General features: G+C 37.6%; 11 protein-coding genes and 6 pseudogenes across 12 annotated transcripts in view; 11 read left to right on the forward strand and 6 right to left on the reverse strand.

Annotated features, from left to right (window-relative positions):
- The first annotated feature begins 8,614 nt into the window (after window positions 1-8,614).
- Window positions 8,615-10,787, forward strand: LOC141830362 (UPF0481 protein At3g47200-like). Its single transcript, XM_074717801.1, has 2 exons — window positions 8,615-8,721; window positions 9,110-10,787. Exon 2 carries the CDS (start codon window positions 9,173-9,175, stop codon window positions 10,694-10,696), a length of 1,524 nt encoding a protein of 507 aa, XP_074573902.1. The 5' UTR covers window positions 8,615-8,721; window positions 9,110-9,172; the 3' UTR covers window positions 10,697-10,787.
- Window positions 10,788-13,430: 2,643 nt separating this feature from the next.
- LOC141831073 (disease resistance protein UNI-like) lies at window positions 13,431-16,967 on the forward strand (annotated as a pseudogene).
- Window positions 16,968-20,252: 3,285 nt separating this feature from the next.
- On the forward strand, window positions 20,253-23,278 carry LOC141831110 (putative disease resistance protein At1g61300). Its single transcript, XM_074718539.1, has 2 exons — window positions 20,253-20,596; window positions 20,763-23,278. Exons 1-2 carry the CDS (start codon window positions 20,323-20,325, stop codon window positions 23,276-23,278), a joined length of 2,790 nt encoding a protein of 929 aa, XP_074574640.1. The 5' UTR covers window positions 20,253-20,322.
- Window positions 23,279-23,735: 457 nt separating this feature from the next.
- LOC141830669 (L-type lectin-domain containing receptor kinase SIT2-like) lies at window positions 23,736-26,057 on the forward strand. The gene has a single exon (XM_074718086.1). It carries the CDS (start codon window positions 23,953-23,955, stop codon window positions 25,966-25,968), a length of 2,016 nt encoding a protein of 671 aa, XP_074574187.1. The 5' UTR covers window positions 23,736-23,952; the 3' UTR covers window positions 25,969-26,057.
- Window positions 26,058-26,154: 97 nt separating this feature from the next.
- On the reverse strand, window positions 26,155-30,225 carry LOC141830670 (ribosome biogenesis regulatory protein homolog). The gene is made up of 9 exons (XM_074718087.1): window positions 30,082-30,225; window positions 29,910-30,006; window positions 29,551-29,701; window positions 28,706-28,757; window positions 28,445-28,573; window positions 27,333-27,450; window positions 26,727-26,913; window positions 26,510-26,623; window positions 26,155-26,430 (listed from the first exon to the last, which is right to left on the reverse strand). Exons 2-9 carry the CDS (start codon window positions 29,993-29,995, stop codon window positions 26,302-26,304), a joined length of 966 nt encoding a protein of 321 aa, XP_074574188.1. The 5' UTR covers window positions 29,996-30,006; window positions 30,082-30,225; the 3' UTR covers window positions 26,155-26,301.
- A 1,340-nt stretch (window positions 30,226-31,565) lies between these two features.
- Window positions 31,566-34,867, reverse strand: LOC141830315 (receptor protein-tyrosine kinase CEPR1). Its single transcript, XM_074717764.1, is given in 3 exon segments — window positions 31,566-32,184; window positions 32,263-34,709; window positions 34,711-34,867. Coding segments are annotated over 3 exon segments (2,889 nt in total). The 5' UTR covers window positions 34,797-34,867; the 3' UTR covers window positions 31,566-31,828.
- A 3,570-nt stretch (window positions 34,868-38,437) lies between these two features.
- Window positions 38,438-40,997, reverse strand: LOC141830951 (uncharacterized). The gene is made up of 5 exons (XM_074718403.1): window positions 40,738-40,997; window positions 40,456-40,657; window positions 39,801-39,869; window positions 39,458-39,590; window positions 38,438-39,376 (listed from the first exon to the last, which is right to left on the reverse strand). The coding sequence occupies exons 1-5, from the start codon at window positions 40,958-40,960 to the stop codon at window positions 38,720-38,722; spliced, it is 1,284 nt and encodes a 427-aa protein (XP_074574504.1). The 5' UTR covers window positions 40,961-40,997; the 3' UTR covers window positions 38,438-38,719.
- A 657-nt stretch (window positions 40,998-41,654) lies between these two features.
- On the forward strand, window positions 41,655-42,943 carry LOC141831199 (uncharacterized; annotated as a pseudogene).
- Window positions 42,944-63,007: 20,064 nt separating this feature from the next.
- Window positions 63,008-64,507, forward strand: LOC141831111 (uncharacterized). The gene is made up of 2 exons (XM_074718540.1): window positions 63,008-63,302; window positions 64,341-64,507. Exons 1-2 carry the CDS (start codon window positions 63,008-63,010, stop codon window positions 64,505-64,507), a joined length of 462 nt encoding a protein of 153 aa, XP_074574641.1.
- Window positions 64,508-66,422: 1,915 nt separating this feature from the next.
- LOC141831125 (putative disease resistance protein At1g61300) lies at window positions 66,423-69,112 on the forward strand (annotated as a pseudogene).
- Window positions 69,113-77,877: 8,765 nt separating this feature from the next.
- On the reverse strand, window positions 77,878-82,116 carry LOC141830858 (uncharacterized; annotated as a pseudogene).
- Window positions 82,117-105,864: 23,748 nt separating this feature from the next.
- LOC141831024 (E3 ubiquitin-protein ligase WAV3) lies at window positions 105,865-108,712 on the forward strand. The gene is made up of 2 exons (XM_074718477.1): window positions 105,865-106,414; window positions 106,571-108,712. Exons 1-2 carry the CDS (start codon window positions 106,082-106,084, stop codon window positions 108,593-108,595), a joined length of 2,358 nt encoding a protein of 785 aa, XP_074574578.1. The 5' UTR covers window positions 105,865-106,081; the 3' UTR covers window positions 108,596-108,712.
- A 1,051-nt stretch (window positions 108,713-109,763) lies between these two features.
- On the forward strand, window positions 109,764-112,603 carry LOC141830772 (phosphoenolpyruvate carboxykinase (ATP) 2-like). Its single transcript, XM_074718200.1, has 10 exons — window positions 109,764-110,023; window positions 110,116-110,288; window positions 110,369-110,522; window positions 110,609-110,693; window positions 110,761-110,861; window positions 110,948-111,246; window positions 111,327-111,500; window positions 111,588-112,002; window positions 112,085-112,253; window positions 112,372-112,603. Exons 1-10 carry the CDS (start codon window positions 109,764-109,766, stop codon window positions 112,513-112,515), a joined length of 1,974 nt encoding a protein of 657 aa, XP_074574301.1. The 3' UTR covers window positions 112,516-112,603.
- Window positions 112,604-113,663: 1,060 nt separating this feature from the next.
- Window positions 113,664-114,856, forward strand: LOC141831113 (phosphoenolpyruvate carboxykinase (ATP) 1-like; annotated as a pseudogene).
- A 1,324-nt stretch (window positions 114,857-116,180) lies between these two features.
- Window positions 116,181-119,061, forward strand: LOC141830761 (phosphoenolpyruvate carboxykinase (ATP) 2-like). The gene is made up of 10 exons (XM_074718184.1): window positions 116,181-116,443; window positions 116,540-116,712; window positions 116,800-116,953; window positions 117,031-117,115; window positions 117,181-117,281; window positions 117,359-117,657; window positions 117,739-117,912; window positions 118,000-118,414; window positions 118,497-118,665; window positions 118,782-119,061. Exons 1-10 carry the CDS (start codon window positions 116,181-116,183, stop codon window positions 118,923-118,925), a joined length of 1,977 nt encoding a protein of 658 aa, XP_074574285.1. The 3' UTR covers window positions 118,926-119,061.
- A 3,376-nt stretch (window positions 119,062-122,437) lies between these two features.
- LOC141830807 (large ribosomal subunit protein uL23) overlaps window positions 122,438-137,606 on the reverse strand; it is a 43,621-nt gene continuing 28,452 nt past the window's right edge. The window contains exons 1-4 of one of the 2 annotated variants that reach the window (XM_074718233.1): window positions 124,809-124,835; window positions 124,295-124,342; window positions 122,781-123,141; window positions 122,438-122,707 (exon numbers count right to left, since the gene is read on the reverse strand). In XM_074718233.1, coding sequence (XP_074574334.1) covers window positions 122,623-122,707; window positions 122,781-123,141; window positions 124,295-124,307 — 459 coding nt within the window. In that variant the 5' untranslated portion in view covers window positions 124,308-124,342; window positions 124,809-124,835 and the 3' untranslated portion in view covers window positions 122,438-122,622. Of the gene's footprint in view, window positions 122,708-122,780; window positions 123,142-124,294; window positions 124,344-124,808; window positions 124,836-137,606 lie in introns of those variants that run through there. The other variant, XM_074718234.1, reaches the window with a different exon arrangement.
- On the reverse strand, window positions 126,259-128,909 carry LOC141831114 (uncharacterized; annotated as a pseudogene).

Genomic DNA, 137,606 nt, shown 5'->3' on the forward strand with positions numbered 1-137,606 from the left:
AAAATTTGCCTAGTAATTTTAGCTTATCGACAATATATTTCATCCGATCAAAAGAAACAACACCGCCATAGTTTCAAATTGATTTAGACCTTTCAATTGCAATTTACTACAAAAATTAAGTAAAATTCATGTCCAATTTCTAAAATATTGATCTGTACGTTGGAACAACAATCACTATTGAGTTTATAAGAAAAGAGGTGAAATATAATTAAGCCTCTTTAATTACCTCAATGTTTCTTCATTTCCTTTGAATTCAAGCCATTAAAATGAGCTAGGTTAATTAAGGGCCCTGGAATGTCTTTAGGTGTAGAGTTCCAAAAACAAGCATCCATTAGTGGATCATGCAAAAAACCACAGAAAATTTCTGAAGCTGCACCAATAAATATTGATGATGATCAAATTTCAAAGTGTTCCATGCTTACACAATGGCAAAAAGGATACTGAAATTAAACATGTTAAATTACAGGTAATTAAAGAGTTAGTGGCAATAATCTGTATGTGCACAGCATAATCTTCCTTGAGCTCAATCATTAGCATTGAGCTAAGCCTCACTTTCTTTAGTTAGCAATGTCACACAGAGTAAGCTAGCTTCATCCTCATCATATGAACAGAGGGACCAAAAAATTGTGGGCAAAGGGTGAAGAATCAGGCAAACAAGTGCCTTTCTTTTGTTCCAAAAGTGTTCAAACTGATTTCTGAAGTGGAGGCCATGAGACAGATAGAACAAGAGAGAAGAGCTGCAAAGCAAACTGATTGCTGTGAATTCCTTGGTTAAGCTCCAAGACCATGTTCTTATATATGATCGGTTGTGTTCTTCTCGGAGGCATTAGTTCTTAGAACATGTCTGATGCACAATACTGAACCATCATCATTTGAATTTGTTGCTTCCACTGAAGTCATCTCTTCCAATCGAATCTGAAAAGACATGATCTTTTCGGTGGTATTTCTCTTCAGGCACCAAACAATTTTGAAACTAACTAGTTTACTGAAGAGTTTTTTAGTGTCTAAATCCTTCCTAATCACAGAAAAATCATTTTTTTTCTTCTGACAAAGCCTGTCTTTGTTGGTGCAAATCCATTGATTCTTGAGAATTGCTCTTTGATCCTTGATTGAACTATCAACAAAAGTGTCAAAACAAATAACAGAATTATAAACAGTAAGTTAATAGGAAACTAAATTACCCTTACAAACTAAAAACTCAACCAATCTAAGTCAAAATTTTTAGGCTAAAATTTTTTTTAAATAAATTTTCTTGAAGATTTTTATCTATCAAAATGAAATAAAATCAAATACATTCAACCAACGTCCACCTTTACTATTATATATATAGTTAATGAACACGATGTTGAATCTCGTGGGATATTTTTGAAATACAATAAGTTTCAAGAGCATCTTTTTATTCTTTATATGGATGTGGAATATGAATAATTTTATTATTTTTTAAATAATTATTTTATATTATCCCTTAGCCTCAATTATTGGAGGGATGGGAAGAATCAAATTAAACTTTTTTATTATTGTGCTTTTGATCATGTCTCATTGAGTGCGTAGTTCATCAACTTTTATAATTACTTAACCGATTAATTAATAAAATTAGGTCAGAAGTGGTTGTCATATATAAAACAATTAAGAATACAAAGCAAAGGTAATTGCCAATCAAAAGTGTTGATCTATTAGCCACTTGAGAATATTGCTTCTAAATTTAATCATAAAAATTAATTAAACTAATGATCTCCTTTTTTTTCTTGTTGATGATAATGACATGCACTATTAATTCTCATATATTGACCCATATGTTGATCCTGAACGCCTCACATGAATATTAATATTGTTTATAAACTTTGTTATATGGTTTGAATAAGTTTTTTCTTTTCCCTAACTTATTGTCTATATATGTTTTCAAAAATTTGCTTAGTAAATTTGAGCCGATCAACAAGTTCATCCAATCAACAGTTACAATTTACTCAAATAAATTAATTAAAATTTATATCCAATTTTAAAAAATATTAATTTGAAGTTTGGAACAACAAGTACTAAAAAGTTCTAGAAAAGACGTGAAAAGTCTCATCCTTCAATGGTGTTGTTATGAATAAGTCTGATCACATCGATTTCTAACGGGTGTGGAATGCCGCCTTTCCTCTGAAAGTGCTATTATTACTGGACGAACGAGTTGTTTGGAAGAGGCGGTAAGGTGAAACCTTTTGCCACGGATAAGAAAATATGTGAAATATAAGCCGCTTTGACTCGGAACGTTTCATATCCTTTGAAATCAAGCCATTAAGGTAGAAACATAATGGTGTAAAACACTATCAAATGCAGTTGTGTCTTCTCCTAAAGCCTCATCCCTATATTAGAGATAACAAGATCTAACAATCAAGAAAATAATGACATTGAATCTATGGAGCACAAAATAAACCATGAGGACCGGAAGGAGATAGATTTAGTAGATCTAGAATGTGTCGTCTTCCTACATAGAATCTTCCTTGACATTTTGTGAAACTTTGATTAATTGCTTAATTACAAGGATGAGATATCTGGAGGAGCAACTTGAGATTTAAATATTTTGTAGCGTGTTGTCTTTTTCACCAGTAAACATGTACATATCATTTTGACACAGGCACTCAATTAAATTAAATATCTACTTAACCTTCATAATCCAACTTAACCATGACTTGATAGATTAATATCATGGATAATCTTATTGGAATACAAGTAGCATATATAACAACTTGCTTTGCCTTGATAGATCCAAGTACTACTAGACAAGCTATATAAGTAGGAGCCAAGTAAGTTGATTGATGACTGAGAGTGATTCATCATCATCTTCTTCTTCTTCTTCTTCTGTCATAGTCCAAGAGCCCCCCACTTTACGCAGATGAGACTACTTTTCTTTGTGGAAATCTAGAACATTTCTATCAATCAATGTTCCTCTCTGAAACTAAATACACCCTTTGACAAATTATCACAATTTTATTACTTTCTCACTTATCTTTTAGGTGGATGACAATGCAATTATTTCTTTCCTTCCAATGCAATTGCTCAAACTAGATTTTGGTTGACTCGATCAAACAATATTAACCTCTTGATAGCAATAATTTATTTCTTTCCAATGCAATTGCTCAAATTATATTTTGGTTGACTTGGTCAACATTATTAAAGTCTAGACAACTTCTCATAACAATGATTTATTTCCTTTATTGCTCAAAGTAGCTAGATTTTGGTTGACTCAGCAAGTCAAGATTCCAAATTCTTATCATTCTAATGTTTAATTTTTTTTGTTTGATTTTTGTATTTCTTAATCTAATAATACTCTTGCATATCTGAAATTCTTTTGGTTGTAGATTCTTAATCTTTGGCACGTTACCTTTAGTTTGAAGTAGTTTTATTTCATTTAATGTCACAGTTGTAATTTTGTTTGATATCACCATTGGATTATATATAGCATGATGCATGATGGCACCTAATTAGTGACATGGTTTAGACAAATTTAATTGGATCTTCTTTTTGTTAACTTATTATCTATGTTTCAAACAATTTGCCTACTAATTTGAGCCAATCAACAAATTCATCCAATAAAAAAAACACTGCAATAGTTTGAAATTAATCTGGCTTTCCCGTTCCAATTTAATTAAAAAAATTAATTACTTAAAATTTTTATCCAATTTTTAAAATAGGGATTTGAGCCGTAGAACAACACCACCTATTGATTTTTTTTCTTGTTGTTGATAATGACATCCAATATTATCAAGTAACACAACTCTAAAAAAATTAATTATATTGGTTGTGCTTGATACATTTGTGGAATCTGCTATCCCAGCGGTTCTATACAGTCAGTCCCACGACCATATATAATGAGGTAAATTGAGAAACTGCAATTGGCCACGACGGAGGAGAGCATTATCTCAGCTTCGTCGAAATTCGAACCCTTATCTACTTCTGCAACTCTGCTCTATCGTAACCAATTGGTCACGACGGAGGAGGACATTGTTTCAGGAAATTCGAATTCTTATCTACTTCTGTAATTGTATTTTGTCATAATCAATTCAGCTATGCTCTGAAGCAGATTGTGCTTGATACATGTTCCAAGGAGAGATTGCATTACCTAGAAGAATCTATTAGAGATAAGATCTTAGAATCAAGAAAGCGACATTGACAGTGAGGACCGGAAAGAGATAGATTCGCTAGATTTATAGTCTTCTTCCTCAACAAAATATCTCTTAGCATTTTGTGCAACTCGAGGAGATTGTGGGCTCATAAATTAATTATTTAATTATAAAGATGAGCAAGCTGAGATTTAATTAAATAATTTTGTAGCGTCATTTTTTTCATCAGTAATCATTATTTCTACACAGGCAGTCAAATTAAATATCTGTTTACCTCTGTAGATCAAACTTGACTTTATGCATGAATCATTTTCGCAACGTAACAACTTGTCTTGCCTTGATAGATCCGGCTAGACCCGTAGGAGCTAGGTAAATTGATTGTACTTCAAGAATTATCAAGATTAGTGATAAAAATTTTCATCGTTAATCGATCGCTAAAATCATTTAGCAACGAAAATTAAAATTTTTTATCAAAAATGAATTTAGTATATCTTTGTCATTAATTAGTAATATAAATCATATTCCCGTTGTTAATTCACTAAAAAAATAATCAGCATTAATGATGAAATTTCATTAATATGTCACTAACAACATTTAGCCATCGATTTTTCTCATCTTTAAAATTTAATCGCTAACATCATTTAATAATAAAATTTGAATTCCGTCGTTAATTAGCGACAGAATATATAATATCTGTCGTTAATTTTATAGATGAAAATTTAACGCCGTAAATAATATTAGAGACGGATTTAAATTTCTATTACTAAAATTAGCGACGGACATTATATATTCCGTCACTAATTAACCACGTAATTAAAATTTCATTGTAAGACCATAAACGGAATGCACTGTTTGATACATGAGCATCCAACAACATAATTAGTTTATGTCTTCTGATACAACTATATTTTTCGAGTTGTGACGAGAATAACTCGAGATTACTAACCTCCCTTTTAGGTCTTGAAGAAAAACGATTGAGATTACCGACAAGGAAGATGATCAACCCGTGGTCTCCTGATGTAGGATGATCTGAAGATTTTTATTATTAATTTTGTTAATATTTATTTTTAGTTTTTTTAGAGTTTTTAGTATTTAGAGAAGTTTTTAAAAATTCTATTTTTTTTATATTCTAGGATTTTAAATCCGTTTAATATTTTTAAAATTTTGAGTCTATTAAGAATTTTTTTAGGAATTTATATTTGAAATCTATTCAGGATTTTTAGAATTTTGAGTCTGTTAAAAGTTTTTTCTTCGAATTTTATATTTGAAATCCGTTTATAATTTTTAGGAATTTGAGTCTATTAAAATTTTTCTTTTTATTAGGAATTTTTCTTAGGATTCGAGTCTATATAAACATCTTATGAGTTGATGTTTAGGAAGAAGAAGTTTTGGTTGATTAAATATTTTTTTTTGGTAAAAATCCTAGAAGCAACGTCGTTGTGACTTTCTACTCGTTTTTTCAAATTTCTCAACTCTCCCTAATTCTCCTCTAATCTTTTGCCTCCAGAATAATCATTATTCTGTCCAACATCACTATTCCGCCTCTGATCTAGCTAGTGATGGATGTTTAATTCCATCGTTAAATTTAGCGACAACGATGGATTTAAATATCCGTCGTTAATTAGTTACGAAAATTTAAAATTTTTATCACTAATAGCTAATAATTTTTTACAATTTCTTATAGTTATCGTAGTTGTTTGTTTATATTTTCATAAATAACCATAAACCATCATAGGCAATGGTTTTGACAATACATACAATTCAACAACTTCAATAAACAACTTTACAATCACAAACCAATCCAACAACTTAACAAATTCAATATCTTTAACAATCCAATAACGATACAAGTTAAATCAATACAACGACTTAACAAATTCAATATCTTAAATCAATCCGATCACAACATATCAAATATAACTAATAAATATATTCAATATATCAAATATCTCAAATTAAACTAATTAAATCACAATACAAACACAAATATCAAATATTTGAATATAATGATAATATATTAAATGTCTCAATATAATCACAACCTATAAAATATCTAAAATATCTAACTAGCAGTATCAAATCACGTAAAAAATATAATAAAATAGATTAATAATAAAACAAGGATATATATGTATTATAAAAATTAATAAATTTAATTTACATATACACCAGTGATAATTTATCATTAGGGATGTTATAGCATTGACAGAATGATCTTGAAAGTGAGATTTGCGGTTAGTATGGATTCCTTGATTTTTATCAAATGTTTGTCCGACCCATAGTCAACAATTCAATCCACTTGTTGATATTCACCATTACCTTTGATACAAAAGAATCACTATTAAAAGAATCCAATTTAGATGATACAGTAGGTTCTACATAGACCAGAGAGGTTGGTTTATTGAGAAATTGATTGTTCACAGCCTTACTAACTCTTTCATTTGAACTAGTCGATTGCATATCCTGTTTTTTTTTTTTTTTTTTTTTGCATTGAACAAAACCCAAGGATGAAAGTTCTTCCTTTTCAACTTTTCCACCAATGGCGCCTTTGTCGGGGAAATTATCGGTGCATGAAACTTGCAACACGTCATCATCAATTTCATCGACAACTTCATGCATCTAATCATCATCATAAATTGGATTATCAATTGCCACAATCTTGCTTTCCATGTCTTCCTCATATTGTTGTTGTCTTGTGAGGACGGTTGGATAGAATACGAATCTTGAGGATGAGCTAACCAACAGTTTTAATCGCTCCTAATCATTAGTTTTCGATTTTGTGATTTTTTACCAACTAGGGCACATTGAAAACTTGCACTCTGCCTCAAAGTATGAAGTAGTTGAAATAAAGATCGAGTGTATCCAAAGGGAAAAAGTGACTTTCCATCTTCTTTTTCATCTTCTCCCAATGATGATCTTGACTTCGCTTTATTTGTCTCGTAAGCATCGCAATTACTCCCACTAGACCAATGCTCACCCTTTAAGTTTGATCACAACCAGTTTGACTTTCATACGACCAAGTACTTCCTCGTAATAAATTTTTTTCCCACTTTGTTAAGTCAATCAACAAATCCTTTAACTCGAAATGTACTAGAACACTCAGGAAGATTAATTGGAACCCTAATATCTCCATGTCATTCCTCTTGACCATGATTTCTACGGTTGTTATAGGGGTTTTGCAAAATGGAATCCGAATTAGGATAAGGGAATTTAGACCTTTAAGAGACGTTGAGTTAATTTTATGACTTTTGATTAAAAATCTAGTCTTGGGTGCTAAGATCATGATGTAAGGTTTTTTTCAAGTGGAATCTGTCTGTCACGATCACGATCACGATCACAATGATCATCCATCGGATCTAATAAACTCTGATACAAATTTACATCGAATTGGATAGCGATTATCCTACGAACTATATTGATTTCGTTAGTTCGACTACAAATTCTGAAATCAATCTTTTAAAATATATTGATTTAGAAAAATTTTAAAAATAAAAAAATAAATAACATAGTTAAAAATATTATTAAATTAAATGTTTATCTTAAATATCAATTAAATAATTATTTAAGTAAATTTAAAATTAAAACATAATAAATTTTTTTAACAGAAATATTAAAATATAAAAAATAAAAATTATTAAAAAAACTCTAAATCTTCGGATCCTCATGTAACATCCACGCTGAGGTCATCAGGAAATCCAAACCTATCTTCATGTGGGAGGGTATGGCCCCACATGATTTCATTGGGATTCCATCCTTAATTATTATGATAATTCTATTATTATATGAGGACATTTAATTTTTGTCCACTAATTAAAGTGGCAGTAATGGTGCTGTCCTTTCGTTAGCTAGCTATCAATCAGATGGCATAGTGGCACGACTGTCGATGTAATAGACAGATATTTATTTGTTGGCTTGATGTTAAGAAAATCAAATTAAAATAATTTTAATTTAAGTTAATTTTACCTGTCTGATTTTTTTTTTCATTTCTTGTCGGTATAACGAACTAATCTCTTGAGTTTCTTCATCTTTGTTTTTGCTTCCCTTCTTCCCTTGCCTTACTAGCTCTCTGCAAAGGAAACAAATCTCTAGTTACTATAAAATTTATCAAACTTGAGAATTTATCAAATTTCTAAACAACTATAAAAGTTAAAAAATAATCCAATCCAATTTAAAATTTTTAAACTCCTTATAGGTTTAATAAATTCTCTAAAAATAGGGCAAATTCAAGTAAATTCATGCCCATCCCTTTCACAAAATGCAACGAAGGTTATTTTAATATTTCGAGGGTAATTTTGGAAATATGTGATTTTATTTGTTTTTAATTAATTAATTAAATCGATTGTCCTTTCAAATCACATAGCCTAGTAGTACGGTTTATTTGTCGTTTCCTTTAGCTTAGCTGTAAAGCTGTGTAAACACGTGGCTTGATAGTACAAGCCTGAATATAATAGACGGACTTTTTAAACCGTACGGTTCCATTAATTTGAGTGGCTTGACAGTGTTATATTGTCAAGCAACGTGATTTACCAGACCTGGACCTGTAAGAGCACCGCCACTTTCCCAAGTCTGAGAGCCTATCCTCCTCCGAGCAGCGAGGCAGGTTGCCGAAGCGATCTAGGTTAGAGCTGCCCTACTGGTGATTTATTGCCTGCCTTTAGTTCTTCTTAATCGTCTCTTTGCTTTTCTACGTTTTGTTAGGTTTTGCGTATTCATATTTACGAGCAATATATTTAAGTTTGCTTAAGTTCTTGGAATCCAGAGCTACAAGTCTGCAATCAACTTTAGATATCCTTCAAAGGTTTTTTTTTTTTTTTACTATAAGAGATGGAATTGGAGGTTGCCGAAGCGATCTAGGTTAGAGCTGCCTACTGGTTATTTAATCATCCTTGTTTGCCTGCCTTTAGTTCTTCTTAATCGTCTCTTTTCTTTTCTACATTTTGTTAGGTTTTGCGTATTTCATATTTACGAGCAATATATTCAAGTTTGCTTCATTTCTTGGAATCCAGAGCTACAAGTCTGCAATCAACTTTAGATCCTTCAAAGGTTTTTTTTTTTTTAAACTATAACCGATGGAATCGGAGGTTGCCCAAGCGACGGAATCTGTGCCTACGGCATCCGTCAATCTTGATATCGATGGCTTGTCGAGGAGTTTCATGGAGACACTGAGCTCGGCCTCAGGCAAACCGAAGAAAGACATCCAGGCGACGATCTTTCGAGTTCCTGAAAACATCCGCAGAGCCAATATCGATTCTTTTGAACCAAAGATGGTCTCCCTCGGCCCCTACCACCGTGAAAACCAACGCTTCCTAGCCACCGATGAAAGGATCAAATTGCCTTGTGCTAACAACTTTTTCAGGCGCCAACCCGGCCTGGTCATGAATTTTATCAGGAAAATCAAGGACAAGGAGTCGGATTTACGTTGTGCCTACTCGGAGAATATCAAGATGAACAGCGATGACTTCGTGAAGATGATGATGCTCGACTTCGCTTTCATGTTCGAGTTTCTATGGGAGCAAGCGGGGGGGCATAGAACACAGATGGAAGAGTACTACTCGTGCAAGTGGGCAGCTCCATCGATTATCAACGATATGTTGGTTGTCGAAAACCAGTTCCCTTTTCCTACCCTTCTTTTTCTTCTCTATGCGTACACGGCTGAATTGTATCGCCATGATACTTCCTTAACGAAATTGGCGGAATTCCTCTGTTATGATCTCATGAACAAAATTCACCAAAACCTCTCTCCGACCTCGACCTCGAGCTTGAGCTTGACCTTGAACAAAATTCACCAATACCTCTCTCCGACCTCGACCTTGATCTTGAACAATATTCTCCAAAATCACTCTCCGACCTCGAGCTTGACCTTGGACTTGACCTTGAACTTGAGCACTAGAAGCTTTGAAAAAAGTGGCCATTTGCTCCATCTTTTCCATTCAAGTCTTGTTAGCGTGCTGTGGGCAAAGGAAATTAGCGAGCCGGTGGAAAAGAAAATTATCGACCTTAAAGACGTCGACTTATCTTCCTTCCCCAGTGCAGAGAGGCTCCGAGCAATGAGAATGCGATTTGTAAATAAAACCAATGGCAGTAGCTTCTTGGACATCACTTTCGACAAAGGCAAGAGATCCATGGAGATTCCTCAACTGGTCATCAACGATGACAACATCGCCCTCATCCGAAACCTCATCGCTTTCGAGCAGCAATGCCATGGGATCTACAACTGCGTCTCCACTTACATTTGGTTCATGGACTGCTTGATAAACACTGGCAAGGACGTGGCCGTGCTCCGGCAACAGAAGATCATTGTCAGCCGCTTGAACAGTGACGAAGAAGTGGCTCACATATTCAACGAGCTCCGAAGGACGAATGCCCTTGTCGCCGAATTCAACCATTTATATCTTGCAAAGGTAATGAAAGATGTGCAGAGCTACCGCAGAAACAAGTGTAACAGACTTTGTGCACTGTGGAATCTCTCATGGTTGAGGCAAAACTATTTCAAGAATCGGTGGGTGACTATCGGTGTCACTGCAGCTATTTTCTTCATCCTTCTCACATTGGTGCAAACTGCATTTGCTATTCTCAGTTACCTCAAGCAGTGAAATTAAATATATTGTAAAGTTGTGCGGAGCAGAACGAGTGTCGGTGGTCCTTTCCTTTCGCTTAGCTGTAAAGTTGTGTGTAGCAGAACAAGTTGTGTGGTCCTTTCCTTTCGCTTAGCTGTAAAGTAGTCTGTAGCAGAACGAGTGTCGGTGCTCCTTTCATTTCGCTTAGCTGTAAAGTTGTGCTAGAAGGAAATAATATATTATTTGGCCGCAACTTAATATCTAGTTGGGAAAAAATATTTCATTAATTTTTTTCTTATTCATCCAATTATTCCACCAACTTATACCAGTTAGAATTTTATATTTCGTCCTTGGAACAATGATGCAACGGTAGGATATTCGAATTATAACTTAGAGATTCATGATTTGATCCCCAGGGTCATCCTCCTCTTCGTCATCATCATTATAAATTGGATCATCAAATATTTTGATTTTGTCGTTGTCTCCATTGCCTCTTGTGATGAACAATCAGAAAAGTAAGACTGATAGTACTCGATATTGTCAAAGTTCATATCCTCATAATTGTCTCCACCGTTGCAGGAGGAAAGGGGGCATTGCAAATATCATTGCAATATTGTATTTCAAAGATCAACATTACTGTGATGTTGATTTTAAAAAATCAACATTTTATACAACACCGAAGTGATATTTATTTTTTAAATATAGTATTATGATATTAATCTTTGAAAAATCTATTTGATGTCGGCTACTGTATAGTCCCTCTACGAGAACTCTTCCTCAAAATATTCTAGTCCGATAGGGAAATCTTAATTCAATAGGCCTTTCAATATAAACAATCAAATAGATTAGTCCAAGGATGTCATATCTTAGAAGACTAAATTATGTGATCGAATAAATCCTCTATTTGTTATGGGTCGATGTCTATCTTTGATAATCCCAGTAGCCACATCTCTGGAGGTGGTCGGTCCGGTTCCACGGAAGTTTTCCACCGACCACCAGAGTAAATCGGGAAGCGTATACGGCGGCTAATTCAGATGCTCAGGATCCTTTGATTGCGTTCCCCATTTGGAGGAAAATTTCTACAAATACGCTGTAACTGGGGATCAAACCGCGGGTCCCTAGATTACAACCCAAATATCCTACCGTTACACTATTATCCCGGAGATCGATGTCTTTCTTTAAATTTGGCTAGGGGGGAATTGCTTCTAGCGGTTGGTTATAAACTGACCATCTTTTGAAAAATCTAAAAATTATGTCTTTTAAAAATTTAGTAATTTTAAATGTACCCCCCCCCCCTCCCAATTTTCACTCTCATAGTTTTCATATTTTTTAATTAATTATTTAATTAATTTATTAATTAAATTAGGCGGCGTGATGGAGTTGCTGCCCCGTGATGGAACTGGTGGGCGTGTAAAAATCGAAGGCAATATAATTGCTCTTTCATTTTGCTATTGAGGGTCCTCGGGACGTGGTGCCGCCGTTGAACATTCAGATTGTCAATTAGATATTTACCGTTCGATCCTTAACTACGGCGTTTGAATTAGTCACTGCATATATTTTTCGATTTACTCTAATGATCAATAGAAAACCTCCATAAAATTTAATCAATAAATTAAAATTTATCATATATATATATTTTTAGAGTGGTGCCATCACGTCGTTGAAAGCCATCACCGTTCATCATTGACCAACAAGATAATTTCTAAATTCTCTAAATTCGTAGTGACTTCATATTTAACTTAATGCCGAGAAAATCAAATTAAAATGACTATATTAAATTAATACTTCTGATTTTTATATTTACCTTTAGATGCGCGCTAACAAGGCGGCGAGGCAATGAGAGTTTAAAAACATTAAAAAGTATTTAATCTTTTTTTAAAAAATCTAAAAGATATATATAAAACTTGAGGGCAAAATAAGAATTTCTCTGAGTTCCAAAAATTTCTTATCCAACTCAAAATTTTCAAGATTAATATTTTTTTAATAAATTCTCTCAAAAATTTTTACGTATGGCACGGCATGACGATGAAATTGAATTGGATAAATTCAAGTAAATTCATGTCCACCCCATTATAAAAAATAATAAATTTCAGTCAATTTCATGGACTCAATTCCGGAAAAAATGATAAATCTCAGTCAGTCTCGTGGACTAAATCCCTGGGGATGGTCGATCCGGTCCCACGAAAATTTTCCACCGACTACCAGGGTAAATCAGGAAGCGCATACGATGGTCAATCCAGATGCCCAGTATCCTTTGATTGCGTTTCCCATTTGGAAGAAAATTCTTATAAATACATCGTAAATGGGGATCGAATCGCGAGTCTCTGGGTCACAACTCAGATGTTCCACCATTGTACCGTTGCCTCGGGACTCCACCTCTATCATAAAATATAATGAAGGTGATTTTGATATTTCGGGGGGTATTTTTGGAATACGTACTTTTATTTGCTTTTAATTAATTAATTATTCTTTCCTGTTTATTTATACGTTATAATTGTCATGACATAATGACAGGAACGTGGATGAATAGACAGACATCTTTGACAAAATTATTGTTTTTAAATTCATATTGGCTTTTATTAATTCGATAATTCTGATTGTTGAGTCAACGAATGTTTAAAAAGTTTTAATCAGTAGTATTTTTTGTTGTTTTTGGTAAACGAATCAATCTCTTAGACTAGTTTCTTCATCTGTGTTTGGCTTCCCTTCCCTTATTTGCTCTGCAAAAGAAGCAAATAATCTCTTGTTGCAAGTTAACTTCTCTTCGTCCATGGCGTGCATCAAACTAAATCTCAACGTAGACGTCAACAGTTGCCTGAGCGGGCTGTGGGCATCGCTGCGATTGGGCAGGCCAAAATCTGGCATCCAGAAGTTGGAAAAGGAAATGGAAAGATTGAGAGGCAAAAGGGACGACATCAAGAACCAGATTGACGAGGCGGAGCGCGAGGGGAAATTTCCGACCAATGAAGTGAACCAGTGGTTACAGAAGGTGGAGGAATTGGAAGGCCAAGTTGCTGATATCAACCAGGATTTCCAAACCATGAGTGAGTATTCTCCAATTCAATTGCAAATCTTTTTGTGTGTTTTGATCCATACAAGCTACTACTGTTTTTATTGAGAGAGAGAGATAGAGAGTTGTTGTTTCTGTCTACAGCTTAATTTGTTTCATTAGGTTGCTTCAGTTGCAATTGCTTCAATCAAATTGGCGGCACGTCGAGCCAAACACAGCAAGTAGAAGATCAAGTCCCTGCCAGAGAGTCATCAAATTGTTGCTCCATCATTCGAAGAGTGGCAAAGAAGCTTGGCGAGGCTAATGAATTGATGAGCCAAGCTGGTGCGCTGGATCCAATTGCCGCAGTTGGACCTCCGGAACTCACCGTGATGCTTCCCATCGCAAACCGACCGCCTGTTGGGATCGAGTTGTATGTGAAGAAAATTGTGGGCTATATCGATGGTGGAGAAGGCAACATCATAGGCATCTACGGAATGAGTGGTATCGGTAAGATCACCGTGTTGAATAGAATCCAGCAACATTATCTTCTTGAGCATATAATATTTGATCGTGTCATTTCGGTTGTGGCTTCCAAAGACTGCCAATTGAAAAAGCTCCAGATGGATATTGCTAAGAATCTAGGACTACAAACACTGAGAGAGAATGACGATGAACAAACTTGTGGTAATAAACTGTTTAGCTACTTGCAAAACAGGAACTGTTTGCTGCTTCTCGATGACATTTGGGAACATGTGGATCTTCAACTGTTCGGGATAGCACACTCGGCTACTGAACAACACCAGCAACAACAACAGTCGACTATTGAGCAAGGCCAGCAGCAACAACGCAAAGTGGTGGTGTTCACAACCCGTAGAAAGAGAGTGTGTGCACAAATGGAAGCACAAAAGAAAATTAAAATCAAATGCCTGGATCCAAATCAAGCATGGAAACTCTTTAAGGAGAATAACGACACGAATGTTCTCAGCTCAGATGCAGGAATCCAGTTCGTTGCAAAAGAACTAGTTAAAGAATGTGCAGGTCTTCCGCTTGCTCTTATCACCGTCGCCCGAGCCATGTTAGGGCAAGATTCTCAGGATGTTTGGAATTATGCTCTCCATCAAATAAAGGAAGAACATGAGTGGACAACCATTGATCCGTTAGAAGATTCAACTATAATGTGTAGGGTCTCCAAGGATGTCTGTATCTCCACAATGGCATGATATTGTCCACTTTGGGCCTAAGCCCTCATGGTTTTGCTCTTGGGCTCTCCTCAAAAGGCCTCATTTCAATGGAGATACTTTTTCATCCTTTTAAACCCATGATCTTTCCCATGTGTTTTAGATGTGGGACTATGTTTGCTCCCTTGCAACCCAACAATCCCCCCCTCAAACAAAGGACCACTGGAAGCTTCCCTACCATTTCTCATGGTCCGGCTGCCATGTCCCTCATGGTCCGAGCCTCCCTACTTCCTTTGTTTTTCCCGAGGGTCCCCACATGGTTAGATCTGGATCATGGCTCATCCGGCAATTAGTCCGGTGAAGAGCGGTCTCGCTCTGATACCAATTGTTGGGTCCAAAAGGATGTTCGTATCTCCACAATGGCATGATATTGTCCACTTTGGACCTAAGCCCTCATGACTTTGTTTTTGGGCTCTCCCCAAAAGGCCTCATTCCAATGGAGATATTTTTTCATCCTTTTAAACCCATGATCTTTCCCATGTGTTTTAGATGTGGGACTATGTTTGCACTCTTGCAACCCAACATAATGTATAATGCCTTCAAGGTAAGCTACGACAGTTTAAGAAATGACTCGTTAAGAGAGTGTCTTTTGTGTTGCGCTTTGTGGCCTGAAGATCATGACATCCACATATTTGAGGAGTTGATACCATGTTGGATAGGTTGTGGCATAATCCATAAATTTTATATAATCAATGAAGCTTTCAACGAAGGATGCTCTCATTTGCAAGCTCTCATGGATGCATCCTTATTAGAGTACTCCTCTAAACCGCAGAATTACTACGAGGCGCAACATATAAAGATGCATGATGTCATCCAAGACATGACACTATTGATGTTGAAAAAGAATGGAAGGAAATGGATTGTCAAAGCTGGAATTGGGTTGAGCCATTTGCCTAGACAAGAGGAATGACAGGAGGCAGAGCGAGCATCATTCATGGACAATGAGATTATATCTTTGCATGACCATGGAGCTTCTACTTTTCCCAAACTTTCTATGTTGAATCTCCATAGTAACCATCTGTCAGAGATTCCTCCAACTTTGTTCACAAACATGCCTCTTTTAACATACTTGAATCTCTCTCTAAATTTAGGTATTAAAGAGCTTCCAAAGGAGATTAGTAGCTTAACTGAGCTTCAATATTTAAACTTGTCCGAAACTAGTATTACAAGACTGCCGATCGAGTTTGGTTGCCTTGGCAAATTAGAGTATTTGCTTCTGAGGGATACTAAGCTTGAGATGGTACCCAATGGGACAATATCTAATTTATCAGTACTTAAATGGCTGGATATAAGAGAAATTTATCCTGAAAGTGAGTGGTGGTGGGATGAGTTAGAACATTTCAAAGGATGCCACTATTTAAGTCTGGGAATTACTATTAATCCAGCTAACTTGGAAAGACTGAAAATGTTCTCATATAATATCAAAGTATGGAATCTCACTGTGAGAGGATTGGATAGTTCCAAATTTCCAGAGTACAATCTGAGTACTTTACGATGGAAATATGAAATAAGTAACTACCTCGAGGGTCTAGAAATTTCAGATGTCCCAGGAGACAAATTAATGATGCTTGCAGATTTGAATTGGACATCAGATTTCAATAAATTGAAGACTCTCAGTCTTAGAACACTAGAACAATTGGAAAAAATTTGGTTTACTCAAGGTGGGTTGGAGTTTGAGTTCGAGTTTGGATTCCACAACCTTCGCGACATATACATTTGTGGTTGCAACAAGTTGAAGGATGTTTCTTGGGTTCTCCAGCTGCCACACCTCAGTCTTTTAGATATAAAGAACTGTGACGAAATAGAGGAACTAATAAGTAATGTTGGGAATTCCGGTTCTATATCTAACATCAAGATGTTGAGTTTGAATGGAATGAGAAATCTGCATAGCATTTCACATCAACCACTCTGTTTTCCCTACTTGCAATACATACGTGTGCTCTATTGCCGAAGGCTCAAAAAATTACCATTTGAAACTGATATGTTGAAAGAGATTGAAGGTGAAAAAGAATGGTGGAACACTTTGGATTGGGATGACAAGAGGCACAAGGATTCACTCACACCTTATTTTAGGTAATACTCATTTCTGATATATATTTTCATACCAAATCATTTATTATCTACTCTGTTTATGTGAAAGAAATGAGCATTTGAAACTGATTTAGTATTTTATAAAGTAAGCAAAATTGTATAATCTTTCCATTTGTCTCTTTCACAGGGAGGTGTTTTACTAGTTGTGACGCAGTTGAGCGTCACGTGAGAAGAGGCACGGCGGAATAGTGGAAATCACGGGTAAGTGGCGAAATCGTGATTTTAATTATTTTGAGGAGTAATAGTAACTTGAACCGGGATTACGATTTGGGCTAACTAGTTTGAAACCTAGGATTTTCTGTAGCCATTGAATCGGGTACTGTAGCGAACCAGGTTTAATCTTAGTTTGCTTGATTTACTAACCAAACCACTTCCAATTTAATCCAAATAAATTTTATTCAATTCGTCTTTACAAGATGAATCTTCTTGTCCCTTTTATTTTGTCAAAACCTCTTCCATCGCGAACCAAACCAAGTTGGTTCAATTTAGTTTAAAACTGTGTCATTTGGTTCACTAACCAAACTACCTCTAATTTAATTTGGTCTAAATCAGTTTTGTTGATTTCGTCTTTGCAAGACAAGTCCCATTCTCCCTTACTAGCATAATTTCTCGTATCTTACATTTAATAATCTACTATGTTTCAGCTTTAATGATTTATATGTTTAACCTAATTATAGATCCGACCCATTAACCTAAATGGGCTTGACTAATTGGGACTTCAACTCATTTAATTTGGCTCAATTAAAATTCAATCTTTATCGACTCTTGTTGCGAGATTTGCTTAGATCCTGTTTCGATATCTGTAAATGATTGCAAGCCACAATTTTATCTTGGAAACCTAAAATGTATGACCTTTAAGAGTTTTGCAGCTGAAGAACACTAAATATAGCATTTTTGCTATAGTATTATCTGATCTGATATGTTGATCGAAAGCACAGAAAATGCTAGGGGTCTGGATGAGGCGCGACTCGGTCCGGCATGAACTCAGACCGGATTCGATCTCTATAAGACCTAGCCCAAAGAATAACCGTCTACGATAAAATTGGGGAAGAAAAAAAAGCGATCAAATTAGCAAAGGATGAGGTTTGGTTTGATTCAATAATGAAAGTCATTTGTTTCATTGAACAATTTTGTTTTTGCCTTTATAATTAACCCCTTTGTGAAAATGTTATTTTATTTTTGTACACGGCAACATTGAGTAATTTTAGGGCATTAAAGGGGCCAAGAGCAAATATCAATTCGGTAATTCGATGAGAAAAACTTGTATTTCCCCTAGGATTAGTTAGAATGCCTATGAAATTTTGTATATTCTTTTCATTTCACTTAAACATTATTATTTTATTTGATGAAACAAAATAATATAACTGTGATATATAATATTCATCATTATTCTTCAGATGCATCAAGAGGGAAGCAATGAGAGTTTAAAAGTATTTATTTTAAAAAAAATCTAAAGGATATTTTTAAAAAATAATACAAAATTTGAGAGCAAAATTAGATTTATTTAATTAAAAAAAATATTTCAAAAATTTTTTTATGGCTATACATTTCAATAAAATATATAAGGAGGTAAATCGAAAAGCTGCAATTGACTATTGCAGGAAGGACATTATCTTGATTTCGTCAAGATTCGACTTTTGACCACTTTAATAAATTTATCCAATATTAATCAACTCAGTTATGTCCCAAGGACTTCCTATGACTATACATACAATAACAAAAAATTATTTTAATAAGTTTGGAAATAAATAGATTAAAATTTAAATTTCAATATGGATGAATATTTTAGAAGTCAACCTCTCAATATATATAAGTTGTATTTTAATTTATTCTATAAGCGAAAAAATTATTTGCCTCTAAAATTAGACCGACAAAACGCCCAGAGTCTTAATTGGATTATAAAAAGTAAAATCAAACTCCTAAACAGTCCTTGCTATTAAAAACTCATCCAATCCAATTCAAAATTTTTAATAAATTCTCTCAAAGATTTTTTGCATGACGATGGAATTGAATCGGATAAATTAGATCAAATTCATGTCCACCTCTATCATAAAATATAACGAACATGATTCTGCTATTTCAATGGACATTTTTTGAATACAGCAAATACTTTTAATTAATTAATTAAATTAGGTGACGGATAGAAGTTGTTATCATATTTAAAGCGAGTAGGCAATGGTGTAAGGACATTCGGGTTGTAACTCAGAGACTCGTGGTTCGATCCCCAGCTACGACGTATTTGCAAGAATTTTTCTCCAAATGGAGAACGCAATCAAAGGATGCTGGGCATCTGGATTGGCCGCCATATGCGTTTCCCAATTTATCTTGGTGGTCGATGGGAAACTTTCGTGGGACCGAATCGACCACCCCAGAGATGTGGCTACTGGGATTATCATTTTTTTTATCATATTTAAAGCGAGTATGCAATAATTGCCCTATCCTTTTGCTAGCTGGCAATGAGTGTAATGTAATAGACCGACATCATTGACAAGTCAAAGAATATTGTTTCTAAATTCGTATTGACTTAATGTTCAGAAAATCAAATTAAAATGACTTTATATTAATTCAATAATTTTGATTTTTGAGTTAAATTGATCTATCTGTGTTCAAAAATTTTGATTTTTTCCCTTCTAATAGAAATAATGATTATGGAGATTCTAATTAAGGGGAAGATAAATAAACAATTAAATCGGCAAAGGATAAGGTTTTTTTTGTTTCAGTAATGAAAACTATTTGTTCCATTGAACAATTTTGTTTTTTGTTTTTTTTTTGCCTTTATAATCAACCCCTGTGCGAAAATGTTATTATATTTTTGCACTTGGTAACCTGGAGTGGTTTTAGGGTATTGAAAGGCTTAGAGGAAAATATAATGATTTTAGATTTATTTAAATCATTATTTAGGGAAATTATGAATTAATAATATTTTTCGATAGCAATATTTATTTTTTAATATTCTTTCGAATTAATAAATTTTATTAATTTATATAATATAATATAATTAATTAATTAATTAATTAATTAAATTAGGTGAGAAGTCGTTGTCATATTTAAGCCAATAGGCAATAATTGTTCTGTTCTTTTAAGATAAAATATGCCGACATCTTTAATAAATTAAAGAATATTATTTTTAAATTCGTATTGGTCAAATGTTCAGAAAATCAGGTTAAAAATAACTTTATATTAATTCAATAATTTTGATTATTTTTTCTGATCCATAAGAATCAATCTCTTGATTAGTTTCTTCGTCTGTCTTTTGCTTCCCTTCCCTTCCCTTATTTGCTCTGCAAAAGAAGCAAATAATCTCTGGTTGCTAGCTGTTGCAAGTTAACTTCTCCTCGTCCATGGCGTGCATCAAACTCAATCTCAACGTAGACGTCAACAGTTGCCTGAGCGGGCTATGGGCGTCGCTGCGATTGGGCAGACCAAAATCTGGCATCCAGAAGCTGGAAAAGAAAATGGAAAGATTGAGAGGCAAAAGGGACGACATCAAGAACCAGATTGATGAGGCGGAGCGCGAGGGGAAATTTCCGACCAACGAAGTGAACCAGTGGTTACAGAAGGTGGAGGAATTGGAAGGCAAAGTTGCTGATATTAACCAGGATTTCCAATCCATGAGTGAGTATTCTCCTGCACGTATTTACCTTTTTTACTTTTTGCCTTTTCACGACAATTCAATTGCCAGTCTTTCTTTGTGTTTTGATCCATACAAGCTACCACTGTTGTTATCTATAAAGAACGAGAAAAAATGTTGTTGTTTTCGTCTACTGTTTTGTTTCGTTAGGTTGCTTCAATTGCAATTGCTTCAATCAAACTGGTGGCACGAGGAGTCAAACACAGGAAGCAAGAGATCAGGTCCCCATCGGAGAGTCATCAAACTGCTGGTCCATCGTCCGAAGAGTGGCGAAGAAGATCATCGAGGCTAATGAATTGATGAGCCGAGCTGATGCACTGGATCCAATTGCCACAAATGGGATTCCAAAACCCATCGTGTCGCTTCCCATCTTATACCGATCACCTGTTGGGATTGGGTCGTATGTGAAGGACATTGTGGACTACATAGATGGTGGGAAAGGCAATATCATAGGCATCTACGGAATGGGTGGTGTCGGTAAGACCACTATATTGAAGAGCATCCAGCATCACTATCTTCTTAAGCATGTCATATTTGATCGTGTTATTTGTGTTGTGGCATCCAAAGACGGCCAATTGAAAAAGCTCCATATGGATATTGCTAAGAATCTAGGACTACAAACACTACAGGAGAATGACAATGAACAAACTTGTGGTGATAAGCTCTTTAGCTACTTGAAGAACAAGAAATGCTTGTTGTTTCTTGATGACATTTGGGAACATGTGGATCTTCAACTGTTGGGGATGGCACACTCAGCTACTGAGCAAGGCCAACAACAGCAGCATCAACAACAACAACAATGCAAAGTGGTGGTGTTCACAACCCGCAGTCAGACAGTGTGTGCACAAATGGAAGCACAAAAGAAAATCAAAGTCAAATGCCTTGATAAAAAACAAGCATGGAAACTCTTTGAGGAGAATAGCGAGAGGAATGTTCTCAGCTCAAATGCAGGAATCAAGTTCGTTGCTCAGGAACTTGCTAAAGAATGTGCAGGTCTTCCGCTTGCTCTTATCACGGTTGCCCGAGCCATGTTAGGGAAAAAGTCTCAAAATGTTTGGAACCATGCTCTCTATCAAATAAGGGATAAACATGAGTGGGCAACCATCAGTCCATTAGAAGATTCAGTTGTAATGTATAATGCCTTCAAGCTAAGCTATGACAGTTTAAATGACTCGTTAAGAGAGTGTCTTTTATGTTGCGCTTTGTGGCCTGAAGATCATGACATCCACATATTTGAGGAGTTGATACCGTGTTGGATAGGTTGTGACATAATCCATAAATCTTATATAATCAATGAAGCTTTCAACGAAGGATGCTCCTATTTGGAAGCTCTCATGGATGCATCCTTACTAGAGTACTCCTCTAGACCGCAAGATTATTACGAAGCTCAACATGTAAAGATGCATGATGTCATCCGAGACATGTCACTAGTGATGTTGAAGAAGAATGCAAGGAAATGGATTGTCAAAGTTGGAATTGGGTTGAGCCATTTGCCTAGACAAGAGGAATGGCAGGAGACAGAGCGAGCATCATTCATGGACAATGAGATTACATCTTTGCATGACCATGGAGCTTCTACTTTTTCCAAACTTTCTATGTTGAATCTCCATTGTAACCATCTGTCAGAGATTCCTCCAACTTTTTTCACAAACATGCCTCTTTTAACATACTTGAATCTCTCTCTAAATTTAGGTATTAAAGAGCTTCCAAAGGAGATTAGTAGCTTAACTGAGCTTCAATATTTAAACTTGTCCGAAACTAGTATTACAAGACTGCCGATCGAGTTTGGTTGTCTTAGCAAATTAGAGTATTTGCTTCTGAGGGATACTAAGCTTGAGATGGTACCCAATGGGGCAATATCTAATTTATCAATGCTTAAATGGCTGGATATAAGAGAAATTTATCCTGAAAGTGAGTGGTGGTGGGATGAGTTGGTACATTTCAAAGGATGCCACTATTTAAGTCTGGGAATTACCATTAAACCATCTGACTTGGAAAGATTGAAAATGTTCCCATATAATATCAAAGTATGGAACCTCACTGTGAGAGGATTGGGTAGTTCTAAATTTCCAGAGTACAATCTGAGTACTTTACGATGGAAATATGAAATAAGTAACTACCTCGAGGGTCTAGAAATTTCAGATGTCCCAGGAGATAAATTAATGATGCTTGCAGATTTGAATTGGACATCAGATTTCAATCAATTGAAGACTCTCAGTTTTAGAACACTAGAACAATTGGAAAAAATTTGGTTTACTCAAGGTGGGTTTGAGTTTGGATTCCACAACCTTCGCGACATATACATTTGTGGTTGCAACAAGTTGAAGGATGTTTCTTGGGTTCTCCAGCTGCCACACCTTAGTCTTTTAGATATAAAAAACTGTGACGAAATAGAGGAACTAATAAGTAATGTTGGGAACTCCGGTTCTACATCTAGCATCAAGATGTTGAGTTTGAATGGAATGAGAAATCTGCATAGCATTTCACATCAACCACTCTGTTTTCCCTGCTTGCAATACATACGTGTGCTCTATTGCCGAAGGCTCAAAAAATTACCATTTGAGATTAATATGTTGAAAGAGATTGAAGGTGAAAAAGAATGGTGGAACAACTTGGATTGGGATGACAAAAGGCACAAGGATTCACTCATCCCTTATTTTAGGTAATACTCATTTCTGCTACTCTGTTTATGTGAAAGAAATGAGCATTTGAAAATGATTTAGTATTTTAAAAAGTAAGTAAAATTGTATAATCTTTCCATTTGTCTCTTTCACAGGGAGGTGTTTTACTAGTTTTGATAGATTTATGACCAATTTCAAGAAGAAGTTTGGGCCTTTGGGGGCAAGAAGGTGTTTGCTATTTTGTCTTCTTTAATTTAGTTTGTGATGAGATTGATCTATTTAGTTTTCAAGAAACAATCATGTTATTTTGCATTTTGCTTTCATAATATTTTTGTTTTCACATTCTTACTTTTGTATGAACAAATCTACTTTTGTGACACCAAATTAGTTGCTCTCATAAAGAATTTTCTATCAATTATCCATGAAAGGTTCTCTTGCAGCATTCGAACAGAGGAGGAGAAATGCTGACTTAGTTCTTCCTTCTCCATGCTCTCGCATGAAGTCTGAACGCCCGACTGAAAATTACAGAGGGTATTTGGTTGGTACAGTTTCTTGTCCCCTCCCGATCGCAAGTAGTAGATTAATAAATTATAATTCAGTCAAAAATCTAATCGACCTACCTCATTGATGTTGATGTTCTCCAATCCTTTCTTTCCTTCCACGAAAGGCAACGTGGAGTTACATTTGTCAAGATTGCTCCACAGATTGAAACTCGCACCATGTGTCACAGCACTTTCCTCAGCCGCCTCCTCCTCCTCCTCCTCCTGTTGCTTCACAGCGCCGCCGGCGACGGAGATGACTTCACCTTCAACGGATTCCGGGGAGCGAACCTCACGCTCGACGGCACCGCCACGATCACCCCCGGCGGCCTCTTGAAGCTCACCAACAACACGAGGCAGATGAGAGGCCACGCCTTCTACCCGTCGCCGATTCAATTCCGGGCTCCCCTTAACGGCTCCGTCGTCTCCTTCTCCGCCACTTTCGCCTTCGCCACCATCCTCAAAGACCGGTACATCGGCGGCAACGGGCTCGCCCTCGTGATCTCCCGCTCCGACAACTTCTCCGGCGCCTTGGGGAGTCAGTACTTGGGCCTCTTCAATCCCAACAACGACGGCAACTCCACCAACCACGTCTTCGCCGTCGAGCTCGACACCATCTACAATCCTGATGTCCAGGATATCGACGACAACCACGTCGGGATCGACATCAACAGCGTGGCGTCCAACGTTTCCGTCTCCGCCGGCTATTTCTCCGACGATACTGGTGTTTTCCAGAACTTGAGCCTCGTCGGCGAGCAAGTCATGCAAGCGTGGGTGGACTATGACGCAGAGAGCTTGCAGCTTAATGTGACCTTGGCTCGGGTTCCAATGGCGAAGCCGAGAAGGCCGCTGCTATCGACGACGATCGATCTTTCGCCGGTGTTCTTGGATTCCATGTTCGTCGGGTTCTCTGCTTCCTCTGGTTCGTATCAAACGGCTCATTATGTCCTCGGCTGGAGCTTCAAGATCAACGGCACGGCGATAGCTCTCGACTACTCGTTGCTCCCGTCGCTCCCTCGGACCAAATCCAATCACAGATCCAGGCTTCTGGCGATCGGAATTCCGCTGGCTTCCGCCGGAATTGTTTTGGCGATCGCCGGCGTCGCGGCGTTGGTGGTGAAACGAAGGATCAAGTACGCGGAGCTTCTGGAGGACTGGGAAAGTGAGTACGGCCCTCATCGATTCTCATACAAGGACCTGTTCGACGCCACCGGCGGCTTCGCGGAGGAGAATTCCCTCGGCTCCGGCGGATTCGGCAGGGTTTACCGGGGAATTTTGCCGAGGGCCAAAGTGGAAGTGGCAGTGAAGAAGGTATCACACGAGTCAAGGCAGGGGATGAAGGAGTTCATCGCGGAGATCGTCAGCCTCGGCCGCCTCCGGCACCGGAATCTTGTACGGCTGCTGGGCTACTGCCGGCGAAAGGGGGAGCTCCTCTTGGTCTACGACTACATGCCCAACGGCAGCCTCGACAAGTTACTGTACGATCGGTGCCGGCCATGTCTCGATTGGCCGACGAGGTTTAAGATCATCAAAGGAGTAGCTTCGGGCCTGCTCTATCTCCATGAGGACTGGGAGCAGATGGTGATCCACAGGGACGTCAAGGCCAGCAATGTTATGCTCGACGGCGAGATGAAGGGAAGATTAGGCGACTTTGGGTTGGCGAGGCTTTACGACCATGGCTCCGATCCGCAAACCACCCACATTGTCGGAACCATGGGCTACCTCGCGCCGGAGATGATGCGGACAGGGCGGGCCTCACCTGCGACCGACGTGTTCGCCTTCGGGAGCTTCCTTTTGGAGGTCGCGTGCGGGCGGAGACCGGTGGATTGGGTCGCCGACGTCGACCAGCTCGTGCTGTTGGAATGGGTGCTGGAGAATTGGCGGAAGGGGTCGATACTTCAGACAAGGGATGCCAAGTTGGGGGAGGAGTTTGTGGCGGAGGAGGTGGAGCTGGTGTTGAAGCTTGGGCTGCTCTGCTCGCATCCGCTGCCGGTGGCGAGGCCAACCATGCGCCAGGTGGTGGAGTATTTGGAGGGGAGCTCGCCGCTGCCGGAGCTGACAGCAACTTACTTGAGCTTCAAAAAGATAGCACTGCTGCACAATAAGAGTTTTAAGGATTATATGTCGCAGCATCCATCGTCGTCTTCGGTGGCTTCTGCACCTCCGATCGCCGGAGTTCGACAGCACAATACATGACCTGGAAAAGAAAAATATAATCAAATTATGTTTAGTATTTTTTTTGTTGGTGTTAACAATGATACGATTGGATGAATTGTTAGCATAAGAATGGATGAATTGTTAGAAACCCCATTCTTGTTCTAAAGGTACACTCACAAATGCTCAAGCAAACTAGAACACTAAACTATAGTTCACCAGTTCTTCAGTTTCTTAAGAAAACTTGACTAGATAATGGAACAAGGTTTTGACAAACTCGATAAACAAAATTCGAGGATATATCAAGGCGCAAAGCCCACAAAAGTAGATTAATTTTCGATAACAAGAAGTTGGATAAACTTATGCTGTTGCGATTTAGTGTTTCTTTGATGATTTCTTGAGAGATTGCTTTTTGGGCTTAAGCTTGCTGGCTGTAGAAGATCTCTCTCTCTCCTTTTCCATCTTTCGTTTCTTCTCCTTCTTCACGTTGAAGATCGTAACAGCCTGTTCCATGATGAACATAATGAGGTGGTACAAACTGCAGCTGAATATAAACGCAAACTACAAACTAATTGTATCTTGCCTTTTTGACGTCGAGTATGTCGTTAGAGCTTCTGGACATCAGCTGCTCAAGAATTTTGGCTGTTTGCTCTTGCTCTTTGGAACTCATCCCCTTGCCTTCGACGACAGGGAGAAACTATATGCGCAAAAGAAAGCAATTATTATGGCATCAGTTTGCAAGATGAAATGGATAAGCTCCAGAATAAGAAACAGGAAGGTACTCTTAGAGTACCACCCACCTTTCGATGCTTCCCGGCATGCTTGAGAGGTTTCTCTCCTGGAAGCTTTCTGTCAAACTTCCCACCACTTGCAGTTGCCGTTGCTGCCATCCCAGCTACATTCTCTAGTTCTTCTTTGCTTGATTTTCGTGGCACATCTGTACGAGTTCCTGTGATGGGCAATGCTGTTGCAGCCAGTTGTATGTGGCTGCACCGCAAATTGTGTTACCAGAAGATTAGAAGGTAATTTAAGTCAGACAACATTAGTAGTTCTTCATACATGGGGGAAAGCAAACAAACATAAGTTGCCTAGGATTTATGGTACGTGTTTGATACTAGTCAATAGTACTGCAAAACAACTTTTGAATACCCCAATGCTAGCAATCCGTGACCACTAAAATAACAGGATAGCCCGAACTATAGAAGCTTGCAGGCCTGAATAATCCATCTCAACTATTTAGTGTTGGCTACGTAGAGTTTTTCCAGCTATTGAAAGGATTTGTAAGACAGTATTAGTAGCATAACCAAAACAAAAAATATGGATGGCGATTGTCACTAAGAAAAGTAGTTATTTCCTTGTGTACTCTTAGCACCAGAGTTAAAAGGTAGAACAAGAACAAAGATAACCTTGGAAGGGCACCAGCTTTTGCAGCTTGCTTAAGGTTTCCCAACCGATTCTTCTCTTGCTTTTCAACTCGTTTCTTCTTTTCAGCCTTTCTTTTGTTAAACGGGTCTTCTCCTGGCTCTGCAAAAAATAGCAATAGATAAATCAAATGAAGGAAAAAAGAATAACCATACTTGAATTCCATTCAAACAATATCCGACATGAAACACTCATAGCTGTCTGTTAAACAAGACACATAAACAGTTGAAATGTCTATCACTCATAACACATACCACCACTGTAGGACACTGGAGGCAAAGTGATAAACAAATATAGAGAAAACAACCTGGTGCACGAAGCTCCGGCTAATGTGGAAACTTGAGGAAGAGTCTATAGTAAGCGATCTTATTTTGCATTGCAAGAGGTTGTTTCCATAATTCAAACCCGTTACCACCCAGATCATACGACAGTAACTTTACCATTGCACCAAAGCTCCCATTCAAAGTGGTAAACAAATATAGTTGTATGGAAATTAGGATTGAATTTTTTTTTTTCAAAAGTCGGGTGACAAGTTGGAGCTGGGATATTGGATTTTGAGTCTCATTATATGGCTTTGTCTGTTCAATCTTGAGACTGCTTTCAGTGTTCATAACCAAAAGAACAAATGATTTGGTCATTCCAATTCTGATCCTGAGTTAAACCAAAGAGGTATGCGCGCACACACACATATGTAAGATATTTTCATTTCAGTTCCAGTGAACTTCACTTTGGACTCATTTTGGGTTCCAAAGGCCAAGCTAGATGCTTCTTTTATATTATAAATAACAATATATGGAAAAACACATCTATATATTTCCATTTCAATTAAATGGCAATGTTGATCTACACATGAACTAATATGTACTTTGGTACCTTGACTACAACCATAAGACTCATTTAGGCATTGGTTATTTTCCAGAGTTCTTAATAGGGAAAAACATATCTTTTCTCCTTTTACTATTATATTATGAAATACAATTAATCTCAAAAATAAATTTCCCCAAGATTGAAAATCAATTAGCACATTAGAGATAATAAAAGGTAAAAAACAAAATGATGCCAACTTTAAATCAAATACAATCAAATGAACCATTACCATCTGTCAATTTGGCCTCGATAATTGGTATATCTTTATCGTCATTTACCCGATCATAACCATGAAGCCTTTTCCAAGCACCAGTTTGTTCATCAAAAGCACGCTTCCCTTTCTTCCGCGGCTTTATACCTGCAAAACGAAAGATGGTGATATTCAATTGTGTCACTCTAGATGTAGTAGCTTGTAATCAAGAAAAAAATACAGAAATATTTAAAACTGAATCAGATTACTTTAGGACATCAAGGGTCTAGTACGACTAACCTTTCATTTTAGCAAACAATTCCCACTTTGTAGGAGGCTTAGGTTTCGGGAACTGAAAAGAAATAGAAACTCAGTCAGTGCTATCAAGAATATATAAAACAAAAAGAATAAAAGTTGTCAAAGAATGATATAGGAAACTGCTGGAAGAAAATGCAAGGATAATAGAACAGTGCCTATTTGCGATGAAGTGACAATTGAGTATCATAAATCATTTGAATGAAGCTCTTTGCAAATGAATTTACAGTATCAGTTATTTTAATTCCTTGCTCAAGAAAATTGAAAGCAACAAAGAAACTTAAAACTGTGTAATTTCCATATGAACTGGTGCTTCACTTAGGTCAATGCAACATATCCTGAGCTGGCATGAACAAAAAAAATGAAATAATATTCACAAACTGATAAGAAACTAAGGCTAGTTACTCCCATAGATATGTTACAATTAAAAAAAGTATGAACAGTAACCAAATGGTTACAAAATCAAAGCAGAACAGACTGCAAATCAACACTCCATGCAACCAAACACCAAAAATTGGAGAGAAAAAAAGTTGTCAAACTAAAAAAGTCAAGCAATTTTTGTGCCTGCCAATTGTAGTTGCATGCACCTATACACTTGATCACTTAAGATTTATTAGTTCCCAGGTCTGGGAACTTGAATTACTAGCCATTTTCATGGCTAAAAGATATATTTTACTTTTCTATTTATAAAAAAGGGCATCGCACATTACCAGAAGTAAGAAACAAATGCTGTTACATATTCTTCTAATCACAACAAAATACAATAAATTTGACAATAACTCATGAGTGGCCAAATATCAGGATTGATGAACACAGAAGAAAAAATATACATGTTTTTCTCTGGGAAGCTTGGCAGTAGGCGGTGGCAATCGAACGATGGGGCCATCACGATCCTCAGTTGATGGAAGGGCGAAAAGAACATTGGCTATGGCTTGGACTAGCTCCGTGCCTTTCTCCAGGCACGCCTTGGTTAGCTCCTCCCTAATCATCACAGCGAAGGCAAATACAGAAGCTCACATAAACCAATAATCTCAGTTATAGTCCAACACCACTCAATCTCTAAAAATCCCAAGATTTTAGTACAGCTAAACTTCCAAATTGAAAATACAAATACAGATTGCACCAAGTAAGAAAAAAAACTAATTCACGTTTGGAAGTAAAAAAAAAGAAAAAAAAAAGTGTTACGAACCGAGAAGAGGGGATGGAGTCGAAATGGTGAGTGGGATCACATGCCATGAGGTTTCCCAAGTCGACCTGGTACTTCTCCGACTCCATGAGGAAGTTCTCTGATACAACGGAAACAATATTAGGTATCTAGCCGAAATGATGGAAAATACTCAATTTGCATCCGAGTGACTCACTCTTCTCCTCCAGTTGCGGAAGACGGCTGCTACCGGAGACGAGGAGAAACGTTAAATCCCTTCGAAGTTATAGTCTTCACGGAGAGCGACGGAGCTCTGCTGCGCTCGGCCGACGCTGCTGCGAGAGAGACGATAGCGGCGGCGACGACTGCTGCGGGGAAGAAGGATTTGCGTCGATTAGGTTATAGATCTCAATCCAAATTTAAGCGGCTCAAGATTTCAACCACATCGACCCGGTAAATCGAACCCGGTTCAAGTTCAAAGTACACCAGAATCGAGTTCAAGCTCTGCTTATAATTCTCACAGAGTTCTTAAGAATTCTTTGATTAATTTAAAATTTTATTTTTAAAAAAATTAATTAATTCAATATTCAGTTCAATTTTGATTTTTAAATTTTTTATTCAATTAAATCGAATAAATTAAATTAATTAAAATAAAAAAAGTAATTTATAAATTCTTAAATAAATCAACTTATAAATTCCTAATTAAATGATTAACTTTTTATAATACTTAAAATTTTTGATTATTTCGATTAGTTCGATCAAAAATTAAATTATCTGATTTTTTATCGATTCAATTTAATCAATTTTTATTTGAAAATTTGATCGATTCGGTTAGTTCAAAAAAATTTAATTTGGTTTGATTTAATTTTGATTAATTCAGTTCAATTTGATTTTAATCAAATACTCATCCCTAATCATATCATCTATGTTCCAATTAAAGATTAAGAGATATAACAACTCTTGTTAATACAGTGTAGTCACATGTATTATTGGATGTTAACCTACGTCTTCTTCTAAAATCATACTTCCGGAGAAACATCTTTCTTAGAATTGAATCACTATTGGAATGAAAACTCACACGCGAGGTTAAAGAGTTAGTCGAAAGAAATTTAACTTGGCCCCTTCGACGTCCAAGTCAAAAACACCATGGAAAATGAAGGAGACTAAGATGAAAAATAGAAAAAATAGAATGTAGTTTGTACTTATAGAAGATGAAGAAGACGTTTTCATTGTATTGCAAGTCCACAACCTCTAAAAATGATCCCAAAGGTTGTGGACCGTCTTGCATTATCTATCCATGCACAAAGCTCCACTCACTCAAAGAGAAACCAATGGCACTATGCACGGTCGAATTTAGCTAGCAAACAAGTGCCACACATCTAGTCTCACCGTCCTACCCTTTCGTCCTCACCACTCCAAACAAGGTTCATAGTCGCATAGTCACAACAATAGCGGCCCTTATGAGCAACTTGCGAGTATCTTTACTCCCAACTTGTGCGGCAATCCGTCCGGAGCCTACAAAGCCAAGAACACTTTTTTTTGCTTAGCCCCACTTCCCTTGCTCTCAAATTGAGACAAAACCCTAAGATGGCACCTTTTTGCATTAGAATGATGGAGGAATTCACTTAGGAGGATAGGGTACAAATCAACAGTACACCCCTTCCTTTTTGGCATATTCTTTGAGATCACCCTCATAAAACAAAAGCCAAATTGGCCAAAAGGCACCAATATGATAAGAAGAGGGAATACTCTTTTCTTCTTCGACAAAAACACTGATTGATTTGTACATGAAGGTCCACCTCTCAGGCACCAGATGCTGCGTGAGGACAAAGCTGACTAATGTAGCACAAAGCAAGAAGCTTTCCAGTTCTAAATGCTCCTCCTACCTTTTAAACTATAAGTGGAGAGATTAAACTATGGTATTAGTTGTGTGTAGTAGCTAAAGATAGGCCTTAGTAGGGTCGTTAGCCTTTGCGGCGATGAGGTTCAACGAGCTCGAAGGGTTGTCCGTTTGCGTTGGTCAGGAGCTGGACGACCTCGTTCATCGTTGGACGCAGCGAGGGGTTGCTGTAAGTGCAGCGGATTGCAATGCGGAGGAACTGGATCATTTCCTCCTTGAGGGGGTTCCATGCCAGCTGCTTGTCTAGTACTTCGTCCGTGCATTCTTTCGCGTTCATCTTGCTCGAAACCCAGTGGATGATGTCGCGGTTCTCTCCGAACTCGGCCTCGACTGGTTTCTTCCCGGTGACCAGCTCCATTAGCACGACTCCGAAGCTGTAGACATCACACTTGGTGGTGGCTTTGAAGGAATAAGCATACTCTGTGATAGGGAATGAAACGGATTTCAAGGGGTGAAATGTAATTTTTTAAAATTTTAGGAGATAAGTGTCAAATTCACCTGGCGCCAAGTAACCGTAAGTACCGGCAATAACTGTCGTGGAAGTCTCCCTGTTCCCGCCGGCCTGCAAAACCTTGGCAATGCCGAAATCTGCCACCTTGGGCTCGAAATCCGCGTCGAGGAGGATGTTGGAACTCTTGATGTCCCGGTGGACGATCGGGAAGCGCAGGTCGTGGTGCAGGTAGGCGATCCCCTGCGCGATCCCCAGCGCGATCTTGTGCCTGGTGGTCCATTCCAAGAAGCTCTTGCCGTGGTGCAGAGCGTCCCACAGGTTGCCGTTGGGCATGTACTCGTAAACCAGAAGCTTGCTGTCGACGCCGGAGAAGCAGCAGTAGAGCTTCACGATGTTCTTGTGGCGGATGCTCCCCAGCGTCTCCACCTCCGTCCTCAGCTCCCTGTCCAGGCTCCCCTGCTGCTCCTCCTTCGCCGCCGCTGGGTCCTTCGTCTTCCTGCTCCACAGCTTCTTCACCGCCACCCACTCCCCGTTGCTCAGCTCGATCTTGTACACCGTACCTGACCCTCCGTGCCCGATGATGTTCTTCTCGATCAGCGATTCGACTATCTCATGCTGCTCGAAGCTGAGCTTGTGGAAGCTGGTGATGTCATAGGAGAACGACGACGAAGAGGAAAATGCATCTTGTTTCATCAAGACACTCTTTTTACCGAGCCAGCGTTTCACCAGAATGAGCATGACGAAGATGGCAAGAATCGCGGAGATGCCTATAATCCACATGTTGTTGAGCCGCCGTCGGAAGTTCTGCCGGGGGCAGAGAGTGAAACCAGGGTCGGTCAAGTTGACGTGGAACGGCAAGCAGAGCAGGGGATTCCCGGCCACCCCGTCGATGAGGCCCTGCTTGATGAGAGGGAACGGGATCGGCCCCGAGAGCTGGTTATTGGAGAAATCTAATGAGTTTGGAAGAAGCTCGCAGAGGCTGTCTGGGATTTTTCCGGTGAGGTGGTTGTTGGAGAGGTTGAGGACGTTGAGAGATTTCAACGAGGACAAGGATTCGGGAATGGAGGAGTCGAATCTGTTCCCCTGTAAAGAAAGCTGGTTGAGCAAAGTTAAATGTCCAAGCTCGGCAGGAATTGGCCCGGAGAGGAGGTTGTTGCTGAGATCGATCTTGACTAAACTTGTCGCCAGTCCGACCTCCGGCGGGAGGACGCCAGAGATTTTGTTATTCGGCAGGAAAAGCGCAGTCAAGTTTTTGGCATTGCCGATGGATTTGGAAATGATGCCTTCGAAGCTGTTGAATCCGAGGTCGATGATGGAGGCGTGGGGGAGCCCGAAGAGGGACTCCGGAACCCGACCGCTGAGGTTGTTGTCGTTGACTCGGAACCTGAGCAGAGAATTACATTCTCCGTAGCTCGCAGGAAGTTCGCCGGAGAAGTTATTCTTCACCACGAGAATGTAGAGCAGCTTCCGCTGAGAGCAGACGTAGCGTGGGAGTGGACCGGAGAGAAGATTCTCCGACACTTCCAACACGATCAAGTTGGAGTACCGGCCGAGGTCCGGCGGAAGCTCACCGGTGAGCTTGTTGCCGTAGATCGACAGGATCGTCAAAGCAGAGGAGTTTCCGAGGACTTGGGGGATTTCTCCGGTGAGGTTGTTGGTGTAGACTTGGAGGACCTGGAGGCCAGGGATGCCACAGAGGCTCGCCGGTATGCTCCCGACCAAGTGATTATCCGACATGTCGACGTCGATCAGCCTCGTCAAGTTTCCGAGCTCGTGGGGAATCTCGCCAGTGAGCTTGTTGTAGTAGAGCTCCAGCAGCTGGAGATTCTGGAGTTTCCCCAACGTCGCCGGAATATTCCCCACGAGGAAGTTCCCAGAGAGCTCGAGGTCGGTGAGCGACGTCATGTTACCGATCCACGGCGGGATCTCCCCCCGCATGCTCGTCGTCGAGAGGATCAACACTTTAAGATTGGTAGAGCCGGTGATCGTCTCCGGCAGCTTCCACACCTCGAACCCCGGGTTCTCGTTGAAGTTGACATACTCGAGGCGGGAGAGGTTGGCCAGAGCGGCGACGGGGAACTCACCGGTGAAGTAATTGTTGGAGAGATCGAGAGCCAGGAGGGAAAGCCGGAGAGGGGACAGATCAGGGACGCCGCCGGTGATGCGGGCGTGGGTGAGGTTAAGCTCCTCCAAGAAGGAGCAGTTGGTGAGGTCGCCGGGAAAGCCGTTACGGATCTCGTTGTAGCCGAGGCGGAGGATGCGAAGGGCCGGGAGGGCGGAGCATACACCGGCAGGGAATTCGCCGGCGAGAAACCAAGAGGACAGGTCGATCAACACGACGTCACCGGCGCTGTCACAGCCCACGCCGGGGAGGTTGCAGTAGGAATAATTAGCGCGGGAGTCAAGGTCGTTAAAGCGGTTGAAGTCCCAGCGCGCCATGGAGGGGCCTTTGAAGGACTTCTTGAGGAGGGAGAGGAAGCTGAATTGGGCAGGGCGCAGCCGCAGAATCGGTAGCCGCGGCGGCGAGAGGGAGGAGGAAGAGGAGGAGAAAGGAGAGGGGAAGAGGGAGAGATGAGGCCATGGCGAGGGGAAGAAGAGTGGGATTGTTGTGGTGGTGGTGTGGGGTTTGTGGTGAGGTTTCAAGGGGGGTTGAGAATGTTTAAGTATGTGGAGAATAGGGAATCAAAGCACTAAGAAGCTAATGATATAAAGGAGGTGCATGAGGAGAAGATATGCATGTCTTTTCTCAACAAAAGGAGCTTTAGGGTTTATGCTCTCTGAATTTGATGGTTACCCTTTAGCCCTACAATTGTGATTCACATTCTTGTCTAGCTAGTGAATGAGAGAGCGAGAGGTCTTCATGGTTAATTGGTTTAGGCTTAGACTCTTGTGGAAGGATGCAATTGGGCTTTGATTTTTGAGGTTTTGTCAAGACTCACTAGTTTTCAAGTTAGTTAAGGATAGGGTTTCTAGGAGTTGTGCTAAGTGAAGGCCGAACTTGATCAATCGTTATTGTAAATGAATTGAATTCGTGAACAAGATTGATGTATGATTTGGTAAGAATTTGTTTATCTTTGTTCAATATATAAACTTAAACAACTCGTTAAACTAAACAAATAATCTTGAACACATATGTATCCTGCTCATTAATGTTTGTGATCAATGTTCGTGAACAATATTTATGAACAATATTTGTGAATCATATTCATGAATAAAACTCTTATTAACATGCTAAATAAATAAAGAAATTTTTAAAATGAACAAATAAGTTTGTATCATCAAACTTAATAACCAACCAAATAAGTTTAAAATATAAAAGTTTTAAACAATCAAACAAGTTTGAATTGAGAGCTTGATAATATCTAAACGAACCAAACTGAAACTCATAAAAAAGAAATCAAGCTAAGCTTGAACAATTATTTCAATAACTTAGTTCATTTTAAACTGAGCTTGACTTGACTTAATTACTTTATCAAACAAGTTTGAATACTACAAAGTTTGACTTGGCTTGACTCATTTATAACCCTTCATTGATTGGTAGTTCGAGTTGAACATAGGTTGATTTGCACCTCAACTAAGTTGGGTGTAGATTTGTCCAACTTGGTTCTATTCTTCGATGCACTCGACTATCAAATCATTGGTTCGAAGAGACAAAGTCAATCAAGTAGGGTGAACACTAACTTGTTTGAGTCGAACAAGTTGGTTCATAGGTGGAGATGAGTTGAGGTAGTCATACCTTAGTCTTGCTTACTCTAGAGTGTTAGTACGAGGTATAAGGCTTTATCTTTTTTCACTTAATGCCATTAAAATTTTCAATGTTCCTAAAAAACTATGAACAATTTCGAGGATACTTGAAGCTTCCACCCATATTACTTAGATTTGATATCGAAATCTAACATTTTTATTATCTTCTTTCATTTTGAGAGAATAGGATTGATACATGCATGTTGAGTTATCAACTCTTAAAATGACAATGTATTGTAGGTTATTCACAAGAAAGAACCACAAGTTTATTGCACAAAACAACATAATCATTTCAACCATGTCGTATAATCGAGCATATCTCTTGTGTCACTCTCGAATATCTACCTAATTAACCACTTCATCTTTTACCTCAAACATTTTCAACCATCTAAGGCCGACAAAGAACCTATTAGACATATGATAATAGAAGGCATGATTCACACTCGCAACTCACTCATAAAATATGATAAAGATTTTTGTGGCACATTGTGCTTCACCAACAACTTAAGATAAGAATTACTAGGCTTTTTGACTCATGTCAACTTAGTTTACTCCATAAAACAAAAACTAACCGAACTTTAATGTCAAAGTAATTAATGTCAATCACAAAGAGAGAAACCCTAATCTTGTACTTCACATGGATTGACATGGATAAGGTATGAGATATATTCCATTTTATTGTGCAATGATTTAACCACATACCTCCACTGTGAAGTTAAAGAAGAATATATAAAGTTCATAGTTGAGTGTGATGTTTATGGAGTGGTATGAACATTCTCTTGTACTTTAGGTATTTCTCTAGTTGCTAGTCAATTTATACACCTCTTTTCTTTTCAAATTGAATGGTCTGTATTCATGTCTAGCTTTCGAGGATTCTACTCCGATAAGGCACATCCTTGAGATGCATAGAACTATCATGAGTATTCACTCTCCTCAACTTAGTTTTCTCTCGATGTGTCTAGTGTTAATTGTCGATGACACCACCAAGAGTTTGACGTGAAATTGTGATAAAATAAACCAACTTGAGTATAACATTAACGAAGCAAGTGTTTGAAAGTTTAGGAGGATAATGGAAAAAACATTGAGTGAGTAGTAGAAAATTTTTTAGTGCCAAAGTTGTCAACCATTGAATCAAATCCCTCTCTTTATCTTAGTGGTTTCACCGTGGATGCCCAAATTAATTAGTTGTCCCACTATGCACGAATCGATTGGGTGAGCTAGCTAGTCGAGATATAGGTTAAGGGTTTTCGAATGGTTTTTAGTCTTATTAAGTTAAAATTTTAGAGTTCTAATTGGATTACATTGTTCTTGAGTTCTAAAGCATTGATGTAGATGAGTTTATTGAATAGAGGACAAAGTGGCACTTTACGCTAACATACTTAATAAAACAAATACAAAGGAGAAAGAGATTAGTGGACTAATGAGACTCGTGTCGCATTGCTAATGGTGCAAGTCATGATTATTTGAAAGTGGCCAAACAAAGTGGCATTAGAACTAGATATGGTCCACATGTTAATAATTAACAAGACTATGTTTTAAATTATTTAGGTAAGTCATAAGCCAAATTCACTTTTTTTATGCAACAAATAGTTTGTTCAAATTGCTCTCACTATGATGGAACAATTTGTGATCATGGTTGACCTTACGGTCGAGCATCCAATCTAGTGACATCAATTTGACCCAATTGCTTTCACAATAGTAAAGTGACTCACAAACAAGTCCCCCTATTGAGCAATATCAACTTGATTGCACAATCTATCTTAGTGGGGTAAAGATTTTGTGTTCTATTTGAAGAGTTATTTAGATTTGAAAATTTTTGGAATCTAAAGAGGAAACAACACATGGAAGAGTCCATGGGCCATGAGATTGACTTGTGAGAAAGCTATTAGTTGAAGGTGGAATCTTGAGAGGGATAAGATGCCCACCATGGCTACATCCTTAATTAACTTGAATGTTGTGTGTGTGGAGAGATGGATAAAGTATACTTTTGATGCCTTCTTTATTTTATTTTTTGACACTGAAATATAGGATAAAACTGCGTATAATATAGCTCTGGGATCCTATATTGGAGAGAGCTTCGGGCACCGAACTCTCTGTAATTTTTACCCTTTCTTTAGTGATCCATTTTGTGTCATGTTAGTTATGTTATGTAGATAAGTCATGAAAAATTCACAATCAACAATGGAGTATTGCTTTGTTGATAAAGAAAAAGGGCGTAGAAGTGAAGGTAGTAGAGGTGCATCCGGTCGGCCACGAAGATCCAAGGAGTTTATAAAGGACAACGAAGAACAAAGGAGTCGATAACAAAGGAGAGCGGAGGGCCCTAGAGGATGAGGAAGGAATCATGGACAAGGGCAAAGTGTCACTACCCAAGGACTGTTTTGTAACCACAGTTTGTGTACTTTGAACTGTTGAAGCTCACAAAGTACTTCAATGTTGGATTACCACTACAATCCACTTACCATGACAAATTCATGACACAGCCTAAATCAAGATATGAATTCAGCTTTAAAAAATAAGTTCAACAAATGGTTGACTTAGACAAGCTACTCATCTCTACAATCATACAACACCAAAGCAAAAAAGAATTCAAAATGAAGTCTTTAGAATGACAAAACCATGCATCTCTCTTCTGGATGATGATGTATGAAGACAAACTGAGACCAAAATCTGAGTGTACAAATGACAGTCAGACAATCTTCTTTTCTCAAGGTACAATTGATGCGCTAACAAAGTAATGAACTTCTATGATGATTTTCGTTAACCTGAGATTTCGCCTTCCTCTAAATCTTCAGCTTCGAAGAGATCATCAACAAAACTGAGGAAATCGTTACTTGTTTCTTCATCCTCTCCACTAAACTGAGCGTCGAAGCATAGAAAATCATCGGGATTTAGTTCCCCTATTAGGTCTGAACAAGCATCTTTGACTTCTTGCTCAAAATCAAATTTATCCTCCTCCAAACATCTGTTTGATGGTAGACCAGCCAAATGGGCGTTAGTGTCTTTGGTAGGAACTTCATGCTTCTCGCTAGGAAAAGGTTCTAAACTTTGGGCTACCAAGGCTGGCATATATTTATCTCCATTTGCAGATGCATTGCTACTTCTATCAATCTGAGTAGAATTGCAAGACTCATAAGTTTTGCAATGCATAAGATCCACGACTACCGTGTCTGAAGGCAGCTCACCTTCTTCGATTTCCTCTTCCCTAAAGGCAACACCCTTGGGGCTTGAGAGACAATTGGCAGAATCTGACTTTTCGTCTTTCTTTATAGATGACTTTGTCTTCTCCACCTCAAAATCATAACAATGAGAAGGAAGAAAAACATGTATCACCGGGAACTCAACAACCATGGTGTTCTGCAATTGTTGGCCGATAGGAGCCCTTATGTTCAATTGACAGTAAGGTGACTTGGTCCCCTGTCAAAATGTCGAGAAATAAGTAAATAGAGAAGATGTTAGATGTAACTTAGAAATTACCACTATTGATTACAATAGAACCTTAGCATTCTTTCGAATGAAAAGCTTCAAGTCATCCAAATTTATGCTGCGAAATGATTTCAGTTGATCACTCCATGGACTAGGTGCTAAATGTTTCTCAAGAATAGTGGACAAATTCACACGTTCATCAACACTGAAAAGAAGCATTAAATTTCAGTTTCTAAATTACAAGTACGACAAAACTAAAGGATAAGTCTCCAAGTGCAGCAATCATTCAAAATTATCTGAAAAGCAATAATTTGCACATATAACAACTAGGATATGTAGTAAATCAAACATCTTTTCATGAACAAGAACAACTACTGTGCCCAGCAATTATAGTATATGCATGTTAGAAACTTACTCATGGTCCATTAAGATAACATCTGTTGAATGAAACCTCCACTCCACAGTCCAATATATACAATCGTTCCTACCATAACAAGAAATTCATATATTAAGGCGGTAATTCAATAAACAGCAGCGATAGCCACTAACATATTATTCACTGAGACAAGAATTGAGAATCAAAATGCAAATATGGCAATCTAATTGTAGTTCCAAATAGGAGATAATTATTTGCACTGTAATTCAAACCTTGGGTGGTGTTTATATTTTATAGGAGAAGAAATTAAGAGAAACAAGAAAAAATCCATTGGTGGAAGTATTTAAACAACAGAAGCATAATCAAATTCAAAGATGAGATTTCAACATCTAATGCCTTTCTCTTTAGATTTTCACTCCAAAATTATAAGCAAGGAAAAAGATCTATATCAGTTCAAAATTTTGCTAAGATATATCAAAAGTTTCCGAAATCAAGATTGAACTGCACGTTAGTTGTTTCTCGTGCAATAACTCATGCGTGCTTAACATGAAACAGAAAACAAAATAAACAAGAAAAAAAACAGAAAAAGGATAAATTTGGTTTTCAGATAAAAGCTCGAAACCATTCTACTGTCAATCTGACCACTACTTTTCTAAGAAAAGATTACAACTTTGAATGCATATAATCTGCCAACCTCCGGTCGTAGCGAGACTGGTTTTTCTGTCTCATAGACATGCCCTGTGGAAGAACCAAAAGACGAGTCCTCCGGCGTTTAGCAGCATTCCGGAGCATATGCAGCCTCATCGGAAGCCGAAACCTGATATTGCTGCCGAACCCAGTAATCGTCCGATGAGCCGATTCCACCAGCCTCTTCGTCTCCTCTAACATGTCGTAATCTTTGCTCATCCAAAAGGCAAAAGAAGCGAGTTAGCGATCAAGGCAACGCCTTGACGAAACCCAGTGAAGAGATACTAACCAGATAGGAGGATACTGTCGTCGAACTGCGCAAGGGGGACGAATTCGGTCCGCTTCCGCTTTCCGGTACAGCTGGTGCGCTCCTTGTGGGATTTGACGCAGGGTAAGCTGCAGGTGAGGAGAGAGCAACCGGGGCAGCGGTACTTCCATGGATTTGTGCCGCACTCGTCGCAAAGAGAGGGCTTCTTCGTGCTGGAGTTCGAAGGGGAGTCGGACTCGGCCATGGCCGATACTCGACAGAAGGGAGAAGGTTTAGGACATCGGCGATCGACAGCCGAGTGAAGGGTTTTTATTGGTGAGGCAAGTGGCGGCGCTGGAACCCTTAATTTTATTTTTTGGAAATATTTGATTTAGCACCCTAAAGTTTACATATTTATTTTTCGAAAATACCTTTGCCTCACAATTTTTAAACTAAAATTATTTTATCTCAACTATTAATCCCGTTAATTCACTTAATAGGAAAATAAATTGACATTTTCTAACTCAAATAAAAATACATTTTCTTTAATATTAAAAAAAAAGGTGGATTCTGGTAGGACATCCAGGTTGTGACTCAGGCACCTGCGATTTAATCCTCAACTACGGCGTATTTGTAGAAATTTTTCTTCCAAATGAGGAGGGCAATCAAGGCTACGTGCACTTCCCAATTTACCCTCGTGGCAGATAGGAAATTTTCATGGGGCCGCGGTAGAACATCCGATTTACCCTGATGGCCCATCAGATGGGAAACTTTCATGAGATTGGGCCGATGCTGGGTCGGTCACTCCCAGAGATAGTCTGAGCTGGCCGTGCACTTTTCGATTTATCCTGATGGCCCATCGAATGGGAAACTTTCATAATACCGGATTGATCACCCCAGAAAATAGTCCATGGAACTAACGGGTGGGATTTATCATTTTTTTTTTTCAAAAAAGGTGTTATTTTTATTTTTTCCAATAAAATTAGTACGTTTAAAAAAAATCTTTGACATTTGAAAGACGCGTTGACTTTGGAAGATCTAGCGTTTGCGCTCGCCCTAAGCCCTAGCCTCCGCCGGCACCATTTCCCGGCGAAGAGATGGAGGACGAAGATTACGATTGCGGAAACACAGACCTTCTCTTCCTCTTCGATGGAGGAGGCGAAGGAGATACAGAACGAAATCGAGACGATGAAGTGCATGCAGACGACGAGGCTGCGGCATTAGGCGGCGAGGCGAGCGGCGAGGATGGCGAGCGTTGCTACCATCTGAGCTCCGTCCAATCTACGTTGGTCGTCCGCCAGCTCCGCTCACAGGGCCTCTCCTTCCAGCTCTGGCCCGCCGCCGCCTCCCTAGTGTCCCTCCTCGATCGCCGCCCCTCCGCGGTCCTCCTCCCCCTCGCTAATCCCTCCCCGATCCGCATCCTCGAGCTCGGATCCGGCACTGGCCTCGTCGGCATCGCCGCCGCTGCCATCCTCGGCGCCCGCGTCACCCTCACCGACCTGCCCCACGTCCTCCCCAACCTACGCTTCAACGCCGACGCCAACTCCCACGCCGTGGCTGCCCGAGGCGGTGCCATCGACGTGCGCCAGTTGCGGTGGGGGAGGACGAGGACTCGGCGGATTTTCTCCTCGACGGGAAGCCGGCGTTCGACGCCGTCCTAGCGTCGGACGTGGTCTACTACGAGCACCTGATCGACCCGCTGCTGCGCACCCTGCGGGCGTTGGTGAAGGGCGAGATTGCCTTCGTGATGGCGCACCTGAGGAGGTGGAAGAAGAGGGATGCCGTGTTCTTCCGCAAGGCCAGGAAGGTGTTCGACGTATTGTTGCTGCACACGGACCCGCCACTGCATGGAAAACGAGTCGGCGTCGCCATATACCGCTTCACTGAGAAGCCAACCATCAAAGACAACATTGCCAAATGAGCCAATATTTGGAAGCAAAATCACAAGGTCAGATTGAAAATTCTCTTCGAGTATTTTTTTTTTCCAGTATGTTTGTTTGGAATTGTGAATTAGTTGGAATATGTTAGAAACAAGAGAAAGACGGCAGATTTGTGAGGATCCATGGTTTCTGAGGAAGAAAAAAGGGATTTTGTTTTGATTGCCGACTACCAAATCCTTAGTTGCTAATGGTTTTTTCTTCCATCAAACATTGTTGGTAGCTGATTGTTTGATTCCACCACCAAACCTGGTGGCTGATTGCCCACTTCAGCTACCTTCAACTACCAAATCTCTATGTTGGACTAAACATTGCACTGTATCTTTTAGGCCACCACGAAAAGCAGTTTCAGCCGACTCTGTTATCAATTTCATACCCGTTCATTGTTTCACTACCAAATGGATTGGCGAAGTAATTTTGAACAAGGTTAATGGTATTTGTAGAATGTAAAGAACGGTTTGTATCTTCATCTGGAAGATGATAATCGCAAAAGAAGTTGAATAGGATTTGGCAAAAGTGCTTCCTTTCCTCAAGAGGAGCAAGTTTGCCTTAGCATCCTTAGAAGAATTCCTAGCAAACTACTTCCTGGCTGGATCTTCTAGTATTCATATCTAGGATGATCCTTGGATCGAGAGTATCCCATTAAGCTTGAGGTCTGCATTTTGCATGTAGAGTGGACGAAGATGTGCTGAGACAAATTTTGTGGAGAATACTGATGTATTCATTGGGTCTAGATAATTGAATCTGGAAGGTGGATAGGCATGAGAATCTCTCAGCTAGAAAGTCTTTATAATTTTCAAGATAAGAAAGTAGACAATTGATTAGTTGCAGATTGCGATACAATCTCAAAAACTCTAGTTTTCGTAAGAGTCAAGATCTTCTTGTGGAAGCTAGGCTAGGGTAATTTTTCTACTTAAAAGTAGGTGCAATAACTCAATTGTCCTGTCTGCAACAATGATTATGGTGATGCAAAAGATATCATGTTTGATTGTGTCTTTGATAAGGAATTCTGGATAATGTTAGTTTGTTTGATGAAGCGACAAACAGAAAGCATGACAACAAATTGTTACTGTGGGCTTTTAGCAAATTATGTTTGGATGATATGGAGATTGTTGTAATGAGTCAAAACATGAGGGGCAAGTACAATAGATAATGACAACGGTGAAGGTTATTATGGATGATTTAAACTATAACGTTGGGGCTTGTTTACTTGAGGGAAATGGAAAAGAAGAAAAAACTTTTGTTTTCTCAATTTTAGTTCAATCCAGAAGTGGACGGAAGAGTTAGAAACAATTAAACTCTTGGAAGCAGCAAGATCAAAGGTCCTTTTGACATGTTCTCTCATATTTCCTTCTTTCCTCTCTAGTAGACAAAATAAGGGAAAGTTTTCTCCTCCCTCTTATGTCGCCTCCTTTACGATTCCTCTCCTCAAGTAGACATGCCCAGTTCTTGGAACTAAAAAAAAGTAAAAAGTTTTAACTCTTATCCTTGCTGGTGCATGTTTACTGTGTTGTGATTCTTCCTCAAAGTTAGCCAGTGAAAGAGGATCAGCACCTTATGCTCCTCACCTATGTCTGCTAACTTTGGACAGCCAAAAAAGGGTCTAAAATGAACCAAAGATGTCTGTCTAAAGAAGCATTCAATAACTTCAGATTCATTTTTTTCCCCTTCAATCTGTTGGATTGGCTTATTGCTACATATTTTGAATTTAATAGCATTGCATTGTTCTACCTCTATATCTTCTCAAAGTCATCATGTAGTCATATTGATTTCCTAAATTTATTTTTTAGCTATTCTTTTTACGCAAGTCTTACTTCTTTAGCATCAGATATTAGAATGAGCAGTTCAGATGGCATGTAAAGTAGCTTAAATGAAAACAATATCCTGTTTCAGTCAAGATAATTCAAAACTACTTTATGCTAATCACTTTGCACAGAGGCTACTTTAGCAAATGCTGCTTTAGTTGTGTTGCTAAAAAAATTGTGTACAAGAATAGATCTGTTCACTTTCATCCCTGGTTAGAGTAACAATCAATATGTCATTGAAAGATGAACAGGAAGACTAGATAATTGATGTACAATCCTAGTCAATAAGCAATGAGTAGTTAGTTGTCTAGTTGTTGCCATTTTGTACTTCTGTGAAACTAGATTTTATAGGGAAGAGAACTAACTTCTGATACATGTTTAAGGGTAAGTGATGGAACCGATCCATGAGAATCGAAGTGGAAGAAGAAAGAAAACAAACAAGTCACCCAGATTTGCACTAACATAATTGAAATGGAGAAGAACCATGGAAACAAACAGAAGAAGAGATGGATGGAATGAGAACTTGATTTGATCAAATCAAGCACTCTTATGAGGCTGTCGACTCTTTCTCCTCCTCTTCCTCGGTTCATCCTTCTTGGCAGCAGCCGAGGAGGAAGAAACCTCTACTTTCTTCTGCTCTTGTTCTTCTTTCTTTTTCGTTTTCTTTTTCTTCCTCCTCCTCTTATTGGATTCTTCTGCACTTTCTTCTTCTTCTTCTTCCTCCTCGTCATCATGCTCTTCCTTCACAGCTTCTTCTTCTTCATCAACATCTTCTCCTGTGATCGCTTTGCGAGGTCTGCCTCTCTTTCGAGATGACTCCTCCCCTGCCATTTCCTTCTTACCTTTCTTCTTGCCCATGCCAGCAATTCAAGAATTCATTCACAAATCGAACATATACCTGAAATCAAATCAAGTGTCTAAAACCCAACAACAACAACAACAACACAAAACAATGACGAGATCTTCAAACCTTCAGGCTGCTTTCTTCTTTCTCTAGCTCACAACTTTACATCAACCACAACATTGATTTATATAAAAAGAGACCATGGCGAGGCAAATGTGGTCAAATAATGAAAAAAGGGAGACTTAAAAAGACAGTGGGGTCTCTCCATGTATTATATGTACAAACAGTAGATTGCTGAGGTTGCAGAGTCAAGTGGCATGGCAGAGGTTGCCACTTCAAAGGTTGAAACAGAAGAGGGTGAGTTTTTAATGTGCCAAAGGCAGGGGCTCACCTAGAGGAACCACATAGAAGGACCACATCACCTAACAGTTGGACGCGAGAAAAATTAGGACGAAGAGAGTCATCACTTGGCACGAGAAGAAAAATTTAGGACGAAGAGAGCCCCTCTGCCATGTAATTTCGCGTAAAGGCCTTCTTCAAGCTAGTTTAAAACCTCACAAAACCCCTCGACCATGAACAATTGAAGAATTGGCACTTCTACACAATCATTCTCTAATGAATTCTACATCCACATCCCTCCTTTTCTTTGGTGATTGGATTAGCAACTCGTGGGATGCTTCGGCAATCATCGTTCAAACTTTTCTTTCCGATTCGACCTCGGTTTAGTAGAAGGATGACTAAATGGAGTTGCTTAAAGTAGGAATGAGTTGGTGGATAAGCTTTGTATCTCTTTGGCTTCATTTCTACTCCACAAGGATTGATGGAAGAAGGGGGGAAATTAGGAAGGGGAAAGTGTGTGACAATCATAATGAATAGAACATGGAATCCAGGTCGAGGCCTAGATTTATGGGAGGGGCTTGAGATGATGTGGTCAAAGATCTTCGTTGGATTTTTGCGCCGTCCATTTCCTCCTCCCTCCCACTTGCTCTCATTTTGTCTCCCTACCACTGTCCTCTTCACCATCAACTCCTATAGCAACTAGGGTTTGATCAGCAACTAGGGTTTGATCTTTGATGGGGTCGGTCATTCAATAACCTAGACGAATACCAGGGCGATTGAAAGTAGGCGCCAACGCATCGTATTGGATAACCAAGTTGTGGGACCCAAGGTCGGGCCCGAGTGATCAACCTATTGAATCAAATCAAAGTGGAGGGACCTTAAGTCAGATCAAAGTTGGATCCTATTCCAAAAAAAAAAAAACAAAGGTGATAATCTTCACCCTAGGGTTTCTCTGGGACCGTCCAATACGATATGGAAGAGAGGTAAATTACGAGAATTTCGTTCAACACAGTAGTAGCCTTTTGCATGGAGTCGGGTGACCCGTGAGGCATTTCACATGATCTATTGAATCAAAGTTGGATCATACGGGGGATTGAAGGTGGCATCACTGTAAATTTAGACGTCAACACATTAAATTGAAAGTCGAACCCTATAGATTGATCCATTGAATCGTATCCAAAGTCGGATCCAAGGGGAATTGAAGGTGGTCCCACCTTAATCTAGACACGAGGGATTGAAGTTGGCTCCACTTCTAATCTAGACATCAATACCAAATTAGCTCTCACAGTGTAGTCGAGTTGGTACTCAGATGATAGATTTATAACAATTGAACAATATTTAAATTTTTACGGACATCATCACCTTTCACCACAATCAATACCTCAAATTGGATCCAATTTTGGAGTCATAACAACAATTTAAAATCGTTGTATATTTTCGTTGTCTTTGAGAGGTTGATTGGAGACAACGACAACAGTTTTTGGAGGATACAACAACGGTTTTAAAACTGTTGTCTATGTCCGCCTACAACAACGATTTTTGAAGACTACGACAACAGTTTGAAAACCGTTGTCTATTTACAGTTTCAACAACGGTTTTGGAAGCTATAACAACAATTTAAAATCGATGTCTATTCGCGCTTTCAACAACGGTTTTGAAAGCTATAATAACAATTTAAAACCGTTGATTGGAGACTACGACAACGGTTTTTGAGGAAACAACAACGGTTTTAAAATCGTTGTCTATGTCCGCTATTTTGGATGATAACAACGGTTTTTGAAGACTACGACAATGGTTTGAAAACCGTTGTCTATGTGTGACGACAACAACGGTTTTGAAGCTACAACAACGGTTTTAAAACTGTTGTATATTTTTATTTTTTTCATTCCCTCATTTATGTTTTATAAAATTATTTTAATTAAATGTTTTATAAATATTTACATTAATAAATAAATAAATAAATAATATAAGTTTATTATATTAATTCATTATGTTAATTATACGTTATACGTTAATTAATAATCATACGTTTTATTACAAATAAATAATATAAATCATTTATGTTTTACAAATTAATAAATAAATAAATAATTCATTATAAATTTTATTACATTAATTATACGTTTTACGTTAATTATATTTACATTATTTTAATTCATTGTTACTTACATTTAATTAACCCTAACACATCCGTCTCCTACCCCTTCCGCACCGTAGCCGTCCGTACCGCTCTGCTCCTTCTCCCGCCGCGCAACCTTCCGCACCGCTCTACTCCTTTTTCCGCACCGCACCGCAGCACCACTCTGCTCCTTCCGCACCGCAGCCTTCCGCACCGCAGCACCGCTCTGCTCAAAAGGTCCGACGAAGAGAAGCAGACGGCTCCGAAGATAAGCAGACTGCTTCACCACCGCCGCCTTTCCTTCCCTCATCACAACAACAAACTTCTTCCCTCATCACGCCGCCTCCTCTGCTTCCAAGCATTCGGCAGAACTGGCTTCACCACCACTTCCAGTATTTACCTTTTTTTTTTTTGCTTAAGAAGTATGAGGCATTAGTTTCATATTCCATTTGATAAGGATGATTTGAACGATTTGGAGTCATCTCCTTCACTCTGGTTGCTGCAACTGTCACTTTGGTGAGCTATGTTGCTTAACTAATGACATTTTTATGAAGGCTCTTGGTTAAGTAAGTATTCTATTGCTTTCCATTTTCAGTTCCAGACTCTTGGTTAAGTTCACCACCCAATCTTTTATAATATGGATTTAATCCTAATTCACAATGCTATTTGTGGCAATACATTGTTCTGGATCAATGTGCAGATGAGCAGTCATGTGCTAAGGATCAGGGAATCAGAAACGACATAGTAGTATAATAGATCATGATGATTCTGATATATGTGCATTTGAAAGGTAAGCCCACTCTTGGATTTCCAAGCTGGCTCATGATATACAACAGAGTTAGTGAACTTGAATTTTATGCCTCTTTAGCATTTGGGGTTTTCAATGTGTTCCTTGTCTTAGCTTTATGGAAAGAGTCTTAGTTGGAAATTGGAAGAAAAAGTCGGAGCAAGATTATGGAATCTTTTCTGCTCTTAGAGAATATAATATTCATAGGAGATGCTAGTGAGTAGTGTATTCTAGTGGTGAAGATTATACTTTAAAGTTGTTGAAGGTAGAAAAATTAAGTCAAGGTTTGGACAGATATCTAGATCTAAGCTTGTTTAAATTATAACTCATTTTCATTCAATGAATTTGTAAAATGTTCTACCAAAGATCAACAAGTCTCAGTAATATTGGGTGTTAATATTTCATCTTTTTCTCTTCTCGATTTGTGAGATTTTAATATCTTCAATGTTCTAATCGTTTTTCAGGAAGGTTTTGCATTTGCCCATTGCACAACCTGCAAGGCTCCTTACCATTTGAGGGTGTGTGATCATGCCAACAGGAGATGGAGAATCTTCAAGTTTCAGTTCTTTGTTACCAGGGATGTAGTTCTAATTTTTGCAGTTGTTCAACTTGTAAGTTTTATAATCCATTTAAAAATTCAATACCTCTCTTGTCACTAATGCATATCTTGTCTGTATTTTTAACAGATAATATCTTTGTTGGCATATCTTGTCTATTTGATTGATAGTTGTGCAAAGTTTTGGTTGCGATTGACTTGGGGTTTTGATGGAGAAATAAGCTTCTACTATCTATGTGGTACAGAGCTATACTTTAAGAGTGCTTAACGGTTTTATTTGTTCATTCAACTAGAATTATGCTGATGTCTCTCTATTTTATGCCATGTCATTTGTCAGTTTACATCCCCATATCTCATTTTATATCTGCTTATCTTCTATATATTCTTTTGGAAATAATCAAGTTTTTGTATCTTGCTTCTTGTTATCCATGACTTAAAGACTGTATTATGCATCCAGCTTCTTGTTAAATCTGTCTCTTTTGCTGCCAACCAAGGTTTAGTTCCTTTTCAAGATATCTATTTTCTTTTGATCTTACTATTATACATATGTTTTTATGCAAATCTTTCAAGATATATATATGTTCTTGTTCTGCATCTGGACAATTAGCACGAGATATAGACCAATTCTCTTTAAACAAGCCAGTGGTGTTATCCATGACTTAAAAAACCATTGAAACGCCTACTAGATTCTTATTTCTATTACTTTTTTAAGGAACTGATTTTTCTAGCCTTATCAGTTAATGAGAATGTACCTAATATTATGTGTTTCCATTGCAGTGCTGTAAAAAACACAGTTATGATGATTCAGATGAGGACGAAGAGGATGATGATGAACAAGATGGCGAAGACCAGGAAGAGGACGATGGGGCTGAAGGTGATCCTTCTGAGGATGAAAACGCTGAGGGAATGTGTAATATGTTGCAAGAAGAATATTTGTGTTAGTTACTTTTGGTTATTTGTAAATATTGAGGTGATTAAATATATTGGTGCTTTTCTATTTGTGATTTGTTTGGTGAATTTATAATATTATGATAATTTTGTATTCTTGCTTGATCATAATTGACAAACAACATAAAAAAATAAGTGTTATTACAACAGTTTTAAATTCAATGACATCGGTTTGGAAGCGTTGTCGTTAAGTGATATTACATCGGTCGAAAACCGTTGTTAAAATTGATGTTAAACATATATTACATCGGTTTTACACCGTTGCAAAACCGATGTCGTTGTGATATTACATCGGTCGAAAACCGTTGTTAAAATTGATGTTAAACATATATTACATCGGTTTTACACCGTTGCAAAACCGATGTCGTTGAGTGATATTACATCGGTTTTACATCGGTTACAAACCGATGTCGTTGAGTTGTATTACATCGGTTACAAACCGATGTCTAAAATGTCAGACCTTTTACAACGCCTTCATAGACATCAGTCGATTTTCTCATAGACATCGGTTTTCCACCGATGAAAGTCTAATGACTGTTTTTGTTGTAGTGAGGGCGAGTGGAGGTTGATAGTCTGCTTTTGAGTACCGTTTCCCAGCCAGCCGGTTTACCTTTTAAAGAAAAATTGACAATTGACATTATTTACCAGAAATTGAAAGAAATCGAAGAAGGAAGACATGGAACATAAGATTGGAACAGAAGTATTTCTGTCCAAACATAAATAGAACAAGAGAATGGAACTACGAAGAAGAGTCGGCCGACGAAGGCACGGGGGCGCCTTTTTCTCGCGGGGAATGGACGCCGACGGCTCGCAGAGATTGTGTGGCGGCGGCGCAGCGTCTAGTACGGGCTAGGGAAGGTAGGGACCTTCGAAGATGAGTCTGTTGACGAATCCAGGGGGCGGCGCCTTCTCGCGCCAAATGGACACCGACGGCTCGCCGAGATTGTGTGGCGGCGGCGTCTTCTCGTGGCGTCTGGTACCGGCTAGGGAAGGTAGGGATCCAATCGCGATTTTCGCCCAACGCCCTGGAGCTAATGAAGATTCAGCCGCACGATTTTGGATTTTGGGATTTTGGAAAACGCGGGATGAAAGTTTGTTTATTGCTAGCGCCACGCTGTCCACGGAGATGCACAGTGAAACTTCTCGCCACGTCAGATGTCGCGGACGGCTCGCGCAAAACAGTTGGCGTCTTCTCGTGGCGTCTGGTACCGGCTAGGGAAGGTAGGGATCCAATTGCGATTTTCGCCCGACGCCCTGGAGCTAATGAAGATTCAGCCGCGCGATTTGGATTTTGGGATTTTGGAAAACGCGGGATGAAATTTTGTTTATTGCTAGCGCCACGCTGTCCACGGAGATGCACAGTGAAACTTCTCGCCACGTCAGATGTCGCGGACGGCTCGCGCAAAACAGTTGCGCAGTATATCATATCTGTATATATATATATATATATAGATTTGATATACTGCGCGACAAAAAAAAACGCGATCCCGTGCGCGATCGATCCACGCCGTCCACGCCCGATCGCGATCAACCGCAGCTGTTCAAAAATCGCGATTGCACAGTGTTTCTCCTCGGACGTTCGCCGCTTTCCGGCGTCCGTTTATCGCCGTCCGACCACCGATGGCCGCCGGACCGGACCCGTTGGAACCGCAACTCACCGGCGGTCCGGCGGGTGCCGGAGTCCGGTCTCGATTCGGCCGGAATTCGGCCAGATTCCGGCCGAATCGGGGCCGGACTCCGGCGAAATCGGCCACCAGCGCGTCTGCTGTGTTTCGGCCGGAATCCGGTGCCGATGTGTGCGCCGTCGAGTCGCGCTTCCAACGAGCCCGGGATGGTGGCCAGCGGCGACCGGACGACGAAGAACGACGGCGATGAACGCGGGGAGGTCGGGCGGTCGCGTACGGGAGTCGGGTTTTTTCGTCGCGCGGGATATCAGATATATATATATATATATATATATATATATATATATATATATATATATATATATATATATGAGTTCGTCTACGCTGAGCACCCATTCCTACGCACCCGTGAGCACCGACCGCCGACCTCCACGCGCTTCCGCCGTCCGTTCATCGCCGTCCGACCACCGATCACTGCCGGACCGGACCCGTTGGAACCGCAACTCGCCGGCGCACATTCCGGCATCGAATTCCGGCCGGATTGGGCCGAAACCCGGCCGGAATTCCGGCCGAAACAAGGCAACAGTGCCTGGCGCCACTGTCGGCCGGCATTCGGCCGGATTCCGGCCAAATCACGGCCGGAGACCGGCCGCGGTCGACGCGCCGGCGCCGGGCGCGTCGACCGCGGCCGGTCTCCGGCCGTGATTTGGCCGGAATCCGGCCGATTTCGACCGGAATCGGACAACAGTGTCTGTTGGCCGATTCCGGCCGAAATCCGGCCGGATTCCGGCCAAATCGCGGCCGGAATCCAGCCACCGCCGGACCGCCGGCGAGTTGCGGTTCCAACGGGCCCGGTCCAGCGGCCGACGGTGGTCGGACGGCGATGAACGGGCGGCGAGAAGCGGCGGAGGTCCGAGGAGAAACACTGTGCAAGGGACGGCTGAGATTGAACGCGCGATCGGATGAACGGTCGGGATTCCGGTGCTCACGGGTGCTCAGGACGACGGTGCTCAGGATAGCCGTTTCGATATATATATATATATATATATATATATATATATATATATATATATATATATATATTCTCGTCGTCCATCTTTTATTTTGTCTTTAAACTTTTCAATTTTAGACTCAAGTTCTCAAATGTTATTTGCACATTTGTTTTGATCATGCAAATTGATTCAATTGTGCCATTTACTTTGTCTATTGACATTCCTAACTCATTTGATCTACTAGACACTTTTTTGTTTATTAGTTTTATTTAGCCTAGTGATTAACATGGACCAACAGCCTTCTCACTTGATGTGTTCAACCTACCCGTTTGGATTGATTGACTTAGTTAGGTCATCAAACCTACTCGATATAAATTAAATTGATCGATTCACCTAGTATGTTACATTCATTAGTTCATCAAATTAGCTCCTGAAGACTTTAGTGCAATGGTTCGACACTCCAACGGTTAATTAAGCATTTTAGATTTGATTCTCAATTACTACGCGTTGTGAGTATTTTTCTTCACTGAGAATGTGAGATGACAAATCTAAGAGGTTAGTCGATTTTGGATGGACAATCATGAGCAACTTCCTAATTTATTTGGTGGGAAAAAACTCAACAACTTCTTAGAGTTTTTTTTTTCAACAAAAAGTAGAGTATGTCATTTCAGTGGTCCTACGACCATTTATGAGGAGGTAAATTGAAAAGTTGTATTTGACTATTACAAGAAGGACATTACCGCAGCTTCGTCAAAATTCAATCTTTATCTATTTTAGTAAATTTAATTCATAATAATTAATTCAATTATATCTCAAAGATCCAGCTTAAATCACTTGATCAGATTAAAAGAATCCAGCTTAGCTAAGCTAGGCCCACGAGACGGAAGGTACATTGACCGCCCGCAGACTCACAGACTGCAAGTCGGAATGGTCCCCGGGCTCGTGCGATCAGCATGCGAGCACTACCCTCAGTCACGTGGCAGGTACCCAGATTTGCTGCTCCGCCAGCCGACAGCCACAACTGTCTGCAGTGCTGTCGTCGCATAATTCAAATAGCTACCTTTGTATTATTAAAATTCAAAGTTCCGTACTTTTCCCCCTACCAACTTATCAGTGTTTTTATAATTTAAGTTTTATAGCAATAAGTTATTAACTACTGAATTTTAATTTATAAATGACTTTAACTTTAAATTTTAATTGTGAGCAATTAATTAAGGTTATCTATATAATTTAGTATCTATATCAGCATTTTAAAATTTGATATATATTTCAATTATTTATTATAAACCTATTTCATTATATAATAGGAGTTAATATAATTACTAATTCGACAGTTAATGCTGTTTTTGGTAATACATGTTAGGCAATTGTCCTTATTATTATTTTTATAATCTCACTAACTTCCCTTTTCAATAATTAGCCATCTGATCTTTCTTTTTCTAAAATGTCTCTCAATTATTTCTGACGTACATTCAACAAATCGACTCTACAGGAAAAAGAAATATTAAAAATAACATATATCTAAAATAGAAATTATTGAGAGCATCCAACTTGATATTGGTAAATGTTATAACGTTCGATGTTACAATAATGAGTATTATAACACCGTTATATATTAATATTTAATTCTTTAAACGTAGTTAATATACATGTGGATGTATTTATTTATTTAATATAAAATAAAAATAAAAAAATAAATGGATGTGAATATGAGTTAATAAAAGGAAAATGTTAATATAATATATATGCGATATGTGGATCTTATTAGAAGTGATATATATTAACGTTTAAGTCAATACGGATGCCCTAAGAGAAACACACACTACAAAAATATCTTGAAATAGCAACGAAATTAACGACGAACTATAGTTCGATCGCTAAATTAGCGATCAGAATATTATTTTGATCGGTATATAGCGACGGACTTTAATGTGGTCACTATTTAGTAATCGAAATATGGTCCGATCGCTAAATTAATGACTGCAATATAGTTTGATAGTTAAATTAACGATTGAAATATTATATTAGTCGTTAATTTAGCGATTGAATTATAATTTGGTTGCTATATATATTTAGCCCTAAATCTCAAACATCGAATGACCAAACTATAGTTAGCGACCCAACCAAAGTTCAATCGTTAATATAGCGACTGAACTATGATTCAATCATTGTTTAGTGACTGAACTATGAGTCGATCGCTAAATCAATAATTGAACTTTAGTTTGGTTGCTAAACTTAACCTGAACTATATTTAGTGCTCGAACTTTGGTCTGGTCACTGACTTAGTGATCAAACATTGATTCGGTCACTAAAGTTTGCCCTAAAATCCCAAGACCCGACCCTGATGCATCCCTCCCCTCCCCCAACTCTAATTTCATGCCAAACCCCTCTGATCTCCAACATGATCTCCTCTCCGACCCTAGTAAGCATTCCTCTCCTCTCCCCTCTTGTCATTGCGTGGTCGGGCACAGGGTTGGCCATGGGACTGCCCGCGGGGCTGGTCGGGTGGGCGGTGACGGGGCCTACCTCAATATCAACCTAGGCCAATTGCGTGGTTGGTCGCAAGCTCGGCCTTGGTCAAACACGTGCATGGTTGCAAGCTCAGCCCTAGCCGGCCATAAGCTCGCCCTTAGTCAGGCGAGTGGTTGCCTGCGTGGACGTACGTGCATTCTTGGCTAGGAGGCTAGGTGCGCAAATAGTCTTTAGTCAAGTGGTGGACGACTATGAGCTCAGCCATGGCCTCAACACCTTGCTTGCGAGGTGGACCGATTGGAAGCTCAGTTAGGGGGCATAATGTGATGAACAAGAATTTTTTTTATATTTTTATATATAAGTAATTGATTAATAGATCTTTGTTTCATAATTAGCTCTAAGAGAATAAATGGTATATTAGAAATACATTCAGTTGATTCAAAGATTCAATCCACATCTCAATTATTTATATATGTAAATGTCACTTACAAGAAAATAAATTAACGAGAGATGTCTAATAGTGAAGAGCTAACAGAGTCTGACGATAAAGAATTAGAAACTGTTAATGTTAATTATTCAGATTATAATGATGATTAAATATTAAGGGTTGAAAACTATTATTATTATGGATATGCATACTTTTTACATATTGGATTGTATATGTATTAAAATATTATTTTACATATATAATCATGTCAGCTAGTGCACCAGTACACAGTGGTCAGATTATGTTGAGAATTGTTGGAGGTTGATATATACGTATTGATGTTATTAGAAATTCAAATTTATCTCTTCTTTTATATTTAAAAATGACACAATTTTTCATGCAATTTTATTTCCAATGGTTATAGTGTTGTTGCGTACATATTAAAAAATTTTAAAGAATGACAGTACGCTTCTAGTTCTACATGGAGGCATGTAGACCAAGATCTGAAAGAATTTTATTATTATAAATTTTTGATAAGTAATTTGAATATTATTGATACTGTCATAATGTTTTCGATAATATTGCAGAAAAAATATACATGGGAGACATACCATAAGGAAGAATTCAAAACAATATGGAATAATTATTGTCAGAAGTTGTACAAAGAAGAAAGAGAACAAATCCATCATATATGCCAAAAGAGATTTGGGATGCATGATAGAATATTTGGGCTATAAAAAAATAATTGCAAAATTCAACGAATGCTTAAAGCGATAGAAATGCTGAAGTCGGTAGTCCGAGCATGGAATCATTAAAGCATATGACTGGATCATGATATATTGCAAAACATGCAATAGATTTGGTGAGTTTGCAATAACTTTATTTAAAATTTTTATAATTGATAATATAGTTATTTTAATTATTTAAATATTTTGTCATTGTAAGCAAAACTTTACACAAACTCGGTACTTGTTGGGAGATATTTCACAATATCCACAAGAAAAAGGATAATACATTTGTGGATGTGAGATCAAAGGCTATAAATGTAAGAATATAAACGTTATTACCATCCACATTTTTAAACGACTACCTTTATTAATTATTTATTAATTTGACAAATTCAATAAAAGGATGTAACTAACTTTATTACCACATTATGGTGCTGATCTTTAAAAACTAACACCATAGTGTGTGATCAGAACCAACATTATGGTACTAGTTTATGAAGACCAACACTATAATCTATGCTAATTTTTCATTATTTATTAGATAATACTAATATATTTTTTATCAGGATAATGTGACTGATCGAGTTGCATAAGCGTCTCAGCCTATTATAGAGGGAAGGGACTTAGTGAGGTTATCGACTGAGAGTATAAATGATATATATTATAATATTATTGGTAGAAGTAAAAAGAACATCATCTACAACTTTGACTCTCATGCACGGGTTGCATATGATGATTGTTAATGCAATTGTGTCCATGAGCTATAGTTTTGGTAGAAGTAAAGTCCTTATCGATCAAAAAGTCAAATGTGAGGTAAATGAAGTCCAAGAAGGTCGATGATCAGATTCTTGGAAAGAGAAGAAAAATCAAGTGTATCATAGATCAAATACACGGGAGGTAATTTAGACGAATTCGATCGTTTAGAATAACCAAAAAACTCCCATTAGTCTATTGATCATGATATCCAGTTGACTAGAAGTGAATCATCAATCAACTGATACTGTTGTTCAGCCTTGATTCTACGTATCAGTCGACTGATTACCATATCAGTCGGATTGATTTGAAGATCGATTCGACTAATGAGGGATATTAGTCGACTGCTTTTGTTTCGAATGCAAACAGAAGAGGATCGATTTGATTGATAAGGGATATCAGTCAACTGGTTCTATTTCGGAAGCAAACAGAAGAGAATCTATTCGATTGATTCATTATATCAATCGACTGATTTTGTTTTGGAGGCAAACAAAGAGGATCGATTCGACTGATTCATTATATTAGTTGATTGATTCTGTTTTGAAAACAAATAGAAGAGAATCGATTCAATTGATTCATCATATCAATCGATTGATACTGTTTCAGAAGCAAACAGAAGAGAATCGATTTGACTAGTGACTCGATTATCCATATCAGTCGATTGGTATATAAATCGATTCGACTGATATTTGAAAATCGACAAAATCAAACATCATTTTAGAAGGTTTAAAAGTTGTTATTTGATTGCTGACCAAATCAGTTAACTTATTTGAGAAATCAGTCGACTAATCTTAAGAAAAGTTGAGCAGGTTTAAAGGGTGAAAGTTAGTCATTGTTTGGTAATGTTCATACCATTTTGCTCCAAGATTTCTTGCTCAAAGTGCTAAAGAAGTTATTTGATATTCAACTACATAACTTGAAGCAATCTCTAGAAGAAGAAGAAGCAAAACTCTCAAGATCATTGTAAAACTTCTCTTCTTCCTCTTTGTGTTGTCTATTTTTTTTTTCCAAACTATTGTAATCCTATTGTAAAAAGATTTGTTCACCTTCGAGGTTTGTCCAAGAAGGAGAAGATTTAGTGAAAGTGGTGAGCTTAGAGTGGATCCTTGGATTAGTTGCCTCAAGGAGGCGGATACCAAGTAAAATTATCCGAGTTAGTGTTGTGTGTGTGGTGTGGCTGGTTCGCTGAAAAGTTTCCGCTGCTCTAGTTCAAGACTAAACGATTTGAGCTATTCAACCCCTTCTAACTCACAAGGTCCTAACAATAGTATGATGACTCCTAGGGCCAGGGGTCGATCCAATTCTTCATCCACTAAAGTGCAAGAGTTGCGACTAGAAAATCAAGTATTGAGAGATCGAGTCACGACCTTGGAGCAGTCGAAGCAATCGATAGATGATCGGGCCAGGATGGCAGTAGAGCAGTCGAAGCGGTCGATGGATGATTTGGTCAGGACGACAATCAATTGGTGAATGCAAGAATTCTTTACTTGCTATTTAGTAACAAGTCCTTCTACTTTTCCAATGCCGCATGGTTTTGATTTACAAGAGACTAAGATTCAAACACTTTTGATAACTTAAAATTCTGAGGTGTGTTGACCTTCAAATTACTTTATTTATTTATCAATCATTAAACATTAAAATTGGTCCTATTAATCTTGATACAATATGCAATTCTAATTATATTATATATTTTTTCAGAAATAATATAGATATAACTTCAATACTTAAATCACTGTCGATAGTTATATATTCTTTTAAAACATGTTAAACTTATGATAGTGATTCAGTTTAACTTTGTGTATATTTATTAATAACCTATCATTTTCTATTGATGTAGGATTGGATGATGAAGCTATTTTATTTTTGAGGATGTTATGTTTGTGTCAATGATATGGTTTGTATCATAGATATAATTTGTATTAAAGTTTGAAAATGATTTGTATCGTGGATATTATTTTATGTATTGTTTGGATATTATTTGTGATATGTTTAGGGTTGTGCGGATGTTTGTATTTTATTGGTTTATCGTGTATTGTTTGTGATATGATTTATATATATTGTTTGGATATATTTTGATATAAATAGGTATACATTAGGAAAATAAGGTATGATGTTGAAAATTATAAAAGTCGTTAAATTAGCAACCAAATTGTAATTTCGATTGCTAATTTAGCAATCGAATTATAATATCGATCGCTAGGAACAAATTGTGTCGCTTTCTTTTGAATGAAAAAAAAAAATTCCATCTGCATATTAGTGACCGAACTTATAATTCGGTCGTTGATCATAACAATCAAAATTACTAGTTGGTTGTTAATTTTTACTATCAACATATATTTCGGTCACTATTTTTAACGACCATATTATATTCCGATTGTTATTATTAGCGACCGACATATAATTCTGTCGCTAATTAACAATCGAGTTTATAATTTAATAGCTAAATCAATTTGTGATGGAAAAATTTGCTATTTTATTTTTTCCGTTGCAAATAGATCATTAAATGGAACTAGCGATGGAATTATCCATGGCTAAATGTGAGTATTTTTTTTATGACATATACTAAAAGCATCTAATCTCGATTTATTATCAAGAGTGGAGAGGATCATAGTTTCATGAATTCAGTTTCAATAAATTATATAATTAACCAATAGTTGATTAATTATTAATTTATTACTCTCGTAATTATTTCATTATAAATTTGAGATTGAACTCTTAAATTCATAGAATAATTTTATAAAGAAACTGAGTAGTAGCTCATTGATATAATCATTATTTGAAACTTCAATCTTTCATACATGATTCACAATTGAAGCTACTGGTCAATCATATCTTTATTCCTTAAGTACTATTGATTCACTAGCAAACGATTAATTCACAATTTGATAAAAAATTAGAGCGCTCAAAATGTTCGATGTCATAACTCTAAAAGAATCAATTACTTTTATGGAAGTTATGAACTCTGTAATATATATTCCTAGTATAAATATTTCATCAGATGCCAACCATGAAGAGCAAAGTCCGACCTATAAAAAAAAACTCATCGATCCATAAGCAGAGTTTATCGTTACTTAGGATTAATATCGATTCTCATATGATTATCTAGTGATGTTGATTCGACTTTTCGTAGCGGAACTTAAACAAAGTTTCTAGAACAAACATTGATCATGCCTTATATAATCTTATTATATGCAACACCTCCAAATTAAAGTTTAACACATGATTAATTAAAGTTTAATCCGATAAGGTAATCACATACCCTTTAGCAAAAGATAAAATTCGTCATCCTAACGGCACCACACGGTCGGCCCCACTACCATCTATGATGAGGTAAATCAAGAAACTGTAATTGACTACGATGGAGAAGGACATTATCTTGGCTTCGTCGAGATTCGACTCTTGCACACTTCAATAAGTCTGCTCCGTCGTAACCAACTCAACTATGCATCGGAGGCCACATACTCTTCAATAAAAGGTGGAATCCGCCACCCCAACGGTCCCACACGGTCGGCCCCACGACCATATGTGAGGAGGTAAATCGAGAAGCTGCAGTTGGCCACGACGGAGGAGGGCATTGTCTCAGCAATTCGACCCTTGCCCACTTTAGCAACTCTACTCCGTTGTAATCAACTCAACTATGCCTACTTCAGCAACTCTGTTCCATCATAACCAACTCAACTATGCCCTAAGGCCCACATACTCTTCTGTAAAAGATTGAATCCGCCACCCCAGCGATCTCACGACCATATATGAGGAGGTAAATCGAGAAGTTGCAGTTGACCACGACGGAGGAGGGCATTGTCTCGGCTTCGCTGAGATTCAAACACTTGTTTATTTCTGTAACTCTGCTCCGTCGTAACCAATTCAGCTTCCGGAGCCCAGGTACTCAATGCTTATAAGTCTTGTTTGTGATTTCCCAATTAAAGACATTACTTTGATCTGATCACAAACTATATTTAGTATTTAAAATACATAATCTTAATACAAATGTATATAACCATTTATGTATTAAAATTATGATATCAGAGCAATTTTCAATAGATGTTCACTTTGCGCATCGTTAATATAAAAAAATTTATATTAATATAAACTCTTTGTAAAATATAAAAATATTCAGAATTTAAATGCCTATTTTTTTATTAATTCAGAAAAATATTACAATAATCTACTTTCTATAACACTACATCTAATAAAAAGAAGCCCGAGGAATTATATGATGAAATTGAGCGAAGAAGGTGACGGTAACTTACATAGTGTATCAATTATGGAGTGTCCGTCATAAAATGATATTTGAAGGTGTGTATACATCTTCTATTTGCATCATACATATGATTAAAGTGCAAGTGTATAAGAAATTATTTGTATTCTATCTTGATGTTCTGATGATATTTTAACAAAGGATATAGTAGGAGATGACACGAAATAGATATAACTAGCTGTAATGTAATGGTAACAAATCACGAGTTATCTTAAAGGTATTGATTTATAACAATACTGACTAAATTTGGTAAGATGCTTATTCCAATTTAATTAATGAATTTATATTTACTAATCTACCAATACCTAAATAATATCATAATATTTCTTAATCTAATGTCTTTTCATTTATACTTATATTATAACAATTATTTAGTTATAATTATATCAGTAATTTGAAAATTTTAGAAAAAAAAATCCAAAGACAATGTTGTTATCTGTAGCTATTGTAACGTGTAGTAATCATAGATATAACTGGAGCATATAGCTGCTAATTTGAGTTGGATTTGTCAGGTTGTTCTATCTCGTCAAACAATTTAAATTTTATCTATCTATTTTAAGATGAATTTAGATGGATTGATCCGTCTAAGCCCGCGATCCGCGTGGGTTGGCCCGCGGCGAGTTTGGATTGACTCGCGGATTGAAATTTTTTTTTATTTTAAAATTTAAAATTAAAATAGAAAACTTAATGGATTAGTGAGTTTGATCTGTCTAAATTATAACAATTATTTATCAAAATATTAATGATTTACAATAGATAAATCATTATCAAAATATTCTTTATCAATTTGATTAAAATTACTCAATTTGTTCAAAATCAGTAGGTCAAAATCACTTTAACATTATTATAACAATTATAGTCATAACTAATATAATAATATTAAAATATTTTTGATTAAATTAAAATAATTTTATTTTTTTTATTAAATTGATAAAAAATATTTTGATATAATATTACTCCATATATTACAATTTTAATAAATTAAAATAATTTTATTTTATATTTTGTAGATGAAAACATGATAAGATACCTTTTAATATATTTCTTTTGATTTATAATTTCACATTCTATTAAATGTAGAGGAAAGAAAAAACACAAGAAAAATTAAATATAAGTTTGAGTTTAAATGGTTAATCAATTATAAAGTTTAAATGGTTAATCAATTAAAAAAGTTAGTTTTAGGAATATGTATGTGCATCGTGTGGGTTAATAAATAGTTTTAAATCAATGTCAATCAACTATACGACGGTTGTGCGAAAATACAAAATAAAAAATATTATTATGCATATATTTGAAAATTCATTAACAAGTAATGACGATAGATTTAATAGTCATTATGATTTTGTTTTTCAGGTGTTAGATGGGCCTTGTGCTGCACTAGAAGGCCCATTAAGGGCCATCTTTGTTTCTTTAAGGTATGCCTTGATGGGCTCAACTATTTTCGAAGGCCTACACATTTCTGTCTCTGTTTTTGCCTTTCCCCATCGCGTGTCTCTCTCATTCGTCTCCATTTCCACCGCCGGCAGACTAACAGCCAGCAACCTTCTCCAGTTCCTTCCAAACCTTCTGAAAGAATATTTTCCCTATATGCGATATCCTCTGAATCATTCTCCAATATGCCATGCATATCCAATGCCATAAGACCGATCGACACCCGATGCTGGGGAGTAGGTGGAGCTGGCGGAGGCGGCACTGTCTGTCAATTCGTTGATTTAGATTTTGATGGAGGACCTTCACTTGGTACAGATTCAGAGCGGTGGAAGCGTGAAGGAGGAGGAGAGGGAAAGGAAGAAGGGGTCGGCTTACTCGTTGCTGCGGCAGATGGATTTAGAGAGCCGCTACGCCTCCTCCTCCGCGTCTTCTTCCAAAGTTGTTATCTTGGCCTGCGACGCCACGAGGGAGCACAACGAGGTCGAGATGCGCCTGACGGTGAACGCCATTCGCATGAGAGGCGACATCCTCTGCGGCCGAAACACCCTGATCGTCCTCGGCGTCCTCCACATGGTCACCAACCCCAGTGAGATTTCGTTCAAATTTCCCTCCGTTTGTTTTCTTCTTATGCCGCTTTGCAGCATCTTTCTACCTCTATTATTAGGGAAGATAGAAAAAATAGGGAAGAATTTAAGGAAAATATATTTACATGATCTTGTTTTCTTTGAGAGAAAATGAGTGACGGCTAGAAATTGGCTAAAATAGCATCCGATTTTATTCCCAACCGCCAGCACTGAGAAGAAAGTAACCTTTTTTCCTCCCTTCCCTAAATTCACCTACATACCCCTTCCCCTCCCTCAACTCTCACTCTCCTTTCTTTCAAAAGCTGCTTTGGTGTAGAAGTAGACTGGCATTGCATGGTATAAACATGGACTTTTTTGTTTTCCTCCCATTGCTTGGTATATACATGTAAACTGCAATTTCTACCACCACCGCCACTACTGCTCATAGTTAGCACCACTAGTATATTCTCCACTAGCGTCTCTGTTTACCATTGTTAATATGGCGCAGTTAACTATGCTCTACTCAATTTTTATGAGACAACTATGTAACATTGGTTAATTTTGGTAATGATAATATATTCACTTTGTCTTATAGTCATCATAAATTTTGGTGACCTATGTTCAAGCTTCTATGTGCTTTTGCTAACAAATCTGTTGTTGAATTAGCTCATGTTTCTCATGACTCAAGAATTTTCAGTTTAGACAAACATTCACTGTATCTGATTTCTGAAAAAAAAATCTAGGAAAATTGCTGTAATCAGTAGAATCAAATACTGATTGAATAATTGTTGATTGTATGAAATAATTGTGAATCATTGGCTTTATCATCTCCGAAGTCCAAACTACTTATCCATCATAAGTTTTGCTGGAATAATTGGTTCACATTGCGATATAATACCTATTATGCAACAAAGTGGAATGTATGAAAAATTACAACATGTTATTGTTATCTGATGTTTAAAATTTGATTTGATGGCCAATATAAGTACAGAAGAAGTGGAACTTGTAATTTTTCATGCTTTAGTGTGTATTATCTCATGATCATTTTATTCCTGGATCAGTGGGATATCAAACAAGAGCATGCACTGATTCATTTGGCGGGACAAGTTCTCGGGCTCTTCAAGAGGAAGTCTGGAGGAAGCTTGATAAATATGAAAGCATGCTTCAAGAAAGTGTTGAGAAATGCAAAAATGAAGCAGTAAGACTTTCCTTATCTGTTATGAGCTGATTTACTTTTATCTTTTTATTTATATGGCATTTGAGAAGATGAAGTTTCTGCGCTTCATTTATTTTCACATTCTAACTTTTCACTGTGATTGACTTTACATATTTATGCACTATTATTTCATTACCTACGAGTTCATAGATATGTCTTCATCTTTATATACTGGTACTAAATGAATTTACTAGCTAAGACATATCTTCATGCTGTATGTTATTGTTGTGCTAATTGATGGGAGCTTATATATCCTAAATTCATAGCTTCAAATGCAAAGATAAGCTTGAGGAAGTAAGGGCATGTTTGGTTCATGAAAAATTGAAAATACAATATAACACATATAACATAACATAAATATGATTTATGAGTACTATTGTATTACTAATTTATAATATAATAATATTATGATATTATAGGAATAGTATATCATTATATATTTAAAATAATTAAATATAGAAAATACAGGTCAAACTTAAATACAAAAATATTATAAACACTATATAAAATAATTTAATTGCATTGTATTATAATTTTATCTAAATTTTATTTAATATTACAATAATATAATTCTTTTACATAGCAAAATAAATTATATTCAATAATATTGTAATATAGGTAGTGTTTGTTTGTTTAAGTTTATAAAATACAGATAGATACATGAATAATATTATTTAATACTACAAAACCATAATAATTATATGTTTTTATTCAAAAATTTATATATTAAACTTTCTTGTTCTACATAAAATATAATATAATATGTAAAAATACTACAAAATAATATACTCTAATACAATTATATATTATCATATAATAGTAAATATACAATATGATAATTGCACTTACATTAAATAAAATTTATATTTATAACATTATATAAGATTTGTATATAATATTATAACTATATTATTAATACTTGTGGTGTCAAAACTGGCCTACCAAATTGGGAATAACTTGAGCCCAGTTAGCTTGTTTATTCATGCTAGGCCAAACACAACACGAACAATATTGGTTGTGCCAGGTAGGCACGGTGCTTGATGTCAATATGCCTAACACAAGCTTGGGCTTGGTTAGTTTGTTCTTGGGTTCTTTGAGTCATTTAATATTATAAAAACAAAAAATTAAATAATTTAAAAATCAAAAATAAAAAATTAGAAAATTTTAAAAATTTAGAAAATAAGGGAAAATAAATTAGGACAAATAAAAATAGGGAAATAATAAAAACAAAATATAAGAAAAAAAAGACAAATAGATAAATGAACTCTACAATTTTACTAATTAAAAATTTAATTTTTACATTGTTACATGTTTATAATATTATATATCACTTAACACAATACTTATAATGTAATATAATTTGAATATCAAATCTCATGTACATGCATATTTGTATCTCAAGAATCAAGTTTAGAGAAAAAATATTTATATTTAAAATTTTGCTACGTACATTCCTTTAAAAGGATTAATATATTAGAATAAATCTCCTAGACTAGGTCCATAAATCTCCTATATAAAGAGGGGTTTGTATCTCTTAATGAAATAAGATTTGATATTATTTCACGTTAACATGGTATCAGAGCAATTAGGGTTCTGTGCGCGATTTCTTTCTTCAGCGCCTCCCTCCCGATTCGGCGACAGAGCATTAGGGTTCGGCCGCCTTCGCCTCCCTGCCTTCGGTGCGCGAACTCCTCCCTCCCGGTTCGGCGCTGCTCCACCTCGAGATTCTGAGTTCTTCTCCAAGTTTGCATCGCGATTTGGGTTCTCGGCTTCCCGATCGCGATTTGGCCCCGTTCTTCTTCCTTCTTCTCCCGCCGCGACGCTGTTACTCCTCGCCTGTGGATTTCCTCGCTGTCTGCTTCGTCCAGGCCATCGCGACTTGAAATCCTTCGACCACCTGTTGGGATTGAGTCGTATGTGGAGGACATTGTGGGCTACATCGATGGTGGAGAAGGCAACATTATTGGCATCTACGGAATGGGTGGTGTCGGTAAAACCACTATGTTGAAGAGCATCCAGCTTCACTATTATAATCATAGAATATTTGATCGAGTCATTTGGGTTGTGGCCTCCCAAAACTGCCAATTGAAAAGGCTTCAGATGGATATTGCTAAAAGTCTAAAACTGCAGACATTGCAGGAGAATGACGATGAAATAACTTGTGGGGATAAGCTGTTTATGTACTTGAAGAACAAGAGCTGCTTGCTACTTCTTGATGACATTGGGAATATGTGGATCTTCAACTGTTGGGAATGGCACACTTGGCTACTGAGCGAGGCCAGCAGCAGCAACCACTCAAAGTCGTGGTGTTCACGACCCGCAGCGAGATAGTATGTGCACAAATGAAAGCAAAAAAGATGATCAAAGTCAAATGCCTGGATCCAAATCAAGCATGGCAACTCTTTGAGAAGAATAGCGATGAGGATGTTATTCAGCTCAAATGCTAGAATTAAGTTCATTGCTAAAGAACTTGTTAAAGAATGTGCAGGTCTTCCGCTCGCTCTTGTCACCATCGCCAAGGCCATGTCAGGGAAATGGTCTCGGGAAGCTTGGGAGGATGCTCTCCATCAAATAAGGGATAAACATGACTGGACAACCATCGGCCTTTCAAAAGATTTACCCTTCATGTATAAAGCCTTCAAGATGAGCTACGACAATTTAGAGAATGACTCCATAAGAGAATGTCTCTTGTGCTGTGCTTTGTGGCCTGAAAATTATGATATCCACAAATTTGATGAGTTGATACCGTGTTGGATTGGTTGCGGCATAATCAGTGAATTTGATTCAATCAATGAAGCTTTCCACAAAGGGTGCTACTATTTGGAAACTCTCATATCTGCGTCCTTGCTAGAGAACTCTAGACGGGAGAATTATTACAAAGTTGAACATGTAAAGATGCCTAACCCATTCCGAGACATGACACTGTTGATGGTCTCTAAGTTGGTGGGGAACAAAAGAGAATGGATTGTAAAAGCAGGAATGGAGTTGAGTGATTTGCCTAGCCAAGAAGAATGGCAAGATGTAGAGCGAGCATCATTCATGAGGAATCAGATTACTTCTTTACAAGAGTACGGAGCTTCCACTTTTCCAAAACTTTCTATGTTGATTCTCCATGAGAATGAGTTTCTGAAAACAATTCCTCCGAGTTTATTTGCAAGCATGCCTTGTTTAACATACTTGGATCTCAGTGGATGTGGTATAACAGAGCTTCCCAAGGAGATTTGTAGCTTAATTGAGCTTCAATATTTAAACTTGTCCTCCACTGATATTACAAGTCTGCCGTCCGAGTTTGGTTGCCTCAAAAAATTAGAGTACTTGCTCCTCAGGAATACTATAATTAAGACTGTACCCAAGGAGATAATATCCAATTTATCAATGCTCAAGTGGTTGGATATAGGAGGATATTTTCCTGTATGTGACTTGTGGTTGAATGAGCTGAAATGTTTCAAAGGACCTCACCAAATAAGTCTGGGAATTACTATTAATCCAGCTAACTTCAAAATATTGGACATGTTATCAAATGTCTCTGTATGGAACCTCACTGTGACTGGATTGGAAAGTTCAAAATTTCCAATTTACGATCTGAGCACTTTACAATGGAGTAGCACAATAAGTGACAACCTCGAGTGTCTAACTATTTTAGATGTCCCAGGAGACAAATTAATGATAAATGCAGGTGTGGATGGGGAATCAAGTTTCAGATGTTTGAAGACTCTCTACTTTAGAAGACTAGGAAAATTAGAAAAAATTTGGTTGAATGAAGTTGGGGGTTCAACAACCTTCGTGACCTATACATTTCTGATTGCTATATGTTGAAGGATGTTTCTTGGGTTCTGCAATTGCCTTGCCTTGATTTTCTACGCATATCAAATTGTTGGGAAATGGAGGAACTAATAAGTGATGATGGGAACTCCAATGCTAGCTTTGGCATCAAGATGTTGATTTTGTTTCAAATGAATAATCTGCATCGCATTTCACATCAACTACTCCATTTTCCCAACTTGGAGTACATAAATGTGTGTCATTGCCCAAGGCTCAAAAAATTACCTGAAATACGGAGCAGCAAACTAAAAGAGATTAGAGGTGATCAAATTTGGTGGAACAACTTGGAATGGGATGACAACAGCAGCAAGGATTCCCTCACCCCTTATTTTAGGTAACATCCATTTATGATATATATTTTCTTACCAAATTATTTATTATCTACTCTGTCTAGAAATGAACATTTAAAAATGATTAGTATGTTACAAAGTAGCCAAAATTGTATAATCTTACAGTTTGTATCCTCGACAGGAATCAAGTTCCCTAGCTCAATTATTGTGTCTGTTAACTACTTTAAAGACAAGTTGAATCTCTCGGCTCAGATTGATGACTAATTTCAAGAAGAAGCTTGGGTCTTTGGGGCATGAAGGTGTTTGCTATTCTATCTTCTTTTATTTAGTTCGTGGTGATGAGAGTGATTTATTTAGTTTTCAATAATAATTATGTGATGTTTGTGTTGTCATTCTTACTTTTGTATGAACCAACTTATTTTCTTCTGAACAAGTTTACATGTGTGGCACCAAATTAGTTGATTTCAACTATGAGATATCGACTCTTGTTGCAAGATTTGCTTAGATCCTGTAAATGATTGCAAGCCACAATATCTATAATGATTGCAAGCCACAATTTTATCTTGGCCACAATGCAGAAATGTAAGATCTCCGGCACGAACTTGGTCTTGCTCTACCGAGCCCGGCACGTACTCGGCTCAGGGACAGCAATCTTTAGGTGAGAAGCATCAATAGGCTTGCAGCATTCGAACAGAGGAGGAGAAATGTTGACCTCCCTCTCGATGCTCTCACATGAAGTCTTAACGCCGGACAGAAATTAGAGAGGGCATTTGTTTGGTACAATTACTTGCCCTTTTCCGATTGGAAGTGGTAGATTAATAGATTATAATTCAGACAAAAATCAAGTTTAATTCAATAGATAGATCTTCCTTCGCTATGAATTTAACTATGAGATGCCATCAAATAGCATGTTGGAAAAGTTCAAGTGGTGCATTTCCATCCTTTGGTTCACCGCACCCTGCTTGGCATCCACACGAAGCATTTGGTTTTTTTCCCCTTCAGGAGGAGCGTTCCAAGCTGACAATAGCATGTTGGACTTTGCATTAGGTAGGCAATTTCTAACGACAAAATAGCACAAGATGGACGGTTCCTTCCTGTTGAGATCGCTTCGTGGATCCGTCACCAACCACGCAACACCAAAGTTGTCCTCGTGAAGAAGAAGATGATGAGCTCCGGGACCTGCAAGCACCAACACAGTGAGAAGGAAGACTAGGGGTGTCCCTGGCTCACCCGCTCCGACGTCAAATTAGTCACTAAGGAAGAAGAAGAAGAAACTTGAAAAAAGAAGCGGGTTGAAGATGGTGAAATTGCGTACTTGTGCATGCAATATAAGGAAGTTATATAGACGAAGAGGGAAGAGAATTATATCAGCTTGTCTTATCGTAAATTAAGAAGAATATCTGTGCAGTGAGATTTTGTCAAATTCAGGAGACGTCTTTCGTTAATTAAGGAGAATTTTGTGCAGTAAGATCTTGTCAGAGGAGATGTCCTGATTGGGTATGGAAAGTATCTTGTCGCGATCATTACGGATGGAATGCCTCTCACTGTAATAGCTTCGCATCATTAGATTGTCATGTCTTATAACTTCTTGGCGACGGTGATGTGACTGTTTGACAGATTTGATTGCGATGTGACTAACTGAGAAATTTGACAGGCTAAGAGAGAGCACGACTTGAGTATAGGAGCAACAGACTTGGTGAGTCGTAGAACTTTGACTCTCGGTACCTTTGGTTCGGACAGGATGAGAAGCTGAATTGGGAGTTAGCCAGATCATGACAGTCAAATAAGATGGATTAGGGTCGAGTCCAAGTAGATGGGTGAATGGCTGAGTAGATGGGCGAGTGGTTGAATAGAGATTCCGAGTGAGTCGAATGGGATCCAACCGGTCAAGTCAACCATGATGGTCGAGTCTCCCTCTGCTTGTGCAACATGTCCGAACAAATCAACTTCCTTCTGTCTTACATGTCCTGACCTAAGACTAGTCTTTGCGGGCCGGATCATAACACCAATAACATAAAGACTTTTGTTCTTTTCTTTCTCCATTAGACGTGTAGCTGTGCAGCCTTTTGCAAAGCCCTCGGCAAACATGCCTCTTTTCTGGACTGCTGTATTCTTACTAGATCTTTGCTGTAATCATCCACAAGTCACCACTTTTCTCCGGCATGAACACAATTCAGAGTGAGAATCACCCGATAAGGTCCTAATGTCATCTAGGAGCAGCTCCCTCTCTCTTTCTCTTTTCTCAAGGTTAATTCCTGCCAATTCAACCTCTTCAACATTATCAGGAACCAATGTTGCTTGCGGCATCAAAGTTTTTACTGCTCTTGTGTGACCCATAATTAAGATCTGTTGATTCTAAACAAAACTATAGTCGTAACTCTCAGGACTGTCGTTGGAAAGATCAGATGCATAAACTTCGAGGCCAAGACCCTGAGCATCAGTCACCAAAGAAATATGGAGTTGCAAATTTTGATCGTCAGAATTAAGCAAATGACTTGATAGTAAGAAAGAACAATGAGAAAAGCCTTATAAGTTTGATTCGTGGAAGGTTCCTCATCGTCCGCATTTAAGAATTGAAAAATGAGCTTTGTCTTGGCCCGTCCGACCATCCCATTCATACGTTTTAGGAATTCTACTTCTGGACAAAATATATATATAAAATCAATAGGTATTTGCATTGACATCCAGATTGTCCCTTGAAAATGTTGAAAATAAATCAGATTTAATTTGCATGCATGAATGTTAAAGGTCTTTTTGGAGGATTCATGAATGACTCTTCAATGATGCATGTATGTCATTTAGGGTTATTTATTATTGGTTTATGTATTTGTATAGATTTGAAGAAAAAAGTTTTCCTCCATTATTGAGTGTTCTAGTTTTCCTCCATTCTTGAGTGTTCTAGTTTTTATGCTCTCCATTTTCTAACAAATTGGTATCAGAGCTTATCATTTTGTGTTTGGAGACAAAGCTTGAAGGAGATGTCACTTGGAACCCCATTTGCTGTTCCATTTCTCACCAAAGAAAATTATGATAATTGGTGCATAAGAATGAAGGCTTTGCTTGGAGCATATGAAGCTTGGGATCCTGTGGAGAATGGAGTTGATGAAAATGAGGCATCCGTCAAGAAGAAGGACCAAAAGGCGGTCACCCTCATCCATCAAAATTTGGATGAAAAGATGTTCGAGAAAGTTGCTGTGGCAACTACATCCAAGCAAGCATGGGAAACTCTTCAAGCTTCATTTAAAGGTGTTGATAAAGTAAAGAAGGTACGTCTTCAAACATTGAGAGGAGAATTTGAATTTCTACGTATGAAGGATTCCGAATCTATTTCTAATTATTTCTCAAGAGTATTGGCTATTACAAATCAATTGAAAAGATATGGAGATAATATGAAGGATGTTCGAATTGTTAGGAAAATTTTGAGATCTTTGGATCCAAAATTTAATTATATCGTGGTTGCCATCGAAGAGTCTAAAGATATAGACACCATGACCGTTGATGAACTTGTTGGATCTTTATAAGCACACGAAGAAAGATTAATAAAATCGATTCAAGAATCGGTTGAACAAGCCTTGAAAGCAAAACTATCATTGAAGGACACAAACCAAGGTGTGTCCCAAAGGGGTCGCAAACGTGGAGGATCTCGAGGACAGGGCCAAGGTCGAGGCTATGGTCATGGAAGAGGTAGACGTGGTGACAAAAACTTCTCATATAATAATGAGACAAGTCAAAACTACAATCAAAGAAGAAATCATAGAAGGTGTAGAAGTCGTGGAGGTCATCAAATGAGATATGACAAATCTGAAATTGAGTGCTTTACTTGTCATCGTCTTGGCCACTATTCTAGGGAATGTAGAAATAACAAGGAAGAGACAACTAATTTTACGGAGAGCAATGATACAACTAATTTGCAAAACTGATCAAGATGAGAATGAGTGTACATGGTATCTTGATTCCGGCACAAGTAGTCACATTTGCGGAAGGAGAGATATGTTCGTGGAACTTGATGAATCAACCGATGGAGATATAACTTTTGGCGACTCTTCAAAAGTTCAAGTGAAAGGAAAAGGTACGATTTTGATTCTTGCAAAAGATGGAAGTCATCAATTAATTTCCAATGTGTTTTATGTGCCGGCCATGAAAAGTAACATTTTGAGTTTAGGCCAATTATTGGAAAAGAATTATGATATTCACTTAAAAGATAAATCTTTGACGTTGAAAGATGAAAGTGGCAAATTGCTTGCTAAGGTGCCCATGACAAAGAATCAAATGTTTTTGCTAAATATTTAAAGTGGTGTTCCTATGTGTTTGAAATCTTGTTTCAAAGATTTATCTTGGCTATGACACATGAGATTTGGGCATTTGAACTTCAATGGGCTGAAGATAATGAGCAATGGAAGAATGGTGAAAGGATTGCCCTCCATAAACCATCCTAATCAACTTTGTGAAAGAAGTCTTCTTGGAAAGCAAGCGAAAAAGAGTTTTCCAAAGGATTCTTTAACGAGGGCTCAACATCCATTGGAGCTGATACACTCGGATGTGTGCGGACCAATCAAGCCATCATCACTTGGTGAGAATAATTACTTTGTGCTTTTTATTGATGACTATTCTTGGAAAACTTTGTTGGGTTACAAGGGTGCAAACATAATCCCACATCTAAAGTACATGAAAAAGATCATGGGATTACAAGGATGGAAAGTATCTCCATTGGTATGAGGCCTTTTGAGGAGAGCCCAAGAATAAAGTCATGAGGGCTTAGGCCCAAAGTGGAAAATATCATACCATTGTGGAGATATTTTGATTCCATCGATTTTAACAAGTGGTATCAGAGCGATGTTGCTCTTCAACGGACTAACCGCCGGATAAGCCATATCCAGATCTAACCATGTGGTTTGAACCTTAAACAAAGGAAGTGGGTGCTCCCGTGTTTGAATCAAGAGGACCAGACACCAGGTGAAAAGTCCTAGTAGGTCGAGTAGACCGAGGGACAAAAAGTCCTAGTTGCGATTAGGTGGGAAGTCCTAGTAGGTCGGGTGGATCGAGGGGCAAAAAGTCCTAGTTGCAACTAGGTGGGAAGTCCTAGTAGGTCGGGTGGAACGAGGGGCAAAAAGTCCTAGCTGCGGCTAGGTGGGAAATCCTAGTAGGTCGGGTGGACCGAAAGACAAAAAGTCCTGATGGGCTGAGGATTCAGACATCAAAACGACGTTGAGGGGGGGCCTGTGGTCCTTTGTTTGAGGGGGGATTGTTGGGTTGAAAGGGTGCAAACATAGTCCCACATCTAAAGTACATGGAAAAGATCATGATATTAAAAGGATGGAAAGTATCTTCATTGGTATGAGATCTTTTGGGGAGAGCCCAAGAACAAAGCCATGAGGGCTTAGGCCCAAAGTGGACAATATCATACCATTGTAGAGATATTTTGATTCCATCGATTTTAACAAACTTGAGTATATTTTTCGAAGGCAAAATCATAGGTGTTCGGAATCTTCAAAAGGTTCAAATTAATGGTGGAGAAACAAAGTGGTTATCAAATCAAAGCTCTTTGATCTGATAGAGGTGGAGAATTCACCTCTAATGAATTCAAATTTTTTTTGTGAAGAAAATAACATTCATCGTCTCATGATGACTCCATACTCACAATAAGAAAATATAGCGATAGAGAGGAAGAACCAAGCTATTCTTAACATGGTGAGGAGTATGTTGAAAAGCAAGAACATGCCGAATAAATATTGGGCCAAAGCGGTCTCTTGTGCAGTATACTTGATGAATCGGTGTCACACTAAAAGTGTTCATGGTATGACGCCTCAAGAAGCTTGGAGTGGATACAAGCCAAGTGTTTCACACTTGAGGGTTTTTGATAGTATTGCCTACACGCATGTTCTTGATGAGAAAAGAACGAAGCTTGATGATAAAAGTACAAAGTATCTCTTCATCGGCTATAATCAAAGCTTGATGATAAAAGTGTAAAGGTTATCCACCGATGGCTCAACGCTCCCCCCAGTTTGTTGAGATATCTAGCAAATCAAAATATGAAACGAGTCACGTCTTACCATAACAGAATTTTCAATATAAATAAATTGAGATTGTATAAAAGTCATAATCAAGACACGAGAGAAAGTGATTTGAAAACATCAGAATGCCTAACATGGTCAACAATGAATAAACATAAATTTTAAATTTAAAAGAAACAATCAAAATATTAAGTAAACAAGAAACTTGCATTTCTTTTTTCCTTTGTGATTCTCGGTCTCGTCCAGGAAATGCAGACTTGGGAAAACCTACGAGCATCGTTGGCGAGCGACCGCCTCAAGAACGACCGAGGCCGCGAGCACTGCTCGCGGCGGCTGCATCGTGATCGGCGGTCAGGTGACTCGCAAGCTTCCGAGGTTGCGATGCTGCTCACTGGTGAAAAAATCTAATACAATCCCAAGATAGACTTATTCGAGAATATAATATGTTATTAGATTTGTTATTAATTTATATAAGATCATTAGATTTATTAATAATTATATTTTAATAGATTATTATATTTATTATATTTACTTGGTATTATTTTAGGATTATATATAGAGTCATTATGTAGTCTTTTGGGATAAGCAATAAAGCAATAAAGTAATGTCTTTTATTTAATCAATTCTATTGATTATTGGAGGTTGATCCCCTCGAAGTGATCATCTATCTCCGTTCTTATTTCTTTTTCTTTCATTTTTAGTGAGATAGGACATGTTCCTATCAAAATCTTGCAGATTAAGGGATAATGAAATTAGGGTTACCTGAAAAGGATTTTGGTTGCTGTTGGGAGGAGGGAAGGGAAAAATTAAAGTCAGACGCTTGCTATTAGAGGAGGGAAAAAATTAGGTTAGGAGAAAAAAAATTAATAAGGTTAATATATTTTAAAAATTAATTTATTTATACAAATAATAATGACATTTGTTAAAATTATAATCATAGATAGTCTAACATGATTTTTTAAAATTTTTTTTAATATCATTATAAAGTATTTATAATAATAATTTTAAAAAAATATCTATCAAAAAATATCACAATAATATTATATTCTAGTAGTACGAATTGGACTTTATCTCTTTTTTAAAATAAATTTATCCTGAGTAGCTTTCGAAATATGATAATTATCTTCCAATGACTTTTATCTTATGATAGCTAACATTATAAATCATAAAAAGTTTCAAATGAAAATGCTTCTTTAATTCTCTATAATACAAGTATGGAATGTTTGACCGTTAAAATGACGGATTTCACCTTTTGCTAAAGTATAGAATGCTTATGCTTGCACTTTGAATTGAATATACTATGTAAAAAGTTGGATGAGCCTCTTGATTCAATTAGATTTATCAATTAATCCAGCTTAAATTCAATGATATCACATCCTATGAACACATTGTCTCTTATGCTTGGGTACATTAGATTCATCCATTTTGAAGCTTGAATACTTTGTACTTTATGATCTACGAAAATTTCCAATGATTCCTCTCAATTCAATTAGATTTGATCAATCCAGCACAAATTCGATGATATCACATCCTATGAACACATTGTCTATTCACTTGGGTGCATTAGATTGATCTATTTTGAAGCTAATGACTCTAAAAGAGTACTTTGTCTTTTCATCTAAGCGAACCTAATTCATCCACCCTCTTGATTCTCAAATCACACCATGTCACTGATTTATACTAAGCCCACTTGATCCCATTTATTTTATGCAATAAGAAAAGATCCTCAAGCATGGTCCACTTGAGCCCATTAAGAAAAGATCCTCAAGCTCCATGCGATGATACATGTGTGCGAAGTGCACCTTAAGCACCCATTTGTGTGTGTGCGGTCTCGAAAGATCAAGGCATGGGTTGAGTTGAACCACCTAAATTTCAACAACACACAACATAATATAAGAAAAGTTTAATAACTTTTTTTTCGACGTGAGAGTTCATTTTAATAATTATTTTTTCATTCATCCAAAACTAATTTTGAAAAATTAAATACTCTAAAATTATTTAGGTGGATTTTACTTTTTTATCCATTTTTAAATTTATCAGACAAAACCTACTTATCAATTATTTTGACAGTTGATTGGAAGGATCATCCTTTGTCACTATAAGAATAATCACAAGTGATGAAAAATCTAAAGCGGTAGTTATTAGGCGTTAAATCATTGGGCCTTAAATGCTTTCGAATTTATTTTGATAGTCGATAAAAATTTTTCGTAGAATTGGATCAGTTACCTCTAGGATTATTCTAATCATACAATATACCTAGATTATCAAAGAAAGAATCATCACAAGTGGCTAATTACTAGGGTCATTGGCAATTGCTAGTCATGGCTAGAACGATGTTAGTTTGTCTTCGGGGCATAGTTGAGTTGGTTACGACAGAGCAGAGTTATAAAAGTGGACAAGGGTTCGAATCTTGACGAAGCCGAGATAATGCCCTTCTTCATCGTAGTCAACTGCACTTCTCGATTTACCTTCACAAATGATTATAGGACTAATCGTGTGGAGTCGCTGGATGGTGGATTTTTTTTTATTTTATTTTATTTTTTTTGCATAAGTAGAACGATGTTGGCTTAGTTGCTAGCTGCTGTTCACTGGCTATTGGTGCTCGTGATGATCAACTGGAATACGGCAGCAGTGTTGGAAGATGGTGATGGTGCTAGAAGATGGTCGACAGTCGTAGATGAATGCCGCTCAGTGTTCCTTCACAAAAGATTTGTAACTCTGGTAGCCTCACAATGAAGGGCAGGAGATCATAGCTTGGACTGAGACACCAGGATGCAAGGACAAAGCTGGACAACTAGCTAGAAGCCCAACAACTTTCATGAGTGCTGGTGTTCTGGTCCTAGAAGATCACTTGCTCTTGCTCTTGTACCTTCTCCACCTAGTCTCTACCATCTCCTCACGGTGATCCTCGAGATTCAATAATTAGGTACTTCCATGCACCATTTTTTATAATATGGTGAGAACCCATGCATGACGTCCCTGGAGTATAGTTGAGATATATATACCCTTCTCCGTCGTGCTAATTGTAATTTCTCGATTTATTTCCTCACATATAGTCATTGGACCGATTGTGTGAAACTACTAGGAGTGCCGGATTCCACCTTTGTTAAAGTGAGAACCATGCTATCTAGGATAAAATCTTCCCTTATTATTTTGGGATGATGTTTGATTTACAGCTTAAACCCTTTTGAGTTGTGTGGACTTACAGAAAAATCCAAAAGGTTTAAACCTTTGGTGAGCAATCACGTCTAGAAACGAGTTCAAGTAGTAATCTTCACATATCAACTAATTTAAATGCTAAGTTGTACATGAGAGTTGAGCCCATTGAGCTCCAGTGAATTTTCTGCTGCCGTTTGCCTAGTTAAACAAATCAAAAACAAGTTCCTCCAACAGTACATCATTTACCATCCCTTCAATTCCGTTTGCAATCAAATCCACATCGCAAACCAAGCGAAGCCATTCTTGGTCCAGGAGCTCGTTTCTATCACTGCAATCCAGTAATTTCCTTCCCTCGACTAGTGTTTGCCACACAGCTTTTGCAACGCTATTGCAGTCCAATGCCGGACGACATAGCTCTGATATGCAATGCACATTCTTGCATGATCTAGCAACCGTTTCTGTGAGGGTGCAACTTATAAGATCAAACAGTAGCCTTCTTTCGGATCTGACCATGACACAACTTTGTTGTACTTCTTCTCTAGTTTATCAAAGACATTTTGGTCCAAGGTATCCACTAGCTTGTTATCAACAATACCATGGAAACCTGATTCCTGAAGAGTGTCAAGCATGTATGCAAAGTCTCTATCATCATTGTCTATGAGTTCTTGATCCGTATCATGATCACCTCTCTCATTAGGTGGGACCTCGGCATTCTGAGTATATACATCTGCTGACTCCGACTTCAGAAGTTCAAGTTTCCTCCTAAGCTCTGAAATTCCATATCAAATATGAGAAGGTTTAGTATTAACTGAAGACATGAAAACAATGACAAGTTCGTTTGCTTGCCTTTGAGATCTGAACTTAATCTTTCAAAGCATCCTGAGCTATATGCTTCATCTTCAGATGGAGTCTCCAGAACAGAGACTGGGCTTGGCTGTTCATTTTCCTCCGTGCTTAGGGTATCTAATACACCTATATAAGGTTCAGAGGGAAGTGGCTCGAGTGGAAGATTGTCAATTGGAGTTTCCTGAGTTGATGCAGTTTTCATTTAAGTAACACAAAATGATGTTCTCGGTCTTGGTATTACAATGAAACCCAAAAAAAAAAAAAACCAAGTATAATATAACACAAATGACAAAAAACAATAACATAATCTACCTTTTAATGTATCAGTCTCTGAAGAGAACATATCTTATTATTGTAATTAAGTAAAACCCTTTATGATTCTGAATGTTTAAAGGTAAGAAACCAATGTTTAAAGGTAAATCATACTTTATGGAACTATATAATCAATTAAATGAGAATAATATGTGATAAATGGAATGGATCCTAGCAACACTAGGCATGTCTAAAAGTAGGCTTGTGTGATATGCTACAACTTGCTATCAAGTGATAGCTATAAAAGTAATTTGTGTGATTCTAATCTACAACCGGTTACCAATTGAAAGCCACGAAAGTAATTTCTCAAGGAAAAAAAATATATGTCAAAAAGTTTCATTTTGCTTCATCTTTTATATTGAAACAAGTGCGTCTAATTGTTATACACGAAAATCTCATTCTCATTAAAAGACGTGAATTCTGGCCATAGTAATCATCTCCATAAACAAATAATTTTCTTTGTAAATGCAAAAATAAAAAATTTTGCTGGAGAAATACAGTGACAGAAGAGAACCTGATTTGTTCCTGCATTTAGAATATGTCCAATCAAGCCTTCATTATCAAATGACAGTTCAAGTGCAGAGGTTGCTGGTTTCTCCTCCCATAACTCATCTCCAAGCTGAGGAATCGAAACACATCTTTTTTGTTGACTATCAGAGTTGGCACAATCCATGGGTGAAGGATGTGTTGTTGTTTTTTCCATGTGAATTCTCTTCCTTGATCCTTCTGTGCTCACATTAGTTGCTTGTTCAGGTAGCATGTTTTCCTTAGCAACCAAATGCTCTAGTTGAGATCGATGAGTTTGATTCTTTACGTTTCTAACTGACACAGTTTGTGGTTCAGTCATTTTGGCAACTAAAGAGATACAAGACGGTCTCTTTGTCACATCTTCAATTCTATCATTATTTGTGACAACATCTCGTTCTCTGTCATTTATTTCAGACGTGAATTGTACTTAACAAAGGGCTGTAGGCTCGCATATTGTACTCTGTCTTCACTGTCAATTCTAGAAAGAGTGTCTGTGCTTCCAGGTGCCTCATTGCTGTCAAAAAAATTTTCTGGAACAGTTTTGATGTTAGATGTATCCTCAGTAAACTTCACAGTCTTGTCATAAGATAGACCAAGGAGCTCACTTAGTGTGTGTGGGCTATGAGAACCATGCCCCTCATTCTGAAACTTCCTAGTGACCTTCCATCTTTCAGCCAGATGCCTTCGTGCCTCCCTGCTCACAGAAGATTCAGTTGAAGACAAAGGTGAAGAGTTGAAGTTGTCGATCCAAACCCTGAAGTTATCAGAAGATAAATAAGTTGCCTCTGACTCTCCATTCTCAGCAAAGGGCATCTTTTCAGATAGAGAATAATGTTTAATTCGACTGCTTCTAGTCTGCCTGGTCTTTCTTGTGTTTTCCTGGGTAATTTTAATTGAATCCTTCTGGCATGATAACTCAGTGTGGCATGATAACTTTTGTTTCCCTTCATTATGCATCTCTTGAATTCTAGAAGCAGCAATTTCACTGAACACTTTAAAGTTAAAATGGAAATCCTCGTCCGTAAATAAACTATCCTCTGCCAACTTTCTAGTCTTCCCTTTGTTTGGTCTTAGGATTACAATGCGAGCAGGACTTGCACAAGATTCACAGTTGCCTCTGTATTGTGATACTGATGACATATGCGGGTTGACAAATTTTGTCTTGACAGAGTTGAAAATTTCTTGTTGGGAATCAAAACACCAGTTTCGGATCCTTTCAGATTCAGGTGGTTTAAGCCAGCCTCCATTGCCCCAATTCTTAGCACTTTTAGATGCTTTTAATATCATAATCTTGTCCCCTTGAGATGTGGTTATTGCATTATCAGGCTCTCGAAAATGTTTCATGAATAGCAAATTGTGATCCTGGAGACGTTCTAGGAAGATATCCTTGCTTGAATCTAGGACATCAGGTACATGTTTAAACATTTCTGCATTGTCGAGCGCTTCACCAGTTGAAGGGTGCATTCTCCTGACATGATGATGGATCCTATGGCTATTAACATTGGATGTTTCTGTCACCTCAAAGACATCTTTGAAATCTAGATCCTCACTGCTGCTTCTCCTGTGTGGCTGATACTCCGAATGTGCAGAATTGCAGGAAATATCTCTCTCTGGTGCTCTCAGATGACAACGATCAATAGGTTTCTGTTGTCTCACTGAAGATGGAAGAGTATCCAGACCCATCAGCCTTGCAACCAAACTGGGAGAGTGGTGCTCCATCACTTTAGCTTTTGACACCTCGTGATCTAATATCTCCATTGCAAGATACTTGTTGGGTTTCATGGATGAGTTTTGCCGGAATCCAATGGTAGACTGTTGAGATTCAAGCATGCAAAAATGTGATTACAGGGCAACTATATTCCACAATAGAACCATAAGGTATAGTTGAAAACAAAAATACTTACCCTGTTTTCTTCTGATGGAAATCCAATGCCGCCAAAAGGATCAGATGAATCCCTTGAGGCATTTAGAAAATTTTGCAATTAAAATCTTCCTGAAAATCAAACAAGAAAATCCAGGCTTATGGATCGAAACCATCAGACATGAAAACCAGTGAATAAGGAGTTCCAGCAAAGAAACAGCAGTCTGCAGAATGGTTTAACCAAACGATTAAGTTTATCTCTTGACCTCCTTCTTCCATAAAAGAAGCACAGGATGCTTAAAAAGCAAACTTTACAAATTTGTTTATATAAAGCAATGAATTATCTGTCTCCAACTCAGATGGATTTACCAAACTAAGCTTCAGAAACAAGTAAGAGTTGCAATTTGGTGCAAAGGGAAGGCGGGTAAAAGAAGCAAAGACCTGACCAGAATATGATGAAATCGAAAAAGATAGTGCTTTTTTTAATGCGATTTGACGATTAGAAAACAGAGAAGCAGAGAAGCGTCCAAAGAAATGGATCTGAAAGACGATAGATATTTTTTTCAAGCAACATGGCCTCGAATCAGAGGAATCCAATGCCGTGCAAGCTGCCAATTGTAACCCTAATAAAATGAAGAGAGAGGAAGGGGAAGACGCACCTAATTGAGTGTCGGCTTCGCCGGCGTCGCGATCTGCTGCTCGAGCGGTGCTTGAATTCCCCTCGTCGGCTAAGGATCGGAAGCTGCTTCCGGCTTCCAGCAGAGGAGCTGGAGCGTCGTGGGGAAGAGCGAGCGAGCGAGCAAGAGGAATGTTGGCGTGCGATGCAACGTGCGACGTGCGTCGTGCGAACGAGAGTGTGGAAGTGGAGGAAGGGGACGAAGGAACAGGGAGTTGAGTTGGCGGCTGACGTAAGCAATACAATAAATGAGCCATCCTTCTGGTTCGACTCCGGATACCGGACCCCACAAGGCTTCAATTTCCTGGATCTAATTCAAATAATAAGAAATTGGTACAGAAATTAAAAAAAAAGAGAGAGAGAGAGAACTGATAACATTTATAATATAAAAAACTTTTAAATAAAAAATTTATTTAAATTAATCAATATATATATATATATATATAATATTATTAATTTAATAAAAATTATTTAAAATTCTTTAAAATCGATATTATTAATACTCACAACATATAATATAATGATAAATATACATAAGAATAAAATTTTAATATGGATGAATATTTTAATAAGGAGGAAGATTGTTTATTCTTAGAATTAATTAACAATATAAATATATATAGCAGTGGATAATCATACTGTATATATATAAATTTAATAAATCAAAATAAATTTAATTAATTTTATATAATTTTAATAAATTAATAAAAAAATTTTTTAATACAGTAATATCTAATATATATTAATTTTGATTAAATTTAAATAAATTTTCTCTATGATATAACAGCTACTTTTAATAGGTAGTATAATAGGTACAATTTGAAATATATATTTTTTGATGAAAAATATGTTAAAATATTATTTTATTTTATTTTTTTTAAAAAAAGAGCGTCCTTTAACGAAGGGTGTTTTTTTTTCTTTCTGTTTTTGCCCAAAAGATAAATAAAATGGAGATCTTTTCTTTTTATTTTTTTTTTGAATTTTAATTTTCTTTTTTTAGTTTATCAAATATCTTGAAAGTGAAAGGTATTTTGTGATGTCTAGAAAATTCAATATTTAAAATAATTGCGAATTTTGGTGATGTAATTTGCACGTGCATTCAGGACGAAAGCGAGTTCGCGCTTAAATACGCGACAACGACGCGTATCCAACCAGATCCCGCGTTTTTTCACCAACGCCATCCTTCTTGCTTTCCCATGGACGTCTTTGCGGCAGGGCCCACCTGCCACGTGAGTAAACGTGAGGTGGGACCCATTGTGAGACGCGGAGGATTATAAATCGAGTATCGTGATGGTTAATAAAATGTGTTTATTTATTATTTTTTCTGCTCTAAATTTATTTACTTATTTCCAAAAAAATATATCTGTAATTATTAAATTGAACGGCTGAGAACCAGATGCCACCGTTGGCCGTCAGTTTTTTAGTTACATATTTATTTATTTTTTGCTTTAAATTTTATCATGTGGGGCTCGTTATATAAGTATTGATTTTAAATATATTTTTAAATATATAATTGTTAGTGGAATCATGAGTCACTATTAATGAAGTTAGGAAAGAATTTAGTTAGGTTTATACTATCCTAAGTGGTGGATTTTGAAATATTAATTTTGATATGTTTACCAAAGAGTTTACATTTTGTTCATATTATTATTGCTAATGTAGTCTGTTAATTATTCAAGTGCAAGTATTTAACATTGACATTGTAGACACAATAGATGAAATTCAAATAAATAATGGTCAATTAGATATTTAATAGAAAAGAAAAATTCAGCAAATGTTAGTAGATAAAAAAATAAGTGGGTAGAGATTGAGTGAACATTTGATAGAAGAGAAGTCCACTATGTGTTGGTAAGTAAGGAAGTTCAAATTAAAAGGGGTTGGCGAACAAGGAAAATAAAAAATAAATCCTCTTGGTAGATGAGAAGTCTTGATAGATCACGATCAATCGAATAGCTAGCACATAAGAAGTACTAGAGCTAAGATCTCTTAGCATATGAGCATGAGAGAACTATGAGTGCTTATATCATGGGCATTGGAGATTATTTTAAAGTTTAAACCTTTAGAAAATTTCAAAATCTAAGTCATGAGGTTAAAAATTCAACTTTGAATCTAAACCTTCCCCTCAAATCCTTATTTTTCCTTTTTTAGCTTTCATTTCTCATTTTCATTAGAAAATCTGCTTTGAATACTTATCCAAGTATATTAGAGGGTCATAGATTGTTAAAATACCTAGAGATGAGTTGATCCAACTGAAATAATCCTAATTTAATCAAAACTCATTATAATAATTGATTATTGTTAGACATTAGTTGATTGATATAGACAATAATCGATTGGTAGTCTGAAGCAATCGATTTACTAGCTTGAAAAACTATAATTCAAATTCAGACTAAACTTTAAAAATACATAAGTAAGTCTATAATTTTTAAAAAATTATAAAATTTCATAGAAATTACTTATTGTAGGATCGATTAGGAGTGCTAGAGGGAGAGGTGAATAGCACTTCTTTGCATTTTCACTCTTTTATGAAAGAACTTGTGTAAATCAAAACTTGCAACCGAAAAGAACATAAGTGTACATAGTTGATTTTACATGGTTCACAGCCACAGACTGCTACTCTGAGGCCTATGATCAGTGATCATTTCGGACGAATAATCCACTAAAAAAACTTCCCTCTTACGAAAGGGAGTTTTATCGCTTTTATAAAATCAATTAGGATCAATAACACATATACTGTCCTAAAAACTTTAATTACAAAGGCAATAACTAAGAGTATAGATGTGCAGTAGTCAATGCATCTTCTCGGCGTTATGACGACATTTCGAATGAAAGATTTGCATGTAGGAGGTCGTCATTGAGGCGTATTCAGTTGTTTCTAGGGTTCCCCCTCGAGGCTGCTTATATGGACTGATCTAGGTGCCTAGAAGTTCTTCTGGGCGCCTCCACATCATAATGTCGATCAACTTTCGATGTTGACTCAATATTTTTCAGGCGCCTGGATGTTGATGTGGAGGTTGTCAGATCAACTTTGACTCCGCAATACCTTATCCAGATTCGGGCACCTGGAACCTTCCGGGCATTTGGAGGCTAAGGTGTCTTGACAACTAGAACTTTGCCACCTCACCTATCTTGTTGGCCCATTCCACTAACGTCTAGTCACCTGAAACCAATCTGGATGCCTGGACTGTTCGGTCACTTGAATCCAAATAAGGGCGCTCAGAATATAAAGTTTTAGTCTCTCCTTTCCTGCATTACAAGTCAGTCCAAAATTCAAAGTATAATAGGAAAGTAAACAGTTTTGCAAACTATTTGATCGTGACTTCAGATTTCTAATGAAATCCTAGGTCAGATCGACATCTACTATTCCCTTACTGGGAACGCATCTTCACCCACTCCACTCAAAAAAATTTACCTTGTGCCAACCAAGTCCTCCAGATTTATTGGATTTTTGCTCAGCCTTGATCCTTGGCCCTCAGGTCTTCCACTACTAGACGCTCGATCCTCCAAACTTACCTAGACTTTTGCCTAGTGCTCTTGATCCGCCAAGACTTTCTATCTAGTCCTCTTGACCAGGACTTCCTTGCCTAGTCCTCTAAACTAGGTCTTCCGCCTAATCTTCAAGATCAGGAATACCCTTTGCTTAGCCTCCAACTAGGGCATTGGTTGCTTAGTCGCAACCAGGACTTCCCCTGTGCTATCTACACATTCAGTTAAACTCATCAGATCACTTTACAAACTTAACTTGAACTCTTTGTCATTATCAAAACTTAAGTTCGATCATCTGGTGCTCTCTACACCAATACTTATGTTAAATATTCTTAGAGAAAAATAATTTTCTAAGAAAATATATCTTATTTTCAAAGAATGATATAAAATTAAAAATCTTTGAAAACGTTAATATTTTACTTTAACTTTCTATTAATGTAATCAATGGTGATTTCTATCAACAAATAGACTTCACCAATATTTTTTAAAGTAAATTTGAAATTATTTTTAAAATTAATTTTCAATCATGATTTATGGGCCAAATGCACATGACTTGATGACTTGCACAATAGCTTTTTCCATGATTAGTCATCACAAGATTCATTTGATTTTATGAAACCTAACTCAATTTGATGTATCAAATCAACATCTTGAACTTAGCTCAGCATCATAACATTTCACTTATCTTTAATATATCTCAATACACACAGAAGTCTTCCTATGGTTCTTTATGAGATGTAACATTATTTTTCTCTAAACTAAGAGATTATGCATCTCTATCTAGGCATTCTAAATTTGATCATCATACCTAAGATGTCAACTAAAGTAATTTGTCTTTAATCATAAATATTAAAATTTATACATGTAAATGAATATGACATACATCAAACATATAACTTTCAAAAAGAAATCTATCATAACTTAAATAATGTATGTATGATATAACATGACAATATCAAATAATATATTATCATAACAAGATAAATACATAATATAATTTATGACATGTGATATGACACACAAAGCATGACTAGCATAGAAATATATAGATTTTCAATCTAAGGTATCAACTAATCATTATGTCAAATATACAATTTGACATAGAGGCCTAATTTCCTTGAATGTGCCAAAAATCCTAAACTTGACACACTTTTGAATTATATCATAGAGGAGTAATCCTTGTCACAACAGATTCCCGTCACAAATTTGTGACGAATCTGTGGACCGTTCGATTTTAAAATAGAAGATTAAATTCAGGTCATCACAATCATCCATTCAATCTACGGTCTGGATTTAATCTTAACTTTAAAATCGAACGGTCCAGATTCCCGTCATAAAATTTGTGACGAGAATCTATTGTGACAAGTAGCTTTATTTTTATATCATATTGTGTTAATTTTGATCAACTTAATAACTCAATTCTTATTGACACGCTATAAAAATCTTCCAATATAATATTTAAATTTTTATTCTTGAGATATTATAATATCTTGAAAATATCCAAAAATATTAACTTTACTATGGTTGGGTTAACTACCTTTTCAATTTAGGTTGACGCACCCTATACTCATCTAGTGTAAAGAAATCACACTCTTATGAACCCAACACATATTAGAGCTCCTTAGGTACAGTAGGTATTCACTAGAGATAACCTCCATAGGTCCCTTCCTAATAACTTTCCCTAAGCTTCATAGAAGCCTTAGTAAGATATACTCTCTTCATGGTCAGCACTAGAGATGACCTCCCTTATGACCCTGACTTAACTCATAGACCTAGGGTTTGTTCCATAGTTATATGAAACTCTATGGTATGAGGTCATGCTTTCCTTGGACTTAGATTTGTATTTCAAACCTTTCTTGTCTTTGGATGACTCTTGTCTTACTAAACCTAGATCTTGTTATTTTGACCCTTTAAACCTATTTTTCATTTTTCTAAGGATTTTCTCCAAATGATCAAGTCTTGACCTCAAGACTTGGTTCTCAACCTCTAAATCCATGATTTTTTATTTTTCATATTTTCCTTATCATTTTTCTTCTTAAGCATGTGTCTAGTCTTCTCTAGATTAATTTCCATCTTCCTATCCTTAGGTAGAATAGTTTTAGCATGATATGATCTAAAGTCCAATAAAAAGTTGACAAGAGGAAAGTCCAAGTGGATCAAAGTTGATTGGACACTTAGAACGAGACTGAATGTCCAAGTGGGAATGGTTGACCAGACACTTAGTGATGAGAGAAGTCTCAGCAGGTCACGGATGACTGGATGTTGGACAGAGGAAGTCCTAACAGGTCAAGGTTGACTAGATGTTAGGCAACGGAAAGTCCTAGTAAATTACAGATTACTGGATGTTAGGCAAAGAAAGTCCTGATAAGTTGAGGTCAATCTGATATCAAGTAAGAAGCGAATTCAACCTTGAAAAGATTGAAATTAGGGTTAACAATCAATTGGTGAGGTTCGCAAATCAATTAGCAAACCCTAAAAGTAGAATTCTGACTTTGTTGGAAACCAGCAATTGATTGGTGTCAAGCAATCGATTGTTTGACCCTGGCTAGTGAATATAAGGAATCAAAATTTATTGATGGGGTCAATCAAGCAATCGATTGGCATAATCAATTGCTTGACCTAGCGAACAAAAGGGTTTAGAATTGAATAGTCAATTCAATTGGGAGCTACCAATCGATTGGTCAAGCAAAAATAACTGTTCTACAAGTTTAAATGGTCAAATCTGACGTGATAATCGATTGATGAGTAAGACCAATTGATTGGTAGGCAAAAATCAGCCTAATGACAATCCTACAAAAGGGGATTTCATGGTCATTTAAAGCAATTGATTCTTGGAGATTCTAGAGTGAAGTGTTGGTGCATTTTTGGATCAACAAGAGACTATTCCAAGTAACAAGAAAGTATCCAAAGCAAGGTTTCATTGTAAATTTATTTTCAATTTCTTTTGTGCCTGTGTTTGCTTTTCTTATTATGTTATTGTAATAACAAGATTGTAATAGACTTCTCTACCTCTGGAAATTATCTGAAAAGGAGGATTTCTTAATGGAGAGAGATCATAGGAGTGGACCCTTGGATTAGTCACCTCAAGGAGGCGGATACCAAGTAAATTAAGGTATTGTTCATGTAGTGTCAAGGTTGATTCAACAAGTCCACTATGTAATCAAATGACGACCATAAGATCAAAACAAGAAGTGATCGAAGCTATTCATCCTCCCCCCTCTAGCTCTCATTGGTCATAACACTCCTAAACTTGAGCTTCCTCCCTTTTTGTTACTTTGATACTTCCTCTTTGAACATTGATTCCGATAATGTTCACGTTGATTGCATAAGAAGTACATAATATGCTCCTTGCCTTTACATATTAATATTACGACCTCCTTTGATTTCTCCTTTGCCCTTGGTGTCATTTGAACCTTCTTCTTTATTAAATTTGGACACCTACTCTTATAATGTCCCTTCTCCCTACAATCAAAGTATAGTATATGATATTTATTTTTGATAACCAAAAGTTATATACCTTAATAATTTGAGCTCTCTTGACTTGTGGAGGTGACATAATCTTCTTTGTTATCAGCTTCGGATGTTAAGACATCCTCTCGTTCTGGTGTTAATGGTCTCCCCTTCAATCCTTGAGGTAGAAGCTTCTTCAACATCATTCTTGAATGTTGAGCATCTTTTAACCTTTGAATCCTTAAGTTCTTGATCTAATGGATCTCTTTCCTTGGATTTATCTTCACTTTGTATTAAGGTTGGATCTTCATGAAGCTTGACAAACTTACTTCATAGATCCTTGACATCTCTAAATTTACCTAATTTACATAAAATATTGTTAGACACCAAATTAATCAAAATTTTAGTTACCTTGTCATTTATCTTCATTTTTTAGTGTTGTTCTTCGGTCCATTCCTTCTTATTGAGTTTTCTTTTCCTATCCATTGGGGCTTTAAATCCCTCCATTAAAATGAACACATTGTTGATGCCCATTATAAATAATATTTTCCACCCTCACCTTCTATTGATCAAAACCTCTTGATCCGAAAGATGAAGGTACTCAGATATTATATCTGAAACCATCTTGGGGATCCATAGCAAAGTTTAACTCCTTCTGATTTGACTCCTTCTGGTGGTCAGTATGATTAATTATATTGTTGGATTGGAGGGCTTAAAATCACACCTTATTCTTCCTCCAGCTTTTTGCTCCATCGACGATTAGTCCAATAAAGAGTGACCTTGCTCTAATACTACTTGCTAGGACCGGTGCAAGCTAGAGGTGGGGATAAATAGCTCCTTTCGCTTTGATGATATTGTGCGGCGAAAAACTTGAAGTGAAGTCAACAACACAAAATACAATGCTAGCACATTTGGTTTTGCTTAGTTCATCGTCTCCTAAGGCAACTACGTTTAAGGCCTAGTCCTCACAACTACCACCACTATCCTTCTCCTTCTCAAATATCTTCTGGAAGCGAAGAAACCTCTTAATCTTTTCTTGCAACAAATAGAACCAATATAAGAATATAAAAAGCAAATACAATGAAAGTAATTACTTTACAAGAATCTTACTTTTGATCGTTGTTGGTTGCTTTAGGATGCCTTTTGTTGATTCGAAAATGTAGCCATACTTCATCCTCAAACCCACCAAGAACTGATGCCTTCAAATCTCCTCGAAATTCTCTTTTATAGGGTTGATGTTGGGCTAATTTTCGCTTAGTAATCAATTGCTAAGATCCTCTAGTCAATTGCCCTTCTGCGAATTTGATCATTGCTCTGACCAATGCTGTCTGGAAACTTGGAGACGGGAAACGGGAAACGCGGAAACGGAAACAGGAAACGGCAATAGTTGAAATTTTCAATTTTTGGAAACGTCGAAGACCTACAGTGTAAAAGACCTAAAGTTAAATAGCCTTAACTTTAATTTAGGAGGAGTTAATTAAATAAATCTAATATGGATGGGGTTTGATCAATCAAATTCTAATTCATTTAGGATTAGGAGGTTTAATGGGTTTAATTGGTTAGTGGATGACTTAATAGCTTAATGGTTTAAATCCAAACCCATTAACAAATCAATAAAAACCCTAAATATTCGCTGCCTCCCCTGTTTCGCCCTTCATCTTCTCCTCTTCCTCATCTTCTGCCGCCGCCGATCTTCTCCTCTTCCTCATCTTCTGTCGCCGCCGCCCACACTTGCCGACGCTGTCCTCTCTTCTCTTCTGCGCCGAAGCCATGAGCCCTTCCTTTGCCGGCATCTTCCTCCTCCTCTCCTTCCGACGACACCGGCCTTTTTCTCTCTAGTTGCCGCCGCCGTCACAGAGTCCTTGGAGCAGAGCCGCCATCGACTTCTCCCTGCCCGACGTAGTCTGAAGACTCCAACCGAAGCCACCCTCTGCCGCCCCGAGTCGCCGACGCACGGAGGAAAAGGCCAGCCACAGCCTCCCTCCTCTCAACGCCACCGCCTTGCTCCTGCCCTGCCACCGCCGAAGCCAACAATCGCACCCTGTGCCGCCGCCTCGCCTTTGTCCGCCGTCGCCGCTTTCCCCTTCCTCGCGCCGCCGTTCGCCGGAGAAGCAAGAGGGCTAAGCCCTAACCATTCACTCCTCTTCTCCTCTTCGTTTAGAGCTGTCGCGGGGTGGCTCCGCACCTCCGCGGCGCCGTCCGGGGCAGTTTCCGGTAAGTTTCCATCTGTGGAAACGTTTCCAAGCGTTTCAGAAACGGGGATGGCATTCAAAATGACGTTTCCAGACAGCACAGGCTCTGACCTATCAACTTAATGACTCAATTTACCTTAGTAATTGATTGCTAAACATCAAGAATCGATTATTGTGCTTACTAATTGATTGCTAATCTAAAACCCTAAACCCTAACACTCTAAATTCTGACACTATAACAAACCCAAAAATACTATAGTTAATTGTTATAGCAAACACTAATTTTCAAGTCTGTGATTTATAGCAAACCCTAAAGTACTATAGCAACCCTAATACTGTAGCAAACCTTAATTACTATAGCAAATGCTAAAAACCCCTCAAATCTCAAATTTGAGATTTAGAGTTCACCAGTCGATCAATACACCCTATCAATCGACTGATACTAAGACTGAATTTTCATATTGTTTGGTATTTGGTTGGCCTCAACTTACTAGAACTTCCTTTGCCCAATATTCGATCAATTCTTGACCTATTGGGACTTCACACGTTTAATATTCGATCACCCTTGACCTATTAGGACTTCTCCTATGCTAAATATTTGGTCTTTGTTGACCTATATGGATTTCCACACTCACCTAACATCCGGTCCTCCCTGAACTGTTAGGGCTTTCATCCACTTATCAAGTGTCTAATCCTCTACAATACACTTGAACTTTATCCATCTCACGCTATGTATCTGGACAACTTTGATCGACTTAGACTTTAATTTTATGCCAAATGTCAGGTCTTCCATGAACTATTTGCATTTTTCTTCGCATGCCAAGTGCTCGGTCAATCGTGACTCACTTGGACTTCTCATCTTATGCCACCTCCCTATTGGACTTTCATCCATCAAGTGTACGATCAACCGTGACTCACTTACATTTTTCATTTCATGACAACTCTTTGTTAGACTTTCGATCGTCAAGTGTTCGGTCAACCATTGATCCACTTAAATTTTTCCACCGTCAAATATCCAGTCACTCTTGATCTACTTGATATCTCACTCAACCAACTACCATATTGCTTAAACATCTAAACTCAATACGAGTCAACTCGAACTTAATCAACCTTAATTAAAGGTTGATTGCACCAACCTTTAATAGGAATAAGCTAGGCTTGGAGTCTAGAAAAGCTCATTTGATATAGTACAAATAAGTTTAACTTAGACTTTTGAGATGATCAAAATCAAAATATCATTAAAAAAAATAAGTATCTTATATTTAAGATAAGATTATGTACATTACTTCATAGTGATTTGAAATAGTTATCTACATGATTTAACTTGATAGATTCTCAATTCTTATAAAGCAATATCTATTTTGTAAGTTGAATAAAAATTTATATGTTTTGAAATAGGCGTTTACAAGGATGCTAAAAAAAATTGTTGATTTCACGACTAAATATGGGTCAAGAAGACCGATATTACTATGCTGAAAACTTTGAAATTTCTATGTTGTACTATGAGTATATGTAGATTACATGTTAATTGGGGGAGGTATCATTCAAGAAATTAATAGGTTAAAAAAACAATTATCAAATGAATTTGCAAACTGAATTTCAGTGCACAAAGTAATAATAAGAAGTATATATCTTGAAAAAGGTTCAAAGAGGGTTTGGCTCAAGCATAACTCATGAGACTACAAGACTTTATTAAGGTGATCTATACACTAGAAGGCTTACAATTGACTATATCTACACACTAGGTGAACTTGCTATCGATTAGGCATCTCAATCATAGAAGATTAAAGCTCCCTTACAAAGAAGCCGAATATGTTGGTGTGATCAAAACAAGTAATTAAAGAGATGATTTGGCTAAAGAGCTCTTTGCGAAGTTGGTAAGGAGCAAAAATAAATAAATAAATAATCAATAATACACCATATTTGGAATTTAGCTTTTTCATTTAAGCATATTTAGATTAGGTATCATTTCATCTAACTGTCACTAGAGGATAAGATGTCACTAGAGCTAGTAGATTAGAAAATTGACATATCCAAATAAATTAAAGGCATCGATCCACTTGAGATAAACTAAGGCTCTTAAAGTCTCAAGTTGGCCTACACAATTAAGTGTTGAAGAAAAGTTGTATGCGTGAGAGAAGAAGCTTTGAAAGAGCCAAAGGATGAGATGACCTTGATTTGATAAACCAATCTCCAAGTAGGAGATAGTCGAAGGAACCTAACTTCATTTGAGGGAAGTCGATTTCATGGGCACACAAATCTAACCGGTCTCAGTCAATCCAATTGCAATCGATATAAAATGATCTCATGAATCTATGCATGCTATTCTTTCTTTGTAGATCCAATAATTAATTGATATTAATTCTTTGAAATCTGATAGTTTTAATTTGGTCAATTGATTACACATCCCTACTTGCGTAATTATGGAATCAAAATATCACAACAGTATGATATTGTCCACTTTAGACTTAAACCCTTATGGTTTTATTTTTGTGCTCAATTCAAAAGGTTTCATACCAATAAATATATCTTCCATTTTATAAACTCTTGATATTTTTTATTTATTTTCAATAAAAGATTTTGATTGTATCCCAACACTTTTGATTATTCTCAATACTGTAGACCTCATGTTTAGCTTTCACTTATCTCAATGAATGTTTTTAGCTCCCCTAGCTACTACCTATATCTTTGTCCATTAAATGAACAAAAATATATAGTACTATGTTGCATTTAATATATATAATCTACGCAAAAAGCATTTTGACAACTTAAATCGATCTCTCTTAAATTTGTATACACCAAAAGATCGACACATGCATGCAGGACTGATCGATCGATATCAGATAGATCCAACACACAGAAATTAAAATGACAAATAAAAAAGGTTTAAAAATGAGAAGATGCATATCATTCCTCCATATATATATATATATATATATATATATATATATATATATATATATATATATATATATATATATGGATCCGGCAAAGCTTGTGAGTGCACAGAAGATGCTGGATCCTAGCTAATCAGTGCATGCATGCCTTCAAATTAATTAAATATAAGTGATTAATTAATTAATATTAATTATGAAGAAGGTGGATCGATCTCTCCAAACGCCATGTGGGCTCAAGTGCATGCCTTCTGCCCCATCTTCATTAGTTGACTGTTAATGGCAGTTCTACACACTAATTAAGTGATATCTTCATTAATCACACACAATTATATATATATTGTAATCTCCTCGAACAACCGGCTCCACTCACATGCCTCCTAGTCATCACTCAAAATAATTGAGCTACATGATGATTTGCAAGGAGTTTTATTATTATTATTATTATTTTCAACTCTTTAGTTAATTAGTTTAATTTTTATTTATGAATTTTTCGAAAGGCAAGAGATCAGTACTAGCTAATCTGTGTACATTGTTCATAAAATAAAATACATATTTCAACATTTAAAATTAATGTAAATTTAATTGTACGTAGTTGTTGATTGTGTATTTTTTTTCATTAAATATATATGTCAGCAGAGTACTGTGTGAGTGTGCAGCTTCAAATCTCAAACTATGAGTGACTTGCATCTTACTATAAGCTTTTGTTAATTAATTGTGATGTTAATAAATATATAGTTTACAAAATTTAATATCAACATGTTGCTGCTCAATGATCACTTTGGCTAATAAACTGAATTAAATGAGGTGACTTGTTCTTTAGACGAAATATAAGGTAACTCTTGTCTTGATGCATGTGTTTCGTTCTTTCATGAAAGATCGACATCATTTTGAGTTATTTGAATTATATACTCTTATTATCATCATAGATAAGGGGTGGGAGATGAGTGTACATCAATCCATTAATTCATCTTTTAATTGAAATTATCATAGTATATATATATATATATATATATATATATATATCATCATCTTGTAGCCTTTTTGTTCTTTGTGAGGTATCAATGATTAGGCATTTCTTTGTGAGGATGGATTGGCTAGTGTGATGCAATTCATTTTGTCATCATTTGTATATATGTTTGTTCTCCAATGGCCATTTTGCAATTAGTTGTTGGAAATTAATTTCTATAGTCAATGGATCTAATAGGGATATAAAAGGTTATTTTAAGAGTAGACTATTGTAAACTAATTTCTCGAGAATGAATGAGAAATTAATATAAAAGCCATTTGAGTGATGAAGTGTTAGTTTGGTATGATTAAAAATTATAAATATAAATGCTTACTCGAGTATGCACAAGTAGCAATTTTTATGGGACTATTAAGAGGTGTGAAATTGATTAACAAAATTTGGATCAACAATTCTAAGAGAAATGGATCATGACAAAAGAATGATGACTAGACAACTTGAGAATTAATTAAAATTAAATTAAAAGAAGTCCTAGATCATATTCTTGTCACCTAAGCCCGATGTCGACAATGTTAAGGACCTCGTCACTCAAGCTCGATGTCGACAATGCAAAGGACCACCTTGACTTGCATGTAAAATGCATATGAATTTGACATGGTGAGAAGGTGACATGATCTCAAAAAATTGAATGAATGATGAGGCAAGTAGGTGATGTTGTAATCTAGAGCACATGTCTCGACATGTACACTAAGTGTTGGTGTAATCATGTCCCGAGTGGTCCATTTCAATCAAGTAATTTTGATGTATTTAACAAATAACTTAAGTTAATTTAACATTGTATTTACAAATGATATTTGTCAAGTGTGTAAGTGAATCAAAAAAATCCAAGTAAATAAAGATTAATCAAATGTTTGACAAATATAACTATCTAACATATGTTGACATATAAAAAAGTTCAAGTAGATTAAGGTTGACTAGATACTTAGAAAATAGAGAAGTTTAATAGGTACTGGTGTAAATAAAGTCTAAAAAAACATTGTCAGATGGAGATGCTTAAATGAGGCAAGTGTCGATAATAAAGCTTCAAAGGAGAGACCTCTTTACAGAAAAAAATTCAAATGTGAGACCTCTTAGTGTATAAGAAAGATATATGAAAGCAAGGTTTCTTGACCTTGTTTACTTTTGAAGGGACATGACAACTAACAAATTGTGACTTGCGTACCCAAACCTATGCCCACCATGAATCGCCAATCTATCGATGAGTCAACTTGCCAAAGATGATCTTGTTGGATTGATCTAATCGAGAAGGCTCATGACAACACAATTAAGGTAACAATTTTTTTCATAATAGAAGACTATCTACAATATAATGGTTGTTGTCATTGTAGGGGTTCTTTTTTGTCTCATCTATTTAGTATCAAAACAAGCTTCCACATCCAATGACACTATTGAAAGGTTTTAGTTTTTTGGCTCACACTCGGAATAGAGATTGTCTCATATCACCTTGTGGTCAAAGACACACACACACACACAAAAACACCTCTTTGGTAAGTATATGATTTATCGATAGATGAACCATTAGAGGCTAAGGAAGTGGTATGAAGTTAACATGAACAAGGTGTATATATCTTATTCCCTATGAATTTTTATAAATAAGTATTTATATATTTGATTATAAAAATAAACTCAAATACAAATTCTCCATGATTATTCTTTGCTTAGCTATTTCTTACTTTATCACATAAGATATCATCTATTCTTATCTTATTATATTTTATTTTTCGAAAGATATCTAAGGGCTTGGATAGCTAGGTAAATATACCAAATTGAATGATTGGATGAGTCGATCGAAATAGATGATTTAGATGGCATTCCACCATACCAAAAAGGTAGTTGAGTGAACCTAGCAAATGAATTAGTTCAATCAAGCCAATGAATTAAACAAACTAGGTACATGCATACATTAATATGCCCAACAAACTCTAGTGGCTTGGCACATAGAACAAATCTTTTTCTATTACTAGATTGATAGTTTACTTTTTTTTCTTATCTAATTTAATAATTTAGAAACCAGACACATTAATAAACTAAATTTCACTATAAGAATCAAATGTAGAATAAATGAATTAGGCAAGAAACAAGAATAATGAAGAGTCTTTTGATGGAATAAAAGAGAGAAACTAACATAAAGTTTATGTATTTCACCTTTTTTTTTTTCCTAAGAACTTCAAAACTAAGCACATCTAATAAGGAGTAATTCAAGGTGAACAACATCATGATATCGGCAAGCACATGGTTTGCAATCACTTTTCGATCTTATGGAAAATATACTTCTAGACCATATGGAGAAAATTTTACAATCCCTTTACTTCTCAATTTTTTTCTATCCTGTGTTTTTCTTCCCTAATTATCTTCTCCTTTGTAGGAAAGATAACTTCCCTCCTATTGCTTGCCAGAAACTAGTAGTGTTTTTTTTTTCTTTCTAATTCCAACTAGGAACAATTGTTCTATTTATTATAAATTTCTATCGAATAAATAATCTTATATTCGATAGATAAGTTGTATAAATTATTTCGGATAGAAATATTTTATCATTTTGAATAACTAATCCTTATCAACTATATAATATTCCTACCAATCATATATAAAAAAAAAAATTCAAACAAGCATTTTATTTCCTGTCAATTTCATTTGGCATGAGCCAAACACACGGACGCTCATAAGTTTATCATTTATTATCATTTTTCATATAAATCCCTAAGGATGAATATAACTACTTGTAAGTATCTTCATCTTATAGTTTTAACTAATTAAACTCAATTTTAATTTATCAATTTACTTCTCCATTTGTTGTTTTAATTTGTTTCTTTATGGTAAATGATTTTCTATTTAGTATTTATATTACTATATCTCAAATACATTTTTTTAAAAAAAATTATTTATTAACACAATTTAATAAAACTATCTCTCCTTCGAAACAACATCCACGAGTCCCACCAATAAACTAGTGACTCTGTCCCTCTCCTCCTCTTTCAAAGGCACACTACAAGTCAAAAAACATGAGTGACACACATAAAAACATCTTCTGGGGCTCCTTCCCAATAAGGATATTTGTTTAGCTTGATTGATCTCACAAAAAGTTCGGTTACGAGTATCGGATCACTTTGTGCTTTTTAGATTTACCCTGATGGCATATGAAAAATTTTTCTGAGATCGAATCGGTTGCTTTCAAAATTAATCAGTTCAGAAAATTAAATATCTGAATTATCAAAATAAATAAACTAGTGTATAACCTTGTTTTAGCAAAGCTCACCTCTACAAGGTTGGTTTAGCCTCAGGTGAAGCTACACACAACAATAATTGGCTTAATGTGATAGAGCTAGCTAGCTAGCTAGCTAGCAATCAATATAATGTAGCATGCCCCACCTAACTAAATATCATTTGTCAAAAGTAGGTCTTCTTAATTGGCACCAAAGTCCAAAACATCAAACGGCTCTTGGATCTTAACAAGGACAATAATGTAGAGAGGCTATGATTGATGTATGTCACCTTAAGCATCTTTCGATGTGTACAAGCAATACTTTAATTATTAATTTCATTAATCAATCAAGTGTGACGGTTTAGGTGAGGCAGTAACTTATGGTGGATCGATGCTTATTATAAAAATGATTGTTTGTTTTTTCTTCTTCTTTATTTGTATTTGTATATATTAAATATATGACAATTGTTTATGAAGAAATAATTGGGTTTCATTGGAGTGGAGCGTGGAGTGTCACATTTCCCCACCATGTAGGAGGAGAGAATCATTTGGTGCTCCAAAATCAACACCCATAAAGGTTCAATCACGCGATTAGGGATTGGGTTAGGCAAGGTGGCATTAACTTGTGGATCCAACTCATATTTGCGAAAGTAACTACATTAAGATAATAAGATTGGGTTTATTATGCATAAATGAAATGGAATTAGAATATGACGTGGGTCGTCACCTCACTCCTTGCTCAACCGCATCTTTCCCTATATATAGGTCCGAATCTAATAGAGCTTCCAAACCTTCGCACTTGAATGGATTTGTCACCTGCACATTAACACCAGTTAGTTAGTGTTGGTGTGGCTGACATAACCTCTCTGACGATCAAATCAACATCAAGCTAAAAGAGAATGAGGTGCTCTCTTCAAAGTAGAAGAACCTAAGAGTTGAAAAGATCAACTTCCCTCTGCCTTCAGATACTCCCCCTTTGTACAAGTGAGGTAAGTTGTCCACGCAAACTGCCACATAGGCCTACGAGCCGTCAGAAACGTGGGCTAGGGTGAACGCAACTATCATTTGTCAGAGACATGTATTCGTATGGATGATGCAACCTGACAGGGATGTAGGGTTGATATAACGCACCCACCATCATACGACAGTCACTACGCGTCAGATCCGTCAAGGTTGATCTTGTCCATGGTAGTTGCTGATGAGAACATATCGAAGTCGTCGCTATCCAGGAAAGCTGAGTTTATGACTCAGAGGGATCTGGCTCAGAAGGGATATTCCTGAGTGAGGATGTTCTCATAGCTCGAGTGTGGCATGTAGAGGATGTTCTCGGCTAGGGATGCTCCTGTGATCTAGCTGACGATAGGTTTGCTCGATCTTTTAAGGGATGTTCCTAAGTTGAATGTGAGGTGGCAGGTTGGTATGGTCTTTTTGGGGATATTTCTGAGTAGGGATGTTCCCAAGTTGAATTGTATAGTCAAAGTTTCGTCGCCCACCCCATCTCCTCCTGTCTGTGCTCGTGAGGGTCGCACAGATTCCACGCTTCACTAGTGTCCGAGTGAACATTAATCTTGACTGGTGTGCATAAACATACTAGCTGGTAGACGAAATCATGTTTAGTCACGTCTCTGGTTAGCACAAATATACTCGCCTGAGTGAATATACCTACTTGGGTATATCCAAGGTGGGGATTATGAAGCACATTATAATAAAATAAAAAATATTTAATATTTTGTTTAGTTGTAATAAAAAAATAGTATAAGTAGCAAAATAGTTTAATGTTTCAATGTATATTTTACTTTTTTTAATCTAGTTTTGTTGATCAATTTAAGTTACATAATCCATCTAATGTATTTCAAAGTGTCTAAATTGCCTTGTGCATTGGGCACACTCAGTTTGATTAATTCACTAAAATTACTCAGCTTGGTTGGTCCACTTAACACCTCTAACTCATCTGAATCAATCAGCATAACTAGTTGGATTATTCAATCTAACCTAATCAACATGAGTGAGTTAATTGGTTTGCCTTTTCTACTAGGTCTAACCAGTTTGACTAGTCCATCAACTTGATTGATTCACACAATCCACTTAGTCTAATAAATAAATAAGTCAATTTGACCAACTTTAACTCAATAGTTCACTCACTCTGATTGGTCTATTTGATCCATATGATCTACTTAGATCATATGATCCATTTGGTCCACTCTTGTTGATCGGTCTACTTTGCCAGCTAATCTTTGCATCTCGTCTAACTTCCTAACTAATTTTTTCATCCATCATAGTTTGCTTGGTTCACCTTACTTTGTTGTTACTTTTCCTTACCAAACTCATCAATATTATCTAACCTACCAAGACCATTCTAATCCTCCAACACACATAGCTCACCTAATTTGTGCAACTAAGCCCATGTTTGGTCCAATCAACTTGCTTTGAGACTTTTAATGGTTATTGGTATTGGTGCAATTAGTTTTTAAAAGGCTTGTAGGAGGAAATTATTGATACAATCGTACTCAAGCCATTCATGGGTTTGATGTGGTTGGCTAAATGATTGGCAAAAGCTTAATATATGATTATGATATATGTTAAGTGTGTAGATGCAAGTGTTGATACAATCGTGTCCATGTGTTATAGTTTTGATAGTTGACATCAGTAAAGTTTAGAGCAAAGTATGAGAAATCTCACTTGTGCATCAAGTGTACAGGAAAGTCTTTACAGGTAAGAAGACCGAATGTGAGGCAAAGGAAAGTCCAAGAAAGTCGAAAAGTAAACTCTTGGCAAGAAAAAGTCCTTATAGGTTAGAAGGTCGAATATGAGACAAATGAAGTCCAAGAAGATCGATGACCAGATTCTTGACAAGAGAAAAAAGATCGAGTGCATCATGGATTAGATGTGCGGAAGATAATTTAGATGAATTCAGTAAAAACTTTCATCAGTCGATTAGTAATGATATCCAGTTGACTGATGTTGGTAGTCGATCGAAAAGTAATAATCAATCGACTAATACTAAGTTTTTAGTCTGATTCTAAATACCAGTCGACTAATATCCATGTCAGTCGAATTGATTTGAAGATCGATTTGACTAATAAATAACTTCAGTCGACTGATTCTGTTTCGGAAACAAACAAAATAGAATCGATTCAATTGATTCTTCACATCAGTCGACTGAGTCTGTTTCGAAAGCAAATAGAATAGAATTGATTCGATTGATTCTTCATATCAGTTGACTGAGTTTATTTTAGAAGCAAACAGAATAGAATCGGTTCGACTAATTCTACATGTTAGTCGACTAATTCTATTTCAGAAGCAAACAGAAGAGAATCGATTCGACTGATGACTCGATTAATCTATAACAGTCAACTGATGAGTAAAATTAGTCGACTGACATTTGAAATTCGATAAAATTAGACACCATTTCAGAAAGTTCAGAAATCATTATTGGTCACTGACCAAATTAGTTGATTGGTATGAGAAATCAATCGACTGATCTCAAGAGAAGCTGAACATGTTTAAATGGTGAAAGTTAATTGTTGATGGGAATTGTTCATGCCATCTTGCTTCAAGTTTTTCTTGCTAAAGTGCTGAAGAATCAATCTGGTGTTTAACTACACAACTGGAGCAATCCCTGGAAGAAGAAGAAGTAAATTCATCAAGATCATTGTAAAATTTCTTTTCTTTTTCTTTGTGTTTTTTTATTGTTCTTGCAAAACATTGTAATCCTACTGTAAGAGGATTTTTTTGCCTTCGGAATTTATTCGAGAAGGAGAAGGTTTAGTGGAAGTAGTGAGCTAAGAGTGGATCCTTGGATTAGTCGCTTCAAGGAGGCAGATACCAAGTAAAATCATTCAAGTTAGCGTTGTGTTTGTAGTGTGGTTGGTTCGTAAGAACTTTTCCACTGTCATAAATCAAGTCTAAGCGAGTTGAGCTATTTAACCCCCCCCCCCCCCCCCCCCCCCCCCTCCCCTTCTAGCTCGCAAGGTCCTAATAGCAGGAGCTTGATAGGAACTATAGGTGCATGTTAGAAAAGTTCAAGTAGGTTGAAACTTGGCAAGGAAAAGATTCTAATTGTGTGCAAAATCCAACAAAAGGAGTTGGTAGAAGTCTAAATGATTCTTGACAAATGAAAAGTCCTAAACTCTTAACAAATGGAAGCCCAAGTGTTTCTTGGAAGATGAAAAGTCTCAAGAGTGAACTATTGCTAGATTTGACATATGCCAACGGTGATCTACATGTCTGTAGCGGTGTTAGATGGATAGCTCAAGAGACTTAGATCGAGCAAGACTCTAAGGCAAAGCTCTAAGGATTGAAGACTTGTTGAGGAGAACTTGAGGGGAGGGAGCATTATCAAAATATAGACATGTAAGATAAGAGATCAAAAGAGAATGTCATTTTAGGCATTTGGGTAGTTGTTTTATATTTAGTCATGTACTTGATCAAAATAAAGCTCTGAATGCCCTAGCACTCATCTTGAAACCTCTTAAATCATATGAACAACAACTTTGAGAGCTTAGAGAGTAGTAATCAATGTTGTGTTGTATGTAGGGTTAATTTGATTGTCTGATTGAAGCCACTTGTATAAGTATATTTTGGTTGATTGAATTACGATTTGGTTGCTTGAAATACGTTGTTATCTAACAGTTGTCTCCTTACTATTTATCTATGATTTGGTCGACCATATCCACTTTTGATGGCCTAGATATCCACATGTCATCCTCCGTCCAAATAAGCTTTAATTATATTTGCTAAGTGGGTCCTCTGATCGTCTGGATCACTTCTAGTTGCTCGAAGCTAAACTTATCCCTATCATAGTTTTGATCCAGTGCTTATTAGGATCTCTATCGCCCAAAGATTCGATCGTCTGGATTCACTTTCGGGCACTGAGAACCCTTGTAACACAAAATTTTTTGAAGCATTATAGAATATGCCTAATATCTAGTCTGTCTGATCTACTAGATCTCCTAGTATTTGATCTATCTGACCTATTGGAACTTCTTACTTGTCTGGAGTTCACTCTTTCAAAACTCTCCTTTTGCCTAGAGTTCAAATCCTTCAGGACTTTCACACTTGCCTAAAGTTCACTCGTTTAGAACTTTTTCCTTTGCCTAGAGTTCATTGCTATAGGACTTTCACATTTGCCTAAACTCTAAAGTTCACTTCTTTAGAATTTTTGCACCCACTTAAAGTTCACTCTTTTTGAACTTTTCTGTTGCTTAGAGTTCACTCCCTTAAAACCTTTACATCTAATTGTTTAACATCTAGTCGCTTGCGACTTACTAAGACTTCTAATCAACTATCAAGCATATGATCATCTTTGACTATCTTAGACTTTACACTTGACTGTCTAATATTCAATCTCCTATAACCTACTAGGACTTTTCTTCTACCAAGTCCTTGGTCAACTTTGATTAAACGTCAATTGCACCAATAATCTTCTTCTTTTTATAACTATCCAAATACATAATTTCCTTTCAACATAGATTAAACATCAAAATTCTATTCATTAGACAAAATAAATTTATTGTATTAGCTAGCTGAATCAATTATATTGAGTATCAATCAACTAAATATTATTGGTGCAATCGACTTTTAGCCAAGGTTAATCAAGTTGACGAAGCTCGAGTTGACTCTAGTTGAGTTTAGATATTTGATCAATATGTTAATTGGTTGAGTAAGAATCAAGTACGTCAAAATTGATCAGATACTTGATAAGAAATGAGAAGTACAAGTGGATTATGGTTGACCGGATACTTAATGGTCAGAAGTCTAATAGGAGTTGGCAAAAGGAAAGTCCCATTAGGTCATGAAGGACCGAACACTTAGCAATCGAAGATGGAGAAATCCAAGTGGATCATGATTGATCGGACACTTGAAAATCAAAAGTTCAACAAGGAGTTGACTTGAGGAAAGAAGTCCAAATGAGTTATAAAGGACCAGACACTTAGTATGAGAAGAGAAGGTTTAAATGGATCATGAAGGACTAGACATTTGACAATGAGGGAAAACCTAATAAGTTATGGTTGACTAGATGTTAGACATGAGACAAGAAGTTCAAACATGTCAAGGAAGATCAGATGTTTGACAAATGACAAAGTCCTGATAGATTAAGATTGACCAAATGTTGAACAACGAAAAATCTGGACAGGTCAAGATTGACTGGATGTTAAACAAATCAAGTCTTGGTAGGTTGAGATTAATTGGATATAAAAAGATGAGAATTCAATTTTGATAAAGATGAAACATGAATATTAGTCGATTGATAGGGTGTATCTATCGATCGATCGATGAACTCTAAATCCTGAAATTGAAGTGTTGATGTCCGGTAATATTTTCTTTATGCTTATATTTTATATTTATAAGAAAATATTTTATATGAGATTTCTTCATTTCTTTCAAAGGAAATTTTTTCATAGTAAAAATTTTGATTTTAATCTATGAATCACTTGGCCATGGAATAGATTATAGGATCTGAATTACATAAACTATTCTTATTAGTATTTATGATTTCTGTTATTATTGTACATATTTGCTACGCTTATTCTTTGTATTTAACTTTTCAAATCAAGTACTATTCATCCTTTTTCCTATGCTAGCATTTTGGTTTTATGATCCACAATCCTCAATAAGTTAGCAATGCATTATTTTTATATTATTTATATTATTTTATCATATTCATATTTGCTAACAAGCGAGTAAATCTTATATTTACAAGAGCTAAAAAGGAAGAGTTTAATTTAATTTTTCAAATGAAATTTGATCACTACAAAACTTTTTAAAAGTACTTTATTCTTTTAAATCAAGTATAGAAATAATAAAATTCCAACACTGGCCAATTTATATTTTACCCCCTGCAAAATTAGAATAAACACTGCTACCCAAACTGGAGAGGTATGGGTGAGAGTAGCACGGTGTTTCAGGATAAGCTTGCCGATTTCAAATTAAACCAGAGTTGACCGTTGACCCATAGACCACTGTTTCTCTCCTCTTCTGCAGTGGTAATTAAATGCTGGCTCTGCTCTCTGCTACCTTCTGCCATTATCGAACTCCGCAATGACCATCCCTTCCCTCATTTGACTTTTCCTTTCTTAGTAAATCTAATTGAAGATTTTAAACTTTCTCTGCCGTTTCAGCTCGTGGTAGTACGTCCCATGCAATTAATAATGAAAAATGGAGGAGTGGTTGGGCGCAAAGAGAAAATAATAATGGCGCTGGTTGATTTGCTCCAGGACAGATTACTGATGGAGTGGGAATGCTAGAGGTGGAGTATGATACGGTTTTGACTTTGAGATCCATGCTTAGAGCTTGTTACTGCTGCAGTGATGGTGGCAAACCGAACAGGCTCCGCACTCGCCTTGTTTATTGTTTGTTTAATCTCCGGGGCGCAGTGTTGGAGCAAGCCGAGCTTCATGGGATCCAGGGAGGAAAGCAAAGCTACGAGTTAATGGTTTGTTTTTACGTGCAAATTCTTCGTTACTGTGGGCATTTCTAGGCGCCTCCCTTGCCTACCCGCGCCAGGTCTGGACAAAGTAGAGTAATTAATGAATTAGAGCAGCGGTGAAATTTAAAGCTGCTGATAAGGTTGCTTATTTGAGAGACTGAGAGAGAGAGACAGAGAGAGATTAAAAGTATCGAATTAATTATTTCATTCTGCTGTTGCTGTGGCAGGAAGATGATTTATTAGGTTTCCACGGTGACGATGATGAGGTTGCTGTAGTATATATAGCAATGGCAGATCTGGAAGAGGTGTCCAAAAGAGGGAGAGAAGGCCAGAGAAGGGAGATATTGGACGGTAATAATTAAGTTGCAGTGGAGGAGGAGAAGAAAAGTGCTGAGGGGAGAGGTATGGGAACGGGAGGGTGGCGGAGAGCTTTCTGCACGGTGGTCCGGCGAGAGGCGCCGGAAGGGATGGCGGCCGAGAGGGCCGCAACGCTCAGTCCTGGCCCCAGTCCGAGGAGCTGCGCCAAGCTTGGATTTTTATCCGGCGGCAGAGGGGGCAGTAACCCGTCCACGCCGCGGCTGGTGCCGGCGCCGGAGCTTCGGGAACCACCGGCGGTTATGCCTGCATCCGGGACTCCGACCACCGCCGCCGCCGCTCTGTTTCGTAGAAAGGCTTTCTCTACCCCTTCGTCTCCGAGATCCCCTTCCAAATTTGCCCTCTTCAAGCACCTCTCTAAGGTTCCTCTTTTTCTTTAAATCGATCTGATCCGTAGAGATTCCTGGCTTTTGGCTGTGAGATTTGATTGTAGAATGATGGAGGAAGGCATTCGGGTTGCTTTTTGGCTTTACAGCTTTTTGTTCTCATTCTAAAGTTTGCAGCTTGTTCTTTGGCAGAGTCGCTGCCGGATTTGTTCACAAAGCCTGAAGGCGAGCCAGGAGACGCCGGTGTTTACGGCGGAGTGTTCCCACGCTTTCCACTTCCCCTGCATCACCGCCCACGTCAGGAGCCACAGCAGCCTCGCCTGCCCTGTGTGCTCCGCCGCCTGGCGCCAGGAACCCTTCCTCTCGGCCATGAACTGCCGTGACGAAGACACAGAGCGAAGGATGGTTCGTGAGGCGGAGAACCGGAATCCCAATCGGAGAACCGACGGCGGAGGGAGAAGCGGCACAGACCAAGGCCGCGAGCAACGGTTTGGTACGAACAAAGTTGCCGTCGCAGATGCGCCTTCTTCCAAGGTATATGACGACGACGAGCCGTTGCTCCTTGCGCCTAGAGCCAACCAAGCCGGTGGCATACGATTTAATCCCATACCGGAAGCCGTCGACGTGGACGACAAGGACGAGGAGAATGGTGACGAAGAGGACTTGCCTATCCATCAGTCAACGCCGAGATCCCGCTCCAGCGGTCTTCAGGTGACCGTTATTCCGCAGGCAGCTCTGCTATCGATGGGGCGGCGCCACCGGACATACGTGGTGGCGATCAAGGTGAAAGCGCCGCCGCTGCGGTCAGCTGCACTCCTCGACCAGACCAGCGGTCGCGCCCCGATCGACCTGGTTACGGTGCTGGACGTGAGCCAAGGCATGACGGGGGAGAAGCTCCAGATGCTTAAGCGCGCGATGCTGCTGCTGGTTTCGTCGTTGGGCCCCGCCGACCGGCTCTCAATGGTCGCCTTCTCGGCCTCCGCGGGCGCGAAGAGGCTCTTCCCTCTCCGGCGGATGTCGAGGCAGGGCCAGCGCGCCGCCCGGCAGATCGTCGAGAGGCTCGTCGTGGTGGGTGAGATCGGAGCTGCCGCTGCAGCTGGTGGCACCAGCGTCGGTGACGCACTCAGGAAGGCTACCAAGGTTCTGGAGGACCGCCGAGAGCGCAACCCGGTGGCCACCATCATGCTCCTCTCCGATGCCGTCCAGCAGCAACACCTACGCGGCCAAGAGCAGCCCAAGGAAAGCAACATCCACATTAACGATAAGCCCTCACACTCGCCTCGCGGCACCGGGGGCGGCAATCTCCGTCCGCATTCTCTGTCGACAACAACCACAGCCGTCGCCACCACTCGCTTCGCGCATCTGGAAATTCCCCTCGAAGATGCCAACGGAACTAAGGAGCCATTTCAGAGGAGCCAGGTGCCGTCGGAAGGCGCTTTCATTAAGTGCGTCGGCGGTCTCGTGTCGGTGGTGATGCAGGACGTCCGCCTCCAACTCGTGTTCCCATCTGGCGAAATCTGCGCCATGTATCCCTCCACCGGTGGTTGCAGCGATGTGGCTATTGGACCAGAGGGCTCTGTTCTCCGCCTGGGGGATCTTTACGCAGAGGAGGAGAGGGAGCTTTTGGTGGAGCTGCGAGTGCCCTTTCCCGCGGTAGGGGAGAGACCCGACGACCATCACCGGTTGACTGCCAAGTGCAGCTACCGCGATCCAGCCACCCACGATCTCTCATTCCCGGAGGATCAGGTGCTTCTGCTGCCGCCCCTCTGTCCAGAACTCGGCGAAGCCTCTCTGAGGCTCCGCAACGTCTTCGTCTCAACACGGGCAGTGACCGAGTCGCACCGCCTCACCGAGCTCTCGGACTACGCCACCGCTCACCACCTGCTCTCCTCCGCCCGCGCCTTGCTGCATCAATCGGCTTCAGGATTCGAGGACCACCAGCTCATCCGCAACCTGGACGCGGAGCTCGCCGAGCTACAGCAGCGACGGCGCTGCCTTGCGCAGCACCAGCGTTACCATGATCAGCCTCGGGAAGAAGCGATCTCTCCGTCGGGGAGGCAGAGGCGGCGGAGAGAAGCTCCGGCGGAGGTGCGGGGGGAGGCCCTGACGCCGACGTCAGCTTGGCGCGCCGCCGAGCAGCTCGCCAAGGTGGCCATCATGCGCAAATCGATGAACCGGGTCAGCGATCTCCATGGGTTCGAGAACGCCCGGTTTTAGTGAAAGACCGAGCCAAACCGCTTACATTAATAAATTAATTTCCTTTATCTTTTTGTTTGTTTTTTCTTTGTAAACATTGTTGGCCAGGGGAAAGATTGAAAAAACTTATCGTTGAAATTGGGTAGGTTACGATTATGAAAAAACAATTACATAAATCTTCTCCCTCTTAATTTTTAAGCAAAGAAAATTTCATTCTAACCCTTTAATTTTTGTTTAGTTTTCTAAATACACCTATCATTTTGTTATCATTGTTTAACTCTCCATAATATATAAACTTTTATTATTATTATTTAAAAAAAACAATTATCATTTTGTTCTTCTCACTTTATAGATGATATTGAAAAGCCTCTTTGAAAGAACAAGATCACAAATAAATAGATCATTAATTGAAATTAGTTTTTTATAAATTGATTTTTTGTGTGAGTGTTGATTCTCATGAGATTAATAAAAGTGTGAAATAGACTAAGATACTAATTTAAGATTTGGTTTGCATTAGAGTAGATCAATGGATACACACTAAATTTAAAAATCAGCCTTTACTTATGATTTAGAAGCCCTCAATAAGGCTCAATTTTAATTGTTAGTAAACAAACTAAAAGAGTTAGTGAGCGAGTTCCTCCAAAAAATTAGAGTTTGAGTATTTAATTAAAATGAATCAAATTAATCGAAATCAAAATTAAACTGAATTTTTTTAAATTAACCGAATCGATTAAATTTTTAAATAAATATCAAATCGATAAAATATCGATTAATTCGGTAGAAAACTAAATTAATGATGTATAATTTACTTATTTAGAAATTTATCAATTATTTTTTTTATTTTAATTAATTTAATTTAATTAAACATTTTAAAATTAAAATCAAATTGAATTAATTATTTTTTTTAAAAAAAATAAAATTATTAAATAATTAAATTAAAATTTTAAATTCGATCGATTCGATTAATTTATTCCCCAAAATCTTATCCAATTATACACACAAAGCATATCTTGAAAGAGTCAACGCTGCATGCGTTAGATCCTATTTTCTCGATATAGATATTTCCAATCAATTCCTTATCATATTTGGAACAGTCCAAACACCTATATAAATTGACTGCTAGCCTTCCATTGTATTAATTACTTCTCCTCCCTCTCGCTTCATCTGCTCTCTTGCGATCGTAAAATAGATGGCGGACGGCGACTTCAGCGTCTCGAAGCCGTCGAATGGGCTGGCGAAGATCCGCACTCAAAGCAGCGACCATGGCATTTGCCACGATGACAGCGCAGCACCGGTAAAGGCACAGACCATCGACGAGCTCCACTCTTTGCAGAAGAAGCGCAGGTCCTCGCCCACCACCCCCGTTCAGAAGACGCAGCAGCAGCAGCAGGCCTTCATTGCCGCCTCCGAGGAGGAGGAGCGCCACAAGCAGCGACTCCAGTCCATCAGGTAAATGAATGAATCCATTAATTACAGTGATGGTTTTTTATCTATCTCAATAGTTGAGTTGAGGATTCTTAAACCACATTCGGACATGGCAGTGCGTCCTTGGCGTCCCTGACTCGTGAGATGGGGCCGAAGCTGGTGAGAGGCTACCCAGCCAGGAACGCAGAGGTCCCAAAAGCCAGCAGAGTGCATCATGTCACGCCGACCATCAGCGGCAGTGACAGTGCTCTCAAGTTCACACACATCCTCTACAATCTCTCCCCAGCAGGTACGTACGCAGCTATAAAACTCTCTGTATCTGTTGGGTTTGGCTAATTGCGTGCTGTGTCTATGGCTCTATGCATGCAGAGCTGTACGAACAGGCCATCAAATATGAGAAGGGCTCGTTCATTACCTCGGCCGGGGCTTTGACCACCTTGTCCGGTGCCAAAACCGGCCGCTCTCCAAGGGACAAGAGGGTTGTCAAAGATGAGACCACTTCTGAGGAGCTGTGGTGGGGCAAGTAAGAGACCCAAAACATCTCATCAAATTAACCAACCCTTGATTCTTGTGGTTAAATGCAATTAATATATAGTTGGATATGTACAGGGGCTCCCCTAACATTGAGATGGATGAGCATACATTCATGGTGAACAGGGAGAGGGCCGTTGATTACCTCAACTCGCTCGACAAGGTACTTTTTTTAAAAAAAATTTACTGGTAGACAAAAAATTAATGTGACTTCATTTTGGCACCCTCAGGTTTTTGTGAACGATCAGTTCCTCAACTGGGATCCCGAGCATCGGATCAAAGTTCGAATCGTCTCGGCAAGAGCCTATCATTCCCTGTTCATGCACAACATGTAAACCAAAATGAGAAAATAAGATGGCAGACATGAATCTTGTTCTTCGATCACAGATGAGAGCATAATTACTCGAGTGTTTGCAGGTGCATTCGTCCGACTCCGGAAGAAGTAGAGAATTTTGGTGTTCCAGACTTTACAATTTACAACGCTGGACAGTTCCCCTGCAACCGTTACACTCACTACATGACTTCCTCCACCAGCATTGATCTCAACCTCGCAAGGAGGGAGATGGTTATCCTCGGAACGCAGTACGCGGGGGAGATGAAGAAAGGTTTATTCAGTCTGATGCACTATCTCATGCCTAAGAAACAAGTTCTCTCCCTGCACTCTGGCTGCAACATGGGCAAAGATGGTGATGTTGCTCTCTTCTTCGGATTATCAGGTATTGTTAAATGCCAACGCCAGCCTATCTTCCTTCGGATGATCGGTCATGAATTTTAGTCGCTTTCGGTTTGTTTTCAGGCACAGGGAAAACTACTCTATCTACTGATCAGAACAGGTTGCTCATTGGTGACGACGAGCACTGTTGGAGCGATAATGGTATTTCAAACATAGAAGGTGGTTGTTATGCAAAATGCATCGACTTATCCAAGGAGAAGGAACCTGATATCTGGAATGCCATCAAGTTTGGAACTGGTATAGTCCTTTAATCTCCTCCTCTTATGCAAAAGTGTTCTGTTCTTAAGCATGATCATATCATTAATCATCAGTATCGACTTGCAGTGCTCGAAAATGTAGTGTTCGATGAGCACACTCGGGAGGTAGACTACGAAGATAAATCGGTTACGGAGAATACTAGAGCTGCTTACCCGATCGAATATATACCGAACGCGAAGATACCATGTGTAGGTCCACACCCAAGGAATGTGATCCTCTTGGCATGTGATGCTTTTGGTGTGCTCCCACCTGTTAGCAAGCTCACATTGGCTCAAACCATGTACCATTTCATCAGTGGCTACACTGCTCTGGTAGCAGGAACAGAAGATGGCATCAAGGAACCTCAAGCTACATTTTCGGCATGCTTCGGGGCCGCATTCATCATGCTTCATCCGACCAAGTATGCTGCAATGCTGGCTGAAAAAATGGAGAAACATAATGCCACAGGATGGCTTGTGAACACAGGCTGGTCTGGTGGAAGGTGAAATCTCTCACACATCTTCCAAATAATACTTGTGGATTCAATGGTGTGTGTGATCCAAGGAACTATTTTTTGTTTTCAGGTATGGTGTTGGAAAACGTCTCGAGTTGGGATATACCAGAAAAATAATCGATGCCATACACTCGGGTAACCTTCTGAATGTCGAGTACAAGAAGACTGAAGTTTTTGGGTTGCAGATACCCACTCAAGTTGAAGGGGTGCCTTCAGGGATTTTAGATCCAGTTAACACTGTAAGTATAAGTTGTGATGCTACCAAATGGTTTAGTTGCATTCCTATCGAAAAAAACAAACTAGTGCGAAGGAGGTTTTTATAGTATGCTTGATACATTGATGTGTGTGGTTTCACAGTGGGCAGATAAGGAGGCCTACAAGGAGACTTTGCTGAAGCTGGCAGGTCTTTTCAGGCAGAATTTTGAGGTGTTTGCCAACTACAAGTTTGGTCAGGATGAGAAATTGGCTGAAGAGATTTTTGCTGCAGGGCCAAATTTCTGAGATATATATGCAAGTTGAAAGAGTGAAGGAAGGAGGAAAATGAATAAACATGGTTTAGGAGATTTGAAAGTTGCTAGGCTTTAGAATAGTGAGGAAATGGAGAGAGTAGCTAGACTTTTTTCTTTAGTTTGCTAGTGATTGTCTTCTGTTTTATCAATTTAGTAGATTTGAGTAATTTCTAAATTCTGAATGTTTTCTATGTGCCTCATCTAATTCTAAATTAGAAGGAACCAGGACAGAAGAGGAAAGGAATTTAATTACAAAATCTAAAAATGTAATATAGAAAGGGCTAATACATAATTGACAATTGAATATATATATGCAACTTCATTTTCTAAGAAAGTCTCATGCCACTTTGAATGAGGATCCACCAGATTCTAGTTTACAAAAATTATACTTAGCTAAGGCACAGAAAACAATTCTGAGACTGTTTATAGTAACTTCATTCATTGTCTGAATGTATCGCCTTACAAATTGTGTTCAACATGAGCCTTTTTATGGAGAGAATCTCGGTGCCTAAGGGCATTTCTAATAGGGGATATTTGAAAAAATATCCCCACATATTAAGGGAATATTTGTGAAGGGATTGGAAATCACGGGGTAAAAAGTTTTGGCCCGTGATTTCTAATTATTTTATTATAAAAAATAATATAATAATTAAAATTAAATAAAAATGAGATAGTAGGTTAGGGTCCATTGTAGGTTAGGGTAATATCCGTTTGTATTTGTTGTAGATTTTTTATTATTATTTATTTTTTAAATTAACCGAATCGATTAAATTTTTAAATAAATATCAAATCGATAAAATATCGATTAATTCGGTAGAAAACTAAATTAATGATGTATAATTCACTTATTTAGAAATTTATCAATAAATTTTTTTTATTTTAATTAATTTAATTTATTTGATTTAATTAAAATTTTTAAAATTAAAATCAAATTGAATTAATTATTTTTTAAAAAAAATAAAATTGTTAAATAATTAAATTAAAATTTTAAATTCTATCACTTCGATGAATTTATTCCATTTATATTGTCCTCCTTTTCCTCATCCCAAGCGTCGATCTCATCTAATGCGGCCCAATATCAGTTTGACCCTCTATAGATCACAAAATGTCCCCAAAATCATATCCAATTATACACACAAAATGTCCCCAAAAACTACTCTATCTACTGATCAGAACAGGTTGCTCATTGGTGACGACGAGCACTGTTGGAGCCATAATGGTATTTCAAACATAGAAGGTGGTTGTTATGCAAAATGCATTGACTTATCCAAGGAGAAGGAGCCTGATATCTGGAATGCCATCAAGTTTGGAACTGGTATAGTCCTTTAATCTCTTCCTCTTATGCAAAAGTGTCCTATTCTTGAGCATGATCATATCATTAATCATCAGTATCGACTTGTAGTGCTCAAAAATGTAGTGTTCGATGAGCACACTCGGGAGGTAGACTACGAAGATAAATCGGTTACGGAGAATACTAGAGTTGCTTACCCAATCGAATACATACCGAACGTGAAGATACCATGCGTCGATCCACAACCAAGGAATGTGATCCTCTTGGCATGTGATGCTTTTGGTGTGCTCCCACCTGTTAGCAAGCTCACATTGGCTCAAACCATGTATCATTTCATCAGTGGCTACACTGCTTTGGTAGCAGGAACAGAAGATGGCATCAAGGAACCTCAAGCTACATTTTCGGCATGCTTCGGAGCCGCATTCATCATGCTTCATCCGACCAAGTATGCGGCGATGCTGGCCGAAAAAATTGAGAAACATAATGCCACAGGATGGCTTGTGAACACAGGCTAGTCTGGTGGAAGGTAAAGTCTCTCACACATCTTCCAAATAATACTTGTGGATTCAATGGTGTGTGTGATCCAAGGAACTATTTTTTGTTTTCAGGTATGGTGTTGGAAAACGTCTCGAGTTGGGATATACGAGAAAAATAATCGATGTCATACACTCGGGTAGCCTTCTGAATGCCGAGTACAAGACGACTGAAGTTTTTGGGTTGCAGATACCCACTCAAGTTGAAGGGGTGCCTTCAGGGATTTTAGATCCAGTTAACACTGTAAGTATAAGCTGTGATGCTACCAACAAATGGTTTAGTTGCATTCCTATCGAAAAAAACAAACTAGTGCGAAGGAGGTTTTTATAGTATGCTTGATACATTGATGTGTGTGGTTTCACAGTGGGCAGATAAGGAGGCCTACAAGGAGACTTTGCTGAAGCTGGCAGGTCTTTTCAGGCAGAATTTTGAGGTGTTTGCCAACTACAAGTTTGGTCAGGATGAGAAATTGGCTGAAGAGATTTTTGCTGCAGGGCCAAATTTCTAAGATATATATATGCAAGTTGAAAGAGTGAAGGAAGGAGGAAAATGAATAAACATGGTTTAGGAGATTTGAAAGTTGCTAGGCTTTAGAATAGTGAGGAAATGGAGAGAGTAGCTAGACTTTATTCTTTAGTTTGCTAGTGATTGTCTTCTGTTTTATCAATTTAGTAGATTGAGTAATTTCTAAATTCTGAATGTTTTCTATGTGCCTCATCTAATTCTAAATTAGAAGGAACCAGGACAGAAGAGGAAAGGAATTTAATTACAAAATCTAAAAATGTAATATAGAAAGGGCTAATACATAATTGACAATTGAATATATATATATGCAACTTCATTTTCTATGAAAGTCTCATGCCACTTTGAATGAGGATCCACCAGATTCTAGTTTACAAAAATTATACTTAGCTAAGGCACAGAAAACAATTCTGAGACTGTTGATAGTAACTTCATGCATTGTCTGAATGTATCGCCTTACAAATTGTGTTCAACATGAGCCTTTTTATGGAGAGAATCTGGGTGCCTAAGGGCATTTCAAATAGGAGATATTTGAAAAAATATCCCCACATATCAAGGGAATATTTGTGAAGGGATTGGAAATCACGGGGCAAAAAGTTTTATCCCGTGATTTCTAATTATTTTATTATAAAAAATAATATAATAATTAAAATTAAATAAAAATGAGATAGTAGGTTAGGGTCCATTGTAGGTTAGGGTAATATCCGTTTGTATTCGTTGTAGATTTTTTATTATTATTTATTTTTTAAATTAACCGAATCGATTAAATTTTTAAATAAATATCAAATCGATAAAATATCGATTAATTCGGTAGAAAACTAAATTAATGATGTATAATTCACTCATTTAGAAATTTATCAATAAATTTTTTTATTTTAATTAATTTAATTTATTTGATTTAATTAAAAATTTTAAAATTAAAATCAAATTGAATTAATTATTTTAAAAATAAAATAAAATTGTTAAATAATTAAATTAAAATTTTAAATTCTATCGATTCGATGAATTTATTCCATTTATATTGTCCTCCTTTTCCTCATCCCAAGTCACTCGTCGATCCAATATAAGTTTGACCGTCCATAGATCACAAAATGTCCCCAAAATCATATCCAATTATACACGCAGAGCATATCTTGAAAGAGTCACTGCTGCATGCGTTAGATCCTATTTTCTTGAGATAGATATTTCCAATCAATTCCTTATCATATTCGGAACAATCCAAACACCTGTATAAACTGACTGCTCTTTCCATTGTATTAATTACTTCTCCTCCCTCTCGCTTCATCTGCTCTCTTGCGATCGTAAAATAGATGGCGGACGGCGACTTCAGCGTCTCGAAGCCGTCGAATGGGCTGGCGAAGATCCGCACTCAAAGCAGCGACCATGGCATTTGCCACGATGACAGCGCAGCGCCGGTGAAGGCACAGACCATCGACGAGCTCCACTCTTTGCAGAAGAAGCGCAGGTCCTCGCCCACCACCCCCGTTCAGAAGACGCAGCAGCAGCAGCAGCAGGCCTTCAATGCCTCCTCCGAGGAGGAGGAGCGCCACAAGCAGCGACTCCAGTCCATCAGGTAAATGAATGAATCCATTAATTACAGTGATGCTTTTATATCTATCTCAATAGTTGAGTTGAGGATTCTTAAACTAACAACATTCGGACATGGCAGTGCGTCCTTGGCGTCCCTGACTCGTGAGATGGGGCCGAAGCTGGTGAGAGGCGACCCAGCCAGGAACGCAGAGGTCCCAAAAGCCAGCAGAGTGCATCATGTCACGCCGACCATCAGCGTCAGTGACAGTGCTCTCAAGTTCACCCACATCCTCTACAATCTCTCCCCAGCAGGTACGTACGCAGCCTAAAACTCGATCTCTCTATCCATCCCTTGGGTTTGGCTAATTGCGTGCTGTGTCTATGGCTCTATGCATGCAGAGCTGTACGAACAGGCCATCAAATATGAGAAGGGCTCGTTCATTACCTCGGCCGGGGCTTTGACCACCTTGTCCGGTGCCAAAACCGGCCGCTCTCCAAGGGACAAGAGGGTTGTCAAAGATGAGACCACTTCTGAGGAGCTGTGGTGGGGCAAGTAAGAGACCCAAACATCTCATCAAATTAACCAACCCTTGATTCTCGTGGTTAAATGCAATTAATATATATGTACAGGGGCTCCCCTAACATTGAGATGGATGAGCATACATTCATGGTGAACAGGGAGAGGGCCGTTGATTACCTCAACTCTCTCGACAAGGTAAAAAATTTTACTGGTAGACAAAAAATTAATGTGTAAATTGTGACTTCATTTTGCCACCTCAGGTTTTTGTGAACGATCAGTTCCTCAACTGGGATCCCGAGCATCGGATCAAAGTTCGAATCGTCTCGGCAAGAGCCTATCATTCCCTGTTCATGCACAACATGTAAACCAAATAAGATGGCAGACATGAATCTTGTTCTTCGATCACAGATGATAGCATAATTACTCGAGTGTTTGCAGGTGCATTCGTCCGACTCCTGAAGAAGTAGAGAATTTTGGTGTTCCAGACTTTACAATTTACAACGCTGGACAGTTCCCCTGCAACCGTTACACTCACTACATGACTTCCTCCACCAGCATTGATCTCAACCTCGCAAGGAGGGAGATGGTTATCCTCGGAACGCAGTACGCGGGGGAGATGAAGAAAGGTTTATTCAGTCTGATGCACTATCTCATGCCTAAGAAGCAAGTTCTCTCCCTGCACTCTGGCTGCAACATGGGCAAAGATGGTGATGTTGCTCTCTTCTTCGGATTATCAGGTATTGTTAAATGCCAACGCCAGCCTATCTTCAGTCGAATCATCGGTCATGAATTTTAGTCGCTTTCGGTTTGTTTTTCAGGCACAGGGAAAACTACTCTATCTACTGATCAGAACAGGTTGCTCATTGGTGACGACGAGCACTGTTGGAGCGATAATGGTATTTCAAACATAGAAGGTGGTTGTTATGCAAAATGCATCGACTTATCCAAGGAGAAGGAGCCTGATATCTGGAATGCCATCAAGTTTGGAACTGGTATAGTCCTTTAATCTCCTCCTCTTATGCAAAAGTGTTCTGTTCTTGAGCATGATCATATCATTAATCATCAGTATCGACTTGCAGTGCTCGAAAATGTAGTGTTCGATGAGCACACTCGGGAGGTAGACTACGAAGATAAATCGGTTACGGAGAATACTAGAGCTGCTTACCCGATCGAATATATTCCGAACGCGAAGATACCATGTGTAGGTCCACACCCAAGGAATGTGATCCTCTTGGCATGTGATGCTTTTGGTGTGCTCCCACCTGTTAGCAAGCTCACATTGGCTCAAACCATGTACCATTTCATCAGTGGCTACACTGCTCTGGTAGCAGGAACAGAAGATGGCATCAAGGAACCTCAAGCTACATTTTCGGCATGCTTCGGGGCCGCATTCATCATGCTTCATCCGACCAAGTATGCTGCGATGCTGGCTGAAAAAATGGAGAAACATAATGCCACAGGATGGCTTGTGAACACAGGCTGGTCTGGTGGAAGGTAAAGTCTCTCACACATCTTCCAAATAATACTTGTGGATTCAATGGTGTGTGTGATCCAAGGAACTATTTTTTGTTTTCAGGTATGGTGTTGGAAAACGTCTCGAGTTGGGATATACGAGAAAAATAATCGATGCCATACACTCGGGTAGCCTTCTGAATGCCGAGTACAAGAAGACTGAAGTTTTTGGGTTGCAGATACCCACTCAAGTTGAAGGGGTGCCTTCAGGGATTTTAGATCCAGTTAACACTGTAAGTATAAGCTGTGATGCTACTAACAAATGGTTTAGTTGCATTCCTATCGAAAAAAACAAACTAGTGCGAAGGAGGTTTTTATGCTTGATACATTGATGTGTGTGGTTTCACAGTGGGCAGATAAGGAGGCCTACAAGGAGACTTTGCTGAAGCTGGCAGGACTTTTCAGGCAGAATTTTGAGGTGTTTACCAACTACAAATTTGGTCAGGATGGGAAATTGGCTGAAGAGATTTTTGCTGCAGGTCCAAATTTCTGATATATATACAAGTTGAAAGAGTGAAGGAAGGAGGGAAAATTAATAAACATGGTTTAGGAGATTTGAAAGTTGCTAGGCTTTAAAATAGTGAGGAAATGGAGAGAGTAGCTAGACTTTATTCTTTAGTTTGCTAGTGATTGGCTTCTGTTTTATCAATTTAGTAGATTGAGTAATTTCTAGATTCTGAATGTTTTCTCTGTGCCTCATCTAATTCTAAATTAGAAGGAACCTGGACAGAAGAGGAAAGGAATTTAATTACAAAATCTAAAAATGTAATATATATGCAACTTCATTTTCTAACCAAGTCTCATGCCCCTTTGAATGAGGATGCCCTGGGGAACAGATAATCACCAATCCAGAACTCAAGATGAAACAAAGCAAATAAACTACATGGCACATAACTGAAGGGATCCAACAGATTCTAGTTTAACAAAGGGATCATACTTAGCTAAGGCACAGAAAATAACTCTGAGACTGTTGATAGTAACTTCATGCATTGTCTGAATGTATCGCCTTACAAATTGTTATATTTTGAAATAATTAAAAAGGACTTAGTTATAAATTTTAAAATTTGTTAGACCTTTATGTAAAAATACAAATAAAGCATGACTTTTTCCCTCTTTTTTTTTATTTTCTTTTTCTTCCTTGCTTTAAAACCTCTCTAATCTTAAACCCTAATATTCTTTTCTCACTCTCAAACTCCTCACGCTGCCTCCCATCCTTGCTCCCTGTCGTCGCCATCGCCGTCGTCCTTGCTCCTGCCATCGTTGTCGTCGTCGCTGTCACGGTCGCCGTCCTTGCTGTCACGGACATCGCCGTCCTTGCTGTCACGGTTGCCGTCCTTGCTCCCTGTCATCGTCGCCGTTGCCCCTGTCCTTGCTCCCTGTCATCATCATTGTCACCGTTGCACGTCGTGGCAGTGCTGCCAACAGTCCAAGCGCGAGTGGATATTTAATTGAGGTGGAGTTTTCTTATCTCTTTTGATCTCCTTTTATACATGGATAAACAATTTAATTAGATTCCTTTATCTTGATTCTTCTAGGGATTTGGAACTCAATCAATAGTCCAAATTTTCTTAGCTCTTCACATTACTACTTTCTTTTATATTATAGGATGCGCTATTTTCTTTTCATATTATAGGATGCAAATTAATTATCTGTAGCCTATAAATTGTTTATTGATTTTATTCGGATTCCAATCTATGAAAATATCATTTTTTTAATTTTTGTTTGGTTTAAGATGTTATTTCACATGCCACTTTCTATTATAAATCAACTTAAAATTTTTTTTCATGATAATAAATATTAATAAGTTTATTTTGTTAGAAGATTATAATATATTGTATGTTTCTATATATATACCCTTATAGTTTGATTTCATCATTCATATTTGCTTGTCTTTTTCATATACGAGCTATTGTTGATTGTCCAAAAGTTTGATCGTGAAACTTATAAAAAAAAGGAATAACCTGAATTATTATGAGGAAATAAAGAGTAAATGAATATCATAAATGAATTGTATTCATTAAATTCATATAACTGAAACAAGTCATATAATCATACAAGAGAGTTTCAGCTTAATGCTCGTAAGAAGATATATAACTTTTCAACCAAGTTAATAAAAAATGAAGTAATTCTTTATACCTATAAAGTGCTTTGCTCTACAACTTAAAGGAATTCTCTAGTCTTTCTTGGCATGCATAAATTTGAATCATATTGAGATAAAATTTTTCTCACAGGATGGATTACAGGTTATTCATCATATTTTATTTTGTGAGGTATTTTGTCAAATGGACTGCGGGTCGTTCACTCTATGTATGTGTTTGTATATTTGCATTCACATAATGTATTTCGTATTGGGTGGATTGCGAGTCGTTCACTCCTTGTATATACGATACATCTCTTTTAGGTGGATTACGGATCATTCACTCCTTGCCTATACGATACATCTTTTTTGAGTGAATTGCGGATCATTCACCCGAGCTATATATGTATAGACACATCACCCAAGCATGAGTATTGTAGATCATGTATAGACACATACTTATGATGCAATTTTGTCATGAGTGGATTGTAGATCATGTATAGACACATACTTATGATGCAATTTCATCATGAGTGGATTGTAGATCATTCACTCGGTTATACGATGCATCTTTTTCAAGTGGATTGCAGGTCGCTCACTTTGATATTGTTTCATTTATACATGATGTATTTGTATTAAGTGGAATGTAGATCATTCCCTTTTTTTCTAAATGACACATTCTAGATGAGTAAATTATATGTCGTTTACCCACTCAAGAAATCATATTGAGGGGTCAAATAAAATAAGATAATAATATGAGAACTGAGGATATTAATTAAAAGAAAATAAAAGACGAATGATATGGAAAAGATAAATGAGAATTGATGGTGTTGCCCTGGTTAATAATATTTTTATGTACGTTTTTTGTATCTCCACTTTGCACTTTGTGCTTACTTTTCATTTTCCTTTAGATTTGCAAACTTGAAGCGATTTTCGAAGTTTAGTCAATAAAGTTGGATGATTGTTCAGAAATACTCAACGATAGTTATGGAAGCAGTTTCTATAGAGTCCATTAAATTTGTTTTATATGAATAGTTGACTAATTATACATTTTGTTATTTCGACATTGTTCAGTTATTAGTCATGTCATAATATGATTGAATTAGATTTTGAGATGAAACATTGCCTATATTATTAAATAAAATATTACATATTTATGTTTGTACAACCTGTATATCCTTATTAAATATTATTTATGAATTTTGATATAGAAATAAATATTGTTCGAGCAAAGAGATAACTTCCTTATAGAATAGAGGTCTCCACCTTTTTAGATGGTCATGAGACTGACCGTATGAGACCGCTAAGATGACAAATTCTACTTTTTTTTTTTTTTTTTTTTTTTTTTTTAATATAGAAGAGGTCTCGTGACACAAATTATGTTCAACATGAGCCTTTTTAGGGAGAGAATCTGGGAGCCTAATGTGGCCGAGAGACAATATAGAATTGTTAGACAGAATATAAACATAATGTATACAAAATGTGTTTTACTAGAAAATCAAAATTCCATGAAGAAAGCAAACAATTCAAATAACTCTGTAAAATAAAGAAAAATAATAGAGGAAGTTTGAAATCCCTATCCCACAATTCATAAGATGTGACAACCTATTTCAAAGATTTGACAAAAACATTTATTAAATAAGTGTAGCCGAATATGCAGGATCACAGATGCTACCACGTAAAATCCCTAAATCATGTTAGCTTTTTGAAAGTACATGGAACAAAGACACGAATGCAATTAAGTTTATTTGCATTCACAATATGAGCCAATTTAATACTAATAATTCTACTTCCTGCTATGTAAAAGCCAAACTTGCTGTATACAATTAAAGACTAAATTTCTAACGTCTAATATAAAGGCCAACATTTTACAAAATTCCCGATTAATTATAATTCAAGCACTAGTAGATTTTATGATGAATAGAAACTGAAACCAAACTAAAAAACACCCTTTTTTAAGTCGGCGTTTTGCAAAGATTATCAAAAGTTTCTACAGAACACAACACATCAAACAAAAATTTAAGGTAATATTCAAACTGTTCTTAGAATAAACTCTAAACTCCAACTACTGATGAATCTGCTGTGATCAAGAGGCTCGCCACCATCATTGCCTTTAGATGATACCAATCTTATTTGCGACATCAAGGGCATCATAGTCAGGCGTTAGTCTAACGTAAGCCTTCTTAGTTCCGTCGGGCCTGGTCCAAATGCAAAATTAGTAATTGACCAGAAGGCTAGCCTGGAAGCATGTGAAAAAGAAACCTTACAAACCTGATCAGAGTATTCACTTTCTTCGCCTGAATGTCGTACATTTTCTTAACTGCAGCCTTGATCTTCTTCTTGTCGGCTCTAAGGTCAACGATGAAGACAAGAGTGTTGTTGTCCTCAATTTTCTTCATAGCAGATTCAGTGGTCAAGGGATACTTGAGAATTTGATAGTGGTCCAACTTGTTTCTTGGTGGAGCACTAATTCTAGGGTATTTAGGGTTTCTGGGCTTTTTAAGGGTCTTTGGGCGATGAAAAGTCACAGAGGTCCGGATCTTCTTGGTCTTCTTCTTCAGAGTTGATCCTGACTTCACAGCCTTCGCAACTTTCTCAGCCTGTGCTTTATCATCAGGTTTCTTCGAGGTAGCTACTCACACATTAAAACAGAAAATTAATTAAAAGGAAAATTACAATAATATAAAATGACTGCTATGCCAATGGTGTTTCCAGACAATTATTTAAATTGTCTTCACTTTACTCCACTACAGAGAATGACCTCATAGGAAAACTCTTCCCAACCAATTACGTGATCAATATTGTTAATTTCAACACAACTTGCTGAAGAATGTAGATAAGATGCTTAAGGAAACTAGTACAAATTCAAAATGTTCTATATCATAGATCAACCCAACCTTAGAAGGTAATGACAATGACAAACAAAGAACCACCACTAGTACATCTCCTTGCATAAGAATGATTACTAACATAGCAGATGGCACATAACAGAAATGCCTCGATTCTGCAGTGGCTACTCTGACTGTTGGAATTGATTCAAAAATCACTTTACAAAGGATTCTAAATGTACATTTCAATCTTAAATGTTACAATTTTCATATGATACCTACTTGTTAGAATTTTCAGGATAAGAAACAAGAAATAAGCGGTAGAACTTGTTGCAGTAGTTCTTCAATATCAAGTTCCACCAACTAAACTAAATGTCTTTTTTGCTTATAATAAATAAAATTGAATGAACGGTATGCATTTTAAAACAAATAAAATTAATTTATTGTGGTACAAAAACAGACTAATAGCTACTTCAGAGTCATATTAAACCGATTTCCTAAATTAATGCCTTGTTAGTAAGATGGCTTTCACATTACCAACATACTCATCAACTTGATCGAATACCAGGATTATAACCATTTTAAAGCATAGAAATATTCTAATATCAGAATGTACATTAGATGATCCAGCAAGGAAATTTGAAATGACTCAACTTATAGAATAAAAATTCCTCTTTAATATTGAAAAAAAATGCTAGTCACAGGTCAAAAACAAATCACTTGATCATAATTCATGATAGAAGTAAAAACTAAGCATCCATTAAATGTGATATAAAAAAATCCTAGTATATTTTAAGTTATCCACAATTTCACAGGCATGAAGAAGGCATATGATTTAGCTCATACAAGATAAAATGAAATTTTAAAATATTTGAATTAGTTATTAAGACAATGTTTCAATACTGGTTCAAAATAAAGTCTACTGCAAATTAATGCAAAAAAAAGAAGCAAAAGTACCTTTTGGTGCCATCTTATCTTGCCGGAAAAGTTAACCAAGCAGATGAACTGCAGTCAATAGACAAATATAAAAATTAAGAGACTGCATTTTTTTTTTCAGAATACAAGGTAATTGCGACAGTGCTAGAACGATGAAGCCAATCATTCCAACAAATCCAGGGAACAAAAAACTGATTTGATTCATCTTCAACTAAATTTCCTTTTGGCGATAAGTAGTGAATAAAATCCAACAACTTGACAAAAAAAAAGACTAACAAGTTTCTGATTGATAGAGAGTTAATCCAAACAACACATGGTCATCGATATCCTCTACATAAGATTAAAAACAAAATTTCCACTAAAACTAGCAAGAAATGGAGTTGAAACTGAATTTGCAGGTAAAAGGAAGCCATTGATTCCAAGATTTACTAAATGGCATAGATCTCAAGGAACGAAAAGACAATCGAATGAATTATCAACGATAGAATCAAATTTGAAGACGAGAAGTCAGAGGGAAGAGAGTAGAAGAAGATACCTAGCAGCGAGTCGGCCCTCCGCCAGCGAAGTGGCGGGATGGAAGGAGCGAGATATCTATAGCAAATGGTGGTGAATCTTGTCCGTTAAAGTTAGGGCAGAATCTGATCGACCGCATAGAATTTTGGTGTGTTTTATTTAGAATATTGGGTTTGTTTTGGATAATTATTTAGAATATGGGAGAGGATATTGATGGGCGTTTGGGTCGAGCCTTTACATTAAGTGGGCCGAGTTGAGAATTTTTTCATCCTCTCTTGTTGTAGGTAAGGTGCATCCAAAATTAGAATCCGATGGAATGAAATAAACCCAAATTAGGTTAAATTAAAAAATGATTTATTAGCTACTAATTCGTTTATTGTGAAAACATTTCCGTTACAATTGATGTAAAAGTCTAGTATAATGATACAAAAATACAATTGAATCACTTATAAAGATTGCAAGATGTGCAATAACGAAGGTTTAAAATGTTATTAAGTGTCATTCAACATGATGTTAGTCATATTATATATAAAAGTTTAATGTGTTAATGTTTTTAATTAGATAATCCTTCGTACATGATTTTATTATGTTATGCTTGACATTAGCCCTTGTGTCCTAAATAGTCATATTTCAAATGTGTTTGTCTAAGAATTTAAGTTTATCCATTTTCTAATGAAATTTGTGGAGCTTAAGACTCATGAGGTCAAGCTGAATTAGTTAACTTGTGGCTCAATGGATCAAAGATACATTGGCTGTCGATAAATGATGGCATGAGATATACGAAGACCATAAGATGACAAGCATGGACTTATCCTGTTGAAGCTCGTGGGGCTTGTGACTCAATGAGGTTGAGTCATGTTAACTTGCCATAATCAAGATGGTTTAGATTGATGTCTTTAGGGGCGGATCCAGAAATAATTTTTGGCGAAGGCTAATAATTTTTTTTTTACAATGTACAGTATAGAGGAATCAATAATTTTTTTAAAAAAAGTAAATGTGCGGAAGGAAAAGATCCTGATCCGAAAATCCAAAAATACATATCACTCAAAATACAGATCACTTAGCCAACTATCTCTTATCCTCACCTAATATCAAAACGGACAGAATCTCCCCAGTAAATTGGGGGTATAAGAGGTATACATAATGTCCCTGTCCAAATGCACATCAAAACCCTTAGACATAGGGCTGATAAACCATCAATTTATATCAGAAATATAATAAAAAAAATACATACACAGCTTACAAAGTCAAAAACATCATAACAGCAAATCAAACCACTAAAAAGGAATCCACATACCCAATATGTTGTGCAATTCCTTATTTCCGTTCCAGAATAGGTTAAGCGGCTACATATTGTGACCTAAACAACCACTTTTAAAACCATATGAAGTGCAAAAGAAAATATGGAGTCAAGTAGCCAACATATAAAATCTTAAAAGTCATACATCTTTTAGTGAATTAATGTAGCTTCTTCATTTCACATATTCTTCACCTTCATAAGGTATCAAAACTTCTCCTGGATATCCTCTAAAATGGACCTGTGAATATAATACACCATTTACATCTTATAGCAAAAGCAATCATATACAGAATAGCAAAAGCAACCATATACAGAATAGCAAAAGAACATACCAAGACAGCATATTAGTGTTGGGTGTGGTCTATGGACCTTGTGGAGTTGTGGTCTTCGGATAAGAAAGAGGAGGCAATTGCATCCTGCGACTTTTCATCTTTTGAAAACGTTGCAATATTTGCTCATTTTCAATTGTTGAAAAGATATCCTTCTCGATGTATACGACTAGACTGTCATTCATCCACTCGTCTCCCATTCTATTGTGTAAATCAGTCTTTATCGTCTTCATTGCAGAAAATACTCTTTCAACGGAAGCAGTCGCAACTGGTAGAACTAATGTCATCTCAATCAGACGATAAACCAATGGATAAGCTTGATTTTTTAGAGTTTCAACCATTTTCTGAGCAAGACTTCCCAAATCTTTAATTTCAGAAAAATTTGAATCTCGTCGTATATTATGAATGAAATTCTGAAGTTGTTGTTCAATAACTATACAATCATTAGTTGAGAATCCTCAGGATATAAATCACAAAGTCGAACTAGTTTCTGAACATTGCATTCAGAAAAAGAATTTCTTGGATGAAGACATGTCATACACCTAAGCAATTCTGTGCCAACTTTGAAAAAGCGAGTATTCATCTCTTGTATAACTGAATCAACAACCTAACATTATAATTTGCAACAATAATAATTAATCAGTAAAGAAAATCTTATTAGCGAATATAATAATGTAAAATTTTTAGAAATAATACCTGATAGAAAATCTCCACACGATAATAATGGCAATCGTGAATCGCTCTGCCTGCTACGACCACTAATCAAACAATTATCATTCATATCCAACACTGGGATCTCATTCAACTCACAAAATGTATTGACTTTATCCATAATTGTAGACCATCCTTCTTCCCTAATATTTGAAATTGATCTTTCACAATTTCAATCAAACTTATGGCTTGGACAATATTTTGATCTTTTTGTTGCAAGACAAGTGACAATTCATGTGTCATTCCCAATATCATCTTCATCAAGTGCAATATGAAAACAAACTCATAATTTAGAGACTGAGCAAAGTACTCACGGGCATTATCAGAACGTAAGGTCTTTACTCTTGTATGAAATTGAGTTTCTACCATTTGACAAAAAGTTTGAATGAGTCAAGGAACTTCTCTGCTTTTCATCAAATAAAGTCATGTACAATGGATGTAATCATCAATAAAAGAGAGAAAGTATCGATAGTCATCCAAAGAAGTCACAGGAGAGGGCCCCCACACATCAGAATGAACAAGATCAAATGGAGAAGAATTTTTATTTATGGACTCAGAAAATTGAGTTCTACAATGTTTTGATAACTGACAGACTTCACACTGAAGTGACTCAAAAGAAATTGACAAGAAAAGACTAGGAAATAAAACTTTCAAAGACCTGAAGGATAAATGTCCCAACCGGGAATGCGATAAGAGAATGTCTTGATGTTTATTCTCCAAACACCGTGTTGTAGTCTTCAGAGCAGAGGCTGTTCCAAGCTGATAATAATAAAGACCTCCTACTTCACGGCCAGTCCTAATCATTTGCTTGGTCTCGAGATCTTGGAAGACACAATAATCAGGAAAAAAGGTTACCGAGCAGTGAAGTTGTTTTGTAATGCTGCTAACAGAAAGTAAAGAGAAATAGAAGGAACATGAAGAGCAGAGGATAGGATAAAGTGATCTGCCAGTTGTATAGAACCTTTGCCAGCAACAGTGGCCTTGGTTACATTTGCAATGGTCACTTTATCTTGCCTAGAGGACAAAGAGTAGGAAATGAAAGAGTTAGCAATATTTGTCATATGATCTGTAGCTCCTAAGTCAATGATCCAGGGGCTATAAGAGCTTGAACCAGCAACACTTAAACCCAAGCCACGGATACCTATGTGCGCTTGAGATGGAGGGGTAGAGGTAGAAGATGAAGCCTGAAGCTGCGAGAGAAGGTGTTGAAGGTTAGCAATGTCAGTAGAGGACAACCCCACAGAAGAAGATACAGAGGAACCAGCAGTCTCCCCCTCCACTAATTTCTTGACAGCAACATTTGCACGACTATGAGCCTTCTTGTCACCATATTTGAATTTGTCAGGTTTCTTCTCCGGATATTTCTCCCAACAAAAATCTGAATCATGATTAGTCCTTTTGCAGTGTCGACAAAATTTATCACCTCTTCCTTTAGTTTCCCCAGGCTTGGACTTGTATGTAGAACTGATAAGAGCATAAGTCTCTCCAATTGGAGTGCTGGTAGCAGAAATACCCTTTTGCTCATGGTCCTTTTCCTGCCCTCCTCACTGAGAACTTTGTAATAAACTTGTTCTAGAGAGGGAGTAGGATCAAAACTAAGAATTTGTCCTTTTAAACTCTCAAACTCTACATGAAGCCCATCTAGAAACTTAATAATTCTGTCCTTTTCTAGAAGCTTTAGATATCTCTGATGATCTTCAGTGGAAATCCAATTCTCCATCCTGTAATAGTCAAACTCATCCCACAACCCCTTCAGAGCAGCAAAATAATTGGTGACAGACATAGAACCTTGATTAAGTTTAAAAATTTGACTACTCAGCTGATAAGTACGCAACATATCGTGCTTGCGTCCGTACATTTGCTCAAGAGTCTTCCACATGTCAAAAGCTGTTTTGTTATGAAGAATGACCTGTTTGATGCCAGAATTGATAGAATTGAGTATCCAAGTCATCAATTGAATATTGTCACGCCTCCAAATATGAAAATTTGGGTCCTTTTCATCCGATTTCACTTTAGTACCATGAAGAACATCAAGTTTATCATGGCCTTCAACATAAAGTTCAACGGCAACCGCCCAAAATGCATAATTTGTCTCTGTTAATTTCTCTGAAATTATCTGAAGACCGGATCCTCCAGTTCCCGGCATTGCAAAAAACAGTTGCACCTGTCCAGAAGAAGCCATAGGATCTGCAGAAATACCAGAAGTTTCTTCAGAGGTGTCCGCCATTTAAACAAGCAAAAGAGGTGACACTAGGAAGATGCACAGTAACAAATTAGCTCCCAAAAAATAAATAACAAAACTCGGCAATAAATTTCTCTCCGACAAAAGAAGCACTCTGTTCGGCAACAAAAGTAGGGACGAGTATTCCTCAAGCCAAAACCGAAAGAACCAAAACAGAAGCCCTCTGTTCGGCAACGAAGCAGCTACTGAAGCGGATGAAGAAGTCTGCTTCTTGTAGATGAAGAGCAGAGTCGCGGTTGCGGGCGCGTCGCGACTGGAGAGGCGGCAAGATGAAAGCAGCGTCGCAGTTGCGGGCGTGTCGCGACTGGAGAGGCGGCAAGATGAAAGCAGCGCGAGCAGAGGTGATCGAGGAACCCTAGAGGGAGCGAGAGCGAGGTCGACCGGGGAAAAATTGAGGGCAGCTTCCTCAATCGCGATCTGCAGGCGGCAACCTCTACACGCGGCCGGATCGCGACTGAAGGCGGCGTCACACACGTGGCCGTGCAGCGCTTCGGAAGAGGAGAAAAGGCAGGAGGCGCTGGCTCTGGCAGCGGGCGACGGGCGGTGCTGGTTCGGGCGGCGTCCGAGAGAGGGATCGCGAGGGGAAGAGCCAGTGCCGCGCAGAGGAGGAGGCGCCGCACAGTGGAGAAACTTCGGTTAGGGCAGAAGGCAGCGCCGTGGCCCTTCTCTTTCCCTCGAAGAGGATCCTCCTTTAAATCGCGAGGGTTGCGATTTCTTTGGCGCCGGCGTCACGGTGGTGCGGAAGAGGGAACACTGCAAGAGATGGCGAGGAGAGGAAGGTAGCGACGCGCCGCCGCTAGGGTTCAGGACACTCGCGGTTGTGGTCCCGTCGCAGTGTCGATCAGAGAAAGCAGAGAGAAGAGTGGTTGCGGCGGCGGCATGACATGAAAGAGGAAAAAAATTAGGGTTTTGGAGGCTCTGATACCATGTTAAAACTGTCTTAATTACTAAAAGAAAACATGTACAGGGTTTATATAGCCAATATAACCCTAAGATCATAAGAGAAAAGACATATCTATCCCTGCTTCTCACAACAATCTACAAAGAGAAAACAAGCTCTTTAAGATGGAAAAAATAAATTGTTAAAAAAATAAATAAATAACAAAAATTTAAACCTTATAAATATACAACTATAAAATAAATTATTATATATATTTAGTATAATTTTAAATTGATTAAAAAATATAAATTTAATTTAAATCTACTTGATCTATTTACTTGGTGGTTTTTAACTGATCCTAAATTAACTTTTACTTAATAAGTATTTAATATTTTACGAGATAATATTAAAATTTGAACTTAACTATCAATATCTTAATGATAACTCAATAATAAATATATATAATAATCAAATATTAATAATGATATTTTTCAATTAATATATTTATATTTTAAAAAATATCAAAACCATACAAATATGGCATGATACGATACCAAAACTATATCATTCTGGTTATAAATCGAAACTTCGACACGGTTCAAAATTTTAAACTTTACTTCTGGTTCATCCGAACTACTACTAGATTATTCAGACTTGATCACTTTCCCTGGGTAAGTCTACAGTATAATATCCGTCTTCTTTGATTTTGAAATATTGTTGTGTATAGTTGAGGGCTTTTTTGTAATATGTATTTTCAAATTGTAATTTGTTCATTTATACCTGATTTCTTCAAGTATAACATGAAGGGCTTTAAGTTTTTCTTCAACCTGGGTTTTATTTGTATTAAGGTCTAACTATGTTGTTCTAACGTTCGATCAGTCAATCTTTGTTAGTCTTCTAACATTTTTTCTATAATGATAAAGAGATCTGTTATTGTATTTAGCTGAGGTGTCTTAGTATGTAAACAATGAGTATGTGTTCTTGTTCTAAGGTAACAAACGTGCTTGTACTGATCAAGAGTCAGCATTTGTCGAGAGGGGTATAGTGGTAAGTCTAAATATGTTAAGTGTTCAGGAAGAGGGTTTGATGAGGAAGTCATTCTTCATCATGTTAGTCCTAGGTCTTTTGGGCTCTGATACCAATTTTTAGAGATTTTAGGATTTTTTATTGGGATTTTTATGGTAGATCTAGGGTATGTGAGAGGATACTCTCTTTCTCTCCACTGGTTACTTCTCTTTCTAGTGAGCCTCACCTATGAAGGATGTAAACTTTGCCTTAGCCTGCAGTTAAGTCTTACGACGGCTTTTGCCTTTTTGCCTTACGGAGCCAGCACAAGTCTTATAAGTTTTCTTTGACATTTACATTTCTCCGATTAAGAGATGTGGATAAGGATTGAGGAATAGAGAAGAAAAGAAGGGAAAAACAAACAAAATGCATGGCCTTCTCTAACCTAGAAAAGTTTTTACGCTTCCATACTAATCATAAATTATTGTTAAAAGCATAATTACAAACAACTAGAAATTGAAACTAGGAAATTACAAACAAGGAAGAGACTTACAAAACGAACTAGGAAATTATAGCTTGCACACTTCACACTTGCACGCTACACTTACTGCTTCTTCGATGCTTCATTTACACACACTAGGGGTCCTTATATAGATAGAGAACATGGGGAGAGAGTCCGAAAGCTAAGAAGATAAGAAGGAATCTATGGTACTGCTAGACGAGTCATCAGTCTTTTGAGTGTTGGCTGAGTCATCCTGGATAAGAAGGAATCTCGAATAATGTTGGATGAGTCATTAGCTTTCTAAGTGTTGGCTGAGTCACCAATTTGTACAGGCACCTTGTAGGGCCTAGTTAGTTGTCAATTGAGGCACAAGATTTAAAATACACTAATTGGTAAGCAGCAGAATGTACTATGCACATTAACTAGTTTTGATCAATCTTGGAGTCATACAACAATCTTCATCTCGACATAGAAGTCCAACGTTCATAGTTAATAAAGGAACAGAACAAAAACATGAACAATTCAAAATGGTCTTTAATTATAAACGTTTAAATGACAACTATCATGAAAACGGCTATAAAATACCAGATAAAGATCAACTCCTTAATCAAATACAAAATTCACAATGGTACTCTAAATTTGACATGCAATCAGATTTTTGACAAATAAAAATGCATCTTGATTCTATCAAATGGACAACTTTCTCTTGTCTTGAAGGACACTTTGAATGGTTAATTATGTCGATTGGACTTAAGATAGCACCTCAAGTATTTCAAAGAAAGATGAATGACATCTTTAGGAGTATTTCCATATTCACCTATGTCTATATTGATAATGTATTAGACTTTTCCAAAACAAAAGATGAACACTATACTCATTTACACGATTTTTACTCTATTTGAAAAACACGACTTAATAGTGTCTCAAAAGAAAATGAAAATAGTCACCAAACACAGAGAATTCTTAGGAGGAGAAATTGGCCAAGAAAAAATCTCACTTCAACCACACATTACTTCCAAAATATTGGCCTTCCTTGATAAAATAGAAGGCATTAAAACACTTAGATCCTTTTTAAGATTATTAAACTATGCTAGACCCTATCTTAAAGATATAGGAAAACAAAGTGGTCCTTTATATACCAAGACATCAGAAACAGGACAGAAATTCTTTAATCAACAAGATATCGAACTTATCAAGCAAATTAAAACTATGGTTCCTAAATTACCAATCCTTACATTACCTCTAAATGAGGACTATCCAGTCCAAGGATTGAAATTTCGTGTCATAACGGGCGATACGGACGAAAAAAATTTGTTCCGCCGAGGCACTAGCACCGGCACAGCACCGGCACAGGAATTCCGACCGAGGAACGCCTCCGGAGGCGTCGCCCGAGCTTGGCAACACCTCCGGAGGCGTCGCACGGCCTCGGCGACACCGCCGGAGGCCCCACCCGCGACCAGCAACGCCGCCGGAGGCCCCACCTGCGCGGTGACGCCGTCGGGGCTCGACGACGCTTTGTGGCGGGCCGCATACCGATCGCGCGGTGCCCGCGATTTTTCCCTTTTTTGTTTTTAAAACTTAGGGTTTAATTAGATTTTAATAATCAATTCCTAGCTATAGTTCAAAGTTATAGTTCGAGATAATTTAAATAGGTTTTATTAAAACCTATAAAATTATCAAAAAAATTTATTTTTTATTTTTAAATATTTAGATTAAATTTTTTATTTTAATTAATATATTTTATATTTTAAAAATACTGAAACTATAGCGGTACGGTATGATACGGTACTGAAACTGTATCGTTCCGGTCCGGGACCGAAACTCTGGCACGGCTCGATATTTTAAACCTTAATCTAGTCATAGAAACAGACGGATGTGACATAGGATAGGGAGGAGCTTTATTTCGAAAAACCTCAAAATATGAGCCCAAATTTTCTGAATCTTTATGTAAGTATACTTCAGGAAAGTTTAAGGAAAAAGGGCACCTTACTTCATTAGATTATGAACTCTTAGTTGTTATATATTATTTAGACTTTATTCATTTGTGGAAAATAAGAAATAATCATTAGAATGGATTGTGAAGCTATTGTAAAATATGATCAACAAGCCAAAACTATGAGAAAGAATCTGAGCACAAAAACATGGCTAAAGTTTACTAATACTCTCATTAACAAAGGTTTCAAAATCACTTGGAAGCACATTAAATGAATCAATAATTCCCTAATAGATACACTGTCTCGTCTATTAACTTAATTTACTTTACTCTCACAAAGACTTCTACTTATGGAGAGGTAGAGAAAAGTACAAACTTTTTCAAAACAAACTATGAAGTTTGGAAATCTGGAACTTCAGCAGTTTGCTCGAATAGAAGTACAATTTCACTTTCACAATGGAACTCAGTTGGATGTCATCCAACAAAGCTTACTTGACAATATTTGGAATATTCCTACTAGTCCAAGAACTGCTAACTATAAGATTGCAGTTATTAATGCTCTTTCCAATTATTTTCTAACCATGATTCAAAAACCAATGGGGAAAAAGTTTTCTTGTTATGCAATTTATTCTGGTCCACAAGCAGGAGTATATTCTTCTTAGGACAAAGTCAAGACTGCCATCATGGGACAGGAAAACCCTTCCTATAGAGGGTTCTATTCCTTAGCAGATGCTCTTGAGGCAGTTAGAGCCAGAAGCGGCCCCAATTACTTCGTTAGTCCTACTCTCAAAACTAATGGTCTCATCAACCGGCCAAAAAACTCTAGCAGCACAATACCTTTTACATCATACATTCCATACCATACACCTTATGGTATAATTTTGAATGATGTCCAAGACATCCACTTGGAGGCCCCTAAACAACTTCCCTTGAACTATCAAACTTTAGAAATGCTACCAAGCAAAGACTGAGAAAGGCAAATAAAAACTAGTAGAGAAGGACAAACTGGTCGAAACAATGACAAATCTATTAGTGGGCATAACAGCCTACATCAGAAACCTGATTGTGGATACCACTTTCCAAAGCTTCAAGGAGTTCACAACAATAACATCAAGGGAATACACATTATCTATGAAGCAGAATTTGCTTATAAAAAGAAATGCATCCAAATATTTCCTCAGTGCTCAAATCCTGTTCAGCTAGAATGCAGATGTCAGCTGATCTATTCAATTCGCAAGGCTGAAATTAACGTTGAAGAATTTGAACGACACAAGTTCAGATGCAAACTCATCACTCCTTTTCCTCTCATGGATTATGGACTTCTCAACAGACTTTAGGTGACAACTATTGAGTCTACTCAATTATTCCCATATAAACTTGGTTCTATTATAAAACAAGCCTTGGAAATGGAATCCTTTGTTATCTGTCACTTTGAGAGCTCTCCTCCAGAATGGATAGCCAGTATAATTGAACCAGCCCGACATCTCATCCGAATGGATATTAATGAAGTTAATGGCCGCTGTGAAACTTTTGCTGAAACATTCTCTGATTCAGACAAAGAATGGCTAGCTAGTACATCCATAGAAGAACAGTTAAAACATTGGCGAGCCTCAATTCAAGGAAGCTCATGGTTATGGGACACCTATTATGACCCCCATGAGTTCCTTTTAGTCGGAGAAACTCATATAGAAAAAATATATTGGCCTAAAGAAATGGGTACTATTTTTCTTCCCTTCAAATGTATAACTCTGTATCCAAGCCTATAGGAATGGTACCAGAAGAAAAGCGACGAATGGCAGGCTACTAGCAAACAAAGACCGATGGCTTCACTACCTAAAACACCTCCATCTGACACCTCTATAGAAGATGTCAACCTCACTAATATGCTCGATGGCTAACTGGGCCCTACAAGGTGCCTATGCAAATTGGTGACTCAGCCATCACTCAAAAAGTTAATGACTCATCCAGCATTATCCGAGATTTCTTCTCATCTAGGATGACTTAGCTAGCACTCAAAAAGTTGATGACTCATCTAGCAGTACCAGAAATTCCTTCTTATCTTCTTAGTTTCCGGACTCTCTCCCCATGTTCTATATCTATATAAGGAGCCCTAGTGTGTGTAAATGAAGCATCAAAGAAGCACTAAGCAGGTGTAGTGTGCAAGTGTGAAGAAGTGTGCAAGCTGTAATTTCCTAGTTCATTTTGCAAGTCTCTTCCTTGTTTGTAATTTCCTAGTTTCAATTCCTAGTTGTTTAGTTTCAATTCCTAGTTGTTTGTAATTTCTTAGTCATTGTATATGCTTTCAGCAATAATCTATGATTAGTACGGAAGCATAAAAACTTTTCGAGGTCAGAGAAGGCTTTGCCTTTTGTTTGTTTTTCTCTTCTTTCCTTCTCTGTTCCTCAGTCCTTATCCACGCCTCGTAACGAGAGAAAGATAACTATCAAGGAAAACTTGTAAGACCTGTGCTGGCTCTGTAAGGCAAAAATGAAAAAAGTCATCATAAGACCTAACCGCGGGTCGAGCCAATGTTTACATCCTTCACAGGTGAGGCTCATTAGCGCCTCGTAACGGGAGAAAGATAACTGTCAAGGAAAACTTGTAAAACATGTGTTGGCTCCGTAAGGCAAAAAGGAAAAAGTCATCATAAGACCAAACCGCAGGTCGGGCCAAAGTTTACATCCTTCACAGGTGAGGCTCATTGGAAAGAGCACTAACTAGCGGAGAGATAAAGAGGGTATCCTCTCACATGACCTAAATCTACCGTCAAAAATCCCAAAACCCCTAAAAATTGGTATCAGAGCCCAAAAGACCTAGGACCAACATGATGAAGAATAACTTCCTCATCGAACCCTCTTCCTGAACACTTAACATATTTAGACTTACCACTATACCCTTCTCGACAAATACTGACTCTCGATCAGTACAAGCACGTTTGTTACCTTCGAACAAGAACGCATACTCATTGTTTACATACTAAGGCACCTCAGTTAAATACAATAACAGATCTCTTTATCAGTATAGGAAAAACGTTAGAAGTCCAACAAAAATTGACTGACCGAATGTTAGAACAACATAGTTAGACCTTAACACAACAAAACCAAATATTAAGTGATATTCGAAGAAACTTAGACTATCTTAAAGACTCGCAAGATGCTTTAAATAGACGATTCAGTCAACTTAATCTGGTCAGTATTCCTAAGAAAAAGGATATGCTAACCTTGTCAAAACTTATTGAAGAAAACAAACTTAGAAATTTTGAACTCCAATCAAAAGACTTAGTAATTCAAGTCAAAGAAGTATTGAATACAAATAAAATCCAGGTCGAAGAAAAACTTAAAGCCCTTCATGCTATACTTGAAGAAATCAAGTATAAATGAACAAATTACAATTTGAAAATACATATTATGAAGAAGCCCTCAACTATACACAACAATATTCCAAAATCAAAGAAGACGGATATTATACTATAGACTTACAGGAGAAAAGTGATCAAGTCCATACCCAACAAAACAACACCATAATAGCCCTATTAACTTCACTCCATCATAGGTTAACCCTACTTGAAAACAAGATCTTGGTAATAGAAACTCAAATACAGAAAACAAACCAAACCACTGAGTGGAGAGAGAGCATAGACAACTTAACTAAGGATTTAAGTTAAGTATCAGAAATATCATTCCCAGAAGGTGACCTAAAACTTATTCCTTTCTGACCTACACACCTACACAAGCCAAATGAATCTAACCAGAACTCAAACGGAGACTTTTACCGGATTGTCTCAAACATTAAGAAGAAATGAAACAAACACTACTTCTTGGTTGGATACAATTATAACCCAAAGAAACAGTACTTCCAATCATAGATTAGAAGAATTTATCGATATAGATAGAGATCTTACTTTGTTTTCCAATGAAC

Source organism: Curcuma longa, chromosome 6 (assembly GCF_044706935.1).
Source record: "Curcuma longa cultivar G26 ecotype Majalengka, Jawa Barat chromosome 6, ITB_CL_G26_1.1, whole genome shotgun sequence".
NCBI classification, from domain to species: domain Eukaryota; kingdom Viridiplantae; phylum Streptophyta; class Magnoliopsida; order Zingiberales; family Zingiberaceae; genus Curcuma; species Curcuma longa.

What these genes read in the sequence shown, in the direction of transcription:
- LOC141831111 (XM_074718540.1), top strand. Translation starts at nt 63,008, where the DNA reads ATGGAGGACCTTCACTTGGTACAGATTCAGAGCGGTGGAAGCGTGAAG. An exon ending in CCACATGGTCACCAACCCCA is followed by an intron (nt 63,303 to 64,340) that starts GTGAGATTTCGT and finishes TTCCTGGATCAG; the next exon opens with TGGGATATCAAACAAGAGCA.
- LOC141830669 (XM_074718086.1), top strand. Translation starts at nt 23,953, where the DNA reads ATGTGTCACAGCACTTTCCTCAGCCGCCTCCTCCTCCTCCTCCTCCTG.
- LOC141831110 (XM_074718539.1), top strand. Translation starts at nt 20,323, where the DNA reads ATGGCGTGCATCAAACTCAATCTCAACGTAGACGTCAACAGTTGCCTG. An exon ending in CCAGGATTTCCAATCCATGA is followed by an intron (nt 20,597 to 20,762) that starts GTGAGTATTCTC and finishes TTGTTTCGTTAG; the next exon opens with GTTGCTTCAATTGCAATTGC.
- LOC141830670 (XM_074718087.1), bottom strand. Translation starts at nt 29,995, where the DNA reads ATGGAGTCGGAGAAGTACCAGGTCGACTTGGGAAACCTCATGGCATGT. An exon ending in AGCTTCCCAGAGAAAAACAT is followed by an intron (nt 28,758 to 29,550) that starts GTATATTTTTTC and finishes ATTTCTTTTCAG; the next exon opens with TTCCCGAAACCTAAGCCTCC. An exon ending in AAAGCTGGTGCCCTTCCAAG is followed by an intron (nt 26,914 to 27,332) that starts GTTATCTTTGTT and finishes TTTGCGGTGCAG; the next exon opens with CCACATACAACTGGCTGCAA.
- LOC141831024 (XM_074718477.1), top strand. Translation starts at nt 106,082, where the DNA reads ATGGGAACGGGAGGGTGGCGGAGAGCTTTCTGCACGGTGGTCCGGCGA. An exon ending in TCTTCAAGCACCTCTCTAAG is followed by an intron (nt 106,415 to 106,570) that starts GTTCCTCTTTTT and finishes GTTCTTTGGCAG; the next exon opens with AGTCGCTGCCGGATTTGTTC.
- LOC141830761 (XM_074718184.1), top strand. Translation starts at nt 116,181, where the DNA reads ATGGCGGACGGCGACTTCAGCGTCTCGAAGCCGTCGAATGGGCTGGCG. An exon ending in ACAGGCTGGTCTGGTGGAAG is followed by an intron (nt 118,415 to 118,496) that starts GTAAAGTCTCTC and finishes TTTTGTTTTCAG; the next exon opens with GTATGGTGTTGGAAAACGTC. An exon ending in TTTTAGATCCAGTTAACACT is followed by an intron (nt 118,666 to 118,781) that starts GTAAGTATAAGC and finishes GTGGTTTCACAG; the next exon opens with TGGGCAGATAAGGAGGCCTA.
- LOC141830772 (XM_074718200.1), top strand. Translation starts at nt 109,764, where the DNA reads ATGGCGGACGGCGACTTCAGCGTCTCGAAGCCGTCGAATGGGCTGGCG. An exon ending in CAGCGACTCCAGTCCATCAG is followed by an intron (nt 110,024 to 110,115) that starts GTAAATGAATGA and finishes CGGACATGGCAG; the next exon opens with TGCGTCCTTGGCGTCCCTGA. An exon ending in ACAGGCTGGTCTGGTGGAAG is followed by an intron (nt 112,003 to 112,084) that starts GTGAAATCTCTC and finishes TTTTGTTTTCAG; the next exon opens with GTATGGTGTTGGAAAACGTC.
- LOC141830362 (XM_074717801.1), top strand. Translation starts at nt 9,173, where the DNA reads ATGGAATCGGAGGTTGCCCAAGCGACGGAATCTGTGCCTACGGCATCC.
- LOC141830951 (XM_074718403.1), bottom strand. Translation starts at nt 40,960, where the DNA reads ATGGCCGAGTCCGACTCCCCTTCGAACTCCAGCACGAAGAAGCCCTCT. An exon ending in CGACAGTATCCTCCTATCTG is followed by an intron (nt 40,658 to 40,737) that starts GTTAGTATCTCT and finishes GGATGAGCAAAG; the next exon opens with ATTACGACATGTTAGAGGAG. An exon ending in CAGTCTCGCTACGACCGGAG is followed by an intron (nt 39,870 to 40,455) that starts GTTGGCAGATTA and finishes TTGTTATGGTAG; the next exon opens with GAACGATTGTATATATTGGA.